The 120404-nt window shown below is 38.5% G+C and overlaps 7 protein-coding genes across 8 annotated transcripts; 3 read left to right on the top strand and 4 right to left on the bottom strand.

The window, feature by feature from the left end:
- The first annotated feature begins 9490 nt into the window (after positions 1–9490).
- Positions 9491–28577, top strand: LOC139729693 (argininosuccinate lyase-like). The gene is made up of 14 exons (XM_071640622.1): positions 9491–9629; positions 13047–13241; positions 17022–17162; positions 18024–18121; positions 19122–19161; positions 19776–19813; positions 20872–20949; positions 21546–21598; positions 21777–21954; positions 23107–23191; positions 23594–23696; positions 24347–24468; positions 25085–25191; positions 28435–28577. The coding sequence occupies exons 1-14, from the start codon at positions 9603–9605 to the stop codon at positions 28571–28573; spliced, it is 1404 nt and encodes a 467-aa protein (XP_071496723.1). The 5' UTR covers positions 9491–9602; the 3' UTR covers positions 28574–28577.
- A 5762-nt stretch (positions 28578–34339) lies between these two features.
- Positions 34340–38276, bottom strand: LOC139729692 (small nuclear ribonucleoprotein Sm D3-like). The gene is made up of 2 exons (XM_071640621.1): positions 37855–38276; positions 34340–34936 (listed from the first exon to the last, which is right to left on the bottom strand). Exons 1-2 carry the CDS (start codon positions 38162–38164, stop codon positions 34848–34850), a joined length of 399 nt encoding a protein of 132 aa, XP_071496722.1. The 5' UTR covers positions 38165–38276; the 3' UTR covers positions 34340–34847.
- Positions 38277–41648: 3372 nt separating this feature from the next.
- Positions 41649–54652, top strand: LOC139729691 (probable D-lactate dehydrogenase, mitochondrial). Its single transcript, XM_071640620.1, has 13 exons — positions 41649–42034; positions 44330–44440; positions 45504–45613; positions 45959–46100; positions 47058–47199; positions 47959–48118; positions 48936–49041; positions 50059–50152; positions 51293–51421; positions 52289–52416; positions 53168–53258; positions 53691–53802; positions 54487–54652. Exons 2-13 carry the CDS (start codon positions 44339–44341, stop codon positions 54650–54652), a joined length of 1482 nt encoding a protein of 493 aa, XP_071496721.1. The 5' UTR covers positions 41649–42034; positions 44330–44338.
- Positions 54653–60472: 5820 nt separating this feature from the next.
- On the top strand, positions 60473–67180 carry LOC139729707 (N-acetylglucosaminyl-phosphatidylinositol de-N-acetylase-like). The gene is made up of 7 exons (XM_071640637.1): positions 60473–60809; positions 62537–62636; positions 63033–63123; positions 64364–64431; positions 65467–65498; positions 65934–66076; positions 67058–67180. The coding sequence occupies exons 1-7, from the start codon at positions 60473–60475 to the stop codon at positions 67178–67180; spliced, it is 894 nt and encodes a 297-aa protein (XP_071496738.1).
- Positions 67181–83090: 15910 nt separating this feature from the next.
- Positions 83091–89804, bottom strand: LOC139729689 (centromere protein V-like). Its single transcript, XM_071640619.1, has 4 exons — positions 89643–89804; positions 88422–88491; positions 87159–87273; positions 83091–85309 (listed from the first exon to the last, which is right to left on the bottom strand). The coding sequence occupies exons 1-4, from the start codon at positions 89759–89761 to the stop codon at positions 85185–85187; spliced, it is 429 nt and encodes a 142-aa protein (XP_071496720.1). The 5' UTR covers positions 89762–89804; the 3' UTR covers positions 83091–85184.
- An 8856-nt stretch (positions 89805–98660) lies between these two features.
- LOC139729688 (glutathione S-transferase theta-1-like) lies at positions 98661–104770 on the bottom strand. The gene is made up of 5 exons (XM_071640618.1): positions 104463–104770; positions 102705–102792; positions 101135–101291; positions 100162–100329; positions 98661–98810 (listed from the first exon to the last, which is right to left on the bottom strand). The coding sequence occupies exons 1-5, from the start codon at positions 104572–104574 to the stop codon at positions 98661–98663; spliced, it is 675 nt and encodes a 224-aa protein (XP_071496719.1). The 5' UTR covers positions 104575–104770.
- Positions 104771–111209: 6439 nt separating this feature from the next.
- Positions 111210–118598, bottom strand: LOC139729687 (glutathione S-transferase theta-1-like). Of its 2 annotated transcripts, none has more exons than XM_071640617.1 (6): positions 118573–118598; positions 118117–118250; positions 116322–116409; positions 115052–115208; positions 113061–113228; positions 111210–112364 (listed from the first exon to the last, which is right to left on the bottom strand). In XM_071640617.1, exons 2-6 carry the CDS (start codon positions 118226–118228, stop codon positions 112215–112217), a joined length of 675 nt encoding a protein of 224 aa, XP_071496718.1. In that variant the 5' UTR covers positions 118229–118250; positions 118573–118598; the 3' UTR covers positions 111210–112214. The 2 variants fall into 2 exon arrangements, with proteins under 2 accessions (XP_071496718.1, XP_071496717.1); XM_071640616.1 differs by lacking the exon at positions 118573–118598 and adding an exon at positions 118467–118516.
- Positions 118599–120404: the final 1806 nt, after the last annotated feature.

Here is a 120404-nt window from a genome sequence, read left to right as displayed (position 1 = left end):
GAACACATTTTGTGTCTGTGCTTCAAATATTTGTCAACAATACAGCAAGCAATTCCCTTTTTACCCCAGTTCTATTTGCCATGAACATTTGTGTGTTTCATCGTGATTTTTATCACAGTTGCCATCTAGTTAAAAGGTACTGTATAGTTTCAAAATATGGGATTATCTCTCTATCAAAGACAGCCACATTACCTGGTTATCAAAAGGTATATGTTGGACTACTGTTTACATAGTATTAATTGAGGTATTCCAGCAAGTTTGAAAACATACAGTACCTTTGATGAATAAACGACAGCATAATTTATGACATATAAAGAAGAGAATTGCTTGTGATACAAGATGCAATTGTAATAACTGTAGGAACAAAAATGCTCAAACATTCCATGATGTTATGATGAACATGACACGTAAAGTTCACAAGTGTCAATGACATAGTTCTGTTGAAATGCAAATCATGTGAAAAAAAAAAACAGGAAGAAAACCTACCCACAAAATTTCAAATGACTATGAAGTGCTAACTAGTTCGAAGTTGCAGAGTAAACTATATATAATATGTGGGATTATTTATGTAGTAAATTACATTTTGTATAAAAACAATCAAATGAAAAATGATTCAACCTTGACCTTACCAAATGATTTTAAGTTGGCTCTTCTAAAATGTGCTGTATTATTTTTTTTTCTTTGCAATCAAGTCCCATAATCTTGTTTGGTTTGTTGTTATTTTTTTATTTATGTGAACACATTGTTAACTGCAGTAGTTTATTTACAATATCCATCTCACATCATCTTTAATGGAAGAGCCTAATTCCTTTAGTGGAAGTTTCTATCGAGAATCTCACATCACAGCTCATGAGCACTTTGAACGAGCCATTTCAGCGCAAGAAGCCAAATTCTTTACTTTGGGCAATTGAATGAGAGGAAACTGGCAGTCTGACTATTACCAGACCATTTCGATGAGCTGGACTGACTGGCAGTGATTGGTATCCTCATTCCCTTAGCGATGTTCTGTTTGGTTTTTGCAATTATGTCTCATGAGTCAAGTTCTGTGGTAGATTTCACTTCATGTTAATACTCTCATGTGGATTGACTATTTATTATCATCACTGTACTGTAGCTGTTGGATATTGTATAGTTTTTTGAACTACATGTCTTGAATAGTGAGAGGATGTCTTGACTGCAATTTTTTTTTTTGTAATATATATTATATTGTTTACAATGCATTTTTCTTTCTTTGTTTTTAAAACTGAACAACTTTCTTGTAATAAATGGTGCAAGAGAACAAGAACTGATTGGCGTGTCTCACCTTATGTTGTTGTAACCGACGATGAATAATCATGTATGTAAATGTAGTGTAGTTGTAGTTTATTTTGCTATGGATAAGCACTAAAAGTTTTTGCTGTCTTTAGTTTCACATATATAATTATAATGGGTATGTTCTTGCACGAAATCTGTCTTTGAAGGGCAATATGACAAGTTAGTTTAGGAGCTTAGTAAAGAAGTAGGCAACATGGAGGATGAGAGGACAATAATCAATCATAAGATAATAATGATGTAGCTTTGTTTCTGCAGTGGTAGCACCAAGGAATATTGCATTATTATCCACATCTTTGAAAGATTGATAGTTTGTGTCATCAACTTATTTTAGATGTCCATTATTTGTTTTGTTGTTTATTATCACACATCTATCATTGACATTTTGGAATATTTATCCATATGTTTTGATTCTATTCAATTCAAACATTATATTAATATTATGAATAGAATATACACTGCAATTATTGAAAGCAGACATGTATTTTATTTGAATACAGTAATACACAAAAAGCAAGAATAACAGTACCCCGGTATGTTCACATTTATAATCAACTGGAAACAGACACACACACTTACATATTCTGTGAAAAAAATGGAGGGGCCTAAAAGACCACATGCTTGTAATGTGTGGGTCCCTTGGAGAGAAAGAAAAAGAAATGTTGAAAAGCATAACTACAAAGAATGCGGGAGAAAAAGAGAACAAAATTGAAAGAAAGGGAAATTGCAAAAGGCAGAAGAAACAAAAGTAGAAAGACAGAAATACTACTAGGATTAGGTGTGAATGGTTTGGTGGTGTGAATAGAATGCTAACCGCGCGGGGGAGGGGTTCATAAAGCTGTTCTTAAAGTTACGAACAACTTCTGAGCGACTGGTGATCAGTTCTGATGTGCTATACTTATCAGAATTTCAATAATACAACACAAGAACTGATCACCAGTCGCTCGTGGGTAGTTCGTAACTTTAAGGACAGCTTTATGAAACACCCCTGGTGTGAATTGGAGGCTGATGGTGGTCGGGTGCGATTTTGGGAAAAGTGAGGAAAGGAGGATTAGAAGCTATACTAGAACATCAAAATTGTAGGAAGGAGTATAGTAGGGGATGAACTCTGTTTCTAGTCGTTTGAATGTTTAAATCACGGAGGAAATTTAATGAAAGAATATGAAGTTTATGATACTCGATCATGAATTGCTGAATGGTGTGATCATATGAATAAACTGAAAGAGAGCATACATTTTTAGTATCCGGTTTGTGAGTTACATTATGCGTGGGTGTTTGAACAGTAAATGTTTCGCTATGTAATTGTAAGTGAGCAATAGCACTAGCGGTAAAGTAATCACTAAAACATACAGTGGTATTCATGAGACAGAATTTCCACAACTTTCCTGCCCTGCAATGCCTGATGGGGTGGGGTGGTTTGGTATCCCTATATGGACAGTAAGATGGGCCCTTTGGCTCAATGCCCCCATCCCCTCGTGCAGGTACTTTGCACCAACAAGACATTATTTTTTTTCAAACTTCAAATACTATGACAGAATTTTTAAAATAATCATTGCCACATCATTTCAACACAAGAATATAAGTTTGGGTTTTTCTCTTTCATTCCATGAATGGAAATTCATTGAAGGTTGTGGACACACCAATTTGAATGCAAACCCAAATTTTGGCGTATTTCGTTTGAAGGGATCAATTTTGATTTAAAACAAAAAAAAAGAGGGATATTCGGAGCCCTGCCCTTGACAGGAGCCATAAAAAGACGTCGAGAAAACAGTAAATAAATTTCATCGGACGTGCAAAACAAGGGATTCATCAGAAATGACATCGTGGTCATCATGAGCAAGGTGCTGTGCTCAAGACGGGCTCAGCAAACTCTGTTAATTCGATTAGATGATTGTAGCACTCTCAAATCGCCCTACATCGCAAAAAAAAAGAAACTCGACTCAAATTTCATGAATTTGAATTCTCGAATCATTTAAACGGTTTTGCTCTTTGTAAGTTTGTTTTCAAATAATATCTTCCTTCTTATTTTTTCTTCTTGCAAAGTCGCTTTTAATAAAAAGTGCTAACGACGAATCGTTACATTTTGATGCATCCATTAAAATTTGTAAAATGTGTAGGTGAATAAAGCAGTTATACTTTTTTTTTGTATACTGTATTCCTTTTCCGTTGATCAAAATTTGAAGTTTTGTTGCTTTATCTCTACATCTCTTTCAATTTCAAGAAAATGTTGGCTGACATTTTTGTTTTATTCCACACCAATATAGCACCAATGCCATTATTGTCCCATTTGTCAATAATTACCTATACTTTTCTTCTGATTATACGTTGTGGAATAAGAAATTATAGTGTTTGTTTTGTCTAGTATTCGAAACAATTATTTTGGGCGTTTACCATGCAGTCAAACAATTTTGTTTGACGTCACCGTCCGCCTTCCTCCATTTCCCCATTTCACCATTTTCGTGTCCTTTCATCAAACGCCTCGCCCCACCCCATTAGAACCACACAAAGGTCTGGCTTTACAGCATGATAAAGGGATCCCTGCGTCAAATATGATTATATCATGTAAATTACAAAGTATGTAAGATTTAAAAAAAAACGGAAATGAATATCAAACAGTTAATGAGCAATCAATTTGTGAAAGCATAAAAAAACCCACAAAACAAACAGAAAATCCTGCGGGGAGTGCAGACCTCCGCCAAGAAGCTTGTTTCCACCCAAACAACATAAAAGTCCGAGATCCAGACAGTGATCTGGATCACTCCCAAAATGCAGGCCCATACGTCTGTTCCTTGGTCATTGTCAACTTTTCCTGACAATTTATTTCAAATCCCTTCACAACTTTTTGAGTTATTTTGCAAACAGACAAATAAACCAAATCGGGCAAAATCATAACCTCCTTGTTGGTAGAGATAATAAACAAACGAACATGAGATAAAGTAATGACATATCTAACTAGAAAGCTTTTGCAATGGGTGTAATATTGTGTCAAAATAGAGATTGGTATTGTCATAATTATACGTTTCTTGAATGTCTGCAATGAAGAGTTTGCTTATATGGGTATTTAGAACAATGCTTGAAATATAGTTTGCCTGCAGCATATTGTTATACTGAGAGGGAAGATTTATTTCAAGGTTAAGATGATTTTTTTTAATGTCTGAAATGGGCAATCTACACTATCCCTTTCATCATTTTTTTTTATTAGTGTATGATTCATTATGTTATTCCGTGTATTTCAAATTTGAAATGGAGAACAAATTAACAAACAAACAAACAAGATGATTATTGTTTGACACATGGTGTCACCGCAAATCTTTCTTCCTCATTTACTTCACCATGTGAACCTTCAAACAACACATAAGATGATTATTATGTGTAATTGGCAATCAAAAAAAAATGGCATACAGAGTATTTTTAGGTAGCAAACATTTTGGTCACGAGGTTGACAACTTATGGTGGGGAGAAAGGCATTCAGGGAATAATGTGTGAGAAAGGTTGTTATGGAGGCACCGATTTTACGGGTATGTGAATGTATTAAGAAAGCAGGAAACCATAGAACGTTCTGTAGCTCCACAATGAAACAGCCAATCAGTCAAAAATCACAGCAGTTTGAACGCCCTCTGTGGTCCAGCAAAAGAGATTGACTTCGCCAGATACATTGTACAAGCACAGAACTCTACACACAGTGTGTAGAGTTCTGTGGATACAAGTGCAAGCATTGGAATTTGGCTTCTAATCCTGCCTTTTTGATCTCAATGGCCCTCGCGATTTTTGATCGGTCAAGTTCAATATAAAAATATTTTGCCCATCATGTATTCCAAACAGATTGGTCCCCTCGATTACAACAATAACAAATCGAAAACATAATCTCACGTATTTCTTCCAACAGACATCACTCTAGATATTTTTTTCCTCCGCTGATTTCGATTTTTGAACTTATTTCTGGCAATTTTGAGCCAGGAAATAAGATACAGAGGAACAAAAGTGGAGACTCTGGAAACGACCCAGAATTTCTACCAAAATGAAATATCCCATGATGTAGTCTCGGGAACGAGTTTCAAAACAAGGAACACGTTGATACAGCGCTACACTGCAAAAAGTCCGGTGTTAAATAGTGAACACCGAGCTGGTGTTAAATTTTCGGTGCTCATTTATGGTGTTAAATTAAACCTCCGGGTGTCATTTCCAAATTTTAAACTGTTTTTTGAAGAGTTTCTTAGTAACTGCACTTCTTGTTGATTTTTAATTTAAACAAGACAATCAAGAATTTTACATTAAAATACTAGATTTTTGAAAAAATGTGAAAATAAATTTACACCAAAGTAACACCAGCTGGTGTGGTCTCTTATTGAAGCTGGACGGGTGTTAAACCATTGATATTAACACCAACAAATATCAAATCAACACCATGTGGTGTCATTTTTTAATTAACACCAGTACAGTGTCAAAATAACACCAGGTACAGTGTCAAATTAACACCACGAAGTGTCAGGTGAACACTTTTCAACACCATCACAGTGCATTTTTAACACCTGTGGGTGTGGTCCTTTATTGAAGTTTGATCGGTGTTAGATTTAACACCCGTGGTGTTAAATCTAACACCGATGTTTTTACAGTGTATATTGGTTTGAACCTCGATCAGTCCTGTGTATGACGAAGAAGAAGCTCGAGCGGGAGTCCCGCAGACACGGAGTTCATTAAGACATCGAACGATGACTGAGAAAATCAGTTGGCGATTTTTTTGCTTTTCTAAAGCCTAAATGTAAGGTCTTCGTAATGTTTTTTTGTTTTTTTGTTTTTTGTTTGTTTGCTTGTTTGTATTTTTCATTTTCATTTTCAGACGAGAGCAGCGCAGAGCCCGGTGTATGCATTCCTTGACTCTGGCTGTCCAAGTCCTTCACATAGGCTTATCTCCGGGTAGTAATGCATGCTCTACGGAAAAATATAATTCATCATCCCATATTCGGAGGTCAGATTGCTACATTCTGTAGAAAATGATTACGGCAATAACAGCAATCTGCCGATCTGGTCGAGTATATCATAGGTTCTACTTGACCAGGACAGGATTAATATTTGCGATATTTGACAATTCGACCAAATCTAATTGTCAAAAAATTTGACCCCCCCCCCCCATCCCCCCAGTGTGATTTAGATTGGATGAGTGACCTAAGCAAAATTGTTTTTAGGGAATACTTCAAGCGAAATACCATGTTGTTCATTGTCATTTAGAAGTAATTAATTCATGGCATTTGTATTCTCTGAATCCAAACGAAATCCAAGAAGCTAAACGACAAAGCTTCTCGATTATTTTGCATCTCGTATAATGAAGAACAATTTGTTGAGAATATCTTATTTTAACTATAATACCTTACAATATTCCCCATATCTCCCACATTCACGTCAACCTACTCATATCAATAAGTTAGAGCAAATTCTTGTCCATAAGGAAGAATGTATTAGTCTCTTTATTATTTCTGTACCACGGGAGTTCACCATGCATGCATGAAAGTAATGAAGTAACTATTCTCGATATATTTGTGTTTTGTCCAGGAAGAATCAATCATTTCGGTATACCTTGGGTATGCAAGAAAACAGGAGATATGCACAGGAGTACATGAAAGGCTTTACATAGATTATTATAAGGGTAAGTGCCATACTAATGTGCAACGACAGCACTGCGTTGGCATAATGTTACGTAATTCTATACAAAATATTCAGATGAATATAATCTAGGCCTGTAGTAGATACATGAAGGCTATGGTTTGATGACCAGTGCAAGGAACTCAGATCGAAGTATTTGCGGTTGAAGAATATACTTAAGTTAAACCAAGACAGCAAGTGATGAGATTGAATTGGTACAACGGGAAAGTCGGTATAAGAGACACTGAAAGTTACCATGTCCAAGATCAGATAACCCAAAGATATAAGAATTTGTATATGATTCAAAAGATGATGTTTTCCGCGAAAACTGGAAAATATCAAATTCAAGTGGATCAAAGTAAAATAAATACAGTAATTGATATTCAGACTACACGATCAACGATCATTTCAGAAGATCAAGAAACTGGAAAAATAGAGTATAGTGCTATACAAGAAACTTTCATTATGATAATTCACAATCTTTTCTATTGAGTGTTTTAAAAAGTCCTAGAGAAAATGATGAGGTATTGAATCAAAATAAAATGAAGCGTTTGAATAATGAGAAAGCCCGTGGATCGAGAAGATGGTAATTATTGATTGAATTATTAAGCTTCCTTCTGATTATAGTCATGTATCACCATTAGAATGTGCATTCAAAAGTGCAATCATTCCAACAGACTGGACTGGTGGTCTCTAAGACCATTATTGTATTTTTGCGTGGTGAAAACCAAGAACATCCCAATGCAAAATTTCATTTCACTGAGAGAGAAGTTTAAGTTGTGGATGATTTTATCTTGGAGTGACATTTGATTACAATTATAACTCATTCAGAAGCCGGGAGGGCTACGTGTGATTTATCATCTAAATCATATCAATTCAAAGATCTGCCAATCTTAATGAAGTTACTTGACTAATAATGTTAAGCCAGTATAGGCCTATTGTTGTATGGGTCTGAAATCTGGAGCTCAAAGCTTGCAAAAGCTTGAATATATTTTATGTGCAGTTTTGTAAACGAATATTGAAACTGAATAAATCGACGGCTATTTGCATTGCCCTCGGCGACCTGGGACCTTACATCATTTAGAGAGCTATATAATGTCAGTAATAGAATGAAAAATAGTTGGTGAAGGTTTGAACACAGCGATAGCATAATAAGAACTCGGGACTCGTACACACAAATATTGAAAATTTTTATTTGAACGAAGTGTATATAAATCTTTTTGGACGAAAAAAAAATTCCAAGGAACTCTCGATACCACGATCTATACGATTTGACAGATTTATAGGCCTATACACAATCTTGTGAGATGATTTCAATTTGGATTAAATGCTCCGTAGATAGTAGGTTGAAAAAATATGTTAGGCCAAAGCAGTGTATATAACAATGCTCATTGATTATGTATAAATTACAGGATATTTAAGAGAACATGGGAAATGGAATATCAATCAATAGGCCTATTCACTGTCATGATCCGTCCTAGTCAGACCTGCCGCAAAAAGTTGTTTAGATTCCGTTCTGGGAATCACAAATTGCCTATTGTGAAAGGAAGATTTATAAACATTTAGAGAATAATTTGTGTACTCATTGTTTAACGTGCGTAGGCCTACTGCATATAGGTGATGAGCTTCATTATGTATTCGTTTTTTCCCATTAGCCAATCAGGAAAGGGGATTATACACAAAGAAATACTAAACTCGCAAAAAAAGTCAGACTAAACTTACAGGGACGGATCCAGGAATTCTGTAGAGGGGGCGCAACTAATATTTCTGGTGCCACTTCCGGATTTCATTTCATTTGTTCTTTTTATTTCTCTTGTTTTTAACGAAAAATAAAGGGGGGGGGGGAGCGTGCGCCGGTTGCGCCCCTCTGGATCCGCCACAGGCCTAATACAACAAACTCATGAACAGACACTTACTAACTTGTTTAAATTTTGTAAAATGATGTCTCAACATTGATTTGTTCATTCACAGCGGTATCATTTTTTTATAGTTTAAAAGAGTGTTTTGGAGGTTATTATTTTTTAGAAATTTGTTCTAATTAGAGATAAATTTAACTTTGCTGGATCCTTTTGATTTTATTTTTTCTTTTTCCATTATTGTGTATTATTACGTTACCGGATTACTTATTCTAATTAGATTATCAATATTGATGATAATACCTTGTGTGTATTGTAAATATTCTTGTGAATAAGTATGAATTGTATAGAATTAATGTTACAAATTGTTTTAATCCCGATACCCTATAACTGGTATTAATAGAATCAAAATGAACTGTCAAACTGTGCCAAATGTTTGAACTGTCATGGTCAAAGTCTGTCAACTACGACCACGTGTGCCTCATTTATATGCTAATGCTGTTATCTGCAAGCTGCAAGCGTGCAGACTGGTAGTACCAAGGCGGTACAGTATGAGCAGGGAGGTGAGACCTCTCTGCAATCTGGTATGAGAGAACCTCCTTAGTGCGTGCCTGCTGCTGCTGCTGCTGCAAGGCCTGCAACCTCTCTCATGCATAACAAGCAGATGTGGAGTTTGACCTATGTGAATCGTGCGGTGCGTTGTCGGCTGGTCAGACAGATTATCTGAAACAAGAAATACGGCGACGGATGCAACCTGTGAACAGTCAGTAAAAATAGAAACATTGAGCAGCTACAGGAATGACTATGGAAAAGGGGCCGGAAAAGGTATGTATATTGCGAAGTTTTGTGAGAATTATGACTGATTTTCCGTTTGTAAAATTCGGGCGCGACAGTCCCTCTTCAAACACTGTAGTCCCACCCGTTAGTTTAGAAGTCACTCTCACAACCTAATTTTGTGTTCTTTTGTGTGTGCGCGCGTGTAATGTATGGTGTTGATGTTGGCGTGTGTATGTGTGTGTTTTGTTGTGTTGTGTTTTGTTGTTTGGGTTTTTTTTCGGGGGGGGGGGGGTAGGGGAGGCAATGTTGGGGACTTCAAGCACCAGTTAAGAGTTCCTTTTGTAGAAATCTACCCCCCCCCCCGCTAAAATCTAAAAATATATATATATTTAGTCACAAAACAGTCTATATCTATCTACAATCTTCTTCTTCTTCTTCTGATTAAGTCTGCCTCCTTCAATAGACTGAAGATTCTTGCAGACTGGTGCTATTTACATTATAATACAATTTATTTACAGATATTTACAAGCACATAGAAAATTTGACGAAAATACTAGCCACTGTGATCAACCGTTAGACGGTTTCGAAATGATCCCACAGATGGCGCTGAAACAATTTCTGACGACAGGGAATTACTTATTTTTACCTGCTCATACTGTACCGCCTTGGTTAATCTAGTTAGGGAGTTCGGTGAGATTTGGATTTTTTTACAGCATCCCCATAAATTTGGTATCATTGGAAAGAGCACGCAAGGAGATAAACAATGGTGGTAAAATCAGCTCAAACCTTTGAATATTGGCGAAGTTACAGGCAGTTTTAGCTTCCCAAATCACCATTTCCTGTCTGTCGCCTTGCATTCTGACATGGGAAACATTATCAGAGAATTAAAGTTCGATACTATAATGCAAAAAACAAAACAAAACAAAACAAAACAAAACAAAACAAAACAAAACAAACCCAAAACCAAACAAACTTGAATTCATTACAAAGTAAAACATTCTAAACTATCAGGAGACAACAACAGACAAGGAATGATAAGTTTTGCCCTCAAAACAATGTCAGATGACAATTCTTTTGCAGTCCTCTTTTTAGCTCACCTGAGCCGAAGGCTCAAGTGACCTATTGCGATCGCCCTTCGTCCGGCGTGCGTCGTCCGTCGTCCGTCGTCCGGCGTCCGTGCGTAAACTTTTTATTTTTTCATCTTCTTCTCAAAAACCCCACGAACGATTTTTGCCAGACTTGGCAGGTAGCATCCCTAGGGGGTTAGGAACTCAATTTGTTAAAATGGGCACCATGCCCCACCCAGGGGGCCCCCAGAGGGGCCCAAACCTCCCAAAATGAAGGAATCTTTAAAAATCTTCTTCTCTAGAACCAGAACCAGAAGTGATAGAACCTAGTTAATACTATGAGCTAGTACATTGATGATTGTAGTTTCAAGTTTGTTCATGGCGGAATCAGGGGTGTCCCCCTTGGGACCCAGGGGAGGGTGGTGGGGAGGGGTCCTAATGGGGCCTAAATTGTACATTTTTATCTTCTCCTTGAGAACCCCATGACCGATTTTCACCAGACTTGGCAGGTAGCATCCCTAGGGGGTTAGGAACTCAGTTGGACAAAATGGGCACCATGCCCCACCCAGGGGGGCCCCAGGGGGCCCAAACCTCCCAAAATGAAGCAATCTTTAAAAATCTTCTTCTTTAGAACCAGAAATGATAGAGCTAAGTTAATACTATGAGTTATTACATTGATGACTGTAGTTTCAAGTTTGTTCATGGCGGAATCAGGGGTGCCCCCCTTGGGACCCAGGGGAGGGGGGTGGGGAGGGGTCCTAATGGGACCTAAATTGTACATTTTCATCTTCTTCTTGAGAACCCTATGACCGATGTTCACCAAACTTGGCAGGTAGTATCCTTACGGGCACAGGATATCCATCTGTTCAAGTGGGCACGGTATCCCACCTGGAGGGCCCCAAGGGGCCCAAACCTTGTTTGTTCATAGCAGATCCAAGGGTGCCCCTCTTGGGTTCAGAGGGGAGTGATGGGGAGGTCCAAATGGGGGCCTAAATTGTACATTTTCATCTTCTTCCTGAAAACCTCATGATGGATTTTAATCAAACTTGGCAGGTAGTATTCCTAGGGGGTTAGGATCTCAATTTATCAACATGGGCACCATGCCCCACCCAGAGGTCCCAAGGGGGCCCCCAATCCCCTCAAAGTTCAGGAATCTTAAAAAATTTTGGCCCTTATTGTACATTTTCATCTTCTATAAGAATGCCTGGTCAAATTTTGGTAGAGCTGTGAATAATTTAGATAAGTGACTGCGTGAAAGGTGAACTTGCGATACTCAGGTGAGCGCTAGACCTGTGGGTCTCTTGTTTTTTTTAGTTTTGGTGTCCAAGCAGCAACTGATCGATGACGACAGGATCCTGATCCAACTTGGTGATGACCTGAAATCCGGGCAGCTGAAATGAAAATTTTGGTAAAAGTAAAGGTGGATTGGAGAAAATGAAATGCTTATTTTCAGTTCCTTTATGATAGTGTGTGTGCTTGTATGTGTGTGTTTGTGTAGGTGTGTGTAGGTGTGTGGGTGTGTGCTATTATGACCAACACTGCATGTAAATACACACCATTAGACTACAATCTCCAGGTCTCCATCCCTGTAGTCCTCCAGCAATTTGTATGTGTAGATAGCAGGATCTTCCTCATACTTTGTGTGGTACCATTCTGGAAATCCAGGCACCTGAAATACAGAAGAAAAAACAAAACCCAAAGATTATCATCTTGTCTGCAAGTTACAACGCTAGTCTCTGGGAGAGCCTCTCTCCAGAGGAGAGAATCGATATTGTATTTGGAGATACTTTGCAAATTCTTAAAAGTGCAATTTTGAAGAGGGTGTAATGTAATGACAGTTATGCTATACAGTGTATAATAATTTGAAATACACTGTAACTGTCATGTGCTATTTCTTGTGCAGATTTTGCCATAGTTGACGGGGTGTGGGGTAGAAGATCGGCAGGCCATGGGAATTAAGTTTACCTTTTCTTGCCTCTGGCAGCCCTGTTCCTTATATGATCTATTCCTGTTCTTCCATTTCTGCTTTGTTGCTGTGTTATGATTTAATTCTTTGTCATGCTGAATCAAATTTGTTTCTTGTTTTTATATGTACACACATCTGAAATGCTGAATAGAATGATAATAATAATGTGATACACCGTATTGCATCTTCATTAGCTGTTTATATGACACAGTTGTAGTGTAATACTATGGTTGGTATCATATGAATTCAACTTGTCACAGAAGGTACATAACAATGGACTTTTGTATGCAAAAGTTTCTACAATGAAATGTTTGAGCTGCAGCATGTATGGCCTTTCCCTAGGTTAGGAGTTGTCTGCCTTGACAAGTGTTACAGTATTAAACTGTCATAAGCACAATTTCTGCTCTCATTTTGATTATCATGTCTCATCAGACTCAAAAGCTATGGGGAGGGCGCTTCACCGGAGCCACAGATCCTGTCATGGAGCAGTTTAATGCATCCATAGGGTTCGACCAGAGAATGTGGAAGGCAGACATTGAGGGCAGCAAAGCCTATGTGAAGGCCATTTGCACGGCTGGCCTGGTTACAGAGGAGGAGCGTGATTCCATCTATGGTGGCCTTGAAAAGGTAATTTTTAAGAAGAACTTTACGATTGGGAATTAAATAGTTGCATGATTGTCTTTTCATATAATGCCTTGACTGTTTATCTGTTTTATTGATTTTATATTGTTATGATTTACTTTTATTGATATTCTATCACTACTTCTTTATATTGATAATAATACTGTATAAGCTGTTACTTTCGCGAGAGTTTAATTTTCGCAAATTTTGCAAATCACAGTCTGATCGTGAATTTAACAACACACGAATGTTGCATTGCGCTAGGGCAATAGTGCATTTACCATATACTGTTGGTGTCAATTTACGAAAGTAACATCTCGCGAAAATGTCTTTGACCTCATTCGCGAAAATATCTGCATGCGAAAATAACAGCTTATACAGTAGTGTGTGGAACACTGAACAGTGATTTGATGAGGATATTAAAGTTGCACTTTATCTCATGGACTGAAGCAGCTTATCTTGAGAAATCTGAAAATCTGTACAAGACAGTGACTGATCTTGAAGAATAAAAATGTGTTCTGGAATGTGGAATGCAATTTTAATAACAGTATAATTATATAATCCCACATTGTCTGCAATCTGGTACTTGTATGATTTTTGTTTTTTTTTTGTAGTTTCAGACTAGAAATGTCTCTGATCATGCATGGATCCATGGACAATATCTGGTTTCTAGGATACCATGTATCGATGTTATTAAATGTCCAATTTAACCATGCCAGCTGATTCCATGGTACTTAATTGGGGGAAAAAAATTTTGCTGTGCTGTTTGTGTACCTCAGACTGATCAGGGAGGTGTTAGAAAAGGAGAGACAATTTCTGCTCCCCTTTGAAGACATGCGTGGCACCGCCGAGAAGTTATGTGCTTAACTACAGGTGGAAAGAGAGCATCACTAATCGGGACTAGCGCTCTCACATCTAGAAATACTTGCCCCTACTGCATTTCGCGCTCTCTCTTTCAATGTGATGGCAACAATGAATTTGTGTACCTTGAATTGGAGCAGCGAATCAAACTGCAGTGTAAAGCTGACAATTTTAACAGCAAATAGTTTAAGAGCGCGCTGGTGCACGCTTTAGCAGAGTACTTTATTTGAAAGATCAAAATATCCCAGATTAAAGGATAGAAAACTAACATGCGGAAATGCGCGCATTATAGGAAAATATTAGGTTTTTATTAGGTTTTTAAGATGGCCTAATTTTCATTTCATTTCAATTTGTGCATTACGAAGAAACTAAAAATACATGTTTATAATATTGAATTCTTTCCTAAACTACTCTTAATCATTTCGAGTATTTCATTTAAAATTTTACGGGGAAATAAAGCTTGTAATTCAACGAAAGGTGAAATGCATTTTTCGTCACCGAACTTCGCCTTGCAACTAGAGCGGTGCAGAGCATGACTTCAAAGCATATAGTGGAATGCTAAACATCCCATTGTAGCGCTTTGAACCAAAGCATGTGTTTGCATGAATTACGAAGAGTTGTCTCTCCTTTTCTAACACCTCCCTGGACTGATTAATGAGCAATTCTATGTAAATAACTCTACAGCCAGTAGGTGAACACAGCTGTGTTAAGGCCTCTGTGGAATGCCTTGCTAGATTATCATTGATATGTGTTTTATCATCTTTTTCTATGCCTTTCCAATATAGGTGAAAGTTTGTCTATTGACTATTGACCAAAAATCATCATCGTAAAGCTCAATTCTGCAACTTACTGTTAAACACAACATATGATTGCACTGTTCAATATGTAGCACATATTTTGACTGTCTTATCGTTATTTCCTTTTTGTACTCAAAATGCACTCAAAAACATCAATTTGGCTTTTCTATGCAGAACTTTGCATACTGATGGACAATAAGTTTTGTTATATCAGGTTATAATTCAGTCATTCAAAATGATTGTTTGTTTAAAGTAAGTCATAATTCTTGAGGCCATTGTCTGAGTACACTGCCAGCTTCTCATTGTGTGCACATTCCTGAGCACTGCACAAGTGTGAGTTTAAGGGGTTAGTCAGTCAAAAGAGAAGTATGAGTTGTGAGCAATTTTAGTATTTGGTGTCATTTTCAGATGCACTGTAGGCAGATTTCTGATGTGAGGAGTAACAAAAATGAAAAGGTTCCTCACCATGAAGAACTAATTTCTTGCCTAGAAGTTATATTATACCCTCAACACAAGACTAAAGAAAGAAAATAATCTCATACTGGTTACAACCCAGAAAAGCCATGCATAATAAGGGGGAACATTCCTATTTGATGTGTGTGGATGCAGTCACAATTAGAGCAAAAAACAAAACAAAACAAAAGAAGCAAATTCGCAGTAATTATTATCATTGTGAAGTCGTATTCCTTTTGATATGACTGCAACAGGCTTGTAGATGATGTTTGCATGTTGTTTTTTTCTCTGTATGAACCAAAAAAAAAATTTATGTAAAATTTCTTACAGCAAAGTGTACTAGTTTGTGTCTATGCAAAATTATTGCATCAAACATACATACAAATGCTGAAATGGCATTGCAGTGTGGGTTAAATATGGTTGGTATAAAGAGACTTGGATGTCTTTGATCATGGAGCTACTATAGCAGCTCCATGGTTTAATCATGCTCAGAAATGCCTGACAGATGGTGGAAGCTGAGACAATTGGCAATGCTGCACCCGTCTTGAGTACATGGCAAACAGATTTTTTTTTTTCTCTCTCTCTCTCCCTCCCCCATCCCTTTTAATCAGCTGATTGCAGTCCTTGGGCGACTGCATGGCTGACAGTTGTTTTATCGTGCCTAATTTGAGCAGTCGCAGCACGTTCCCATGACCACTTTACTACCCTCTCTCTCCTTCTCTCTCCTGTGCCACTTCCGATCTCTACATCTCTCTATGTCCTTGCTCTCTTCTCTCCTTTCTTTACCATCTCCTTAGTTCTCATTCTCCTCACACCATCTCTTGCTTTCTCGTTTCCAGTGTCACTGTACTTTAAACCACCCCCCCCCCATACATTTCCTAATGCACTCGCAGACTGAAGTGTGTGTGTGTGTCTCTCTCTCTCTTGCTCTGTGGTCCCTGAAATATGTGTGTGTGTGTGTGTCTGTATTCCTTCTTCAGTCCCACCCCTATCTTTTTTCTTCCTTCTACTATTTAAATGATTATTTTCTTTTTCTCGAACATATCTCTCAGGACTTCCGGCAATTTAACAAGTGGTTAAATTCGCAGTCTCAGAGTACAGTTAATGAATGGAGAAATATGTGTACACATCACAGTTATGTCGGGATCAGAGATTATATTTTCATGTTTTGTTAAATTCGCGAATAGCACCCGACTTATTCACGAAATTCATAAGAATAAAAACCTTTCGAAATATATGGCTTATACAGTAGATATGTAGTGTTTTGGCTTTCCCATCATTTAACTTATCCTGCTCGTGCAAAGATTTTGGCAATATGGACTCCCTTAATATCCCTGTAGTGTGTAAGAAATGACTGAATATTCAATAGTTTAGAGTGAGAAAGATGCTGCAGTTTCATGTGTGCAAAGTATGTGGAATTATGTGGAGTTCACATGCTGCTGGTATTATTTTGAGATGTAACATGAGGTTTTGTATGTGCCCCTTTCTGTCTTGTGTAAGCTACAGAGAACCAGAGAGTGGAGACCCAATAGCATGTCACATTGATGATTGCACCTTCTATTTGTATGCTGAGTTGAGATGTAGGTAAGGGGAGATGCCTATGTAGCATCATCATTGAGATTGGTTGGAGGAGGCCAGATTACAGATAACACTGACTGGGTCTCGTTCTACTCAGGTTGCTGAGGAATGGGGGAAGGGTGAGTTCGTGATCCAGCCAGGAGATGAGGACATCCACACAGCCAATGAGAGGAGACTTAAGGAACACATCGGTCCTGTGGCAGGGAAGCTCCACACAGGCAGGAGCAGAAATGACCAGGTGTGCTTGACCATTGTAATGATGTGGTGATTTTTTTTTTGTTCGCATTGACCCTGTCATTGTGATTTTGTGTTTAGCCCAACCACTAACTGCAGTAGAAACAAAAAAAAAAAAAAAAAAAAAACCCAAAACCTCGAAACAAACAAACAAACAAAAACAAAACAAAACCCCGAAACAAAACAAACAAAAACAACGTTGTCGCACAAATTACTTAATTTCATCTAATTTTGTTTAACAGAAAGTAGAGGCATTGATTTTCTGCCATTTTGCTGAGACATACTGCAAAAGTGGACATTTTAACAGTGGAAATTTTCATGCATTTTGCATTTTATAAACTAGGACAAAATTAAAAGCATATGAATATTTTGCATGTTATGTGATTACGTAATACTATTTCACATGTTGATCTAGCAAAATTGAAAACATGCAGAAATTATCTTACTTGGCCAAGCACGAAAAAGTACACATAAATTTCCGCTATTACAGTACAGTTTAGAACTGATTGGATGCAGACATTACTCAACTTACTGACATGCCAGGTGTCGTCTTCTCAAAAGCGTATCAATATACATTTTAATGCTCAAGCCTATGATTAAGTACAACTTGAAAATTAATCGTAATCAATTGCTCTTTACTGCAGCAGTTGTGTCATATTCATAACACTCTGCAACAATGTAAACCATGAATAATACATTTAATGGCAGTTGCAATTTGCATTTAAACCCAGGGTCTAGATTTAAGATACCTATATGGAATTCCCCCTGGCCCAAGTGTCTGATTTTGTCAGTAATGTTTGATATGAATGTGTGTGTCTAGATCACATTGATAGAACTCATATTCACTTGTTTTCCCCCCTTGAAGTGTGCTACTGACACCAGACTATGGCTGAGAGGGAGTCTTGATGTTCTCTCTCCACTCATGGTCAACCTCATTGCTGTCATTGTTGAAAGAGCCAACAAGTGAGTTTTAAACATACACAAGAGATACCTGGGGCCCATTGCATAAAAGTTACAATTATGGTAACTTTGCCATCCAATGGTAACTACCATGGTAACAATACTCAACAGCCAATCAAAATCAAGAATTCCATGGAAGTTACCATTGGATGGCAAAGTTACCATAATTGTAACTTTTATGCAACGGGCCCCAGGTGTATTATTATATCGTCGCTGGGGCAACAAGACCTCGTATCTACAAAATGTCAAATGTTCAGGAAAGCCAAAAAACATGGCGGCCAGAGCAAAGCCTTTCCTTTGACATGCTGTGGTGGCTTCATTTTTGGAGTAAGATGGTTGGGATTTGGACAGGACATCACTTAACCCATTATTTGACCATTAATTCAAAAAAGGCATTTTTACTAAAATTTCAGCTACAAGGTCTTTTCACCCCAGCGACGATATTATATATCTCTCTCTCTCTTTTGGGGGCGGGGGGGGGGGGGGGGGGGGGGGGGTGATCTTTACAGTGGTCCACATATCTGCAAGCTTGTCTTTTATGTGGGCATCTCTTTTCCAATAATACAATGATTTTGAAGAAAAAAAAATTATGTGTATGTATATCTTTTTGTATTACTTTTTTTTAGTTTTATCAAAAAATTGGGATATTGGTTATAAAATTTGATTTGAATTTGAAAAAAAAAATGAATTTACAATGCAGTTACAACTTTTTATGTATGAATCCGTTTAATTTCATGCAGAGAGCATGTGTTGTTAGGATTGGACATCAGAAAACATAAATCATGTGTTGTACAAATCAGACAGCAGTATCCCACCTCAGAGAAAATATTGTATTTTGTATGTGTCATTGGAAGCAACAATTTGGCATGCAAATGTATTATACCAGTTGACTCACAACTTTTGTGAAAATCAGACCGTCGCAAAAAAATGCATGGCATGGACAGTACTTTTGAAAAGCAACAGGTTCAATTTGTCTTTTGCACTGTTAATTTCCTTGTTTCAGTGAAGTGGACTATCTTATGCCGGGATACACTCACATGCAGGTAAATCACCTTGGTATGCATTCTTGATTCCTTTCCCATCAGGAGTTTTTGATTAGGAAGCAGAAAACACCACAAAATTTTGTCATTTTTCATTCATTTTTTTTTTTTTTTTTTTTTTTTTTTTTTTTTGGGGGGGGGGGGGTTGATTGCAGAAAAATAATGTAGGGTGCTCCTGTCACCATGAACACATCAATAATGAAATTTTGTTACAACAAATTCAGAATTCAAGTCCCAAAATCATTACCTTCATAATATTGTATAGTATCTTATAGTTCAGGTATGAAATTTTGATGCAACAAAAGAACCTGCCTGTCTCAAGGACTTTAAAAAAAATTACAAAAGTCAACAGTCTTCATAAAACTGGAAATGGATGTCCGTTTAGCTTGCAGTAACTTTGTAATTCTTTGCGCTCTCTTTCTTTTAAATGCTCTTCCATAAGAACATGCGTAAGATAACAATTCAAAGTTGACTTTGAATCTAGAAGTGTTGATCAGCTGTAAGTAATGATGAAGTTTGAAGTTTTTTACTGTGTAATTGCCCATCTGTGTACAGACCTAGTTCATTTTTCCTTTGAAGCTGACTAAATTTATATTTTATATAATTTCTCTTCACAGAGAGCTCAGCCAATCAGATGGAGCCACTGGTTATTGAGGTAAAATTACCATTACTGTTTGATTACTTTTCAACCTTGAATTTACCTAGTCATACATGTCTGCTAGCAAGAAAGGTTGGTTACATTAGGCACATTCATCTGAAACAGAGGAAGAAGAAATTTATTTGATTTTTTCTAAGTTTTTACAACAGATGGACAAAACAGTATAAATGTGATCATCTTGTGTCCTCTCTGCTGGCCACAGATCTTTATTTAGCATTTAGGGATCTGATCTTAAAGTAGATCTTCATTGATTTTATATATATGGTATCACAAGTGCAACTTTAATAGATCTCATTGCCAGTGCTGCTAATAAGTGATCATATCATTATATACATGTAGCATATCAAAAAGACCATTCACACATAGAAAGAGGAATGAAAATTACAACAAACAAACCTAAAGTGACTTAAGCCAGAAAGCAATATCATAATGATAATAATAATGTGGTCTTTTGTCTCCGGGTTAACCTCTGCAGTGCTAACTTCACTTTCCCAGAGGGCTAGTGTTTATTGTTATGTGAGCATTACCAGGTGCTCATTTATTATATGCCTGGGACATTGTGGGCTAAATGTTTTGTTGAAAGGTGAATATGCTGGCCATAATTTGAACCCCAGACTGTCTGTTTTACACATTGTATACAGATTGTCATACGACTTCAAATAGAGGACAGTAAGAAGAGGGTTTGAGAGGGTAGTTAATACTGAGATCATCTAACAAGTGACTACTTTAAGCATCCTGTTGGTTTGCGAAGCAAGTTCATAAGGATGGTTGATTAATATAGATGTAGAGTTCTCTAGACATATCCAAAAGTTGTATTTACCTGTGACAGCCTGTCGTCGAAATTGTCACATTTAAGTACAACTTTTGGATGTGTCTAGAGAACTCTTCATCTATATCCTGTTGGGCTTCTTTCACCTACTGCATAAGCAAATTCAGTGTGCGGGGAAGACCTGAAATACGATTAAATTGTTAGAAATGAGATGCTTATTTCCTAATCTTGCTTGATTTTACTGAGTTCCTAACAATTCTATGTTTGTCTGTGTGTTATATGGCAGCCATGCATGGGCCCTTCAGAGGGATGTACAGCGACTAAGAGAGCTTAAAGCCAGAGTCAACATCATGCCGCTGGGAGGGTGAGTTCTTGTCATCTGCACTATTTTCATTTTTAGGATTTTATTTTGATGGTAATATCTCTGTTTATGAGACTTCCATTTTCCAACAAAATTCCATGTCCAGCAGATGATGTGCGTGCAAAGTTTAGTATATGAAATCATGTGAAATAATCTCAGTGCCCTAAATATTGTCTGCCATGTGCAATGGTTTGTTCGTGTTGATGGAAACAAATACTTTAAGCTGATGATGCAAATGGTCTTGAATTGACTCTTGTAATGTTTGTTGTTGATATTTGTGTACAAGTATTAACAAACGAGCTGATTTATTTCAAGTGAAAGTTCAAATGCTATCTTAATCTTTGACCAATTTTGAAATTAATGCAAAAACAAGCCCCATTGCTGATTTAGTTGGGTTTTTTTTCTTCATCGTACTCCACCATGGATTTACAACTTGCATCTTGTTTGTACTCAGCAAAGCTTAGGAATCCTAGAATTTGAATGTAACAGATATTGCCAAATCACAGCATTACCCAGATGCATGTAGCCAGAAAAGGTAACATAATGTCGCTATTATTCAAATTTGTATTTTTTCTTTCTTTTTTTCCTCTCTCTTCCAGAGGAGCCCTGGCCGGGAACCCTTTCAATATAGACAGAGAATCTTTGGCAAAAGGTAATATGGAATGAAATGTTGGCATCGTTGAACAATGAACTAATTCATGTAAGCCAGATTTCATTCACACATTCATTTGAATGCATATGATCGCTCCTGTTGAAAGCCGCATACATCTTAATATCTTGGCATGGTGTTTAAAGATCTCTCCTGTTTCATGACCTGTGGTATCTCTCAGAGCTGGAATTCTCGCGCCCCGCCCCCAACAGCCTGGACGGAACGGCTGGCCGTGACTTTGTGGCCGAGTTCCTCTTCTGGGCGTCCATGACCATGGTCCATCTGAGCAAGGTGGCCGAAGACCTCATCCTCTACTGCTCCAAGGAGTTTGGCTTTGTCCAGCTGGCTGATGCATATAGGTTAGTTCATCTTGGTGGCAAATGGGCAGATCTTCATGTCACATTCACTTTGTTTCCTTAGAAATGAGATAATGATGGTTGATATTTATCTAGCTCCTTTTCTACCGGATACAAAGAACATAAGATGAGCTTACGACGTCAACGTTGTATTCCCGATGATGCCATGTTCCTATTTCTTTGTAGCAACAACAAAGAAAAAGAAATATATATATATATATATATATATATATACTTTGATATGTTCGATAACTTGGTTGACTCTCGCTTTCATATTGTTGCCTCTTCTTGGTACACCACTTTAGGGCTCGCTGCTTGCTCCGCCCCCCCCCCCCCCATGTTGTTGCTATTTCACTCTTTTCCTTAATTCATCCCTGTGTTGTTCCTTATCTTGTTTGATGTTGCCTCCCTATTCATCCTTATCCTTCACAGGTTGCCCTCATGGTCCTCAGGATCATCACTGACCCTCCTCTGCCTTTTGTCTGTCCACCCTCCTTTAATCCCCCTCCCTTAACCTGTTGGGCTCCTTGCCCGTGACCTCCAATCCTCCCCTTTTGTTTTCTTTGTTCTGTGTCCCAATAGCCCTCCCCTGACTGTTCATGCTGTGTGTAGTCCTTATGTGATTGCTTTCCCTACCTGTTTGTCATTTTGCCTCTGACGAAGATTCTGCTAGGATCAAAAGCTCAGGCCCCTTTTGACTCCATTCCAATCTGTTTGGAAAGTTTATGGCTTTACTGTGTGACTCTAGCTCCATTGAAATTCTGAAATATTCTGAAATCATCACTTCAAGAATTATTTTGGAAGCTTTTCAAGCTAGATTCGTATTGTAACTGTATATCATAAGAGCTAATTTTATTAAGCTGAAAGACAGTGATGTGTTATGATTTGCTCATCCATGTACAAAGGAGTGTGTATTGGGAGGAAAGAATAGAGAATGGTCTTTGGGCTTCTGTGAATGGCAAACGTATTTTAGTGATCAGAAATTTCTCAACATATCTCTGGAAGCCATCAGAAAACATGTGCATTCATAGGAATGAGAAACATGACATGCAGCCCCTTATTGGCCAAGAGTCAACTCGTCAAGAGGAACAAGCGTAACAATAGCCCTACCCAAGTTCATTGTACTTTTTGTGTCATCTATGCAAATGAGGGCAGCACTGGTAGCAGTCTGATGCCACAGAAGAAGAATGCAGACAGTCTGGAGCTGATTAGAGGGAAGACTGGAACCATCTTTGGACGGGTGAGTACAGCCTTGTTGGCTTTCATGTCATTTATTTCAAAGATATTGCACAATAGTGTGAAAAAGAATTACTAAAGACTGCAAAGACATAATGAGTGCCATATTTTTTCAGTACTAACAGTCATGTGCAATATGCCAATTGTTTGGACAGTACATTTAAATGTACTCACAATTTTCTGTGATGCTATCAATGGTTTTCAGGAGTGCCTTATGTTGACATGAATAAAGTGGTATGGTCATTGAGAGTGACATCGGTGTACATTGAGGAATGCATATTCACTTCATCTTCTTCTTCTTTTTTAAAGAAAAGCATCTTTGACAGTTTAAGCATATTGAAGATGTCTCTGGAGCTTTTGGCAAGAGTCATAGTGAATCACCTATGTAATCTTATTTCTTTATCAGTGCTGTGGATTTCTGATGACCATGAAGGGTCTACCAAGTACTTACAACAAAGACCTCCAGGAGGATAAAGAGGGGATGTTTCAAACCTATGATACCATCACAGGTGAGGATCAGTGGTACCATCACAGGTTGATTTGAGTACCTATGGTTGGTTTGAGTGCCTATGCCACCGTCACTGGTGGGTTGAGTGCCTATGATACCATCACAGGTGAGTTAATGAGGACCAGTGATACCATCACAGGTTGGTTTGAGTACCCATGAATAGAACCAGAGGTGAGTTTGAGAACGTATGATACCATCACTGGTGGGTTTGAGTGTTTATAATACGATCACAGGTTGGTTTGAATACCACATGCCATTCTATCATTGGTATCACTGATATCACAGTCTGGTTTATACCTAACTATCATGCAGTGCACAATCAGAGGGCATGTTTCAATATCGTACATACTTTTACAGGTGACTGTGATTACCTTTGATAGCATCATATGTAGGTAATGATAAATACAATGACATCACAGTTGGGTTATAGCATCCCTGATGCTATAATGTTGCTTTTTCTACTAAGGACACCATCTGAGGTGCAGAATATATATGATTGTGTCACAAGTTGGTTAGAAAACCATTGATAGCATCACAGAAAATTGTGAGTACTTTAAATGTACTGTTATGACTGGGCCTGAATGCTAGAAATATTACAACAGATTGCTTAAAGTATCCATAATACCATGGCATCCATGTCACCCCATCCAGGTGTACTACAGGTAGCCACCGGTGTGATCTCCACCTTGACCGTGAACCCAGAGGTGATGACCGCTGCACTCAGTCCAGACATGCTGGCCACTGACCTGGCATACTATCTCGTCAGGAAAGGGGTAAGGCCACTGAAATGTTTAACTGTTGAGGTATGATTGAAGTGTGGAAATAGATAGTCTTAGCTTTGTTGAAAATCCTGTAGACCAAATTTGCTTATTGCAGTGACACAACAAATTATAATTTGTTACTTATTTCATCTTGAGCAAATAACATTCAAATAAGCTGGGATGTTGTGGAAAAATAATCTGACTGTATTTTTTCATGAGAGACAGCACAGTAGGACATTATTTTCTTTTATCTTTTTTTTTTTCATTCCAACTGGAAAATATATGCATTTCTCTCCTTCAGTATGCTCCAGAATTTTAGTATGTCCTCATTCGATGATTAGATGGGTCCTAGGGCAATAACCTCTGGGACAATTATCCCAGACCCTTATCCTGACCCTAATCCTAATCCTGAACCTAATCCTAACCTTAAACAAAACTCTAACCCTAAACCTAAACCTAACCTTAGTCCTAAATTGTGCTTCAACTTTATCACTAGTCAGTATTTGGGGGGGGGGGGGGGATTGTCCTCTGAGGGTAATTGCCCTGATATGGATTAGATGAAGTATAGGCATTTGAAAGCAAGAAATGGAGTAGTGACAACATGCAGTTGTGCTTCTAAATCTTTCAGGTTCCATTTCGGCAAGCCCATGGTCTGTCGGGAGAGTGCGTTGCCCTGGCTGAGAAGAAGCAGTGTCCACTGACTGACCTCACCCTGGATGATCTCAAGACAGTCAGGTGGGTAACCCTTGTCATGTGACTAGCCACCCACCGGTCTCTACTCAAGGATTCCTTCATACTGGAAGGAAGGGAGGGAGAATGGAAATTTAAAAAAAAAATGAGAAGAAAAGAAAAAGAACAAAGATAGAATGGAGAAAAGTGAACATTTAACTTGACAGTGGTCATTCTTTTACCAGCTCTCATAAGCAGACACACTTTGATTGAAAAATTGGGAAGGACACGAGTTGTGATCATCATCATAATCATTCAATTCATGAAATTCTTCCATTGAGGTGTTTTCATTGCAACTGATTGACAATATGTAGGGCAATTTGTCAATCAGTTGCAATCATAATTGTTGTTGTCATTTTTAAATCCATTTTCCACACTGTGTTGCTGTGATATATGCTATGACCCTAGTAAAAACAGATATATCAAAACCCTCTGCAGATTTCTCATCCTAGATAATTAATTTCTCAATGCACTCTGTTGTCTGTGATTTTTTTTTTAACCCTTCTTGGACTTTCAACTTAGTTCATCAGTTTTCAAGTTGCAGAAATTTGTGTTAGCCATTCCTTCTTCATGAGGAGACAAGCAGTTATAATAACATGGGAATTTTCAGTGTAATATGTAGAGTGAAAGGGCTTTGTTAACCTGTTTAGGACGAATCTCGAGTACTGTGGAGTATACATGGGCGAGTGTCTATTGGAAATGCGTGTTGCAGCAAAATCAGCCTGTCCCCAATAGGTTAGTGTCATATTGCTACTGCTGAAGATTTTTACTGAAATCATATGCTCAGCTTTCTTTTGGCAAAAGGTTAACATTCTTGTAACTTGCACATCACTTTTCCAAAGCTTAGCTTTTTAGCTCACCTGAGCCGAAGGCTCAAGTGAGCTATTGCAATCGCTCTTCGTCCGGCGTCCGGCGTGCGTCGTGCGTCGTCCGTCGTGCGTAAACTTTTACATTTTCATCTTCTTCTTGAGAACCCCTTTGACCGATTTTCACCAAACTTGGCAGGTAGCATCCCTAGGGGGATAGGATCTCAATTTGTTCAAGTGGGCACCATTCCCTACCTGGGGGGCCCCCAGAGGGGCCCAAACCCCCCAAAATTAAGGAATCTTAAAAAATCTTCTTCTCTAGAACCAGAAGTGATAGAGCTAAGTTGATACTATGAATTAGTACATTGATGACTGTAGTTTCAAGTTTGTTCATGGTGGAATCAGGGATGCCCCCCTTGGGACCCAGGGGAGGGGAGGGGGTCCTAATGGGGCCCAAATTGTACATTTTCATCTTTTTCTTGAAAATGCCATTATGAATTTCCACCAAAGTTGGCAGGTAGCATCCATAGGGGGAAAGAATCTCATTCCCATCAAATGGGCACCATGCCCCACCTGGGGCGCCCCAGGGGGCCTATATTTGGACCGAAATTGTAAATTGTCATCTTTTTCTTGAAAACCCTATCACTAATTTTCACCAAACTTGGCAGGTAGCATCCCTAGGGGGATAGAATCTCAATTTCATCAATTAGGCACCATGCCCCATCGGGGGGGAGGGGGGGGGGGGGGGGGGGGGGCAGGGGTCCCCCCCCCCCTCCTGTAAGGAATCTTTACAGATTTTCTCTGGAACTGGAAGTGATTGAGCTAGGACCCCGTTTACAGTGCGAGCCGAGCCCACCTTCATTTCAGTGTAAACGCGCAAAAGGCCAAATGCGAGGCCAAAATTGGCCAAAATTGGCCTCGCATTTGGCCATGCTCTGGAGGTGGTCTCGGCTCGGCCGCGGCCAAGCCGCGGCTGAGCCCGGCCTTTTCTCGGTGTGAACGCAAACTGGGCCAAATGCGCAATCAATTTTAGTCTGGCTTCCAAACCCTCTGCCTGTACTATTTCGCTATTCAGGATATTAACCCCCTCAACGTCGAAAACTAGTATAGTTTAAGGTGGTTTTGTCCTGCAAAGGATTTTTACCTTCGGCAAAAGCCTTTGCCCGAACGGCGACTTCATCACCACGGAATTCATTTGGCAAAGGGTCTGAAAACCAGACAATACCAAATTACGTTTGTTTACAAGCAGAGTGCCACTCACGACAAAATATTGAAAGGTTTGAATCAAAAGCGTGGCCGAACCCGGCAGTGTAAACGGACAAAATTGCGGGGCCCGGCCTCGCTATTGAGGCTGGGCTCGGCCGTGGTTCGGCCCAGCCCCGCACTGTAAACGGGGTCATAGTTGATACAATGAGTCAGTATATTGATGACTGTTGTTTCAAGTTTGTTCATGGGAGTATCAGGGGTGCCCTCCCTACCCCCCCCCCCAATCCCCTTGGAACCCAAGGAAGCGGGATGGGATGGGGGGGGGGGGGGGGTGTCCAAATGCGAGCCTAAATTTTCATCTTTTTGCTGAGAACGACATAATGGATTTTCACTAAACTTGTCAAGCAGCATTCCCATAGGGATAAGATCTCAAAGTGTTTGAATGGGCACCATGCTTTCCTTGGGGGCCCCATGGGGCCCAAACCTCCTAAATTAATGAATATTAAATAATATTTTTCTCTAGTTTTAATCAAAAGTGATAGGGCTTTAAGTCTTTTTTCCCAAGCTGCATAATCCAACATTCTATAAAGTACAATGTACTTGGCAGGTATTTTTACCAGCATGATGGAATATGTAAATGGACACCATGCCCCCATTCTCAAAGCTACCTCCACCATAAGTTTCCAATGTTCTCAGGTAAGAGTCTGCAAGAGTGCATGGAAGATGAACTTGCGATACTCAGGTGAGCACGTGACCCGCGGGTCTCTTGTTCACTTTGAAATCACAATTTTTATTCAGTTTTTAATGACTGAATTTTTAGGTTGAGAAAGATCTGTGCTACAGTATCTCTGGATATTATGTAAAGTGATAAAGATGTTTTAGGTATTGTAATACTAAATACATTTTGGTGACCCCTCGCATTTTATCCCCAAGTTGAAATATCCTTTGGGTTTATGTCAGGTTTAAGTGTGTGTGTATGTGTGCTCACATTGACTGAGAGACTGTGCACATGTCTTTATGATTAGTATAAAAATAAGTTTACATTTGTCAAATAGACAAGTACCAGTATACAGCATGTAGTACATGTTGTAGACTGGTACTTGTCTATGTGATAAATGCTGTAAGTTTCGGGGAAGAGCATGAGTGCCAAATGTCAAACTTTACCTGTTATTTTGTTAAATATGTGTGGATTGTAATCATCTAAATGTTTTCATTTGTTCCTCTCTGTTTTCCAAAGCCCCTCATTTGAGTCGGACGTTGCTAGTGTGTGGAACTATGAGAGCAGTGTGGAGCAGTACCAGAGCTCTGGGGGAACTAGCCGACAGAGTGTGCTGAACCAAGTCTCACAGCTGCGCCAGTGGATTGAATCTGTGTAAAACACATGCGATGATACAGTTCCAAGGACATAGAAATTACTCTGGTTTCATTTTATGAACGTTTGTTGGCATCTCATTTCCTGCTGTCAAGATGGATGAAATCACGAGGAATCTAGACATGTGTATTTTGTGCACATGGATAAATTTAACCCAAATATGTTAAACTCTTTCATTCAGCTGGCATCATGTCTGAAATAAACAAAACCTGTGATGAAATGATTCTGTCTTAGCCAAGAGGTGGAGAGAATACTATACATTTCAAAGAATGTTTCAATCCATAAATACCTTAATAGAGATTATTGCAAGGGATAGTAGATGAAATCTACAGGGTGCATGGTGTAGATGCAATATGTCTCATTATAACATATGTTTATACAGTAAACCTCGCATGAGTCGAAGTTCTCGGGACTGACAAAAATGCGTCGACTTAAGTGAACTTCGACTCTCGTGAGAGTCGATTTTTTTTCGACTCACAGTTTAATATGTACATGTGTTATAGTACATTTGCATGCATGTGTGTGTGTGTGTGCGTGTGTGTGTTTGCATTCAAATTTGTCTGTTCTTGAAGATAATGTTATTATTTTGTTCTAAATTGAATATGGAATTTGTATCAATACTAGTAGTTAAACGTAGTTCTGAGAATGTCTGCGCTAATGTGCATGTGCTATGTCTATGGTGCAACATAGGTAGCCATCTCTGTCAACCTACCCTGAGACAAACACTCTCCCAGGCCCATCCCACCTCCATTGAACAAAACTATACAGCCAGCCGGGCACGCACAAACAAGCTCCGTCCACTTGGCCTGTTACTAATATAGCAGCGATTGGTTGACCAAGGATTTCTGGCTTGACATGGATAAAGTATGGATGTGCTGTGTGTATGGATAAAGTATGGATCGATGTGCTGTGTGCATACATGCATACATGTGCATGTATTCGACATGCGTGCGGAGCGGTGCGGTGATGTGCATGCTTACCTGCAGCAAGTCAGGGACGGGGTTCAACGTTCTGCGACATGCCGATTTTTTTTTTTTTTTTTTTTTTTTGTTCTCCTCTAAATGTAATGAGAATGCCAGACAAATCCTCTTCGGCTCAAGTGATGTAAACTACGTGTATTTTGTACAAAAGGGACTGAATGTTTTACTTCGACACATCCGAAATTCGACTCTCGTACTTCGGCTTATCCAAATATTTCTTCGAGAAAATACATAGGGAAAAATCGGGACTTTTTATTTTGCTTCGAGTTAAGTGATTTTCGACTCACTCGACGTCGACTTATCCGAGGTTTACTGTTTATATGGGTTTCAGCCCAGATTACAAACTTTAGTGCCCAGGTGCACTAGGAAACTTCAGTACATGGAAGTGATCATTTGCATTGTAGCCACATTTGCCCAGCTTCAGAATTGAATGCCAGAGATGGTATAAAATTATATTTTGGAAATATGTTTCACATGCAATCAGAGTGTACATGTAATGCAATTTGGTTTTGTTGTGCATATGTATGGCCCTAGTATAATATTCTGCAGTTGCTTCCCTGGAAGACAGAGAACCAGCAATGTTGACATCTACATTTTGATGGCAGTGTCAATTTATCTGCCTGGAAATTATGAACAGGCCAGCTAAGTGTGGTGCAATATTTGAAATAGGTGTATGTGTGTGTGTGTGTGTATGTGTTCTTTTACCCATTCCACACCAGATGATAGACACTTAAACAGATAATTACTATCCAGTATGAGGTACTGACTGTTGTCAAGTCAGAACTGGTTAGCATCCTGTCTGGTTGATATGTTTTGCTGTTGTTTGTTCATCAGTGTATTTCTCTAACAATCAAGACTGAGCATCAGATGAGTGCCAGTTTCAATTAGCTGGAAATAGTATACCTATATTAGCCTTGAACACCAGGAGCTTTGTACAGTAACAAGCAGTCCCTAGCAGCCCTGTAGGATTGCCATGATTGATTGGTGTAAAATTTTGGTGTTTTTATTAACATTCAGGTATTACAGGCAGTGATCAGATCAGAGTGGATTGAAGCATGGTGCAGTTTGTGAGATTTCATTGTGACTTTAGAAGATAGGTGTAAGTTGAAGTACAATCAGAATACAGAGGCATTGTGTTTCACTTTGTATATTTATGTCTACTTTGATGAGTTTACCCAGTGTATGCCCTGAAAACAGATTGGGAAGGAGAAAAACAAAGAGCACAAGATTAATATTGACTATTAGCATTTCGTTATAATCATCATGTACAATGTACCTCTCGCATGATACCAGACCGCGTGAAATAATCAATATTTTGAAGAAATTTCAATGTACCTAACAAAAATTTAGTTTGATTTTCAAAGACTGCATGATAGTAATTGTGATTTGCATGTTTGACATTTTACTGACCTACTTCAAGAATAGCCCTTCAATGTTATTCACATTATTGTAACATATTTTGTTTTCTTTTAAGAATTACCTTAAGGACACTTTAGAATGAATTAATAATCTACAAAATACCCATAGATTGATTTATCAGCAAGTTTTAATCCATCATGGATTAAGTGCCAATACATCAACCTACAGGTATTTTGTAACCCCACATCTCACATAGCAGCTTCAATTCATATGATTGTTGCCTGGTTGAGAATGTTTTGCTTACTGGCTCTGGGTTTTGGCAGTGTGATCTTGACCTTAACTTCAAACATGCTTTGATTCATATATGTTTGCTTGGGTAATATCATGAAACCTGTGATTGACTATAGATTTAATCTGAATTTCTTTTGGAAATACATGTACAATGTACAATGTATTTTCAAGCAAATGCATGTATGATGTAGTAAAGGCTCCTGGTCAAATTGAGATTTAGTTACAGATGTACTACATCTGCCATAAAATTCTGTCTCCATGTGATGCTTTATTAACAGCAGCTGGAGCATGTACTTTACAAGCAAGTACACTGAAATAATTAGTTGAACCCTGTTATTTATGAGGTACAATAATATGTACCTGATATACATGTAACTACAACATGTAGGTATTTTTGCAGGTCCCATTCCTTTAATATTCTTTTATATTTATTCCTTATAAACAAGACACCTGATACAAAGTGCGTGTATAACAAGGTGACCCCAAGCAGCTTCGTATAAGGTCCTTTTTGCATAATGACTGAAATAGAAGCATGTTTCGTCAAGAGGGTCAAAGGACTCAAAAACTGTATAGACAGATGTGGAGACTGAGCACATTTTATGTACTTGTATTTGCTGTGAATGCTGCTAATCTAGTAAATGTTTCTGTATTCGGTGCATAAATACACTACCATTCATGAAAGAAACGATATTCATAGAACATGTTATTTGTGCCTCGTAATCTGCTGGTTTCTTCCACAGAAACTGAAACCTTCCATCTTTTTTTTACATTTTTTTTTTCAGTACATAATCCGTAATGTTTGTACATATCTGCAGTCCTTTATACCCAAATGACACACATCAATGTAGCTACATGTAGAAAAGCATGGTCCACACACACACACACATTTTAAACCCAAAATATCCATTTTGCAGACATTCTCTTCTCCCATCAAAGTAAAATGTTCAAGACACCTGTCAAACCTCCACAGTGAATCACTTTGCCAAAACTCTAACAGAAAGAACAAAGGTGAAAATTTGATAGATGTACAGAACTATTTCAAAATCTGAAGATGAATAATGAAAAAAAAAGAAACATATAAAATGTGTGTGTGTGTGTGTGTGTGTGTGTGTGTGTGTGTGTGTGTGTGTGTATTTCAGTGCAGGCACTGATGACCATTCTTTTGTACTAACACATATACACCGTCTTCACTGATCATGAGGCGTTTGCATAACACACAAAATACATTCACACATACACTACATGTATGTGTGAATTATACACATACATTTTCATACGGTTTATTTTGTTTGTGTGGGGGTTTTTTTTGTCCAAATTCTTATAATTTCTTTGGGACACCATAATTTAAAAAAAAAAAATCTTAGAATAGTTAAACTACAAAAAACAAATAAAATATAGACAATGCAAATGTACATATTTAACTGGACAACCTTTGTGAAAAATGTCTTCTTTTTTATTATCTTACATGCATCATGACATTTACATAAAAAGTACAAATGTGTTGAAAATGATCTCAAAGTAATGAGAACAAGATGGAATAAGTGTATCTCTTAACCAGCATTCTTGTGTTTCCTACAAGTACACTGTACATGTAATATTCAAAGTCTTGAGAAAAAGCCATTCACATTAAACACATTTCAGAGGTCAAAGGACCACCATCCTTAATTTGATTGGCACAATTACTGTTGGATTGCTGCATTTTACAGTGAGTCAGATTTGTTGCTTGTGTTATAGTTATCTGGTTACACATTTGTAGGTAATTTTAAAAAAAAAGCCAGAAAATATGATACATCCCTGTTAAAAATAAAGGATGAAAACAAGGGCAAATGAGTTCTACACTTCTTTTCACCATATTAACTGTAAATGCAAACCAATGTTAACCCGTTGAGGATGAGTCCCGAGTAATGTAATACTCGGGCAGGTGTCTATGGGAAATGCGTGTTGTAGCAAAATCAGTCCGTCCTCAACGGGTTAAGAAAAATTACATACATTTTCAGAATCCATAAAGGAAGGTGTAATGAAGATAGGGAAAAATAAAGGATGAAAACAAGGGCAAATGAGTTCTACACTTCTTTTCACCATATTAACTGTAAATGCAAACCAATGTTAAGAAAAATTACATACATTTTCAGAATCCATAAAGGAAGGTGTAATGAAGATAGGGGAAAAAAAAGCAAGTACAAAGCAAAAGCCCTTGGACTAAAGAGAGAATTTGTTGACAAGGGTTATTATTCACGCTGGGGACGGTCAGTATGTGATGCATACAATACACAAGACTTGGAATGATACAAAATTTAGTTGAAAAAATAACACATGAGCAGTAAGAAACAACATTTTCTTTCATGGTGGCAATTCTTTCAGACCTGTGATTTCACTCTTGAAATTAAAACTGTACACTCTTACTTGACTAAGAAGTACTAAAAAATAACTAAAGAAAAAGATTCATCACAGCCTAAAGTGACAGTGCACATACATTGAATGGCACATGTAATTTTTTCTTCATGCCTCGTGTAATGGGTACCAGTACACACAGTGGAGCAATTCAATACTGTTCTTTACTGATCATGAGTTATCCAATCCTATGTACAATTAAATACATGGCACACCTCTCCACCACTAAACTTGGGAAAGCTTATCTCTTACAGTTTGTAAATTATGCTAACGTGCATTCTGAACCAAGGGCTAATAATCCTCATATTTCTGCAGAACACTGAAAACAGCCAAGTCATGATTGCATGTGGACCAAAACAAAAGAATAATGCATGAACACTGATTTACTAGGCACTGCAGGGTAAAACCAGCAAACATCCCCTACACATATTACAAAAGACAAACTTTTCATTGTGTAACAAAATCACAACTACTCTGATTACATTACAACCTAATGTAGTTACAAGTAAACAAGTTTTCTAGGCAAGTTTGATATATCCAAACAAGTGCCTTTCTGTATATGTGAACATATTTGGGGAAAAAAATATTGTAATGGGATGGAGGTTAAGCAGGAATTCATCTTAAAAATGGGAACATACTTTTTAATCACTTTCCCATAGCTTCAACTTCAAGCACATCAACAACAAAATGTAAATTTATGAAATTCTGGTCTGAATATCTGAAATAAAGTTTACTTTCTTGGAATCTGTTTAGAAAATAATAGGGGATAATTAAGCAAAAGCCGTTTTAACGCAGGAAATTGCATTGTAAATACTTTATTCACAGACAGTGGTAACAGTGCTAAATGGGATTTTCAGAGTATGAGGATACTGCAGTTACTGCCTTGAATCAACTACAGGATTTTCCCTTTTAATTGACCAATGTTCAACAAAAATTCAAGTTTAGAAAAAGAAAAGAAAGAATAAAGAAAACAGAATATACTTTTCTTTCCATTCCTTCAAGCATCACTTCTCTACAATACACTGGAAAAGCCAAGTGTAATCCCACTGAATGCAAGGTGTCACAATATGCCTGAGTGAGCCAAAAAGTTCTGTTGTATCTACATGAAATCACACAGGACAGATAAACTTGTGCCGTTCCCAGTATGTGGGGAATTATGAGATGCAGTCACCACTTGGCGGCAGCTGAGAGGACCCATCCTGAACTTGGGGATGTAAGCCCATGAAGTAAACCACAAAGACTTCAAGCTGTACCAGATCATCTTCTCCTCTGGAAGACATTGCCCCTTCCTCGTCCTTCTCCTCGGCCACCACCACGCCCCCGTCCGCCCCTGCCTCCTGCTGCCACTGTAAACACAACGGGGAACACAATGGTGAGCAATGACGAATCAGAGGAAAGAGAACTGGGCACTGTGTGAATTAATATCATTCCTGAAACTCACAGCAACATTTACAAACTTATTGTAGAACTCGACACTCGTAAACTAGTTCATATTACTCTAAAAAAAAATATACATATACAATAGAATCTAATATAATAGAGATACATCATTAATTGAAGAATGAGAATGAGGGAATGAACTTGAAAAATAAAGACGGCCTCGCCTCGTAAAGCAAGCCAACCATAAATTCAACCCCAATGCCGTCCAAAATACAACTGCAGGCTACTACAGTACATGTACAAACCTTTATTTTTGTGCATGTTTGAATTTTGGCAAAGGAGGTGGTTGAACCTTGGTGCGGGTTTTTTACTTCAATGTCTGAGCAGCTCTCGGTCTCATTATAATTCACACGCACTTATAGTACATGTAAAGTTTACGTACACTCTACGGTTACAGTCGTACGCCATCAAAAGCACCCTTGCTTTGAATACCCAGCACTGCAATCACAAACTTCAACCAACAACCAATTTTGCATATCATGACATTGCAAATATATTCTATTTGTATCCTGTCGTCGTCACTGACCACACTGATCTGATCATTCAACCCAAATTTCTTATTGTGTTTGCTTGATACAGTGGGTTTAGAATTAATAGCAAGTTACAACTGCCGCTAAATTGGGGGACTTCGGATTGACATTGCTCGACTGCAGGTGGTAGGCCCTACATCGTGACTTCTGGTGCTAGCGGTCGCTCAGCGCAGCTGCAGCAGCAGCCTAGCCAGCGCAGTCGTGCTGCTGCCCGCCCCACCTGCCCCAGCAGGGACCCGGGGCGCCAGCTGCCTGTGTACGCTAGGTGCGTGATTTGCGAGTTACTGTCCCGAACGAACGAAGGCGAAGTCTCAGTACAATGCGATGCATGATCAATCGTAAATCAAAGGCAGTGCAAAATCAATTGTAACTTTGCTTTTGATTTTAAATTCATCTTATCAAATGAAGAAAATGAGAATAAAGTTTAAAATGAAAAAGTAAATTTGTCTAACTTAGTTAGATGGTGAGAGAAATGAAATTAAGGAGATACATAGGTTCATCTCTTTGCGGTGGTACAAGTGTACATCGCGTGTTGATGTGGCCAAACACAGCGTGTTCCCCGCTATGCAATAAAGCTTCTCTGTGTGAGTGGTGGATACCAGTTTGTATGGTAGCCCTATGCCCCTACTACATATCGACCACCTTCTTTTAAACCGACCGCGTATAATTCGCGCACTGAACACTTAGTACTCACTTCTCTGCGCGCAAAGCACATAAAAATGGATTGGCTTTGAATGTAGATGAGGATGGTGTGGGAAAACGCGATAATTCACTGTTCATTAATGATTTTAATCAAGGACAAAATTTCGAATGAATATTTTCACCGAATCGTAATGACAGCACATTGTCAATGTAACGTCTATGGAAGTTTCTCAAAGGCTTCTAAAAAGCTTCGTACAACACGGTGTTCAATACAACTCGGTTTGCGTGCATTGTCAATGCAAAAACAGCAGTTGATCCTAATAATGCGATTTACCGCACGGAGCTGAAACGAGGCCACGCAAGTTCGTCGGCGATATTTTTGCACTGAAACTTCGAATCGAAAAGGGAACGGCATTTGATAGAGCTGGATTTTCTCAATCACGTAGGTCAAGTTTTTTACGTGAATTTCAGTGTTAAATATTCTTATCAAGCAATTTAACATTAAGCGGTCGATGAGTAGTAGGTCCAACCCTACATTACACACGAGTGTGACTGTATCCAGCGACTCGGGCCATGGCTACAGTTTGTACATCCACACTGGTGTGGCTGGATGGTAAAGACACACGCGTGTGGTTCAGTTCGGGAAACCCACTCACAAGGGGGGCCCCTCCTTATAAGTAACCCGTCCCCCTTATAAGTAACCCCGTCCCCCTTATAAGTAACCCCCGGGGCACCCCTTGTAAGGAGTCTCCACGCTTTTTTGCAATGCAACGCGAAAATGAAAGGACTGCGGCAATTCGCTTGATTATGTCCATAAAGCTTCACAAGTTTCCTAGTTACTCACGAAATTTGAGCAAAATCGGTTTGGGGCATCATATCTAAAATCATGGATTTAAATGCGATGTCAAACGACCCATGCGAATGCTGTAATGCGAGCGATTACTGGCGCGAGTGTCGCCAGGCGCGGCGGCGCGGCAATGCTTGAGTGCAGACGTGGCGAACGCCACGTCTGCACTCTGCACGTCTGCACGTGGCGAACGCCACGTCTGCACTCAAGCATTGCCACGCCGCCGCGCCTGGCGACACTCGCGCCAGTAATCGCTCGCATTACAGCATTCGCATGGGTCGTTTGACATCGCATTTAAATCCATGATTTTAGATATGATGCCTCAAACCGATTTTGCTCAAATTTCGTGAGTAACTAGGAAACTTGTGAAGCTTTATGGACATAATCAAGCGAATTGCCGCAGTCCTTTCATTTTCGCGTTGCATTGCAAAAAAGCGTGGAGACTCCTTATAAGGGGTGCCCCGGGGGTTACTTATAAGGGGGACGGGGTTACTTATAAGGGGGACGGGTTACTTATAAGGAGGGGCCCCCCTTGTGAGTGGGTTTCCCGAACTGGGTTGTTCTATACACTGCCATTTTTCTTTTGTTAGGTCACAGGGAACCCCAAAAGCAAGCCAAAAAGATTGAAAAAGATTGAGTAATGATGTATAAGCAATACATAAGGTCGATTTATGATATATCCTTCAGGGAGAACGAAAATGCAGTCGTACCAACACCAAAATAGATTCTGCTTGCTAGTGACCGAGTTCAACTTCCCTGAAAACAGTCATAGGTTTTACACACTAACACTTCAACAAACTCTTACCCTGTGCTCGCAGTATAGCAGATTTTCCACGGCCTGCAGAGCCTTTTGACCCAGCTTTTTTGAACATAGGAGCATTCTTCAGCATATCTGGAAGAATAAAGAATCTTATTTTGCTTCCTCTGATATAAACATGCTCCAATTGGGCAACACGACCGTCTCTGTATGTCACCGTTATGTGCATCATTTGGCAGTTCATATTGTCCTCAGCCTCTATCAGCTTTCCACGGTACACCTCTCCGGTGTTTGTCTCACAAGTGATAATATGGCCTTCTGCTTCATGCAAAACCTTGATAGGAACCCCGATAGACATACTGAATATCTATTCTGAAGTATTAACAAGAAAAATGCGTTTGATTACGTAGATATTTAGAGATTTGGACGAAAGCTCGTACTTCTGTATAGCTAGCGAAGAATCCTTTGCGATAAACAAACGAACCCGCGACAGTGTTGCCAATTTGGATGTGAGATTTTTGCGGGGTCTAAGAAGAATTACCTAAGTAGACTGAAATAAAAACCAAAAAAAAAAAAAAAATCCCGAAAAGGAATAAAAAGCTATTATACTCATGCATAAGTGCGGTCAGAATATTTGTACTCCTATATCTGACTCTTTGTGATCTTTCTTATAAAGTTAAATTGGCAATACACCTGCTGTAGTAGTCTACGTTTCAGTTCCAGCTACAATCATACGATATGGTGGGCCTGGGCCGGTGGTGTCAAGCAAAGAAGATGTAGCGCCGCGCAGGCGCCGCTGTTTGGATGTGCGGCCTATCATCTTTTGTGTCAAGATATCTAGATAGATGAACACACTACACTGGACAAAAAGCAAATCAAAATTGAGTATTTAAAAAAAACGTACAATTGTGAATGTCAGTGGCGGATCGCGGGGGCTGAGGGGCGCCCGGCCCTTTAATTTTTCTCAAAACAAAAGAAAAGAAAAGAAAATGAAAGGAGTGCATACCTTTAATTTTCGATTGTGGTGGTACAAGAAAATTGCTCTGAAGCCTTTTTTTTTTCTTTTTGCTTAAAACTCAGAAGTGGCATAAGGAATTGCATGTTAGATCTCACTGTGTTTAAAAGTTATGAATTATTAATGTTGTGGTTTAATAAATCCGGTGATAAGAAATTTGTTTATCACAGTGGATAGGACAATGATATGAAGAGAGTTCCATTCCAAAGTAGAGATAATTGTACAAAATTCAATTTCATTTAGGCCTAAGTGTAATAAGACATTCTTTCGACTTTATTGTTACTTATGATTACTGAACAATCCATCCTGCTTTCTGAGAGAGGAGAGTCACATTATACAATACATATGCTTTAAGAGAGAATAAGAATTAAGATATGGCCGAATTATATGTTTTCAATATGTTGTCAGGCTTGCATCAATGAATTGCTGAGTTTCAGTAGAGTTTTGCCAATTTATAGAGTACTTTTGGCTTCAATCATTTCATTACTATCGCAATTTTATTTGAAACACTTATAATTATCATAATACAGGGCCTAGTACAACGTAGTAGGCCTACTTATCTATTCCATTCTTACGATTGTTATTATCATTTATATGAATAGTAAGTAGTAAATAAAGTTGCATACCAACTACTCAGTATACCAGTATCGTATAACCCCCCCCCCCCCCCTATTTGTGATTTGGGAAAACAAAAGTCTAAGAACTAAGCAGAGACTCCAACCCTAAGCACCTTCTGATCGGGAGATTCTCCCGCCTGAAACCCCTAGCAAATGGCGGGAGACTCCAATTTGATATGTGCGAAGTTCCTTGCTCTAGGGTTCTAGATGCTCTCTTGTGCTATCTAAGGCTAATTTTTTCAACATACAATGATATTAAGTAAGAAATCATTTCAAGCGGGAGACACAGAGCCAGGGCGGGAGAAATTAAATCTCAAGCGGGAGAACGGGAGATTTTGCAAAAATGGGATTTCGGCGGGAGATCTCCCGTCGAAAACGGGAGAGTTGGAGTCTCTGACTAAGTACTAGGTGTTTCAAAAAACATTTCCCACTTTTGATTCTTAATAATTCAAAAACTATTTATCAGATAACACTGTCATTGATATGAGTGATAGCTGAATAGTGTACAGTTTGGTTGGAGGTGGTTTAAATATGAAAGCATGAATCAGTTTCATGAAATTCATGATTAATTTCACAGTTTAGGTTCCAGATTTTGCTCTATTTTCAACCCTCTGTACAAAATTTCACTTTGCACAGGGGTCAATGGGTGTTTATGGGAGTGTGTGGTTAACACCCTGACAATGGTCCTGAACAATGGCCAGGCTTTGAATGCTTCATTATTTATTCATGAGAAATTCCACTATCACAACTAGTCTTTATTCAGCCTCTAGCAGTATCTGTGTAAAGTCAAACGCCTGCCAATACTGTCGTTGAGTCGCGACAGTGCTCTCCTTACTTCTGAAAAACGAAATTACAATGAATACCTTCTGTTCTATCGTAAACATGGTGACACGAAGCAAAGAAATCAATTGGACTATACACTTGTGTATATGGAGCCTTAAATAAATCTACTGTGAAACAAATCGCCCCAATGATAAATGCTGCTGAACTCTTTACCAAAAATAATATCTTTTTATCAAAAAAAGCGAAAAATTTGTCAACTATCTAATTAGTAGACAATTGTATTAAAATGAGGAACTTTAGATCATTTATGCTTATTTATATCCCAAATTTAGTGATATGTGAAGCAAAATTTGAAAATGATTGCCAGCTGGAATGAAATGTGGTGTTTGCAAGCACATGGAAACATGTGCTTACTTTTTCCATGTGCATACATTTTACCCTTTACCGTGCATGAATTCAGACTAGCAGTGCCCAGGGCAATCCACATGATTTATTGATTAAGCATTCATGTGCCAGGGAGCGCGAGACTGACGCCTAGTCAACAGGTGGTTCAGGCATGTCCATTGTTCATGGCCATTGTCAGCACACACTCACATACACATCATTGGTTCTTGTGCAAAGTTCAATTTTTGTACAGAGGGTTAAAATTTGACCAAAATCTGAAACCTTACTTCAAAATCAATCTTAGATCTAATGAAACTGATTTATGCTTTCACATTCAAATTACCTTCAACAAAATTGTACACTATTCAGCTATTACTCATATTAATGACAGTTTTATCGGATGAATATGTTTTGCACTATTAATGATCAAAAGTGGGAAATGTTTTTTGAAACACCTAGTAGCTGAAAGGCAGACAGACATGGGTATCAATGCTCAATAAAAGCCGAATACAACTGTAACATTATCCATGTATACACCAAATAGGGCCTACAGTTACAGCACATGGATAGATGGGCCTACTCATGAATGATAGGCCTACAAGGTCACGCATTCAAATCCCCCACTACATGATCCGTGATGCGTTACAGCTGCAGCTGTATCAGTAACTGTATCCGACTACACAAGCTTCTGTTGCTGTTACTCTTGTTGTTGTTGTTGTGTGTTTGTGTTTAGAGGATTTTCCACTAAACTAACTTCAGTAGCCTCAGGAGCTAGCTGTTTTATATAGCCTTTTGACAGGCCCTCTCCATGTACCTCTTTTTTTTGCTCACCACCATATAGCGAGAGGGCCTTGGCAAAAGGTTAGCTGTCCTCTAGCGAACAACAACAACAACAACATCTTTGTACACACACCATTTAAACCAGAACAACAACAACAACAACAATATCCACGATCAACACAGCAGCGCAGCTAGGATAGCCGTGAGCAGAGCTGCGGTGTCCGCCCCTCGATCACAAAGTTGATAGTGATACTGAATTATAATCTTTGCCCTGTGACCGTAGCTTGGCGGCCGGGATAGCGATCAATTTCCTGACCACGGAGATAGATAACTTTCCATTCCGTTGGCCTTGTCCTTGGATCACCAGTTCAACCTTTTGCCTGACAAACGAGACGGGTTGTCGCAATAACATCTCCTTTCCATCGGGAACGTCCACATTTTCTCCCCAGCCGCGCCGGCCGCGGTCACCAGCCCAAGCAGGTCGTCTAGTCTCGGGCTACGCGCTGCTCTGCACAGCCACCGGCTGACCGGTCACAATTCGACTAACGTTAGCGTGGTTAGAGCCTCGGGCAGTTACGCAGGCTAGAGATCCCATCTGTTCACTTATTGGTACGCTGTCTATACTCTGTGTTGACACTTGGATAATGAGGTAAGACTAAGACTCAAAGAGCGTTCTATATTCATACATTTCCCTTGGTTTTGATAATCTTTATCCAGATCTACAAAAAAGTTATTTCTGATTATTATAATCTTCGGCTCCTTCAATTCTTATAACTAAACTGTCAAGTAATATAAGATCACTGCTTATCTTTTTCCTTTTTTTTTTTGCTTTGTGAGGGTGAGAGGGGATGAGGTTGTCGTAGACATAATACTCTCTATAGTAAATCTATAATCTTATCGTGCTAAAATAAAAATAATGCAATAAGAGATCAAGTTGAAAATAGATCAACAGCACAGTGAAAATTCATTTATCTGCACAGAGCTACCAAGTCTTACGCATTCTGCGTGAGACTCAAGCATTTAGGGGCCATCTCGTGATCTCACGCATGGCATCGTTTTTCTCACGCATCGGGCGAAGTCTGCAACTTGGGCCTAATAGTACCCGGTAATGAGCATAGTCTATAGCTCAAAAGATTAAAGTGATAGTTGCAATTGAAGGTATATTTTCCTTTTGTCTTTCAAAATAAGTAAAAAATAATCACTTAAGTATGCACCTGATCGCACCAGTAAGACTAAGAGCTAAAAATCGAAAAAGCTCCCTGCCTTGGGAGGCCACAGGGGGGAAAAACCCCTCCCACACCCTCTCTCGCACACACATTCGCATGCCAAGATGCCGAGTCATGAAAATCTCACTCATAAATTTTTTTTGAACTTGGCATCCCTGTCTGCATGATAACAGTTAACGGTTTAAATAGGCAGTCACCTACTACTAGAGCAAATTCTCCAGTTTGCGTCAGGGTGCTTACCGTTATTTGTAGCAGGGGCAGTTCCGTTCATCAGTATTAACAGCTAATGAATGTCATTTGTGCTAATAGACTTTAATAGTTCCACTTTAGAATACAAGCAGGAGTTACTTGCAAATGTTATGTCTTGATATTAAGCTATGGGAAGTGACAGCTGATTAGGTCCTTTCATCAATGAATGAATTAAAGGGCCCCTGCCGCAAATTGTATAGGCACCCTGTACAAAGCCTGTCGCAAACAGGGTTGTCAAGTTTACTTTATAGCCGGGCTCTAGGGTCTATAGCTAGTAGATATCTGTAGTCATTGAGAAAATAACTGACAATTTAGTAGTATATTAAATTATTCAATGTTTATACATGTATAGTTTATTAGTGTCAAGGTTACTGATTGAACTAAAAATGAAGTTGAAGCTGTTACCTCACTAACTATACACAGCCCAGTCGCTGTAAAATGTCGCTTTTTACAGCAACTGGGCTGTGTATAGTTATTACCACACTAGAGCTGTATATATCATTATAGCAGTGTGTGAGGTGCTGTTTCTCATTTCCTTTTGAGCACATTAGATTGTCACCAGCTCTGCCACAGCATTGTAGACTTTGTTTGGAACGTCAAAAGAAGTGCAATGAGACTGCATGTGCATGAATTGAAATAAAATTTACCATATCTTATGAATGACATCACACACAATAAATGTGTGAAAGGACAAGTTCACCTCATACATGTGGATTGAGAGACTGTAGCAATATTTCAATAGTAGAACACACCAGTGAAAGTTTGAGGAGAATCCGACAGTGCATTCAAAAGTTATGAATTTTTAAAGTTTCTGCACCGTACACCCTGCTGGATGAGAAGACTAACTGCAGTGTAGATTGTCACATGCGTAGAACCATATAAAGAAAATGTAAAGAGAATTCCACAAAATTTCATATTTAGAAAAAAGTGCACATTCCCTCAACTTGCTAATGACATAATGTTAACTTAAGGGTTTTAAATATTATCCCCCCACCTTCTGAAAGAGGCAAGTGCTCTTATTTTATGTGAGAAAAGTGAAAATATGTTGAATTTTTCTTTATGTTTTCTTTACCATTCTACGCATTTAACATCACAAGTTGTAGTAGTCTTCTCATCCAGTACTGATGGTGGCATCAATTGACACGTCAAAAATTCATAACTTTCGAACAGATCGTCCGGTTTTCCTCAAACTTTCACTGATGTGTTCTATATTGCTGCATTCTCTCAGTCCTTATGTACATACGAAGGTGCACTTGTCCTTTAAAGATCAAGGGAGAGGTTTGTATGGGCCTGAAAAGAGTATTCCACAAGGTGAAGAGATCACATAGGCACATAACTATGGACTAAACTTAATTTGTTGTTTAAAGATCAACTGAATTATTCGAGGAAATATCTAGCCATTTTAAGCATCTCTTCTGTCTCAACTGGAGTGTTGATCCCCTGTCTCTGTCTCTTATCATGATATGCAGCTGACCACCATGGCCTTTGCCAGACTAGCTGGAGTTTTTAGTCAGCGTCTCTGTCAACATGGGCGCTTTCAGCCAACCAATAATATATGGACATCATCCTCTGTGCACAGAGTAAGCTTCAATTCAAAATCAAGTACATGTGTACATGTGGAAAGAAGTGGTAACAATATACTACACAATCAATCCCTGACACAACGCCAGACCTGGAGGCTTGAATGAGGGGGGAACACCAGATCATTCAAGCATAACTTTGATGTACATGGATAGTCTGGAATAGTGTCATCAGTCTAATATCATACTTTGTTCAAAAGTTATGGGCACTGATGTCCCCTCCCAAGTCTCGATATCCATTTCTTTGTTGCTGAAAATGTTATAAAATAATTGTTTGAAATTCAGCAAGTGTGACGCCTATACCTGCAGTAGTCTCCTCCTCCAGCAGTTCCAACACCAAAACTTTAAAAATTCATAACTTTTGCATCGATTGTCTGATTTTCCTCAAACTTTTACTGATATGTGTTCTACTGATGTTGCTGCTTTCACTCAATTCACAATTCTCTTTGGGTTTTGGTTTCCTTTAAATAGACACATTAGTCACATGCACACTTGCATTCAAAAAGTGTATCAGATGAGTCAATGATGCTATCATCTCACGCCAGTAGCACTGATTTTAGTTTACAAAGTTTTATCAAAAAAATCATGTTTTTCATAATTTTGGAACTATAAAGGGTATTAAACAATTATAACCCATCCCTTGCAAGAGATCTTGCACTGGGGTCACTCTACAGTAGATTGTTATGAGTATTATCATGGGTTACCTCTGCATTCTTGTTATTTTCCTCCTTAGTTTCTCTTCATAACATGAAATTTAGGGAATGTTTGTGCCTTGAACCATTTATGAATTTTGATATGATGACATCATCATCTTATCTAATGTACACACAATGCATATACAGTTGTATGTGATTGTGACCATTATCTTGTGTATGAAAACATGTCAAACTTTGAAATTCCACAACTTCCATTACTCTATGTCCAGGTATTGTATTAATGAGACTTCTTCTATTCTGTTGATTCTTACTTTATCAATGCAAACCTCTACAGCTGTACTTAGAGTGATGATTCATTTTGACTTATAGATATGTCAGCTAAAATTCCTCTTTAACTCATCTCACAGCCCCTCGCTGCTGGTGTCCAGGAGGGGATAGCGGCAGTCGTGGGCCACCAGAACGTGTCTGCCGCTGAAGCTGTTCGGGAGCAGCACAGTCATGATGAGTCCTATCACAGGTACATTTATCTGTAGACCACACCAACGAACTAAGCTGTGCAGTCTAGTGACATTATGTAAAGTGTGGGAACATTCCTTTGCCAGGGATTGATAGCCTTAAACTGGGTTAAAGTTAATCATACACTCAACACGTATGGCAAAGTGCTGATCAGCTGGATTAGATCAATTTATCAATTAAGAGCAGGGTAAGCCACTTAGCGAGGAAGCTGCATTTAAAGTTAACATCAAGCTCTGTTCATGTTAAAGTTGAATCTAATGAATATCAAACTAAATTGAATCGCACTGATTTTAATGCCAAGGAATGCAGTCATTGTAGATAAGATCCTCTACATTTCATACGACAGTCCAGTGTCACCTGACCTGGTAGTGTGGCCTCAGAGCACAGAACAGGTCAGCCAGGTCGTCCAGATCTGCAGCAAGCACAGAGCACCAGTGATCCCGTTTGGCACTGGGACCGGCCTGGAAGGAGGCATTACAGGCGTGCAGGTGAGTACTTTAGTGGGATGCATGTTAGCTGGGGGTGTTTTACAAAGAAAAGGCTATCTTAAAGGACAAGATCAACTTAAAATTATGTTATGACACTGGTTACCCTGTTCAACATCATTTAATGTTTTCAGAACCCACTTTAAATTGTTATGAAAATTTAGAGACCAATTCCTTGGTCACTTATGCTGCTTTGTATGTGAATAGCTACATCAGAAAGTCTCTAAAATTGTCATATTCATGAGGAAGCTAGAATATCATTAAAGACACACTCAGCATATCATGATATTAGGTTGCTATTATCTTTTAAGATTGACTTTCAAATTCTTCTTGAAACTCCTCCATGGTATCTCTTGTCTTCTTCCTTTTTTTTTTCTTTCTTCTTCTTCTTTATTTGTACATTTGTAGTAAAACATACCTCTACCATCCTGTAGGCTTTAGCTGGTATGATGCAAATACACACAAGTGTCTGTTTGAAATATGCAATGTTACCACAACATGAATGAAAAGAAGCAGATTTCTTGTCATAAAACTCTTTTTTATGATGGATAAATGAACAACTACAACCCTGTCCCCCTTAGAATTCATCATTATGTTGCTTCGACACTGCCATGATTTGATGTGAAGGACACAAATTGTTCTGTTTTATGTGATTTTTGAAGAGGAAATTTAATTAAAACTTGTGAGCAGGTGAGCTAGAGACTTTTGAGGCCATGACAGCATCACCTCACTGTATTTGCACATAAATTATGGTTGCCACAAATATCTCTGTCTTGAGAAAACATGTGAATCTTTCAAATTATATAACATTCAGAGTGACTGTCGAGTTTGAATGAAATTTCTCCCTTCCTTGTCTGAGTGACTTTATTATTGTCAGCTTGAGAAGAGAGTTGAGTAAAATTCTACTTTATGAATTTATGTAGCATCTCAAACTAACAGAAGCTTTTATTTTAATTCCAGGGTGCAGTGTGTGTGGATTTGTCCAAGATGGATGAAATCACAGACCTCCATGCTGAAGACTTTGATGTGACAGTGCAGCCAGGAGTCACTCGCCTTTCTCTCAACCATCACTTGAAAGATTATGGCCTCTGGTTTCCAGTTGGTGAGGCCACAGGATGACATTTCAAAATGACTGCATTTTTTGCCTAAGTGGTGCAATGCTTACCCAATAATCAGGAATTGCTTTAGCAGGAACACTGCTTAAGTGCAACAGAATTCAATTTAGTTAACTTTGTTTATGCTATTTTTACTGCTTAAATAAAAACCACAACCACTTCAAAAAGGTCAAAGCACTTCTGTTGTTTGTCATTAATGTCTAAAAGTGATAACAGAATCAATCTAGAAATATACATAATTACAGTTATTTCATACTAGAATTGCTGTTTTTAACACATCCAGATAGATGCCGCCAAATCCACAGTCTACATATTTGTTGCTGGGCAGTAGGACTAATGTATGTGAGCCTATGCAGTAAAGTAGCATTGTCCTGGTGGTTAGATCAAGTGCTCAACTGCTGTCATGCACTTCAGTACAAGTGTGGAGAGTTGCCTTCCCCATGTGTGGTCTAATTGTTGCTCTGCATTCTTCTCTATGTGTAGTATGTATGTTTGTGGGAGTGTGTGTGTTACAGACAAATACAGACAAAGAAAAAAAAAAGGGAAGATGACTGGTAAAAGAACTGGGTTTCCATTTTGACATGAGTGCAGAGTGGTATTGTGAGTTACCGGTATACAAAATATATGTCTGCATGTGAGGCTTGAAGCTGCAGTCTTGTGCACTAACATTTTCACAAGATCATGACAAGACTATGACTTATACCTAAGCGTAATCTTGTTTTGCCCCTATCCTATCGTACTTCTAGACCCTGGTGCGGATGCCTCACTGTGTGGTATGGCTTCGACCAGTGCCTCAGGAACCAATGCCGTCAGGTACGGAACCATGCGAGAAAATGTCATCAACCTGGAGGTAGTGATGCCCGATGGATCAATCATGCACACAGCTGGCCAAGGAAAGAGACCTAGGTAAGCCTACAAGTAATGTTATGTTCACTCTCAGCCGTAGAAATTTCTAGTGAAATTGTGCAAACTGTTAATAATCTTCCTTTCTGTAAATTCCCAGCATTTGCCATAATGTAATGTTTATCTCTGTGCAGTGGAGTTCAGTTCTTAGTGTTTCACACTTTTTGTATGTGTCTGCCAAAGAACTTTTGGGCTTTTCAATTTGATTCACCATTATCGGGCAGATTTTGATGTACAGCCCACTCTGCAGCAGCAGAGGTCACATACAGGTGTACACAGCTCTAAATTGATATGAATTTTCAGACCAGATCAGACCATCGCATCATTTATTAAGTCATTCATTGCTTGAAGTAGGTTATTCCCAGTCCAAATAGGTCTCCCTTATGTAGAGTTGATGGGAAACTAGAAAAGTCCCTGGAAGGAGTTACGTCATGATTTTTTACTTTAATTTGAAAAGATGTAGAGTCAATGTAAGGACTATGTTATGTTGTCAATCATGGTATGCCAGAATGTGAATAAGTCTAACAGTTAATCTTCAGTTTTTCTATTCAACTGCCATTTAACTCCCTTCTCATAGAATGTTGGGAAACTGACATCCATTACATTGAAAGAAGAAAAGGGAAAACACTGGTGTAAAAATAAGTAACTACTAAGAGAATGCTCCTGAACTTACTAAAGATATTTGTAGTTCTTCTCAGAACTTTGACATTGCAAGTAAGTGTAATTTCTTTGTACTTAACAGCTTACAATACTTGCTGTTGCATGGTTTTATGTAAATGTTTGTTCCTCACATGTCATTCCATTAATGATCTCATAATAGGAAAACATCAGCTGGCTACAATCTGACAAACCTCATAGTTGGATCAGAGGGAACTCTGGGTATTATTACCAAGGCAACGCTTAGAGTGTATGGCTTGCCAGAGGTGGTAAGTGTTGGGTTGATGCAACCTGTAAATGTAGAATGATTACGGGTAAGCTGAGTTTATCCTCAAAATTATGTGTGTGGTGAGTCATTGAGATTCACACAGCTGGCTTTTATTTTGTCATTAATCTGTGGACTTAAGTGCAACTCCTGCTCCAGTGACTGGAAAAATTCAAAAGGACACTGGTAAACCTACCCTGGGGGACCAAGATGAATGGTCAAATAATTATCAAAATAGAGGCCAGTTGCCTGTAATGATGCATTGTAATCTACCACCTAACTTGAGTTTGATTTGGCTTTCACACAATCAGAATTCAGCAGTGTGTCGGTACATTTGATCTGTACAGCATGGTTGATAATCTGCACTTTTAAGCAGCAAGTCCATTAGATTTAACAGTGGGATATCACACAAATTGTTTAGCTGACACCACTCTGTACCAAATATTAAGAGAGAAGTCAATATTTATACAACAAATTCTGTTGGAGCAATTATGTGTGTAGCCATCTGATAAAAATCATCATCCTATATTCATACAGACGTTTGAAGTGATATTGAAATTCATATGTGATGTATCTTACCTATGCAATATTTATATTACCTACTTCTGTCAGTGCTATTCACAAAGCTGTAATTTCTTCTCTTGCCAAGTAGTACAACAGGCTGCTTTACCATTGTATATTCAAATATTAAATGTTTATTTCTCTCTGAAGATCAGGTAACAAAATATTTAACTACTTCTTCCTACTGTATACATCTCTCAATACCTAGAATCCATGTTGCATTTATCATTCATCTGTGACATACAAAATTTGAAGAAGCTTCCTGGGTGTCAGGAGCAACCTTTGTTTTATACTAAGGTTTGCATAAAATTCGAGTATGTTCATGGCTGGCTATTGTCAGACAAACTGTGAATAAAAAGTGGGTGCCTTTCTAGCCCTCTGTTAGGGGTGCATGCATATTGCCTAATATGTTAGAATACATTGCTACACTGATCTTTTGGCTGTTTTTGTTCCTACACAGATGATGTCTGCTGTGTGTTCATTTGATACAGTCGAAGCTGCAGTGGACTCTGTGTTACAAGTCTTACAGTGTGGTGTGCCCATAGCCAGAATAGGTAGGAAACCTCTCAGTACCGTATACGCCAAATATTGCGCAAGTTTTTATTTTTTTATGAATTTCGCGAGTCAAGTGCTATTTGTAAAATTAAAGACACGCGAAAATAATGACTCTGATCCCGATATGAATGTGACGCACACGTATACATTTCTCTGTACAGTACTTTACTCCATGATCGCGAATTTAACCACTCACGAAATCGTCGGGAAGTCTCGATTCGCAAAAATTTAGACTCACTAAATATATGGTGTATACAGTACTTGATCCTCTGTGCTTCATGTCCTTGAATATTTAAATCGCTGTTGTTAGGTCTTAGGTCTTGCATGGAGGAGAGTTTAAGCAGACCTCCCAACCTTTCTTAAGCTGAAAAAAAAAAAAGATGATTTGGCACAAAATTAGAACAGAAAGAGCAGTTCTCATAAGAGTGTTAGTAGAATTATCAAGAAAATAGGAAACTCTTTTGAAACACGGACTGGGAATGGTCAAATTCAGATGATCATACAGAGCTGATGAATGAATATATTGATTGATACTCTTGTGAAATTGTGAGACAAGCATAGTTACCGGTAGTCATGCTATGGTCAAGAATTATAAATTAGTTCAGATGAAATTGTATAGCGATGTATTCACTTACTGTGTTCTCCCTGAATGTATGCATTCAGTCATGAGGCTCTGTTCTGAAGTAAGATCATACATGTATAGTTCAATACATGCTTAACATGTGGATTGAAAACAGTTTTTGCCAAATTATTTGTGTTCCATTGTGTTTTGAGTGGTGTGTATGTATGCAAAACTATCTTATTTACTGTGGCAAATGTGGCTTACCAATCCTCCCACATTTCTGGATGATGTTTGACCATGATGTTTGAATCATGAAGAGAAAGATATGTTCAACAAAATAAATAAAACAAAGGAGCAGCTCTTGTGAACTTTAAGCTCTGAGTTTTCATTTTCTCTTTGCATTTATAAATTCTCAATGACTGTCATGGAGATATTCATATTTAAAAACCTTGAAATCTGAAATTATCAAGAGCTAGCTAAATTTGGAATAATTATTCACATGCTGGAATTTCTTAACTGAAAATGAGGGCAAAGGCCTAAACTGACAAGATATACCCAATATACACCTCTGATACAGAATTCCTTGATGAAAACTCGGTAATTGCAACCAACAAATACAGTGACCTCAACAACAGAGTGGCACCGACCCTCTTTCTGGAGTTCCATGGTTCTGATGCTAGTGTCAAAGCACAGGTGGAGGCTGTTGGTAAGCCTGTCTGATTAAGCAAACACATACTTTAGGAGTTAGATGCAGGCATGAAAGTATGTTCCCGTAAATGGTATTACTGGAATGTTTCGATGGAAGTGAATCCCAGGCATAAACATGACACTGAAGTACATTTTAGTAGGGAAATACAAGATGAAGCTAATTGCATCAGAACTGAGATTTTGCTTGTTTGTTTGTTTGTGTTTGATTGTTTGACAGAAGATACCATGCAACATGTGTTAAAAAAACAACAACAAAGTTTGTAAAAACAACAAAGTTATCAGTCACAGAAGATTCTCTGGGGCATATGTATTCTGAAATGTTTTTGAAAGCTGTGCATCATATTACATGTGTGCAAATCAGTCAGAATCGTACAAGAAAAGGCTTTATGATCGAAACTCAATTTATTTTTTTCCCAACTTCAAATCATAATGCAAGACAGGCCTGCTTCTCCATCCATTGTCCTTAACATGTTAGTATGACATTGTTTCTACTTTACTGTTCCACATTATCGAGTGCATATGGGAATTTTTGCCCATGCATAACTTCAGTAAAACACATTTGTAAAGCATGATACTACATCTGTTTTTTTGTAAATTGTTTTTATCTTTGTTCTATAACTAGGTGTATTTGATTTATACAGAATAGAAAAAATACCAGGAAAAAATTTTAGGTATAAATTTGTTGTTATACATGTGGAAATGATCTTATATTAGAGAAGACATTATTCTACCAATTATGCAAGTTCAGGTTGGAGGCCAGCTATGACCAATACTATTTTTTTTTTTTTTTGTTTGATAATAACACCTTGACGAGATGCAGTATTTCTGACCCCAATGGGAGTTGTATGTTATGACATTGTTGCAGAGGAAATAATGAGCTACAATGGCAGCTCAGAGTTTGCCTGGGCCGAGAAGATGGAGGACAGAAACAAGTTATGGAAAGCCAGACATGACATTTGGTATGCTAGCCTCGCCCTCAGGCCAGGTTGCAAGGTGAGAAGGGCTTGTGTGGTCGTTTTCCATTATTGCATGTGTGATGTGGTTTCCCTGCTGGGATATCGGAATGCCTTGTAACAAGACTAAACTATCTCAAGCTCTGATGCATGCAGTCCAGACATCGTTTTGAATGGAAGTCTACAAAGAAGAGAAATTTGGCTTAAATTCAACCCATGAATTATAAAGAAATAACTCCAGAGGGAACAGGCTAGTGATATTCTGAATGATTTGACACTGCAATGATACCCTGTTACCATTTCAGAGGAGCTACACTTGGTCGCATGATTTTGATGTTGCTGTTATTATACCGGTAGTTTCTTATGTATGACTCACCACAACAATGATCTCATAAAGTGGCTGCACATAGAAAAAAAAAATGGTTTTGTATAACACTGTATTCCCACTTTAATCCGTTGAGGACAGGCTGATTTTGCTACAACACACATTTCCCATAGACACTTGCCCGAGTGTACGTAAGTCTCGTCCTCAACGGGTTAAGCTTTCCAGTGATTGAGATATTTCATGCCACATTTCCCAAATGTACAGAAAGTGTGTTTGTTTGCTACTTTGTCAATCATCTGTGCTTCCCTAGCATATTTTGTAATAAAAGACCAAAAAGTGTAGTTTTGTCCTCCTTAATAAAGTAAAAGAGCATTTCCTCTGCCTGAAGAATATGTGTGAATGTCATGTCATGAGTTGAGCAGTGGATTGCTGCTAAAAAATAATCTTGTGTGTTTACTGTATCTAGGGCTTGTCCACTGATGTCTGTGTACCCATCTCAGCCATGCCCCAGGTGATCCATGACACAGTTGCAGACCTCAAGAGATTTGGATTCTGTTGTAAGTTTGTTTTTTCTTTTGTTTCTTGTTTTCTTTTTGCACCCTCAGTTTTGTAATCATCTAAAGACACAGGTGGCTGTGCAAGTAAGACTACTGAGTTCCGTCACTAATTAGGAATTGTACCACAGAATTCAGAGCAATGTGTGGTAAAGAATACTAGATCCTTATGATACCAGAAAATTGTTGAGAAGTAAATTCAGTTTGCCATTAGGCATCTACTGTTTCTGTAAAAGCATGAACTTCATGTTCATCACCATTTCTTTTTTCCGATGTTGGAAATTGCAGCCAGTGTCCTCATATGGTATGGAAGACACATTCATGGTCTTTGATAATTATATCCTGTAGTATGGATGAAATGTGAAAAGCATTTTTCAAAATTCAATACATGTCGTGTGATTGTCATGCTTTCCATACATATTTTGATCTTTACAGATGCCATAGTTGGTCATGTTGGTGATGGCAACTTCCACTCTATTTTATTGCTGGATCCCAACAATCAGACTGAGATTCAAAAGGCAAAGGAATTTACTGTCATCCTCGGCAGGTGAGCTGGGACTCGCTGTTTGGCTTTTAGGGCACCATTTACTAAGTTCTTTAAGTTATCCATTATTGAAGATCTTTCTGTCTAATTATTGTTGTGCAGGGGTGATATTTTCATTCATGATTACAAGATGATATGTCACCGTTTTCTGGATTGTATTTCAGTCTTATAATTCTATGATAATGCCGATAACAACATATGAGCAGAGTTAAAGAAATTAGAAAAAATAATGTGCTTTTATACAAATATATAAGAGTAGATCATGCAAAATGGGGGGGGGGGGATGTCCATGTTCTGAATGTACTGCATGAGCTATAAATGCATGGGGCCTGTGGTCTACTGTAAAATGGCAGCCTGTTGAATTCATCATGACATGGTTCAATGGACTTTCATTACAATGAAGTTCTCAGGACCAGCAATTTCTTTTGTTATATTGAAATCTTATTATTGAACAAATGAACAATAAAAACCATAGAGCAGATAATGTTGTGGCCTGAATTTTTACTTCGTTGTAACCAGAATTTTGTTATAACCATGTTCGTTATAAAAGGAATGCACTGTTTAAGAGGTATTCTGATTGGAAAGTGTAAGTGTATGTGTGTCTTTGCTTCATTGTGTTTGCACTGCCTCTATTTTGTGAGTATGGTTTAAAAAAAAAAATAATGATACATTTGTTGACTATTCTAGGAGAGCTATTTCAGTGGGCGGCACGTGCACCGGTGAGCATGGCATTGGTCTTGGTAAGAAGCAGCTCTTGGTGGAAGAGATCGGGGAAGTCGGTATCGACGTCATGAAGAACATCAAGCGTACCTTAGATCCTCTCAACATCATGAATCCTGGGAAAGTGCTGTGAAGAGAATGGAAATCTGTGGATGAATCATCTCATTTTATGTCTCCCTCCTTTCATCTTTCCGTTTTGATTTGTGTTTATTGACTGGGAATGATGGCCCATTTGTCTTTCTGTCAGTGTGCTCAAATTCTTGCTACATAAAATTTTCATTACAATTGGTCCAGATTTTTACACTCTTCATGAGATGCAAGTAGAATCAAATATATTTTTTAATCTGTCCCCTCCCCCCCCCCCAAGAAAAAAAAAAAATCAAAATCAAAGGTCATTGCACTCATTCCTTGAAATGTTCTGATATCCTTAAACAAGGCCTGCCAGGTTTACTTCAGTGATCATAAATTAAGGCAGCAAATGAAACCTAATGGCTCAGATTCACAAAGTGGTATAAATTTAGCCTATTTACTAAAATAAGTGTGAAATAGGCGTGCATACCTTTGACTTTTGCATATCAATGCATGTTTTTTTTTACATCTGTCAGTGTATGCAGTCTGTCACACACGTTTGTGCTGAAGAAATTTGCATAAACCATGTTTTAGATTCAAACCACCTTTGTGAATACAGGCCAATAGGTCAATGCAATTTTTGAGGAACTGCCCGCTCAAGATATTAGATTGTAGATTGAATAAAGGATCTATTTGAGGGTTTGCTGTAAAGGATAGCATAACAGTGTATAAAATCAAATTACACAAACCAGCAAAGATATGGGTTGAAATAGTCAGATGTAACCATTAAGTTTGTATAATTGTTTTTGTTTTCACCCCTTCAACTTACTGTTGGAGAAGAAAACTCTCTGTATCACCTGTACAGTGATAAATGACCCAAGCTTCCATGTATGAAAGACCCACCATAGCAGTTACTTGCATTACTAGCAATGACTACAACCAATTCTTATTCGGAATTTCTGGTCATTGCTTTGATAGTTACTGTGAACTAATTTTGCAGGTAAACATCTATGTAGGATGGCCTCGTTATATCTCACAAATTATGTGTGAATTAGTCTGTTTGCCAAATATTTACAACTTGTGCTCATTTTTATCTTCTGAAAATGATGAACTATGCATGAGTACTAAACATAAGTGATACAATGTGTTTTTACAAGAATCTTGCCTTTAACTCTGTATATAAGAAAATATTAGTAATTGAAAGTAATGCTTCCAATAGCTGACGAGTGAGACGATCATTGATACTGTAACAGCAATATCCAAAAGTCCTAGAATAGACCCTCTCTTAAGATACTTATGGTCACCTACAAAGAAAGTTTACCATAAAATTATATATATGTTTTTAGTCAAGTTTAATAATGAGGAAGATTTATGTATATATTATATATTCAAGACAGGTGATGTAGGGTATTGTGTAAAGTAGCCATAAAATCAGCAGCATCAAGATTTCTTGTGTACGTAATCAAAGTGAAAGATTTGTTCATGCACTGAACAGTGTGTTGGGTATTTTTTGTGTGTTTGTGTGCATGTGTTTGTGCCTTCCTCATTACAAGGGTATTAATATTGTTGTGTGGTGATATCAGATGAACTTATGATGCATTGGACTTGAATCAAAATGGGTTTGGAAAATTTAATACATAGGACAAAGCAGTGATTCAATTAATTCCAGGTTAGTTCTTTAAGACTATTTAGTCATAGACCATCTACCAAATGTAAAAAGAAAAAAAAAATTATTTTGTTTACTTGTGTGTGTGAGTGTGTTTTGCTCTAACAAATGCATTACTGTAAAAGTGAATATTTTCGCGTGAGTAATTTTCTTGTGCTCGGCCAGGGTAATATAATTTTTTATAGTTTTTTATATTTTACGGAATGAGGACATTAATTACTGGAACGTGGCTTGCAAATATATTTGCATGCTTTTATTTTCATGCTAGCTTCTGGTTGCGCGAAATGCGCGAAAATTTCTGCTTTTACAGTGTTTGTCCAAAGCTTAGAATCACTGCTTGAATCATTCTCTCATTTGAAGAATAAAAACAATGAAGGTATATTAGTATTCCATTTTCTTTTCTTAAATACCACTCCACAGAAATAAGTCACTAATTTTACATCACATTCATGTGTGATCCCAATATTCTTTCTCCAAATTCATTCAATTCCATTGCTTCTATGTGTCATTCCAATACAGTGTAAACAAAATTTTATGGAATTCCAACATCTTCCTTCCTTTGTGCGACAGATCATGAAGAGTAAAACAAAAATGATGAAGATCCATAAATTTTGAAGACTTTAATTCTTTTTCTGTAACACTTATAAACGTGAGAAAAAATTGGCGACCGCAAACACAAATGGATACCTCCCATATTGATGCGAATAAACATCATTACCCTGGATCCCCAGGGGCCATGCGCCCTTGTCTTCAGGAAGATCCAGTACAATTGGGAAAGGTCATCTGTTGACTTTTGCGATGTCAGTGAGTGGATTGAATGCACCAGCAATATCAAAGTTTTGATCAAACTCTTCCTGTCAATCGACAGGAGCATTCACCTTCATGAATAATCAGACTTTTCCATGTTTTTTCTTTGTTTCCACCTTGCTATAATGGTGGCATCCATTCTGCCAACTAGCTTGACTGGGTGGGGGTCAAATCGTGAGCTCGCTTTTGACCTCTTGGGCTGTCCTACTAGGACAGTGTCTGCTTCTTTCGGGCTACTTTTCTTGCTTTTCAGCTCCCTGTCTCGATGTCCATTCATTTTCCTTGCCTGCTTATCATCTATGTTTAGCATGGTGTCTTTGATCAGCATGTTTAACCCTAACTTACCTGGGCTATTTAGCGAGCTTGAATTCATTAGAATTAATTATTCAAATATATGCAAAAAACCTCATTTTCGTCTGTAATTGGCTAATAAAAGCTTATGGATTGCTGATTTTTGGTGTAAATATTCCTAGTGACATTCCGAACATTTATGCATCAAAAAAAATCAGTATCAAAATTAATTTCTTATGTTTTATATTGTTTTATCAATTTTTTATGTATTTCTTTGTTTTTCCTAACGTTTGTTTTTTTGAAGCATAATTATACTAAAATAAATTGATTTCAGCCATTAAAATTAAAAATATGAATCTTTATATGAATTCATTGAAAAAACACAATTTGTATTGACTTTGTACACAAAATCACGTTTTAGAGCAAGTTTGGGGTTGACGAAATTTTTTTGAAGGGGCGTGGCTTCGGAACGGTATGCCCGGGCGCGACAAATTTGGTCTCAAAAGTTGCGCGAGACTTGAAAGTAAAAAGTCAGCGAGCGGCGCGGTCAAAAAATTTTGCGCGCCGGAATGGTCGCGGAATTCGTCGAGGGGGGGGGGCCATTATGGCCCCCCCCCCCCCCCAGGTAAGTTAGGGTTAAATGATCTTGTGTGCAGCTCGTACAGCTCGTACTGTAATTTTCAGCCACAAGTCTGCAAGGCTACTTACATGTTGAGTGACTGTATCACCACAGACAAATATGGCATCTAGTGCTGGGAGGGTGGTCTTTGATGATAAAGAGGCAGATTATCACCATCGTAAAATCTCTATCACAAGCAATATCTGAACAATTTTCACACGTCAGAGTGGTTCATGAAAGTTAAGGTTAAACAAATGTTTGTTTGAAAGTACTCTGTACATGCCACAAATTTTGATATGGTCACTTTAAGTGAGTTACCATCTTAGAGTATGTGTATTAGCTTTGGAGTATGGTTGAATCAATACATGTATGTAACATGATTGACACCTTTGTTCAGTAGTCGTATGACTGGGAGTAGTAAGTAGACCTTACTGATACCATACTCATTGTAATGACATGCACCTATAAAGTACATTGTATTTCCACAATATGAAATGAATTATTATTATGGCATGACTGCAATACCATGGGCTTTTACACATGTGGTGAATAGTGACAACACACAGATCTAAAGCCATGCATGTCAAAAATAGTATGTGTATAGACAAGAAAATAGTATTTTCAAAGAGAAGAGGATTAATGCTGCCTATATATTATTCTTTTATTGAATAATGCTTTGGTGGTGGGAAAAGTAAAGCAATTTTTTTTCATGATAATTACTGCCATTATACCGTATGTCCCCCCCAAAAAAATTACAACGGGAGCTCCGCAATGACATCTTTAAAAATAGCAAATCAATCTAAATACAAATTCAGGGTATGAAACTTTAACTCATTGCCCACATCTTACAGAAAACCCCTTTCGATTTGCTTCAGTGGTCAAGGAGAAATGAGGAAATTTGTAGAGGATGTCAGGAATCTCTTCCCTCCAAGTTTTGTCTATTGCATTCACACACAAGAGCATCGAAGTGCTAAACTTGGATGAATCAGACTCATGACATGCTTTACAACAATCCACATTTCTCTGTAACCGCTTAACCAAATTGAATGGGGTTTTCTGCAAAATAGAGCTAAGATGTTATATTTTAAGACCTTGAAGCAGCATTTAGACAGTTTAATCATATTGGGTGTTACTAATGCAAAAATCTGATTGTAATTTTTTGGGGGGACATACTGTAGTATGTGTTGAATGTTGCAATATGATATCAAAATATGTATTAAATTTCAGATGCTACTGCCTGCTATCAGAATTCCCTTTGTGCTGAGAATGTGAGTTTTCATTTGTCGTACTTTGGTGTCTTTATGTGTGTTTATGTATGTGTGTGTCAATTTATGATAGTCAATATGATATGTTTATATATGTATATATAAATAAAGTAATTATGATCATAGTCTCTGTGAGTTTATGTATATATATATATATATATATATATATATATATATATATATATATATATATTTATGTAATATAAACACATAAATGATATATAAAACTATGAATCCATGCTTTAGGGATCGACATTGTGTAGATAAGCAATGTCAGCAGTGAAGCATGCGATTGAATAGGATATGATACTAGTTAAGAGACGTCATCAAAGGAGACAAAAATTGTCTCCCTAATGTTGTGTGTCTCCTTGATAAAGTAATTATGGTCATAGTATCTGTAAATCTGGATCAATAGTTGTGTACAATATAGGCCTGCTCACATTCATATTTTGATTTATAATTGCAGAAGCATGAATTTTTAAGGGTGCACATCATGTGTGTATTTACTGTTAATTTCAGCAGGTATCATACCAGAGGTGTATCAGTTTTCGACAGAAAACAATAAACTAACGAAGTATGACAAGCTCGAGAAACCATACTGTATTGACTTTTCCAAGGGAATCTCCTTTGAAACTCTACGAGAGCAGAGGGGATGGGGCGTTTCCCCTTGACACCCTTCACACTCTTCACATAGGCTACTAAACTCACAAGAAAAAAAGAAAATAAAATTAATTATTGCCCCTGATCACAACAATTTGTTGCAAAGAATTTCCTTTCAAGTGAAACCAGAACGTACTTCATTGTTTGTTTGTTGTTGGTTTGTTTGTTTGTTTGTCATACTGTACTTTCCTTTTTTTTTCTTCTTCTTTTTTTTTTCTTTTTTTTTATGACATGCTCATGTTTATAGCGCCCTTTTGGCTTTCCATAGAATCTTCACCAAAACACACACAAGAATACAGTACACACACACACGGTACAGCCGCCTAGCCGAGCAACGCAACAGCCCGAGACGCAGCACCGACGATCCCTGATCCCATCCACGAGTATGCCCGTGGCCATCCGTACCGCGGCTGCCGCTCCGGGCCGCGGGCCCCCGCTTGAGCCCGCCCGCGCGCCTCTGCCTCAACTCAGTCAAAGTCAAAGCCGGGAGTCGAGTCGGGCGTGTCTGTGATTTTAGCTTGGGTCAGTCCTTTGTAGTGGGTTGCAAAATAAACCCTTGCAAATTAGTAGATCGGCATGGGGAATGCGTCTGGAAGTACCGTTGATTCCTCTGAGTCAAGTCTACAAAGCGACTCTGGAGCATTCGACGAAATAAATGCGTATTCTCTCCTGGCTTTGTATGTTTTCCTGGCGCTTGTTGTGTATCTGATTGCCGTCTATCGACGCGAGTCCCACCGGCGAGATGAGGTCGAGCGGGCGATTCGACGCGCTAGAGCAGGGAGAGACCGAAAGTGCAGGACAATCCTGTTCGTCATTGCCCATCCCGACGATGAGTGTATGTTTTTCGCTCCATCCATCCTGACGCTGAACTCGAACCCGGACACGGTTGTTCACATCTTGTGTCTTTCAAATGGTATTTCCAACTGTAACAGCCTGTCTTTTTCAACCATTCAGATAACATGGAAGATAGGAAGAACATATAAATTAGATTGTGAATTGTGGGATAAACTAACCAGTAAATTCATCTATCTATGCTTGCTTACTCTTAGGTTAGTTATGGCTTGACCGACAAGTGTGTCTAATTCCGCAAAAAAAAACTTCTCATTTATAGTAATGACATTTGCTGGGTCAGTTTTTCGCGAAAAACTGACCCAGCAAGTGTCATTACTATAAATGAGAAGTTTTTCGCGGAATTAGACATACTTGTCGGTCAAAGTTATGGCGTGTTTAACATATAGTCTTTATAGAGTCTACATGGCCTTTGCATACATGAAGAATGTATACAGCTATGCTCGTATGCTGAAATCACTGCTGACGAATCGTTTGCGGCTATTTTATGTTGCAAAGTAACTAAAACAGCCCTGCGATTATCATCAGGCATGAATTAAGCTAAATATAGACCGAACTTCAAAAGATCGGTCTATATTTCTCGTTGGGAATGTGTTCCTCGGAGACTGCTTTACAGAACCGGAGGAGAACCATAAACAACTTACAAGTTAAAAAGTGTTGTGATATAACTCCTCAGGACAGATGGACAGATGGACTTCTTCTTCCACATAGTGGAAGAAGAAGAAGTTCATATAACAATAGATTTGAATTGTTCTCTTCTTTATATTCCTCTTTGTGTGTGTGTGTGTGTGTGTGTGTGTGTGGTCCTCCAAACAAGCTACTGGTAGTCTACTACTTGTTTGACATGAATTTCCCATCTCTTTTCTGCCTGCCTTTGTTTTGTTTTGTTTTGTTTTCTGTTTGGTGAAAAGTGTTTTCCCAAGCTCTATTGGTCTGTTTTTTTCTGATTGGTGAAAAGTGTTTTCCCAAGCTCTATTGGTCTGGTTCTTGTCTTGTCAGCAGACAGGGCTGCCAACCTTGATTGTAAAGTTTTGATTTAGACATGGCAAGGGAGCAGAGAGACCAAGCCATATATTAGGATCAAAGAAAGGAGGTGGGGCGGGGATGGTTCCTTGTGTGGAAAGGGGGGGGGGGGGTCCCCCTTTTGTGTGAACTCCAACAGGTGGGAACTCCATCAGTACTACATGGTATCATAAATGGTGTAATCTGGTGCATGATTTCAACACAAACATAGGAGCTGTATGTTGCACCTTCAAGAAACTCTTGAAACTTCGACAGCAATTCTGCAGGACCTCTGGCTTTCAAAACTCCTTCTTCCCAAGTGTCATACTCTTCTGGAACCAGCTCCCCACCAGTGTGACAGCTGCTTCTTCCCTCGAACAGTTTAGGAGGCAGCTGGTTGGGGTGACACTGCGTCAAATCTAGTTGGAAGAGGAGCTAATTTTACTTGCACAAAGAGCACTTTTTACTTTTTATAGTGTATATTACATTAATTGCAACAAAACAGCATCAGACAATGCAGTGTGGCATCACTAGTTTCAGCACTGCACAAAGTACGAAAATACTCTTCCCAGAGGTCAGTACTTCACCTGGAAGAAGAAAAAGGAGAAGAAGAAGAACTTTCGGCTTAGGCAGATTAAATGATTAGAATATCAGGGACTTCGGAGGCGGTTTGTCAAGCATAGAGAAGTATTTTTTTTCCATGTGTGTGTGAATGAAGCATGTAGCAAAATATAAATGTTACAGTCAAAACAATATGTCGAATATTGTGACTGTTTCTTTTCTTCTCAGGAGACTATGATGGGAAAGGCTGTGAGAGGGAGAAAGAACTGGAGGGGAGCTGTGCAATATTGGGTATTTCAGCATGCAATGTCACTATTCTCAACAAAAGGTGAGGAAAAATTTAATGTCTCTGATGTATTTGTATGATGTCAGCATGTCACCCACACCAAATGACTTTTTTTTCGTTAATTTTTTTTTTTACAAAAGACATTGTGGGTTTGTGCTCTGTATGTACAAGTACAGTATAAATCACTTGTAAGAGGTAGATGACAGAACTATATTCATTAATTCATTCAATAATCAACTCTTGCCCTTCTTACAGCTAGAAAGAGGCCCTCAGTGACCATAACACTTTTCTTCACTGTTTAATAGGAGAGGTTATTAACCCGTTGAAAACAAGTCCCGAGTATACTCGGAAAAGCGTCTATGGGAAATGCATGTTGTAGCAGAATCAAACCGTCCTCAACGGGTTAAGATTGTTTCCTTCATACTTCATTTTCTGTAGTGAACTTCAAGATGATCCCAATGTCCTGTGGGATGAAGACATTGTGGGAAAACATGTACTGCACCAGGTGGTCAAATGTGATGCCCAGATGGTAAGTCACCAAATATTCTTAGAATTTACAAGTGATGAATGAAGGGAACAGCTAACCTGCACAAGGTTCGACCTCTCAACTGTGCCAAAATTCGACTGCGTGCAAAAGTAATCGTTTCTACATGTAGCTGGCAGTCAAATTTTGGACGGCTTTATGGTCAAATTATGGGCAGCTTGCTTTATTGTACTATTTTAGGGTGAAGGCATTTATTTACCATATCAAAATACCAAATTTTGAAGTTTCTTATAATTTTTGTATGATAAAATAATCTTATTAGCCCCATAATGACATGTAATGACATAATGACAATGTTTAGGGACTTGTGATTTTCATTGTTATGTTGGCTCTATTATCTCATATCAGAGGCAGAAAGCTGGACACAGAGCAGAGTACAGGAGGTCTTTCAGCACACTAAAGTGCACTCCTGGTATAACGAACATGGTTATAACGAAATTCCGGTTACAACGAGGTAAAAATTCAGGCCGCAACATTATCCACTACATGTATTTCTATTGTTTATTTGTTCGGTTAATACAAAATTTCGATATAACGAAAGGAAATTGCCAGTCCCGAGGACTTTGTTATATAATAGGAGTCCACTGTACTCGTACTGCTACAAATGAGCATGATTTTGTGCTCTTTCTACAGTGTATATTTTCCATGTTCACGGTCTAGTATGTGGCTAATCCATGAAAATGGGTGAGAAGAGTCTTTACCTTGCCAAGCTTTTATCCGATGATGACCTTTCTGATAGTCCATACATTGGATTAGAGCAGGGGGTTACAAAGTGATCTAGAACTGAATGTTGTAAACAGATCTTTTATTTTCTATTTGAAGATTTGTGTGTGTGTGTGTGTGTGTGTGTGTGTGTGTGTGTGTGTGTGTGTGTGTGTGTGCGTGTGTGTGTGTGTGTGTGCAGTGAGTGATTGCAAAGCACAAAAGCTGTTGAGCCTTATTCAACCCATGGACCTACATTGTAGGTCCATGCTCAACCACAGCAGAACATTTTCCTTCTTTTTTTTTGGGGGGGGGGGGGGAGGGGGGCAGTATCATTCCCTATTTAGTATTTTTCCCCTCAGACTGTGCAACAAGAAATTTGAACCCCGCTTAACTCTTCCATTTAGATAATAATTCATTTTTTATTTTGCCTCAAACATCTTTCTTTCTCTCCTTTTTACACTTAGGATTTGCTGCACTACGGTTTTCATGTATTGTAATTTTCTGAATTATTCCTTCACAGATCATTACGTTTGATGAAGACGGCATATCAAGCCATCCAAATCACATAGCTGCATATAGAGGTGTCAGGTAAGAACCTTTTGCCATGTAATCAACTGATGCAGGTTGAGTTACCCCCCTCCCCCCTGTATATATTTTTTTGCAGATATGATCCATAATTGTGTACTGTTCAGGGTGCTACATAACTTTATTTTACCACTTGCCCAGTCGGGCAAGCAAATTTTCAAATTTGCTGCTAAACACTTGCCCAAGTATTAATTTCACATGCCCAAAAAGAAAGTCCAAAATATAAGGAAATGATATAGAAAATTGTGTGTAAGTCAAGGGCTTCTTAAACACAATCACATGAATAAATAGCACACACTGATTTGCACGCTTAAACACAATGTAGTGACAAACTCAGTCCAATCAAGTGTTGCTGTTGCATTGCATTGAGGCTTTTTTATGTAAGCGTTGGAACTTTTCTGAAATGAGATTAAGTACGTTGCATCACTAAACAGCCATTATCTTTGGGCGCCTGTATGGTTGACTTTGTGGGTTTGTTGGAGGGAATAAGTGGAAAAAAGGTGGCTTCAAAACTTTTTGCTTGCCCAATTTGGGCAAGCATTTGTTCTCATTGTTCAAAAACACTTGCCCAAATTTGATTTTCACTTGCCCCGGGCAATAGGGCAAGTGCTTATGTAGCACCCTGCTGTTCTCCCGGATTCACTACAGCAATAACTGCATTATGCTGATTATGGTGCCATATTTGTGTTTCTGTATTATGTGATGCTTTTTATTTGGCAGCAAGATGAGATGGCGTCTAACAACAGGGTAATGCAAATGGTGGGATAGTGTACTTGAAGCAAACTAGACACATTCCTATTGCCACAAGATTTGATTAAAAACATCTTTCCTTTTTTGAGTAAGTTCATGGGATACACATCACATGTAATTAAGCACAAAAGTTCACATACCTATTTATTGTAAGAAATATATTGTGGTTAGTTTTTGTTTTAATTGTTGGTAAGTTTGATGCAGATGATGTTCATGCAATGATGTGTGAATGCCATGTGGTAACTTCTACGCTTTGCATGACTTGATGTATTCATTTTTCCCTTTCAGGAAACTAGTTGTGGAGCGGAAGCTTCCTTCAGGTAAGACAATTTCAGTTGGTGTATGATGAAAACATTGAGGTACATGTGAGTTATGTTGAGAATTCTTCATTTGAGATAAGTCAAAAGGTTTAAGAATTTACAGAAAGGTAAAACTGGATGATGATTAGTATTCATGCAGTGACATTTTGTTTTCTTTGCTTTACTCGATTTTGCTTGAATGTGCTTGAGTGGTTTCTGATTTTAACAAACCCTTATCAAGAAACACATCATAGTAGTGGCTGTGATGAAGGCAAGGCCAATGGCAGAGTTTCATACAGTTTTCAGTGAAGTAGAGGATGAAATTTTGTCCAACTTTACTTAGTTGTCCATGATAGGGTAATGTTAGTGACTGTGATTTAACTGCCCAAAACTCATGCATGGCAGTGAGTGTGTTGTGTGTGAACCAGTGTTTGTACTACTGTTGTTTCCATCCAGGTGTACGTGCCTTTAGTCTTGAGAGTATTCACATCCTGCGGCGGTTTGTATCCTTCCTGGAAATCCCGGTCAGCTTTGTCCTGAGTGCCATCAGGGGGAGCAAGGTCCTCGTGTTATCACCCAATGGAGTTCTGAGGGCTCAGGTATTGATTATCACACCAACAAAGGTTTTCCCTTACACTCATTACTCTCTTCCCTGTCCCCACAAGCTAGATAAATGGATAAAGCCAGGATCTTGTCTAATTTGCAAGAATTTCTCTTCCGACTGATTCCCCCCCCCCCCCCCCCCCCCCCAATGTAAGAAGCACAGTTTATTTAGTTAAAATTGGACAAAGACCATATTGGTATCTGTCAAACTATCAATTTTTTTTTTTTTAATTTTTTTTTTAGTTTCTGTTGCTTCTGTAGTGCCACTATGACATATGCTAACTACTTACTGGAGATCAGAAATGTTTGCATGCATTTTAATTTTGTGAATTTGTGAAAGCCAAGATTAGCGAAATTGAAATGCACATGAAAGTTCTTGTCTACACTACATGCATTGAATGCCAGTGGCAATTCACAAAAATGTCATGCCGTGAAAATATTTTACTTTACAGTACTACTTTTGGGAGTATAATTTTTGTCAATTTTTTATTTTTTTCCCCACTTAGGAGCTTTGTAGACATTTTCCATGGAGAATTTAGCATACATTTGAAGGCATTTCTGCTGGCCCTTTATTGTTGGTTGAGTAGGACTAGGTTTAGTCAGTGTGAAGAGAGAGAGAATAATCAACCGTGTGGGGAGAAACATCTAGAGATGAAGGAAGGTGTAATTCTTTGTGTGAACAAAGCAAGATTTAAACCACTGAGTCATTGCTGATGAGAATGACCAACACCAACATGGTTTCTGTGTGTGATTGCTCTCTTATATCATTCATTCTATGTCATATTTAAGATAAGATTTGTAAGGTATATGCTGTAATTTGGTCTTAATCCAGTTGACACATATTAAAGGAATAGCTTTTGACTTCCAGTGGAAGTATGACAATATTTTCATGTCATCTGCATTCAAATGATTGTAGTTGGTTTGTAAAGTTCCCACTTCTATCACATTTGAGATTTTCTGTTTGTTCTTCTCTGTAGAGAGCCATGAAGGCCCACGCCAGCCAGTTTGTTTGGTTCCGCAGACTCAATATCATCTTTTCCCGGTACCTGGTCATCAACAGCATCAGTAGCATCACGGTCAATAGCCCAGAGGTTAGGTGAACCTGGGACAACTCAATGAAAAGTATTCCCCCCTACTGTGCAGATTGTAAGTCAGAAGTATTTGCAGAAATAGTGGTGACATTACTGTGATGATTTTAGTGGGTTTTTCTTTCATTACCCAGGGCTCCACACTAACTTTTATTTTTGGTGGCCCAAAGGGAAACATCAGACCTTTTTTGGTGGCCCGCTCAGGCCACCAAATTCTTCATTTCTGAAATTTTGGTGGCCCGACTTGCGTTTTTGGTGACCCGGGCCACCGGGCCACCGTTAGTGTCGAGCCATGGATTACCTATGAGGTGCATATATCCTGCTTTTTAACTTACCTGTGCTATTTGCCAATTGGCACATCCATTAGAATGCATTCATTGCTTGTTACCACAAATATCTGGAAAGAGATGATCATTGAGAGTAGATTACCTAATCACTCCCCCTAGTCATCATGACCTTCCCCTGAGACTACAGCAGTGTTACACCTCAATGGGTTGTCTGACTCACTGTACACTTAGTTTAAGTGTAAAAGAGTGCTATTGAAAAAACTTGCCAAGTTATAGCTATTAAGTACCTTCACACATTAAAAACAAAAGTAATGGCAGGGTTTTTAAAGGTGCAGATATTGTAATGCCTTATTGGCATGTTCTTATTACCCATGTTGACATGGTTTGGTGACACCACAGTTGGTTGGGAATATGGAAGTGATGGTCTTTAATTTCCTGGATCTTTTTTTAAATGATTTCTTCCTTTTTTGATTGTTGATTATGTGTATGCTGTATGTAATTCAGAAAACTGGCCACAGTATCATAACTAGGGCAAAGTGTGGTACTCTGATTCTTTTGTGGTTCAGTATGATGTACCAACCAATTCAGAAATACTGGTAAATGACATATTGTGTAAGTTAACTCCTCCATCTAGCACAATAAGAAAATCAACATTCATGTAGCTAGGCCAGTAGTAAGGCACTTCACAAAATAAAATGTTTTTTTTTTTTTCGAGGGGGGGGGGGATGTAATAACTTCAAAAGTTTAAATGCATGCTATTTACAGTACAAATGTGTCCTGAACAAATTCCTTCATTTCATTCATCTAATCATTTCAGATTGATATAACCAAGGGTTGTAGGATTTAAGAGCATTTGTAGTCATTCACTTCAAGAGAACTCTGCTTATGATATAATGCACAAATTTTTACTACATGCAATAATGTTAGGTAACTAAATAAAAGGTTACACAAGGTAAAACCTGTGAATGTAGGTCATACTTTGTCAATACTCATACATTAAACTTTGCCAGTACTTTGCAGTTTGTTGCCCTATTCAGCTCCTTATTACTGCCAGACGCATCATCTTATTCAGGGGTCGCACTTACCTTTTTTTTTAACTAGCCAGGCGGACTACTTAGAATCAATTTTGACACTGAAGCAATATTTTGGCTAGCCAGACGGACTAGTAACTTCAGAATTTTATGATTTTTAGCTAGTCCGATGTGATTTTAGGTGGCCAATGGCCAGCGGACCATCGCCAATTTCGAACCCTGTTATTATGCATCAATCGTAGGTGTAGGCATCACGTAGAAGACTATTGTGTATATTGCAGTATATTTTGTAGCATACATACTGGTTTAGGGATGGGAATGGGTTATTAATTTGACCCCTTATCATGGGCTTTCGGAAGGAAAACCATCAAAGTTACCCTCTATCACAGGCATTTACAAGGGAATCCAGCAAAATGACACCCCCCCCCCCCCCCCCCCCCATCAAAGGTTTTTAGTAGGGAAGCTAGCAGAATGGAAGAGTGCAGAGGTGAAAAGTGTCCACTATTCCAGCTCTTGCATGGACAGGAATATCTTTGGGGGACTTTCTTACGCTGAATATACCAGAGATGATGTGCTTCCCCTAGCACTGAGCACTTTCCTTCACTCAGGGTCCAACTTGGAATTTCTACAGCTGGACAAGTCTGATAAAGAAGAAAAGAGAGACTGAAATAAGTCATGTGTATAATGATATGTATTTTGGAGACTCAGTACATTTCAGATGTACATGGAGCTTACAATGGGCAGTGCATCAACGACTCTGCTGAGGAGACTTTCCAGCTTCGTAAGTCTGTCCTGAACATCTGAGGACTTATTGGCCATCTTTTAGCCCTGCTTTAGTACGGCAGATTGTGGCACTTTACCAGCCATGTTAGTACATGTATCCGATTTTGGGGATTTCTTTCTTGGCTTGTCTTTTTCGTCTGTCGTCACTACCATTACGGGAGAGGAACGTTGTGGTTCTTCGCAAACGTTGATGGTTTCTGCTGCGCCGGGCTTAGCCGGATGATGCAGCTGTGTGCCTCCATCACGATTTAGCCACCGCGTGACTTTCGTGGAATGAGACAGAAAAGAAGCTGTGCTTGCCACCTTGCTAAGCACTGCGAAGATCGTAGCACGATCCAGGAAGATTGTGGAAATGATTACTCTGTGGAGTATGTGAACTTGTTGTACTTCTTAAACTGGAATGCATCTACAGTAAACCTCGGATAAGTCGACGTCGAGTGAGTCGAAAATCACTTAACTCGAAGCAAAATAAAAAGTCCCGATTTTTCCCTATGTATTTTCTCTAAGAAATATTTGGATAAGCCGAAGTACGAGAGTCGAATTTCGGCTGTGTCGAAGTAAAACAGTCAGTCCCTTTTGTACAAAATACACGTAGTTTACATCACTTGAGCCGAAGAAGATTTGTCTGGCATTCTCATTACATTTAGAGGAGAACAAAATAATCGGCATGTCGCAGAACCCCGTCCCTGGCCTGCTGCAGGTAAGCATGCACACTCACCGTACCGCTCTGCACGCATGTCGAATACATACACATGTATGTATACACACAGCACATCGATCCATGTACTTTATCCATACACACAGCACATCCATACCATACTTTATCCATGTCAAGCCAGAACTCCTTGGTCAACCAATCGCTGCTTTAATATTTTAGTGACAGGCCAAGTGGGTGGAGCTTGTTTGTGCGTGCCCGGCTGGCTGTATAGTTTTGTTCAATGGAGGTAGGATGGGCCTGGGAGAGTGTTTGTCTCAGGGTAGGTTGACAGAGATGGCTACCTATGTTGCACCATAGACATAGCACATGCACATTGCCACATTAGCGCAGACATTCTCAGCGAACTACGTTTAACTACTAGGTGCTAGTATTGATACAAATTCCATGTTCAATTTAGAACAAAATAAGAACATTATCTTCAAGAACAAACAAATTTGAATGCAAACACACACAAACACGCACACACACACACACACATGCATGCAAATGTCCTATACTACATGTACATGTACATAACTGTGAGTCGAAAAAAAATCGACTCTCGCGAGAGTCGAATTTCACTTAAGTCGACGCATTTTTGTCAGTCCCGAGAGCTTCGACTCATGCGAGGTTTACTGTACTTCTAACTTGAATTTGTTAACTGTAGTTGCTTCCACAGCTGACTTTGGAAGTAGGTTCCAGTGAGATACTACACTGTGAGTGAAGTTGTTTTTCCTGATGTTCAGTCACTCAAGCTATTCAAATCATCTTGTAGTGTATTGGTATCCTGCGTGTCCTTGATGTGAGTAAATATTTTAGTGTCATCCGCAAACATCTCCGCATGACCCCTCAAATTGTCAGGAAGGTCATTTATGTCCGTCATGAACAGACATGGCCCTAATATGTTTCTTTGCGGGATTCCACTAGTGACTCTTGCCCACGATGACTCTTTCCCATTCACCACCATACGCTGTGTACGATCAGTCAGGAAATTTCTGATCCAACTCAATATGCTCCCAAGGAAACCCGTGGCTTCCACTTTCTTTAGTAGTCGCTGATTTGGGATCGAGTCAAAAGCCTTGCTAAAGTCTAGGTAGGCTGTCTACTCCTCCGCCTTAATCAAGCATCCTTGTGATGGAGTGCAAACCTGTGATTTCCTTAGGAGAGATGCAACTTTAAAAATTCAAAACTTTTGAAAGGTTTGTCTGATTTTCTTCAAACTTTCACTGATGTGTTCTGTTGGTATTTCTGCAATCACTCAATCCACATGTTTATTGAGGTGAACTTCTGTAAAGCTGTACAGTTTTGTCCTGCCAGCTAACAGAAGGTTCAAATGCATCGGGTAGTTTTATAGAATATAGGTCTATGTTCTCTTCCATGACATCTCTTCCCATCCTCTGAGGGTACATTAGGTGGCTCGATCAATATCAGACATCCTTGAACAGAAGTGCTAGCAGATTGAGCAACTGTTTCTTGAGGAGTCTACTACTGCTGACTCCCTTATTTTTTTCTTTTTGGTTTGACCGCTCTGATTTGCAATGAATGTCTGAAGGACATTTCATTTTTGTCTCCATTTTCCACTGGAAGTAGAGTGATACGCTGAATTACATTGCCAAAAAGATGCTCCCGCTGCCAAGATTACCTGACACATTTCTCAGAAACTTCAGGATCTTAAGACTTGCCAGAAAGATGGCCTTTGTGCGAAGCTCTTTTCAAACCATGGCAAATAGCAGCAACATCACCTCTCTGAACATTGACTTTCAAACTATCTCTCAACTTTTGCTTTACAACTTTTGATTGAGACAAACACAGGATGGTTAATCTTTGCCGGTTTAGAACTTTTCTCATCTCCTTCCATTTGTCAAATTTCTTTTTACCAATTACCGTTGGTTAACACTTCCAGAAGAAATTTTCTGGCTGCACTCTGTAGATTTCCCAGTTCTTTGTAGTGCTACAGTAAGGCAAGGTCTACATATAACACTGGAGAGAGAGAGAGACTTCAAGCTTGACTGTATGTGATGATGACTTTATTGCAAGTGAGACCACTTCTGGAAATGGCCAACGTGGCATGTGAGCAGTATTCCTTGAAGGGACTTACAATGTACTTCACAGTAATGGAAATGGCTTATTGATACTGGACATCTGGACATAATACCGGTATGGAGTACTAGTTTTATAACTAGCCTCATTACATTTTCCCCTCTGAGCATATTCCTCTTTCTAAAACAAGTTAAACTTCAAAGTAAAACAAAATGCTTTGCTAAATTCTTCAATTTGCCACAATTCAACAATACAAGGTGTAATTAGACCAAAAATGCATTGATTAAATTTTGCACATAATTCCACTCTAAATTTTCTCATATTTATGTTGCTCTTTCCCATGTCAGCCACTTTGCAAGCAGCACAATGTGAATGAATCACATGAACCTTATTTATCAGCATCATATGAGTCCAGAACTGACAGGAAACTTAATAATCATAATCATAATCATAATCATAATCATAATCATAATCACAATCATAATCATAATCATGAAGAATAATTATATGAGTCCAAAACTGAGTTCATTGTTGCTTTTCTTTTCACAGAATTCATTGTGTTATCGAACAAAGTCCATTCATTGATCAGTCCCATCACAAATCCAAAATCATTGTCCTTCCAGTCCAAATCATTCGACAGGTTAACATTTCATATTTTATCTCTAATAGGCATGCCTTCATCAGCCCGAAGTTCAAAATAGCGCTCTATTTTGCGATGTGGGAAAATAGCCTGATATTGCGAATGTGCATCTCCATCAGCTTGAAACGTCGGGTCAAGCCCACTTGGGGAAATTAGCCAGAAATTTGACGCATGCGTACTTTGCATCATTGCTCTGCTTAGCGCGTGGTTGGAAAGTGGATTCCCCCACGCAAAATCTCTCATATTAGTGTGCTGTACACATACACAGCAGCGGAGCAGACCCGTCTGCCAGTAGGTGTATCTGGGTGGGTGTAGTGTGTACGAGCTTGATTGACTCGCGAAATTCGTCGCGTCGATCTTGATCATGCTCGCTTTCAGGTCTATTTTCTACAATTCCGTTGGTACCGTACATGAATGCTGGAAGAAGGCTTCGCCGTACTCGAAATAGCCGTCATGTGTTCACGAACATGGCCTTGTGGAGAAATGGCCGGCCTGTTTCCCAGAATTTCGTCCATCACTTCATAGTACTTCCCAGTAGGCTTTCTGTCACGTCCACTACGGTTCAAGTAGTCCTTTTCTTTTTTATACTCTGATTGAAGGTTTTTTATTTTACTCTTAACTTGTTGAGCTGTCTTTGTCATGCCACAAGCTGCAGCTCTTTGCTCAGATTTTCATAAATCTTCTTTCCTCGAGTTGTAGTGCTGGCGGTCTGTTCGAACTTGCTGTCTTGCCGTCTTCTCCCCACAGTGAAATCAATACACATGATGGCAACTTGCTCCTCTGTCCAGTGAGACATCCTAATGAGAAGAAATGTGCTAGTGCTCTTACTGTACGCACCTCCTCATCAATTGCTCTCAAAACATGCACAAACTCACTCTAAATATTCAACAACGAGCCAAGAAGTTTATATAACAAGAAACATCAAACACGGACAAATTCTCTCTGGAGGTTCTGCATAGTACAAGAAGAAGAAGAGACAGCCAGCATGAAAGGTACGGAGTAAACGAGTTCGAAGATGTATAGCGCAATGCAGTGGTACGCACATGTGATCCTTACGGTGAACGCTATATACTAGTGATGTTTACAAACACACCGTGCGTGTATTTTTTCCGCCAGCCCAGCAGCTGGCTCACCGGAAGCGTGCACAGTATGATGGGAGCGAGAAAATTTCAGGCTGATTAAGACGCACCCGAAATAGCGCGCTTTTTCACAAATTAGCGCTCTAGTTCGAACTAGACCAAGATTTTGGGGGAAATTTTCCCGATCAAATAGCACGCTATCTGCACCTTCACTATACAAATAGCGCGCTATTTTGACATAGGGCTAGTTTGGTAACCGCAAGATAGCGCTAATTTTAAAGTTTGGGCTGATGAAAACAGGCCTAATCACAGTATCGCTACAAATTATTCTCGTGATTTGCTAATGCGACCTGATTTTGTTTTAATGACCACTTGATGTTTTACACTTTGCTTTGGAATGTCCTCATTCCTCTGCCCAGTATTGTCATTTGCGATTTCTTCATCTGCGATGGTGTGTTCTGGTTTCATGCGAGATTTCGCGAGATCTCCTGCTCCTTTGATAGTGCACTCCGGTAATGGTTCGTACAATGTAAGATCGGGTTTGCCACTACAGCTTCCTCAAACTGTTGTTGGTTCCGTCCATCAACATGGCTGTCATGTGTACAAATCCTACCGCAGACATCCGAGGCATGGGTGGTGTTATCCGTAGCTTGTTGTGTAAGCAGACATTGTTTTGCAGCTTTCTTTTCTCTGTTCTGCATCATCCTGTTTGATGGTTGTGCTCTTCTTCCGATATAGCTCAAGATTTGTTGATCTTTGACGGCGGGCATTCTTTAGAAACTCAGTTAATGTGCGCTCATCCATGCCATCAAGGTATTCTCTAGTTTTATTCATATTCACATTTTATATCATAAGGCAACAGTGTTTATGTTTGGCATGATCCTTCGCATTCGGTCTAGGCCTGAGAAAACTCGTTCAGCTGACAAGTTATCTTTAGGACATGTCACAGTATCTTGTCTGTTTTTTTCATCTGCATTGTAGAAACGCCCTCCAGGAAGATGGTCTGCTAGTTGACAGGACACACACACTAGCATGTTGTGCATGATTATGGAGAGTGCTTGCTTGGTCAGCTGTTCGATATTGGCTGTTGTCTCAGCATACAGTGATCTGTGTACTTCATTCTTTACGGGCGGGAAATCTTCAAACAAGAGAGCAGTGTCATTGACCAGTGGGGAAGGATCCAACATCCAATCATTGATTTTCTTGTGAAGCCTTGCATAATACTTGTCTGTATTAAGTACATGAATATCACTCTCTACCATCTTCATCAAGGGGGATGATATATGCTGGCCGATGATGCCCATCGCTCTCATACCTGCAATGATAAGGTCATCCTCAGTGTCTGCTTTCAAACATTTGATGTACATGGTTACTTCTTGAGAAGCATCCAGTGAGGAGCACAATGCATAGAAATCATCTCTATGGTAGAACACTGCCCCAGCGTTATGGAATGGCACATTGAATCTATTTCCCCTGTAGGCCATGAGGTGAGAAACATCCACAGTGGACTTAAATTCTTCTGTTAATCCAGACTGTGTATCGCACTCCGGACCCAACAGGTTACAAAATGTTCTTACTGTCAGCATTGAAGCTGAGGCATTTTTGCTTCTGTTCCACAGCAGTTTCTTCTCCCTTCCTATTTTTCCAGAGTCACTTTCAATTTTTTCCCGTTCATTCAGGGCTACAGAAGCATACTCTTGAAGATTTAGAATTAGGTGCTTTCCACAGAAGAGATCGTTTACTGTGGTTAACTCTTGGATTGTTTGGTCCTCCAGCTTTTCCAATTTTTCACCAACTTGAGGTAAGGCTTCTGCTTGCCATTTCTCCAGTTTTGTGATGAATGCTTTGTTGGTGACGTAGCGGTCTGTCAAAGTGATCTTGACTTTTGCCAGTAAATGCAAAACATGTTCCTTATCCTCACTTATACTCGAGGTCATCAGTTCATTGAGTGTTTCTTCAGCATCCTTTAAAAGAGAATCTAAACTCTTTGTTGATATATCATGCAGTGACATCCCAATTGTGCCTTCATCCATCGATGCAAGGAAGGTAGTGTAACCTTTCCTTTTTTTTGGTAGTTCGGTCAATATGCAGAGTGATGGGGTTTTCCAATGTTGCCATCTTGGCCCTGGCAGCTTCCTTGTTGAGCATATAGCTTTCTCTACACACAAGTATCTTGATAATGTGGGTTTTGGGAGGCGGCCGACTTTCATCTTTGCGACATCTTGCAAGACTACTCGAATGATCTCAGATACATTCTTTCTTGAAACACCTCTAGAGAGAAGCTCAAAGCATGTCTGTCTGATGCCACTGGTGTATTGTCCTTTTTCAAAAGTACTTATTGAAGCATCCATATACTTCACTTTTTCTGCACTGTAGATCTTCAGTTTCTGATTCAGTTGTTTGACATTTTTCTTTAGATCCTTTGTTGCAGCCTTGTCTCTTTCATAACTTTGTTTGAAATGTTTCCTAGAGTCATTCTTTTTCTTCTTCTCCTGTTACAGAAGAGAAACTTTCTTCTCCAGCTGTTGAATTTTCTCGTTAAGTTCCTGAATTTCTTTAGCATCATCGTAGATTTCCTTTTCTCTTCTCTCTAACTTTCGAACCAGATTCTTTTTTTTGTAAGCTACTGATGTGCCTTTCAAATCTTTATGTGATATCATGCATTTGTATCAAAGCAGTCTCTAATTCTCAATTTCTTTACTTGCTTTCAAGCATTCACTCTTTGTTTGATTATGCTCCACTATTTCATCCTCGATATGGTACGTCAGCTCCTGCATACATATCATTACTTGATCAAACATTGCAGGTGTGATGTCATCAGGATAGAGGTCAAAAACATCATCTGCATCATCACCCGTGATCCTCTTGTTGTCGCTATCCACCTCCTCTCTCACTGGTTTGGGCTGACGAATTGCATAGGGTGCACTGAGGAATTCATGGAACTTCTCTTTTCGTAGAATATCCCGCTTCTTCTGCAGGTTACACCAGCTGCTTTGTATAGTGCCAAGAGGTGGGTGTTCACTACCAGAGTCTCGCCCACCATTCACTTGCAACAGTCTTCCAACTGTTTAGTTCCACAGGTGGCAGTCACACACAGGGCTAGCCGAGAACCCTGATTGGTGTAGATGTTTGCCTGTCCTTGCATGGAGGGCTCGGATGTGGTTTAGGGTGAGCCACCGTACCGTTTCCAAGGTAGGGTGAAGCCCTCCGGCTTTGCTGTCGGGTCAGTTATGGTGCTGCCCGTAACTTAATTGAGTTGTGTTGCAGACAGCATCCGACCAGCATCTGCGCCATTCACTTTTGGAGCCAAAGTGTTCCAATGATGGATGGGACATCCAGACTGGCTTGCAAGATTTCAGGTGCATTGGTGGCAGGTTGTTCAGGTCATTGTGGATTCGGATGTCAGGGTCTGAAACCAAGCATACACCCAACACACAACCTAGCCAGCCTGGGCGTGCAGCAGAAGAGCAAAGGGCCGGGGGCACCGAGCTTGCATCATTCTCTAAAACTTGCAAGAGAACAAAATTAATATAGATTGATAGGAATAACACGAAAGCAGAGTAGACCTGGGGATGTGTCCCGGGTGTGTGGTGCTCGGCATAGAGCTACAATGTACAAGTATGTACCTACACTGTATCCCCTGCAGCCACAATAGCCGCATCTTAGGGACTCTTGCTTGGTCCTTGTTACAACTTTGACAGCTTTGAAAGGCTCCCCTAAATACTCTTGTCTGGTTGAACCCCATGAGTGTGTTGTGCATGGTAGGCTATTTGGTCACGTCACCCGCAGCTGCTGTACCCACCAGCCGGTCAGGTCAGAGGCGAATAGGCCATTCCAGCATGATTTGCAAAACATGCACAGTATACAGCCGACCGTTGGGAGGGGGGAGGGGGGGGGGGGGGGGGGGGGGGGGGGGGGGGGGGGTAACGTTACTCGAATGTGAGATTGAATTGTGGCATAGCTAATTAATGTTTATTGTGTTTTTTTTTTTGCATTTCTTCAAATATTGATTCAAGTGCATTAAAGAAATGCAAATATGTTTTGTGTACATGCAATTTTGTGTGGCTGAAATGTCTGATCAGCAATATTACTCTTATTATACCGATACCTGCATGGTGATTGGTGGACTAGTGCTCAAACAAGAGTCTTGCAGCATCCTTCATAAATCACACTGCACAAGGCTGTTCTTTATTATCAAAATATTTGGCTTACCTTTTTGGATTATGAAAATTACAATTTTACCATGTATTCATATATACAAATGTAATGCATCATACATTGTACTTTTTATGTACCAAAATATATTCAAGTGCAAATTTGCATAAACATACTTTGGAACTAACAACACGTAAGATCTATCTTTAGCCCCATAAGTCATATCCGAAACTGCTCGTCATGTCATAGTATTTATTTTGCGAGTCTGTGTAAATATTTGTAGCATGACAAAAATAGTAACTCCATGTTATCACAGCTGAAGAATTTTGCTCAAGTTATATTGTATTTATAAAAATCATCATTGGCCATTCTAGAAGAATTGATGTTGAAATAATTTCTCTTTAAAGGGACCTAAGCTATTGGCCATTAGTTCTCTGTTGACAGTGGTATTGTACCAGGTAAGATGAATTCACACTGTGACAACTGTGCTTCTATGCCAAGCTGGTCATTTACAGAATTAGATGTCATTTCTTGTGCATAGATTATACCATTCTGATATTTGCATCATGTATGTACAACAGGCCTACACAACCTTGAGCTGAGCTTATGTGGTTTTTTTTTTACTTGGGTATTTTGAAGTGTGTGATTTCAGTATCTACTTGTCTTGCCTTAATGTTTCTTCCTATTATTGCAGAAAAACATGTTTTTGCTTGCCACAGTGATATTATAGCATTGATTTTAAAAATGATTCATGATTTTATAATTGAATGGTGTAATAAGTCAGAAATGATAATTTGGTAGTGCATATAACCACTGTGTGTAGCAAAGTGTAATGTATAATATGTAACTGGGAACCAATGTGTGACAAATGAAATGTTGCTGCTTATATGATGGAAATTAGAATGAGTACTTTTACAGTCAATGAAGAACATAAAAGAATTGAATAGGATTGTAATTTCTTGGTCATACTTTGTGGTCATGTCATTAACCTTTATTTATTACCCCTATTCTTCCTTCTTTGCCAAATATTCATCCTCTAAAAATACTTGTTTGTCAGGAAGCATGGCTGATCAGCCATGAACCTCATACTGGCAGCATCTAAGAATAAAATGTACAATATTGGAAGGATACTAACTACTGCTCAACGAAACTTTGTCACAAATACAGCGTACTTCATAAATACTCATCTAGCCTTTACATCCAAAGTCCGAGTTTCAATCAAATTTGAATTAAACTCTAAGTAGATGTAAGAATTCAGGGTCCTCAGATAACAGGCAATGAGTTCATCAAGGTTCCAGTGTTTACTGTTGGTTAAAGCCTGAACCTTGGCTTCTCTAAGTAAAAATTGTTGGCAAACAGATGGTAATTTTGTACTGAAGCTTCCAACTGAATTGTAAGTTTGCCAACATCCTGAAATATTAATTATTGTGTACAGCCAGAACTGTTTTGCTATAAAGTATTAGGTCATGTGTACAGGGTTTTATATTTACTCGGACTGTATTGTGTGGAACATTGTGTGTGTTTTTTTTTTAATCATTGTCGACATTGAAATATGTATTCATGTACATGTCACACCCAGCAGGTACTTGTAAACTAAGTGATTATGTAAATAATGCAGATTTACGAAGAACTGACATGTCAGTGTGATAGGCGAGAATGAAATTTACCCAGGCTGATGGTAGAGAACGGGGGGGTGGGTGGGGGGGGGGTGGGGATGATGATAGAATACCTCCCCCCCCCCCCCCCGAAAAAAAAAAAAGAGAGAGAGAAATAAATGAAGATAATGGAGATAAAAAGTGGAATGTAGCTTGGACTAGTATCTACTCAGCTGTATGTTTCTGATAGGATGCTGTGTGCATCATCATATTGCCAAATATGTCACACTTCAAATAATGCAATGCCCTAGCAAATGGAATTTACCCAAGTCTGCCGTTTCTCTGCATGCATGTTATTGTGTGATACATACATACTGTAAGTGCATTATACATCATGTTGCTACAGCTGTTTCTATGAAGCAGATCATAGCCTTTTCGTGAGAAAAACTAAGGCTTTCACCTTTAGAATATTCATCAATCAGCAAGTGAAACATTTATCCTATCATATGAGAGAGAAAATAAAAAGAAAAGCAAAAAATAGATACAAGTATATGCAAGTACTGTATACTGTCACCCACTATCTATTGGATTTATGTGAATTTCATTACAATCAGCAGTACAGAGGAATGTCGTTATAGTGACGTCAGATAAAGTGAGATACCGGATATAACAAGGTAATTTTGCAGTCCCATTCCTTACATCAACAGGTATGCTTTTGTTTTTATCCCTGATATGCTGAGATACATTATACCAGATATAACATGGACATTTCAGTGGTCCCATGCAACTCGTTATTAAACAAGGTTCCTGTGTAGTAGAAGAAATGTATTAGCAGTAGTAGTATCAGGTGGTAATACATGTAGTAGTAGCAGTAGTAATATTAGAAGTAGTTGCAGTAATAGAAGTAGCATTGGTGGTAGTATAGTAGTAGTAGTAGCAGCAGCAGAAGTACAATGTAGTAGTTTGATGCAATGGTAATGATGTGGGTTCGGTGTCTCCTGTGAACAAGGAGAACCTATCAGTGTTTTTATGCGAGATTGAAAATGTATAACCATGTCATGTGATGTGGTGTAACATCTCAGAAGTTACAGATAAGAGGCATATTCAAAGGTTATCAGGTGCAATGTTACTGTTAGTATCATGAAAGATTGTGCATTACCATTATTGGCTGTATTGGATGCTTTGTAATAGGCAGTACCAGGCGTCTGTTTGTGAAAATGGGTGTGTTTTCGTTACACTTTTCATTTTGTAATGCATTAAAATATCTTAAAAATGCAAGTTGTGACATAGTGATATGTTTCTTTTGTTACCAGTCAGTGTTACCATGGATGCATACAATTGTCTCAGTGTAGTACAGTATAGTGTGACATTGAGGAAGGGGATAATAGTTTTATAAATTATGGTAGTGCCCTGTTGGGGACCTGTTAAACCCACAATTGAGTAGAAACATTTTGTTGTTGTTTTTGCAACATTACCGGGTGTTTTGTACATTAGTGGGCACTGTTTGTTTCTGCATTTGTGGGCGATGTTTTCTATATTTGTGGGTAATTTCTACACTTGCGGGCAATTTCTACATTTGTGGGTTCAACAGGGCCACTGCAGTGGGGCACATACATGTAAAATTAGCTATTTCTATAATATTTGATATTTTCATTCTGCTACAAAGCAGGTAGCTGGATTTTGATCAAACTTGAAGGAATCATCAATGGGGGAGGGAATCAGTTTGTACAAATGGGGCGGTGCCCCATAGGGTGGCATAGGACAGGACCCCCAAAGCCCCAAATTACCTAATTTTCATGATTTTTTAGTTGAAAACTGGTGGTATTATTGACCAAACTTGGCAAGAATCATCAATGGGGGAGAGGATTATAGCTTGTACACATGGTGGTTGTACTCCCAGGTGGGCCCCTAGATTGTAACCCAAATACAATTTACCCCTAAATAAGGGGAATATTGCCCAAGGGGCCTCCAGCAATACCTGAATTTCAAGATTTCTCGAACGGTAGTTTTCCTGAGATAGAGCATCACGAAGGCAAAGTGTGCCAGACCCGAGAGTCTCTCTTGCTTAAGTGGGAAAATGCTTCCACCATTTCATAAAATGTACATGACTGATTGAATAACATCACATCTACCAGCAGTCAACGCATACAGTTTATAGATATCTGTGTATACGGCCTATCTACACATTTCAAATTCAAATGAACAATACATAGATGTTGGCTAAATTAAGTGTTCTGGTATTCCACACAATCTTGTCCATACAAGCAATAGCTGCATTATTCTTCACAATCATAGTCAAATAAAGCACACATATATGTATACAAGCACATACATACACACACACACACACACACATACACTCCTCTACATTGATCAAACTCTTAAAATTTTAAACCATTAACACTGAAAAATATCACTTTGGATACCTTCTGGTCACATTTCTTCTATTTATTGCATATACATGTATATGATTTATATTCACATCTTTCTGAAAGATTTGTACATGAGCAATAAGGCAGTTTTATTTCAAAATTATACAGAACAGACAGAAAATCAAGAACATCTTTGAAAAGACAAATTACTGTAAAACATGATATATTCGCGGCATGAAATTTTCACGAATTGGAGCCGACAGCCTTTTTCGTGGCATGAAATTTTCGCGAATTGCCACTGGTGTTCAATGCATGTAGTGTAGACAAAAAGTTTTGCGTGCATTTTAATTTCGCGAATTTTGGCACTCGCGAAATTCGCGAAATTAAAATGCACGCGAAAATTCCTTGTTTTACAGTACCACGGAACAAAAAGCAGCTGTTATAAAAGCCACAGAAGTTAAAGCAGCAAATAAGTGAAAATTAAAGAAAATTTAGATAAACATGAATCAACAATCAAATACTGAATTACCAAGCACCATACTACATAAGGTCAATCTCAAACAAGGTGTAGCAATAATTGAACATGACATGATCTATATAGATACATTCCAAAAAATTTCTTTGCTTTAATGAGTGCTAATGATACTATAAAAGAAAAGCTAAGAGTAAATCATATGTGTTTGTATAATACGTGTTTAAAGAAAAATCTGTAATTTGCTCAGTTGGTAGTGTCTGCCTTTCAATCAAAAATAGCTCAACGTGAAGTCTCACTTAAAGCCTAGCTGAGAAGTGTTTAATGGTGCCATTATGCTGTTTCCTCTAGTATGAGGCGAAACACTCTGTCTCCCGGACAGGACATAAAATGGAGGTCAAAAGTGTGAGGAGTCACAACTCAAGCACATTATACTTCTCTTTCTCGCAAAGAGCAGGATGCTACCCCAGTGATGTGGTTCCCCCCCCCCCCCCCCCCCCACGTACCCACACCAGAAATCGAGCGAATGATGCCGACCCCTCACGACACAGCCCAGGTAACTATTAGTTGGTGAATGGTATCTACCAGGCACATTGTGCCATATTGTGCCATACAAATGAGAACATCATTACCATTTTACAGATTTGGATGTCTTAGTAGCAAGAATAACACCTATGATGTACCAGTACCTTTACATGAAAGTACATGTAGGTGCATTTGAGGGTATTTACATAATACAAGCTTTAGACTTCTAATGAACCTTATTTTATCAACACTAAGTAGTCATATAAAACTGGATACAATTAATTCGGTTTAAAAAAAAAATCATCCAAACATCTTGGGCTAGTGGTGAGGTAACCAAAGATTACTAGTACAGGTGTAACTAACATCAAATAGAACCAAATCATAGAAATTTGATTTGCTGGAATGATTAGTTGATTACTTGAAGTCATATGATGCTGCAATCTTTCCAAGCAATCTGAAGATTCATTTTGAACTTTCAACATAATGTTTGGTATATTTTGTTTGTTTGTTCATCAAGTTACATGAAATTTCTCCTAATGATGAGACATGTAAAACAAAAGTCATTCTCATCCAAAAACTAGAAAAGCACTCATACAGTGCAGACCTCTGCCAAGCAGCTTATTTCCACCCATTAAAGGTACAAGCTTGCTGAAAATCGCCACATTTCCCACATTTGTTTCAGTCATCAGCTTACAGCTATGCGGCGCCTCACCCAAGCAGAGCATGCACTCATATACGCAGACCTCAAATACATGCAGCTTGAATTCCCAAGTTCACTGACCCTAACTGCCACAAGATTATTAAAAATCCTTCAAATATGCATAAAAATTCCTGGATCACTACCAAAATTTAATCATCTATTCCTTGTGTCATTATCAATTTTTCCTGCAAGTTTCATTCAAATGCATTCACAACCTTCAGAGTTATTTTGCAAATAGACAAACCAACCAACACCAATGAAAGCATAACCTCCTGCCTTGGCAGTACAAAAGTGTACATTGAACTTTAAGTAGGGATGGTGAAAAGTAGTTGTTATCATAAAGACATATCTTCCTTGCAGAGTGGCTGGTCATTGTGTAATGAGACATAAATCAATTGTCTTCCTATCTGTGAGGCAGATTAACTTTGGCACATATTTCATATATTTTTGTGTGGTGGCATCAAACATAGGTTCAAAGGGAATAAGACGTGTGACTCCATCTCTTGAACCTTCTTGAAAGAACCTCCAGTAGATATTATGCAGCATAACTTACAATCAATCATCTTCTCAAATCAGACATGATAATGAAGACTTGACATCATAAATTATTCATTTCTTTCTTCTTCTCTTTTGTAAGTGCTACTAATGACTGTGATCAAATTGCATAAACCTGTGAGACTGCTCAAGGTTTTCATAACTTTTAAGTTTTCTACTGCCGTACAAGAGCATTTAGAATGCTTTGAAAGTGATTTGGTCATCAGTGAGAAGTGAATACTGTAAAAGTGGTTTCTTTCGCGGTGGTTTTATTTTCGCGCTTTTCGCGCTTTGAGGTTGAACCGCGAATTTAACATCACGCGAAAATGTTTTGAACTCGCCGCTTGTTACAACGCTATTGCGCACATGCACACACGAAGATTCCGCGCATTGAGTGTATTGATGGTCAACACACACACAGCAATACCGCGCAATGTAGGTACAAGCATGTTATAAAGTACTTTCAGGTAAGCCTGCATTCAATTTTGATTTCTATCTAATAAATAAAAGAATAATTGAATTATAGTTTTGGTTTTCATGTGCAAAATAAAACAGTTTTTGCCGACTGTGAATTCACAGATTTTGCCGACCGCGAATTTAAACACACACGAAAAAGTCGGCACCGTGGGAAACCGCGAAAGAATCTGTACGCGAAAGAAACCCCTTTTACAGTATGAATATCGACATCCCTATAATTTTTCCCGACACATTCTCAATCAATCACTCGCTACTGATCAAAATGGCAAGTCGAAACTTCATGATGGCTCCCGGTATATTTCAGTGCAAAGCAACAATGCTTGTACAGTACTTCACATTCATAAGTCTCTGCAAAGCTCTACACAGTACATTCACAACAACTATAAGTATCACTAAAGGTGATTAATACCCCTGCTCCAGCAGTCCAGACTCCTATGAAATAGAGCTGAACCAGGGATTATCAGGTATATTTTGCACAAACATATGTGAGATATAATAAACTGGTTGCCATGACAGGGACAAAAATGTACACACACACACACACACACACACACACACACATACAAAGAAGAGAACACTACAATGACAATGAATCTGTCAGGTTTATGGCAAGTGTCCAAGTAGCATCATTACTTTGATAACAAGCTGTCTGATCCACCGCGGGCCTTGAATTCATGTTCCCAGTTGGATCCATCAAAGACCTGGACAATGGTTTTCTGTATTGTTCCCTTGTCAACGCAGTATGGATTGATGCCTGCACAAAATGCACAGAAAAATCATCCCTGTATTCAAACAGCAGCAGGTAATATTACTTTTAACTTTGCCCATTATTGGACTTCATTTGTTTGTTACTTTGAGGGGTGTGGAAGATGGGTGGTTTCTGGCAAAACAATTTTCCAAGATAGGGCATCCAAGGATAGGACATTCTTTCTAGAAAGACACCAGATACAAACACATGTAAACTATATGTTATTTTGTGAACTGCACTCTATTGCAGAACATCTGTTACATAAGGTAATGAAATGTAGATAAAAACAAAACAAAACAAAACAATACCTTTTTTTTTTCATTGCAACTGATTGACAAATTGCCCTACATCGACATACATAAGCACTGAATTGATCATGAATTTGAGAAACAAAACCCCTAAAATAAAAACAAAAAAACAAAACAAAAAATGAGGGGGTTGAAGAGGATGGGGCTGTACAATCCAATTTCTTGATAACTGTTAACTAAACTTTTTTTCATGGGACCTGGGATTGGAGCTAATAATTTTGCATTTGAGATACATTAGCCACAGAGAAATGTAATGAACTTTTTGTCCAAGTTTACTTAAAAAGGGTAGACCCATGGTCCCCTGTGTGCCATTCCTTTTTCTAAATACAAAAAGCCCCCCCCCCCCCAAGTTTGGCACCCATACCTAGCTGATAGGTAATTCTACTTCTGAACATATCTACCACATCTGGTAGCTGTCGTTAGCCATCACTTTATTTTGTGATAATTTGTAAATAAATCTGCAGGTAGAAACAAACTTGTGAGACAAGTTGAAGGAAATGAGAGCAGCAGCTGACTGGGAAATCACAAAAACTAAGTGGATTTTACCAACTGCAAAAGTCTGTAATGCACAGACTTAATTTCAAAGCTGATGCCATTAAATTCAAATTAATGTGTACTAAACACTTGTCTACCAAGTGGACAATTAGTAAGTTTTGATTGACAGGATTTGCTCATAAGTTCTATTCACCAAAGCACCCTCATGTCAACTGCGAAATATTATTTCTAGAACAAACAAATCGGGTTTGTTTGCCCTTTCAAATAGACATACAGTTTTAAATAGTGTACCAACTTCCTTAATTTCTAAGCAATATGAAATGTGATACAGTTTTACATGTGTGTGTGTGTGTACCTACCACCTCTTATCTAAATTGCCAGATAGTTGGCGGTGGTTCAATTTAATCATTCTCATCTCTTCTAAGTCTTCTTTGAATTTCATTTTAAATCTTTAGAGTGGCCAGAATTTAAATAAAAAAAATCAAATAAGCATACATGTTTACTCGACACTCAATTTCTGACTAGTCTTCAGTAGGCTAGTTATTATGTATCTCCCTCTACCCACTGCCTTTTCTATCAGTGGAAGATACAAGCTAAAATCCCATTGTACACTTTTGACATCAATTGTATCTTGGAGAATATAGATATCTAACTGTGTGGAATAATTGATGATGCTTCATGCATGAAATGACAATCTGATGTGGGATTTTGCAGACCAGCCATTAATTAATATTGCACAAACTTACTAATGATAAACCCATCTAGGAGCTACTAACATAAACATTGGGTATATGGGACAGTGTACTGGTAGGTTTGGTTTCAAAGTGACTTTCACAGAGATGTTATCAAAGTTGAAAGCAGAAAATGTATGTTTTATTATGCCCTTCACACTCAGTGTCCAACCTCACATTTTGTACACAAATTGACAAGTAAAATGCAATGCACATTAAATGAGCACAGACAAATTCAACATAAGTAATCAAAAGAATATTCAAAGTCACATTTGAATACCAATACTCATACATTTGAATATCAATACTGTACATCTGTACCTTTTCCATCCGGATTGGACCTTGGTGTGTAGAAAGACTGAACTCCACAAATTTTACAGAAAGTGTGCTTGGCCTTGTGTGTGTTAAAAGTATAGCAGGTCAAATTGTCTTCTCCCTGGTGGAAAAAGAAACCAAAGAGTATGGTCAGGGAGTATGCCACCATGAAAATCTGTCTTATTGGCTTTAGTATGTTACATCAATTGTACTCAAAGCTAGAACTTGATCTCTGGTATGTTTGTAAGATAATTAGAAACCAGGTGTGATTTTTTGTCAATTTGAATCCCTCTACAAATTAAATTTGTTAAGATCGTAACTGCTGATCTGTAAATGAACAAACATGTCGGAAAAAAGGAACCAGTGGGACTCGAACCTGTCATCTACTGCTTTCCGGGCAGCGACACTACAACCAGGCTGTGCTTGGTTGCCGGCAGTGACACGATGAACATGGAACAAGTACCTAAGCTCTGAAATTCTGACATGGTTATGTTAAGTAGTCCAAGGCGGACAAGGCATATTAAATGAAAGAAAGTTATTATTCAGAGGGGTGAAGCCTGGTGGTAGTGTCACTGTGCGGAAAGCAGATGACAGGTTTGAGTCCCACTGGTTCCTTTTTTCCGACATGTTTGTTAATCTACAGATCAACAGTTGCGATCTTGACAAATTTAATTTGTAGAGGGAGACAAATTAGAAAAATCACACCTGAACCTTCAACCCTCTGAATAATATCTGTCTTTCATATAATTAGAAACCATTTTCGAAGAGGAATTCAAAGTTTGTTTGATGAAAATCAGTTTTTGGTTGAGATATCAAAAAGACAAAGTACAAATGAGTGATCCTAATAAGAGGTGGGTCCCACCTTTGATAAGAACCTCCTTGTTTCTGGAGATCGCAGCTATTTCAAAACCAAATTTCATCAAATAAACTTTGAATTCCTCTTAGAATTGTATGCACTTTCATACTTCATAAGGTGTTTCTCATTATCTCACAAAAAGTTGAACAAAACTACACCATCCCTAAAAACCAACAACAACAACAACAAAATGTTAATTTTGGGTGTGCTTGAATAGGCCTTAAATCTCCATATAATTTGCACAGGGCTTTTCAGGTTCCCTCATGCAATGAGACATAATGGCTGTACACATCATTTTAATCTTGAAATGGTGCACAGAAACCTGGCATACTTAAAAGTAGCAAAACAGAATAAACACACATTTGAGATACGTGACAGACAGAAAGACAGAAAAAAGAAGAGAAAACATATACCTGCAGGAGTTTAAATCTGGAGTTAGGGACAATGAAGTGGATGTTTTGCTTCTTCACACATATAGAGCAGCTGCAAAGATAAAAATTGAAATGGCTTAGTGAGCTTTGCTTTCCACATTATATCAATTAGGAAATGAGAGGGGGGAACACCCCTTCCCCCATTAAGGAATCTTTGAAGATTGTCTTCTCTAGATATCTAGATACCAGTCAGGGTTAGTAGATTGATGACTGTACATGTGTAGTTGTTTTTTTTGGGTTTTTTTTAATGGCAGATCCAGGGGTGCCCCCCCCCCCCCCCCCCTTGGCACCCAGGAGAGGAGAGTCGGAGGGGTCCAAATGGGGGCCTAACTATGTATATTTTCATCTTCTTCTTGAAAACCCCATGCCTGATTTTCACCAAACTTGGCAAGTAGCAACCCCGAGCGATCTAAGATCTCAATTTGTTCAAATGGACACCACACATCTTTTTTCCATCATGCTGTTTTCAAGAAAAAGATGAAAATGTAAAATTTAGGCCCCCATCTGCCATGAACACACTACAAATTACAGTCATTGCTCTATCACTTTTGGTTCGAGCAAAGATTTTGTAATATTCCTCATCTTTGGGGTTCACCCCCCTCCCCCTCCCTCCCCCCCCCCCCCCCCCCCCCCCCACCCAGTGATTGTAGTTTCAAGTTTCTGTGGCAGATCTGGGCATGAGCTGGGGGGGGCGGGGGGGGGTAGGGAGGTGGGGGAGGGAGACCAATTGAAGCCAATCCTCACAACTTTCTTCTTCTTGAATACACATGGTCACATGGTCAAATTGGTAGGCCTGTATAAGAAATTACATTGTACCTGGTAATACACATTTGCATGTTTTCCTCAGCAGATAAGTTCTGTCTGTGCCAAAATATTTCACCCAAATGAAAATTAGTGAAATTTGGTGTACAAAAAGAATGGAGAGCTGCTAAACATGTAAATCACAGAGTTGCAAATCGATCTCACTCTCTCAACTTGATCAGTTCATAACTTTTTGTGTGTGTCTTAATTTTTCAAATTTTCACTGAACCTAGGGTAGAACTATGATTTTTCTGATTTCACGCAACAACATGATTAACTTTCCTTTTAAAATGAACAACAGATAAAAACCCTATATGTCTTTATGTATGTAACTCAAGCATTTTTTCCCAAATGCAATTAACAAGACAGACATGGCTAGTTTTAGGTGTACTGCATACTTACTTGCAGTCCCACACATTGACAATGGCGGGGGCAAGAATCTCAAACCTGACGGCCCCACAGTGACACCCACCAGTGTGCTTCACCAAATTACTCTCCTCATCCGGCTGTGTGTCTGACATGATGAAGATGAAGTGATCTCAATGGACCCAAGAACAGTGTCTGATGACCTGGATATTCAAGCAAACAGAACCAAGTCAGTCTATGAAAACATGACACAAAAGAGTCAATATAAGATAACATTGTGAATCAAACTGATTAAACAGGGTGGCTAGTATTAAACTGATCAGTGGAATCAGTGGGAATGCTGGGGATGATTGTTCCAATCCTTGTGGCATTCATTTAAGAGTACATTATATGTATATCTATTGTTGTGTGAAAAGTAGGCCTATTTGTCTCAGAATGGCCGTTAATGATTGCCCCATCACTGTACAGGCATGCTAACCTGGAAACATTAAACTGCACATTACTTGAATACTGTAAAACAAGGAATTTTCGCGTGCACTTTAATTTCACAAATTCGCGAGCGCCAAGATTCGCGAAATTAAAATGCACGCGAAAGTCCATGTTTACATTATATGCATTGAACGCCAGTGGCACTTCGCGAAAATTTCATGCCACGAAAAAGGCTGTCGGCTCCAATTCGCGAAAAATCCATGCCGCGAATATATCATGTTTTACAGTATGAGACCATTCTGAAGCAAATAATTTTCACACAACAATAGATAAATAATGTACTCTAAATGATCCCACAAGGATTGGAACAATCATCCCCAGCATTCCCACTGATTCCCACTGATCAGTTACTAGCCATCCCCTCTAAAGTGTATCTTTGAAATTTATTTTCTTGTTTTTCAGCAAACAAATCAAATTGAAAAGTACAACTTGCAGACTGTGACTCAAAAGAATCCATAGACAATCTAGTTTTTTCTCTTTTTTTTCAGACACATAACATATTCAGTCTGAGTTCTGCAGACATATTTATGTCCATTTTAAAATGTTACACTGAGCCATTGTATTCAATGGGAAGCATTTTTTTTTACTTCAAGTTCCAAAATACATAATCAATATTTAGCAGTACAATTAAAGTGTTCAACCCCATACGGCATTTTTTCATCTTTCTTAAATTTGAACAGATCAGGAGACAGTTATGGCAAATGTTCTCCATTCTGTTACATAAATGATAAGATGAGATACATTTTACTGGGCATTCTTTCGGAAAACTTATAGAAGTCTATTATGAAGACAAATTAGATTCAATATGAGAGTTCAACCCAAAATGTCAGGATGTGCTACAATTATTGTCTGCCGAGACTTCTTGAGGCCTCAATGCTTGTTACCACCAATATGGTAGAGGGTCTATATTTATGTCCTATTTTCATGTAAAAATACCAGCAACACAGCTGACTTTGTACAGAGACTGGAAATGAAGAAAAGTACTGTATTACGTAAGAATCAGAATCATTCCTTGCACAACACATCGAAGTTAACATGCTAGCAAAGGAACATTTATATCTGTTCAATATAAAATCACATTTAGGATCACTTCACAAGCATCAATGCAAAATAGAACCAGCATTTAATGATCTAAAACATAAACAAACATAAACAAAGAGGTTGATCGCCAGAAGGAAAAAATGAAAAAACTATGTCAATGTCTAGAAACTGTTTTTAACAACAAATAAAACATCAGCCACCAGCTGTAACAATTTCAGTAGTAATACCAAAATGGAGGCTGATAAATAGGACTATTCAATATATTCAGCCATTCCTGGTCGCGTATTTATATTGTGATGGCTGGCCTGGAAACACAGGCCTTGAAATAGAATAGCTGCATACACGAATATACACCATAAATCAGTCCCCTTTGCACTGTTTTGGTGGTCCTTCACAAAAGTATTATTAATAATCATATTGTGTCTCATAACACGCAGCACAAGTAGGAAATGAGCACCTCTGCACACAGTGTCATGCTAGCCTAGCTTTCAAGGGAACAATCATAACACCGAAAATTACAGAAAAGGCGACATATTGTAGTACGAGCAGTAGCCGTAGGTTATCGAAGCGGTACACGTGCACGTAAACGGGGAACGAGACAAGCAGCTAGCTCACCCTGCCCTGCATGCTGGCCCATCGCGCATCGCCAGCGCAGCGCACTACACAGCCGTACACGAGTCCCCATAATATGATCGCGCGATGATAAAAAGACACAAATCTATTAAAATTTAAGAGATCAGATAATGCCACAGATAGCGAAGGTAGACGAAGGGGGCTAAACACAAGAACCTCAGAACTTCTTCGTGGACATGAAGAAATCCAAATGCACGAGTTGCAGTGGCGGATCTACAGGGGGGGTTTAGGGGGTTTAAACCCCCCTCTTGGGCTGCCAAGTAAAAAAAAAAAATAAGAACATACAAACAAACAACAACTAATTAGTCAATTATTTGAAGACCAAAATCAACAATAAAGGCACTTTTCTTGCGTAAAAGCTGTCAATTTTAAAACTGAATATGCAAAATTTACTTTATGAGTCAATTTAGTGTATAGATGGTATAGCCTCGGGTCCTCGAGTGTGCCCCGTGGAACATACCTTTAGTAAAGCCTACTTTTTTTTCTTTTCTTCTATGCTTTCTTGTAATACAAGAATAATTTTTATTGCTCAAACAATGCGATTACGTTTTAGCTTTTAATGAATACATTTCAGACGAATGGCAAAGTGAGAGTGGCTCGCTCGCTCTGTCCATACTTATAATAGAATGAATAGTTTGCATAATTTATGATCATAGTCCTTCGCGGGGACTTTTTTTAACTGTGTTTAGTTCCCTAGGAATTTGATTTAAATGCCCTAGAAACGCGACTTTTATACTCTGTTTTTACAAAAAGTCCCTATGCGTGGGACATGGGAAGAGGTATATCCCCCTCCCACACCCTCCCCCGCTCTGTCGCTTCGCTCTCGCCGCGGATCTCAAACCGTCTCATGAAATAATGTTATACCCCCGTATAATCATAGTCATTTGCAAATGATTCTATCCACTTTTTAATTTCCTAGAAATTTGCTTTTAAATGCTCCATAAACGCGACTTTTGTACTCCCCCTCCCCCCGCTCGGTCGCTTCGCTCCCTCGCCGAGAATCTCAAACCATCACGTCAATGTGCCAATCCCCGTCGAAATTTTGCCCCCCCCCCCCCAACCAGACATGTTCCACCGCGCTTGGGGAGCGGGTGGGGCTGCACCAACCCCCCCCCCCCCCCAAAAAAAAAAAATATATACATTGTATATATGTTTGGCAAATAAAGAGAGAGAGAAAATAGAGCATGCAAAGTAATTAATATGCTTAAAATTGCAAGCTGGCACTGTGGGAGGGGGGATACCCCCCTCCCACACCCTCCCCCCCCCCCCTCGCTTTGCTCTCACTCACTTTGCAATACCCAGCTCAACCCTTAAACCCCCTCCTTGGAAAAAAGCTAGATCCGCCCCTGAGTTGTATGCAATTCCACTTCTACGTGATTCCCGTTCGTTCCAAGCATTTACCTTGTGCATATGTAGGGTGTAGCAGTATGCACGGTCCTGCTTGCTCTTCGTGGGTACTGCAGGCGAGACAGGGCGGTACCGTAGTGCGGAAAGTTGGAACTGAAGCAATTCAAAGCCAGATACTGTATTTTGGGCCTACTAGGTAAATGTTAAAAAAGAGAAGGTGCGACCATGCTGATGGAGAGGATGACGACACTCTGATATGTAGGGCTTAACTTTGTACAAACAGTACTACTTAATCATTAATCAAAATTTTGAATAATTATTATTATGTACTACGTACTGTACTAGAACATGTTGTACTAGCATCCGACCACGCCCACTCCCTCCCCGCCCCTTAGGGTGCGTTTACACCGAGCACGGTAGCTACTGGCAACGGTCCGGGTTTTTGCTACGGTGCGCCAAACCCTGTCTGGTTCTGTATCAAAAAGAATCAGTAATTCGATGCGAAACCACCCAAATGTTATTCTTATGTCAAAATCAAGAGCAACAAAATCAACAGTAGAAGATTAATTTGGTAATAAAACTAAATTAGCGTCGGGAGTGATATTGTTCAGAGCCAGACATCAGCATGGTTCCACCGTATAGCAAAAACCCCAAAATCTCTTTGAAAAACCCGAACCGTTGCCCGTACCGTGCTCGGTGTAAACGGGCCTTAACGCTTCAGATTTTCAACATTTTGTGTGTGTGTGTGTGTGTGTGTGTGTGTGTGTGTGTGTGTGTGTGTGTGTGTGTGTGTGTGTGTGTGTGTGTGTGTGTGTGTGTGTGTGTGTGTGTATGTGTGTGTGTGTGTGTGTGTGTGTGTGTGTGTGTGTGTGTGTGTGTGTGTGTGATTTTCACACCCCCGAAAATGCTTACCTATACCTTATGGTGGAAATAAAATATAGACAAATGAAACAACATAAATGGAATCTGAAGTGAAATGAAGTGTGATCTTTTTTAATACATGTATAATAAACACTGCTGATCATGTTTGAATTTAACTTCATTGAAAAAAAAATTATAGCAATAAGAACGCTAGTCATGATTTGATGACATCATTGTATGTAATTAACCATGCAGTGCAGACAATTAGGACTTTGATATTTCATACCTATTTTATCTGATGACAGCTCAGCGGATGAAACTTCCTGAGCACTTTTGTTCAATTGATTTCATGTTGTTTACTGTTCAAAGTCAACTTCAAACATGGATTGCCATTTTTTTTTCGATTCACAGTGATACAGCGATCAATGATCAATGAGAAAATGGAATTTGACAGACGTTAGCCAGAATAATAATTGGAGTGGTGGGAGCACTTCGTCCCCACTCAAAAGTTAAGTGAGTTGACGGTACTGAAGCTTCCACTCACTTCACTCTTGGACAAGTTTTGTAAAGGGGGAAAAAATAAGAAGAAAAACGGAAAAATAACATTCTGCATCAAGAGACAAGAGAGAGAGAGGGAAAGGGAGTGTAAGGCAAAATTGTACTTTCTTTCTGTTTTTTTTCACTAACTCTGAGTTTATCCTTTATGCGCTTTGAGTGCCGATTGGCGTATAGAACCCCCCCCCCCCCCCCCCCCCCCCCCGGCCATGTACACACAGTTTGCAACATGCATGGCATCCAAGGATAAAAGTCTGCGTCTATCTTTGGGTATTGTATAAGTTTTGCCACACACTCACTGTAATATTCGACGTAGGGACCTATACGTTAAAGTTTTTCGCGATGGAGAGAAAGTTATTGATTTGCTCATCCATACATTCGAATTATAAAAAATATCGGATTCAGAAAAGATACATGTAGTATGAGTTTACATCGGCAATTGAGGCGTTGTTATGTATCGTTTTCAAAATAAAATGATTGACGCTTGTTTTGTTTGTTTGTTTGTTTATTTTATTGTTTCATTTTCCAAGTGAGCAGATGGCAGCATAGCCAATATTCAGCTGCAGTATACTGGTCTTCCGTAGGACCCAGTTCGATGTGAGGCAAGACCACTTCGCCGGTATGCAACTCTGCTCTTTGCGATGAATGAATGAAGCAGGATCTTTTTATGTGCATGAGTTGTGACTCTCTCGCACTCGAGACCTCCATTTTATGCTTTTATATGCTTTATTCATAGGGACACAGTGTTTTGCCTCCTACTTAGGGGGAAGGGGTATAATAACACACAACATTGCTCAGTTTGACTCGGGAATCGAACCCGGGTTCCTTGGACCTGGAGGCAGACGCGCCACCGACTGAGCCAAAGCAATGCCTTTAATAAAACTTTTATGATTATTATGGTAAGATTAAAAAAAAGCAAACATAATTACTATGCATACATTAGTAAGTTTTTTTTCACTGTGTAGCAGTGTCAACAAATAGTGCTCGACGACGGAGTAAGTGAGTTGCCATTATGAACATGAGTTTATGTCTTAGAGAGTGCTTTTCTGGAGTGATAACAATAGGGTGACGGTGATGATAAATATAAGTTGGTCAACGGGGTACAGTATACATTGTAATGAAATACAATGTATTTGTACAAACATGATAGTGGAGACAGGCCAAAAGGCAAAGTCAAAGGTTCCCTTACGTCGGTTGTATGACATGGCTGTGAGGTGAAAGTCAAAGGATTAAATCTAAAGTGTCACTTTACTCAACAACTTTGTCCGTTAATGTTTCTAAGGCACGTGACTTTGGTGTCATTATCCAAGATGATGTATGAAAACACATCAATGAAATACACGTAAAATCCTCAGCTCTAGCTCTACACAGGATTGGAAAACTGAGAAACTTTCTGGATGGATAAAGCAACTCTATACAGAGGAACTGGTACATGCGTTTATTTTTAGGCATTTGGATAACAATAATGGTTTGCTCTTTGGAGTTCTGGAATCTCAACTGAAAGGACGCCCACGGATACGAAATTCAGCTGCAAGGCTTGTAACACACAGAAGGAAATTTGATCACATAACTCCTATCCTTGGTAGTCTTCATTGGCTGCCGATAAAGACTCGTATTAAATTTAAGGTTCTGACACTTATACTTGTATTTAAATGTTTTCGTGGAAATGCCCCTGCATACCTCAGTGAACTCATCAAGCCATATCATTCCGGTCGAACTTTATAGGTTCAAAATAAAAGATTTCATTTCTAAAAATAAGTGCCAAATCTAAGACATTTATTTTGGTGACAGGATTTTTGGAGACATGACACCATCATTATGGAACAATCTCTCCCTCAGCATTAGATGTATTACATATTTTGATAAATTCAAATCTGTGTTGAAAACTCATCTTTTTGATAATTCTTAATTATATGCAATGTGAATATAGAAATATCTGTATGATTTCATTTTCATGTGTACACTCATAGTTATAGAGACTATTATATCCTTTGGTATTGTGCGTTCTAAGAACTGATTATCACTATTATTATTTTAACTGGTCATAAGCTAATGTATCATTTTGTTATTTCAATCATGCTATTTTGTGTATAGAATGTATAGTGTTTCAAAAGCCGTCCTTAAATCACTAACCTGTCGTCAAGAGCAGTGGGTCTCATCAGATTGTAAATTATATATGGCCGTGTACTGCATTATTATCATGTTAAGAGCTAACATGTAATATTATGCGTGAAAGGCGGAGGCATCCCAGCCAAACTGTGCCTGTCAGTGGAATCGCTCTAGTTCATTTTAGTTGCATATAATATCGTTACAGTGAATCATCATTCTCATCCTAGATTCTAGCATGCATGCGTGTCATTTAGTAGTGTAGTCTCTTTCAGAGGTAAAGTGACAAAATAAACATATAGTGCAGTTGAACAAATATACATGAAACTGAACAAACCGGATAAAACTACAACGCATAAATAGTCATCGCCGTTTAGAAATACTCGTTTCAAGAATTTATTTCTAGCAGCATACATTGTGTCCAGATGTACATGAATGAAAGAATGATGTAGTGAATGTATGCCAAGACAAAAATATAACAAAATGTACACTATGTAAACTCGACTATCATATCTATAAGATCTTTTTTTTGTTCTTTTTCTCACCAATCGTAAGACATCTAAACAAAGATGTACATGCGAATAATGACAAAATGAGTTTGAAAATGCAATATATTTAGGCGTTCTTTAAAGGTGATGATTCGCAATGTCCAAGACGAAACCCTGCTTGCTTAAATGTCTTTGCGTACACATTCGCTATCATAATGAAAGAAATATGATTATGAAATCGTCTTTTTTTCTCTCTTAATGTCATGCTCCAGCGTATATTCAATACAACAGAAAGAACAGTAAAATAACACTCGACATCAGTCGAAAAGTGACAAACGAAAAATTCTGTTACAATTGTAATTCATCAATAAAACATTTTCCGCAGAACGGAAGAAAGATTTGTCCTCGCTAACCAATGCAAAGACTGGTTTATAGCTGATATTTCATGTTTATTCGCACTTTATAAAGCAGAGCGGAATAAAAAACGATAATAATGATAAAGATAAATACAGAGAAGGGGGAGGGGAGGGCGGAGGGTGTGAGGGGAAATCATAGCAGAGGGATAATCTTAAATTGGAAATTATCAACCAGATCAGTTATCAATGCCATGGTCTGTAACGACCTCTCAACGGACTTTTTAAAACATGGATTGATCTTTTAAATGGAAGAGCAATTGAGAATAGCCACGAATAAAAGTGGTACATAGGTGTAATTAAGAACTGCATGAATGACTTTCGTTCATTACTGGTGAAAAAGAATATACATTCCCATGTCTCATGACGATATGAACCAAGCTCAAACATGACAAATTTTATGATACAGTTTTCATGAAGAGCTATCTAGTTTTTGAATACCTCAATTACAAGTCAATGTAAAGAGGTCCACAAGGACATCTGCACATGCGCAGATTGTACATAACTGTGAACAGGCTTAGTTTGAATGGATGCGGAGAACAGCATATTGCAGTGCATAGATCATAAAAGAGATCACATGAAAGTGCATAGGTTTTAATATAAAAGGCAATACATGAGCACATCTCGAGCCTCTATGTCTCAACTAATGAAATAATCTGATAAGGTAATCGCACTATTGGTCAGCTGCAATATACCTTGGATGAATACAGGTGAATCTACCAGTAATTCACTCTAGACTATGGGTACCTCTTGACAGGATTAACTTATGCATCGTTGGTACTTGGTATAGTAGAAGTCTATGAAGTTCATGTGGACAGTGGTCAACGACATGTAAAATGGGACTGAAAGTTTATTTCACACTTATGTTTGTGCTGACAGTTTGACACGAAAGTAACTAAAGATATTTGTGCATTTCAATCACACCAGACATGACGAAACGGGCTTTATGTATACTAGAACCAACACATCAACCGGCCACTATTATGAGCAAAGCTTTAGAACGATGTCACGGAAGAGTCGAAAAGTATGATAGAACTTTGTGCCAAAACACACCAAATTCCTGATCTATTTCGATATTTGAGGGTGATCAAAAACTGTGATGAAGGTATATATGGCAGACTCTACTTCTTGTAGTTATCTCTCCATTCGTACAGCTTGCTGTTCACTTCGTCGAAGACCGGGTTCAGTCGAGTCTTGACCCGCTCCAAGTAGGCCTTCAAGAGAGGGCGTCCTCCCAGGATGTCCCGAGCGTTCACCACAAATTGCATGAACTGCATATAGACATTGAGTATGCAAGATATAGAAAGGGGATGAAATGATTGAAAATGAGAATGCCGTTAAGTTACGAACTGCGTAAAATATTTGAACTGCTTTATGTTTATACAATGGCGCTCTACTTGTGATTTTGTATAATTCTTGTTTTCTTCAAAGTTAAAAATGAAATAAAATGAATGAAACGATATTGAAAAAAAAATGTATCATTGTGAGCAGTGGTTCTTTACATAATGTGTATTTACTATCTTTATTTCAGTTTCAGAGACTAAATCGTCATATCTTCGCTTGAGTCGAATCGACATATCACTGTTTCCTTGAAGATATCGGCACAAACATCGAGTTCCAAAAATTCAATCAAAATTTAACTAGCCGACTGCGTTTTTGCTGTGGTTTTATACAGTAGGCGATGTTGCTGGAACAAAATATTGGTTTGCGCATTATCAAAAAGTGGACCGAATTAAGAGTTAAAAAATATAATTTAGACTCCGCCAGCAGAATATGACATCTGGGTAAGAATGTTGTAGATGAAGGTCTGCAGTAGGCTTTGGCCTAGCTGACATGCAGAAAGAGCGAACAAAATTACATTCGGCAACATTCAAAACTTTTAAACAAACGTATGCAAGACGCAGGAAAAACTACATCTTTGCTAAATAACCACTGCACTGTACATCTCTCTTTTTTTTCATCCAGTAGAAGCAATACTCAAGCACAAAATGCACAGCGAGGAGAAAAGATATAAGCTTTTCTGACATTTCATTTTGGTACCGAAACGTTTGAACGTTCATTTTTTATTTGATTTGATTTATTGATTCCTGTATTATCATTGTACATGAACATGCATGTACATGACTGTATAAATACATTCAAGGTACAATGAGTGTATCCTTGGTTTAAATCTGCAGAAAAAAAAAAATCTTGGACGTATGTTTTGTTTAGTAGCATCGTGCAAAAATGTAAAAAATGGGGGGACAATCTAATACATTACAAAAATTGCAGAGTTTGTCATATTAACATAACGAGATATCAAAGGGGTTCAACGATGCTGTGACGCAAGGAAATGCATGTCGTCACATCCAAAACAAATCTGTGATCAGAATTGAAGAACAGAATTGAAAACATCTATGTTTGTTTGCTTGCTTGTTTGCTCCAATTTATGTCCTGTCGATAACGGTATAATTATTCACACGACATAGTTCAGTTGATCATGGACTAGGGAATCGAACGAAAGTCCTTTGGATCATCAAGGCAGAAGCGCTACCGACTGAGCCAAAACACCGCCCATGAATAGCAATACAAAGACAGTAAATGTGAGAGAAAAGAAAACATGTTTTTCTTTCTATATCTTACTTCACAGGCTGCCTCGATGTCAGCGAACGAGGCTTCGTCACCACAGAGGTACTGATTGTCCTTTAGGAAGTTCTTCTCGATCTTCTCCAGCGAAGCGTTCAGTTTCTCGACCTGTTCCTTGACCTTGTCTCCATCTACCGGCTTGCCAGTAGACATGGGGATTAGAACCTGAAGAGAGGGAGACAGAAAAAAAAGAATGATTGATGACAGAGTTTAAAACCTACATAATTGTTATACTGTACTCCTTTGGCACCACTGTGCTGTAACAAAACAACGGAGTCAACAACAATGCAATGTAAATTTGAGCGATTTGTTATCTAACTAGCGAAGTTTAAACATAGTACTGCACACACTCGCTGAGGACCCCCGTAAAAAGAAGAATACATTATTCAAAAGGATGCCCCATCTATACATGTGTGTGTGTGTGTGTGTGTGTGTGTGTGTGTGAGAGAGAGAGAGAGAAAAAAAATGGAGAGTAAGTACTTATTGTGTTATATAAATACGGGGCTCAAATACTCCATGAGAGGACTAGAATCTTGAACAGTTTATGAATTGCTGCGAACACTCGACTTGGTTGCCTCCGGTTCTCACGCAGTCGGCAATATTTGCCGTAGGTATTTGGCCCTTTTTCGGTACGAATTACGTTCATTGATCTTGCCTACTGACAAAGGATTGACCTACGGAATTTTGCTCAAAATATAGGCTGTTATGTAGCCACTTGATGGGCCATGTACCAAGAAAATCCATTGCATTTTTTTTGTTCACATCGTGGAAAGAAATGTGTGACGGAAGGACGGACTAACAACCAGAAAATGTTACCCCTTCGGCAACCTTAACAGTCAGTACATGTTTTGTTATCGTATTCATTCTGTCTCCTTCCATTTCTTGAGCACTCACAATGAAAATTTGGATGTATCAATAACAGCAACAATAATAGCGGTAAGAGGACCCAGGTAAAAACATTGCGACCTACTTCGCTAACGAACAGAGGCACGCAAACTCCCCGAGTGCCGCCATGGTGGAAGGCCATGTACTCGTCAACTTTGGCGCGCTTCTTGATGTCGGCGGGGTACCAGTTGTCTGCGAACTTGCCCTTGTACTTGCTGGTCAAGTAGCGAAATATGGCGACACTGTTTGGAGAGAATACGATGTATACAACATTGCAATAAAGACAAATTTACCCATTAGAGGTATCATTAATCAGTGTAAGTTTCTGATGTATGATCTCCAATGCAAACGTACAAGTTTTATCACCGCCATCATTAGAGAACCATGCTAAGCGTTTACGATGTTCTTTAAAATCACAGCCGGTCTATAACTTGATTTCTATTGGAGCCAAACGACATCAAAAACTTATATTCCTAAATACTCAATAATAAATTAATGTCATTGTACCAACATTTGTGCACAATCAGTATTCAACAATAAGAGTCCATAATGGCGAAGCTGTAACCATGATATCATATCACGTAAGACATTGACGGAGACATTGTGACAAGTCTTCAAAATATCAAAGCTTAATCACAGTTAAATCTTGAAAGAGTATGTATCCCTCTACCTGCATTTTGTATAGTTCTGTCTCGGAACAAGTCTTCGTCGTTTTGAACCAAAATTTTCATGAGTGAGGAAAAAGACAGTATGTACTCAATTTTCAATCATAAGATTACGCATATCGCTACCTTTCGTAACTTCAACACTTACAAATGGTCTTCGTATCTCGGCAACTGGATGCCCCTTTTTTAAAGCTAATTCCCTCTACAAACATAGTTCATTCAGTTAGACCAGGTCCAGTCTCGCAAGGTACATCAATATATCGATCCGTATTACGTAACCCCTTTTTAAGTCAAATGGAATCTCAACGACGACATCAAGTGGCTTCCATAGTGACGTCAAAGCCATGCAAACAGAGTACATCTTTCAAAACCGTGATTGTTTCGATAATTCATCTCAACCTTACTTTATTCTTTATAAAATATTCCTAATGTATGACTCTTCAGACTATTCATAGGCCTATGCAACTCTGTGACTTTGCATGTTAGCTTTCCCATCAGATTGGTACGCTTTTACTTTGATTTTTCTTTTGCTTTGCCTTTGACCTTTTCTTTGATCTTCACAATAAAGGTGCCTGTTTCAGGGAGCATTATTTTTCCACTAGTGAAATGAGAGTTGCCTGTGGTAACTAGTGAAATACTCCACGTCGACTGGTACTTTCAAGCTTCTCCCTTGCAGTCAACAATTTTCATCAGTTGTTGTTGTTGTTGTTGTGATTGGAAGCCCGGAATCACAAGACAAAGTATCTCATGACGTCAAATATGTCAAAATAAATCTTAACGAGGAAGAACGTTCACTTTAATTAAATTAGACAGATCTTGGAATCCCAATAGTAAAACAAAGCGAAGCTTTGAATGGATCCCCAAAGATACTGACGAAAAGAAAATAGCTAAGGGCTTTTAAAAATGGGCAAATACATAAGATTAAAAAAAAAACACTACGGAGCACAGTTGGTACAGGAATGGTACTGCTTGAAGATATATTTCACTTACGTTTCGCACAGAACAAAGTCCCCGTCGGTCATAGCGGGTACTGTCTGTAGGGGAATCTTATCGCTGAACTTTTGCGTTTTGTGCTCGCCTGTCGGGCGACAGAGAACAAAAGAACAAGAACAGTTATATGAAACCTAACATGAGAATATTATATCATAATGTCAAACATCCAGAAAAAAAAAACTGACTAGTCAATACTACATCCAGTTGACCTTTAGAATTTTGCGAACAGAAAGGCTGAAGTACCATCAAGATTACTCATAGAATTAGATAGTTCAAAGAAATGTCATTTGGTCATGCTTTCAAACAAATTTCCTCATAACCCTACCTTTGGTTGTACACAAAATCATTATCAAATTCATATTTTGGGTGGCAACTGTGCAATCGTACATTTTATTTCACACTATACTTTTTGGGGGTAAAGTGGCAATGATTATGTCTAACTATTATCAAAATCATGTCTTGGTCGGTAATAAAGCAACTGCAACCTCTTTTTTTCACATGGACTTTAAGGATTTGAAGGCCGTAATATTCAGGAATATAGTCATTCCTCTTGCCTGGAATTAAACATCATTGGTAAAAACTTCAGCGTGTACGTATGATGTGACAATCAGTGGCGCTAAATTTGGACGAGGATTGCGGTAGCCGTCTACGGCGAAAGGAGGCGTTGTTTGTTTCGATGTGCGTGCATCGCATGGGCCATGTTCAATAAGAGATACATTTCTACAGTTACAATATTGTATATTCCATAAAGGTAATCATCAGTTTTTACCCTTCTGGCTTTGCTCTTTGTCGCATCTACAGTTAAACAGGGATTGACACTAACTCTTTCGTCTGGCCCGTTCGGACCACTAAAATCTTTAAATCTGAAATTCTGATGTCCCCAAAAAGATATGGGTGGCCGGAAATAAAAGCAAAAGAAAGAATCAATTTGAATCGTAGTTGCCCGATCGGGCCACCAAAAGATAATTTTGGTGGCCCGACGTCAACTTTTGGTGGCCTAGTGGCCCCGGGCCACCGGACCACCGCTAACGCCGAGACCTGATGATAATATATGCACATGTGTATATAAAATATACAGGCTGTATATATATATTTTTTTTCTTTGATAGACCAAGCATATTTACCACTAGCATAATATGTCCGAGCATTTGAGAATATTCCAGTATTTCCAGTGATTTAGTGGATGTTTTAAAGGGGGGACACCGTGATCTGTGTGTAGCTATATGACAGAGGAGTACGTGTGACTATAATTAAACCAGGTATATGCATTTCATGCCTGCATCATTCGCAGAGAGCTGGTACATAATAACGTCTTGTTCAACCCTGCGTTTGAGTATCTTGCAACACAGAGGGGACTTGTCCACATCAGTCAACTAGAAATAATAACTTCATGTATCAATCCTTTCTAGTAGGCCCCTCGTACGAAGGTGGGATCTTTTGATAATACCCCGGCCCGCCCCTTGTTCTTGCTCGTTTTAATTGTTTTCTTCGATCGATATCGATAGTCGATACGATAACTTGTAGAAATGACTGGGTATAGTGGTGTACAATGCAATTCAACCACTAGAGATAGAACGCTATGTTATTTATTTCTCATACTGGTATATGCTACATGAGATCTACCCCACTGCAAACGTTCGCTCTTACGAGGGAACGTTAGGAGCATGGAACAACAACTTGCGGCTCCATGGTAGGGCCCTGGGGGTATGGAGCTATATTTTTAGTAGCTCTATTGTAGGGGCGATACTCCCTCACCTTTGAACAGGTCGACATACTTCACTTGATGTGGAATCTCACTGAGCTTCAGGAACATAAGCAGGGCACGGCATGGCTGCGACCTCAGATCCACGTAGAGTTCGATAGTCATCGTTGCGACGGAGCAGTACTACCAGAGAAATTCGAAGAGTCAGTGGGTTGGGCTTTGGTGTATAGCTGCACGTTGCAGGTGGTGCGGAGAGGTCGGCAGGGAGTGGTCCGTACCGTAACGTGTCGATCGAGCGATAAACTCACTCTCCGAATGGCCAAACGTTTTAAAGGGCTCGTCGAAGGTCACCTGTGTCCGTCCACTCGTTGTCTCCTCGGGTTGTTAGCATGCATGCAAATGAGTAAACAAAGCGTCGGCTTCCTTCGGGGTTGGCAAGTCGTTGCATAAGAACGGAACAGACATTATACAATTGTCGCGAACTCACTCACTGGACTAATTGAATGTGGGTACAGGTACTTGCACTATTATTCTAGCTCTCCACATGACGCCGTATACAAACCATCACCATTCATTCGTCTTGTCATGATAATGATGCGGAAGTGATATCTTTGGTGCGGTGACGAAGTTTCGTACTTTCCGACATTCCAGCCATTTCTCCTGTCTCTTTCACATTTTCACTATCAACCGCATTGACTGTATGATAATCATACCAATGAAAATTATTGTACGTGCATATGACATGGATCCATATCACTTCGAGCTCTGAATTGTTATTTGAATACCACTACCTTTATCTTCAAATCTACAGCATCCTCGTCATAAACACTTTTTTAGTCAAAACATCTGTCATCGCAATTGTTCACCAATCTATATCCAGCTATACATTCAATACAAGTTTCATCGTTGTCTCTTTATGATGTTTTACGATGTGACGAAGTTTTATGAAAAAAACCCACCAAAACAAGGATTTGTTCGTTTGTATTTAGACATAGCAACATGGTATGGAAAGTGATAAGTGATCACGAAAACGGTCGAAAACAGAGCAACCAAGTATTATATACAAGAGAAGGAAATAACATCTTTTACATTTAGAACTGTTCTCGAGTTACTCTGAAATAGGAGTGATCGTAAAAAGTTTGGCATCCGGAAAAGGATATCTTATCCTATCCCGGAAGTTGACATTTATAGATCATAAAAGTGAGATTCACAACGTGGCACGTGTCTTGGTCTAGAACGAAAATGCCCTAAATATGAAACACTGTGACTGGTAGTGGTATGGTTAGCTTTCTACGAAAACGGAAGGAAATTCATGCACATACACATCCGAATGCTCCGTGGTTGTGCATATTTTTAGCTACACGTTGTTGCGTTGTACAAATATAGAGCACGTTGAAAAGAGTCGAAAGCATTTGCCATTGTAAATACAATTGAAGCTATCCAAGGTCTTATTTCAACAGGAATCCATTAACGTGACATTACATGATTGTGAAAACATTATTCATTCATTTGCATATATTATATACCGTCTTGCTCTGAGCGAGTGCATGCCTTTCAGCCAGGTTGCATTGTCACCACTATGGCTGCAAGTTGGCAACAGCCAATTGCCTTCCACTACGTGTATCCAGCCTACTGTAAGGCTTCCACTACCCTGGTGTATAGTTTTTCTAAAAAAGACCTTCACTCCGTAATCGAGTTGCTTGGATGAATGGAGCGTCTACAAACAAAACGCGAAAGAACATTTGTATTGATATGTGACGACAGTGCGATAATGTCGTCGCCTCAGATCTTTCCCATTATAGCTTTCGCTCAAAAAAAGAAAAAAAGAAAAAAAGGTCTGAAATTAATTCGGTAAATTATTGGAGTTCTGAACAAATATGATGATAAGGCTTCTACAAAAACAAAACAAGAAATGAATAAGAATATGTGAGCATTTGGGGAGCTCTGTAGGGCGAATACAGTACCTCATCAGCTTGTTCTTGCATACGTGTGGTAGATATCTCTCTATCATGAAAGTGTCTAATACAAAATCAAAAAAATATATGAAGTTCGTCCAAATTTAAAAACCCTGTAACAGTTTGTGCGGTTTTCTTATCAGTTTATGTTGAGTTGCACACATACTCGCGACACAGCTGCTGAAAATATGGAAAGTACACACACACACACACACACACACACACACACACACACATATATATATATATATATATATATATATATATATATGTGTGTGTGTGTGTGTGTGTGTGTGTGTGTATGTGTGTGTGTGTGTGTGTGTGTGTGTGTGTGTGTGTGTGATTGATTTCTTGAATTGTATATCAATACTTCGGGGATTACGAGTTTCAACATAAGATTGTTTAGTGGAGCTGAGTGAGAATTCGTTCATTTTATCGCACTTATTGAATTAAAAGTGCAAAGCATTATGAACGGTGTTCCTATAGCACATGCCGATTTCATATACACTTTATACTCTAAATAAATGATATAGCAAGGTGATGAATACGGAGGTATAAGAGTCAGTAAGGAAATAACCATTCTGTGCATCGTAGACCAGGATGACTGAATATGGGTCAGTTGTTGCCTGAAACCAAGACTACCAGCTCGTATCACTCGCAAATCTTCAACAGGTCAAATACAAGGATTGAAGGAGTCAAGCATTCACGCACGTCCCTCGATAGCATGACTGTGCGAAAAAAAGAGAAAAAAAAAAAACTCGGTGGAAGGAATATAACAGCAAACGAACATAAAAACAGTAGCAGCGTCTAACAGCAACAAGTTCTGTTGCTGATCATAAACAAAACGAGCAACGAAATTCACCTCCCTGATATCATGTCGGCAGATAGATATGGGTGTAGGTCCTATATTGTGAGTATATATGGTCTAGTGGAATATCTTCTGGATCTTGCCCGTGTGTGTTTCTGGTTCGAATCCTGCCAGGGTACATTCCCTTGGACAAGATAAGTTATCATCTGTCCTTCTTGTCCCTGTGAACGTTTTGTGACCGAATAAGTTAGGAAAATTAAAACAGTTGAGTAAAGTTGAGTTCCGAGCTATACAACACTTTTTTTTTTCACTTTATGCACCAGTCCGGAAAAAAAGCAGTACTGTGTGGAATCTCCCTCCTCCTTAAAAAAAGAAAAAAAGAAAAAAAAAATACTTGATTTCAATCATTCGCCGTAGACATCATTCATTGGAATTAATTTGTTATATATAGTTGCAAGGCATTTCATGAATTCTTTCTTCAGTGTGATCTTGTAGTAGGTCCTAGATATCACCTTTGAACTGTTCCGGGTCTTGTGTTGCGTTATTTTGGTTTTGCTTTTGTTCTCTTCCCTTCTGTGTTTGTTCCAGTTTCTAGACTAATCCGATAACTGCATTTTTTTTTCAACTCCTTTCGACAACAATTCAAGACATGACGAGAATACCAATGATGAATTTGCTGTACGACCCGTGTACATGGTCTCAGGGGAAACGAAATGGCAGGGAAAAAAAACCCACTGACAGTTGCAAACTGGATAAGATTGTTAGTCGCTCGTAACGCATAGATGGAAATTGACAGTTTGAGAGAGATGAGGGACCTCATAATTTACTTGACATTCTAATACATAGCTCCTCGTCGTACAAAGTCACATAACTTTCAACTGCCTTGCAAAGTGGCAAAGTGCAACGACCAGGGCGTCGACGTTCTCTCCCTGTTGTAAAAATAAAATGAGTTCGCATCTCCACGTCACCGTTTTCATCAGTCTCGTACACGTACTGCCGAAGCCATCGGGAAGGTGATCACCTTCCTGAAGCCGTGTTTGTGTTTCAGCTAAGGAATAGATTAAGATCTGCAACAGCAATGCGGCATGTGGATCGGAAAAGCCAGATGCAATCAAAATTTTACGGTAAAATAATGATACTTAGTAGCATTCTTGAATTACAACTTTTTATACAGATTGACAGTTTATATCCATGAAGGTATGATTTAACCAGATTCAATGACAGTGAAATATAGGGTGAATAAACTATGCATTCCCTTGAATTTCGATGACTTTGGTGTGATTTCCATATTGAGATTTAATGGCAAAATAAAGTTTACTGCTTAGAAGAAAATAGAAGCTCAGATTTGGCAGCTTTGTAACGGATTCTCTCTTGACAAATAACATTCTAACCATTAATATAATTACATGTACAGCCAAATTTGGGTATTTTAAACTAAGAGGATCTCCGGGTTGAAGTGCTGTACCAAAATTGTCTGCGAAGGTCAAAGGTCATTTCAGGTCACATGTTTGAGTTTACGAGATTTTGCTGCCTGGTTATACTCCGAGCGACCAAGCGTCTGTCAAACGTTATGGGTAATGTTATTATTTCTCCTGCATTCTGCTGACGTATGTAACAATATTTACTACACAGAGAAAATTAAAACATGTGGAATCATCTGTACATTCTCTGCATAATACTCAGTATGCTCCTCAGCTGTGACGTCACAGCTATTCGGAGCTTTCTTGTCCAAAGATGCAGTCACGTGCAACTGAAAATTCATCACTCAGTCTGAAGGAATGGTCCCGTTTTCCTGACACTTTGTGTTCTTCTAATATTTCTGCATGCATCGAGCCACAATGTTATGTGAATAAACATTGTAGATTCTCTATGAGTAGGCCCTATATATTATATTAGGGTCTGGGGTAAATTTCCCTTGATTGGTGTACAGCATTGGAGACTTGGCATTGAGTGACTTGTCTTTTCATCCAAATCAATTTACGGTCCGTTTCCACCATCGTCAGGGAAAGTACTCAGGAGTATTGTCATTGTCAACAAGTTGCTGATGCCCTCTCAGCAAATACATAGCAACTTCAAAAAGAAGAAGAACAAGAAGAAGAAGGTGTTTTTGGCTAAGGACTGATGACAGGAGTTGGCCTTAGCCGAGGTACAAACATACAATGACTAGACAAAATTCTCAAATGTTTAGGAAGAAGGGGACGCCATGGATGCCTTTGTGCCAGAATAAAAGCCTGTGAGAACGCCTATTGTCATCGAGGTAGTACAATATTACGTAACATTCCCAGGTTTGACTGTTTGCCCTTACGTGCTTTTGTATTTTTTTACTTGCATTGATTACGTAATTGCAGTGCGTGGAAGAACCGAAGAAGATCCGAGAAAGGATACGTGACTTTCCAAAAGTAAGAACGATTAGTCTTGGTTCCACACGCTGTATCATATCACTGCAGTTTAATAGTATATCCGTTTCTTTTCTTTTGTAGTCACTCACAGTATACATGTTATGGATGTCACCACACATACTCGGCAACATTCCCAGGTTTGACTGTTTGCCCTTACATGCTTTTGTATTTTTTTACTTGCATTGATTACGTAATTGCAGTGTGTGGAAGAACCGAAGAAGATCCAAGAAAGGATACGTGACTTTCCAAAAGTAAGAACGATTAGTCTTGGTTCCACACGCTGTATCATATCACTGCAGTTTAATAGTATATCCGTTTCTTTTCTTTTGTAGTCACTCACAGTATACATGTTATGGATGTCACCACACATACTCGGCAAAGATTAGGAAGTTTGTTTGTTTGTTTGTTTGTTTGTTTGTTTGTTCATTTTCCATCTGAGAAGATAGCTGGATAGTCCATATCCAGCTACACAAGTTATAGTATACATAATTTGGGTACAGCCTCATATCTTTAATACAATAACATACTTGATGGTATTTCACACGGTGATCCCGAAGAGGTATTCGACGCAACTTGACATTCGTTCGAGTAGTGGTATAACACCGAAAAGCTCATACAGTACTGAAAATAAAAACCCTTGCAAACGAAGATACAAAAAATAGCGAGCAATTGATTCATTTATAGATACTGTTCTTCCCATCTTTCATCACCGATGGTGTCGTGTGAGTCAGTTTGTTGTGAAGTTTAGCAAACATTAATTTTAGAAATGACCGGGCAAAGTTATTGCAGCTGTACTTTGGTGATAGTGTGTTGAGGAGATGTCAATGCGGGACTGATGTCAAATCAGACGTTGCAAAAATGACATACTTGCAGTCTGATTTGGTGTGGTTCCATAATTATCAAATAGTTCTCCACTCCTGAATATACGTCAATGATGTTCACGACACTTTCACTGAAATGATTATGACAAAATAGCACCTTATCATGTTGCTCCACAATAATTGATTATAAAACAACCAAAGAAATGGTTGCCATTAAAAAAAGAAGAAGAAGAAAGTACTCACACCAGAATAATAGTCCAAAAATAAATAGCTTTGGGTTTTACATCTTCAGATGACAAGTGAAAGCGATCATCTGTTATTGATGTGTATTAATGTAATTGTGTGTGTGCGTGTATGTCTGATTGGGATATTACCATTCAATGTGTGTGTCGGGGCACGCGATATTTGACAGGATCATAGCATATATAGAGTCTTTATTTCCAAAACAGCAAACTTCAGATTCATCAAATAACTTTGGCGAAAAACATCTGAGAAGAAATCAACGGTGAAAGAGAGAGAGAGAAAGGTTAGCGAGCGCCACTCAGGCTCTCAGCTTTCATTTATATCTGTAATTCAATCTTTCGTTTTGACTGGACCGTGAAGAAGAAGAAGAAGAACATATTTTCAGGTCGTATTCTGTCAAGGAGGTGCTGTCAACCTGTGCCTTGTGAAGTTTAGTTTCAGACAACGTCCCATGAAATACAATGAAACACTCAACCAGAAATTCACGGAAGGATATACATGGCATTTATTATTCTCATCATACATCTTACACAGGAAGAGAGGGAAGGGCAGGGGGGGGGGGGCGAGAGATAATATTTAACATGAGTTTAGTCCCAAAACTATATTTATTACCGGTGCAAATGCAGATCCTGGTGTGGATTGTGGGTTAGAAATTGATGCAAGACTTGAGTTCGGAACTATTTTTTAATACTTATGGTTTCTTCCGTTTTTGTAAGAGAAACAGCCTGAGTCATCAGTCAATAATGACATTATGATCAAGAATTTGATGATATAGACGTTCACTATATTGTGCGCTGAGAAACATCTGTATTAAGCGCCTATAATGTATTGCGTTATTATTATTATTGTTATTATTATTATTATCATTATTGTTATTATTATTATTATTATTATTACTATTATCATCATCATCATCATCATCATCATCATTATCATTACACAAAACTCTCTATTTCACTCTCAAAATCACATATTTTACTCTAACAATATTTCCCATCAATTGAAGTGGTCATTCAATTTATTGAACCTGGGAGAAAGAGAAAATTTCTCTTTTCACCTCATTAACAGAACTCGCGGTTGGAGACACGTCAGGAATCTTTGTAAATCGGACGACTTTACTTTTAATGGACGATTTCGGGTTTTGGAGAACGACAAAGACTTCTTGAAAAAAAACCACTATTCTCCTGTTAAGTTTGACTCCAGGATCTGACTACGTAACAGCAGCCTAAGTTACTGCGTCTGATAGAAGAATGAGAATTCACACGAAATATAAATGTGCAAAATAATTGAATGGCAAGTTGTTGTTGTTGATATTGCTCTTGTTGTTGTGTTTGTTGTTGTTGTTGTTGCTTTTGTTGCTGCTCTTTCTGTTGTTGCTTTTAACAAGACTTTCTTCCGGCCTTTTGAATACGAGTGTGGTGCCAAGCTGGTTATATAGGTCCCTCGAAAGGGAGAGTTCAAAGAATGACGCTAAACTAATTTATGTACAGTATATACGTACAAGGAATGGATATAAAATAGATCATCATTATATATTTTATCCCAATCTTGGCCCACCAAAAATTGACATTCTGACTGTCTATTTTTTCAGTGTATCCTTCCATTCAAACAGCGGGACGTGGACTTCGTCATACAGTGGATTGAGTCGCTCCTTCACGCGTTCGACGTAGGCCTTTAATTTTGGGCGACCCTCTGTGACGTCACGATCACTTGTCAGGCACTGGGTTATCTGAAAATCGAAGGAAACATGATAACGTATTGAATTCATGAAGGAAGATTACAAACTGTCTTACATAAAGTTTCATAATTATTTGTTAAATGATCGTGAATTTGAATGCTAATTCCATAATAGCGGACAACGTATCTACACCGATGTTTGACTGCTGACCCCAGAGAAACGAACTAATATATGATATTCTATGAGAGGTTGTCTGAGAAGAAAGTATCAAAAAAAAAAAAGAAGGCATCAGCCTAGTGAACTCGATCAGCATAGTCATACCATGATAGAGCATGTGATGTGAATTCGAATGTTTGATGTGAAAAACATGACTTCCATTGTGTGGTAATCGCTATATAACGGCATAGCGATATCCCGAATAATGCATTACTATTAAATTATTTAGAACGTGATTTCTTTTTAGTGAAAATCACCTTGCTTTGAAAAAGATAGACATTTCTTTCGTAGCAATATCTAACTAATATATATCATGAATGTCGTAGCATCATGCACCCAGCGAGTGAAATGCTGCCTTTGATTGCAAACAGTATAACCTAAAATGAAAGAAAAAAAGTAATGAAGCTTGGTCTCCCCTAATATTAATTTCTGTCAAGACACATTAAATGCATATAGCGAAAAAAATCATGTCAAATTAGGATAGAATTGATGATGGCGATGAGTTTCCATAAGCCTCTGTGAGTTCCATACCTCTGGGACAGCGAGGACGTCTGCAATGGAGATCTCATCGCCAAGGAGGAATTTATTATCCTTCAGGAACGCCCTCTCTAGTTTGTCGAGCTGTGTTTTCAGTTTGTCCAAGTCCCGCTGGATCCGCTCTTCCGACGCTGTCTTGCCAGTGTAAAATGGGAGAAGGACCTGCACAGGATCAAGAAGAAAAATAAAAATATTGAAAAGCGATCGCAAACGCAACATTTTAAGTGCAGGCGCGAGGGCGTACACACATACAACACATACAACACATTGATTATGAATGATACTCCTATGGGCTTTGTTGCCAAACGAAAAATGAAACTTGGGTGGCAAGTTTTATAAAGTTATGTATCATTAAAAGGATAATAACAGATTTGTCTTTATTTATATGTGAGAATCAATGGTATTAAATTCATTCAGCGATTGTAATCATTCAAAACAAAGTCATAACGAATAGCTGCATAGATGCTCTTTCAACCACGGGATATAGCGCGCATGACTGTGACTGCTTTTATAAGGAGGTTTGCGCCGACTAGGATATTCCGCATCTGGTCTGATATGACCTTTTAGATGGCAGTCGTTGTGTTCGTAATACAATAAATACTAACAGACTACAATTCCTCGTCTGGTTTGGCACAACATGTAAAAAATATATATACAGTGCAGTTGTTTCCGACACTTTTGAACTCAAATGGATATGCGTGCAGACGATCTCATAAGTGTAGACAATCACGGTATAGTGTCCTTGTCCTTTTGCAAGGTTGGGAGAATAGAGCACACGTCAAATATTTCCTCTTTGTTAGACAGGACGCGGGAAAAGAGGAAGGCATCGGGTGAGACTGCCACGGTTGACTCACATCCATTGAACACAGGACAAACAACATTCCATGCCGACAAAGGGTTGCCGTACTATTATCCCCCCAAATCATGGGTGGGAATCTCTAAATTATTTACCCCGACACAGTCTTCCCTCAAAGAAAACAGATTGTACAAAAGTCTGAATTGGTACATGGTATAAGAACCCCTCCATGAATACAAAATCGAACAATAACATAGTTCCTACATGCATCCAGCGGCTGTGAGTTATAACCGTTTAGGTCTACCATCAGGTCGACAGGTGAGATTTGGTAAATAAATATGAACAATTAAGGGGTAAGTGTCATTTAAATAGGACAATATATAAAGAGTTATATCGGATTTTAAAGTTTGACGTGTTTTCACAGAATGATTATGATTGGTCATATTCTCATTCGAAAATTAGTAGGGGCTAGCTATGCCATCACTACTTCACAATTTTCCTATCGATTTGTACAAACTAAAATACATTTTAATGGAACCTTTGTGACATGACGACGTGTCCTTTGATCTGCAAGGTTTACAGCTCCCAACATCACTGCTTCGTGGAAACACGAGGAAGTTTGAAATTTCATAACTCTCTTGCTTTAGATTGTCAGCTCAGCCCAGTAAGAATCTATTGAGTAAATCTTAATGGAAATTTTCATCTTAACGAAACTTCAATTATTACATAATTATGGTCGTCTAATTTTACTCTATTTACGTGGTATTATAACAGAAGTTGAAGTTGAAGTTGAAGTTGAATAAAGCCAACTATAAGGACGTGATGCACGTTAGATAGACGTAGGACATTGATCTCAACGAACGACATCTTCTTTGACCTCGTTTGCGACATTTGCATTTCTCGTTTAAGGTTATGTAAAGGTTTTTCTAGGTCTGTGTCACCTCAACCTGTTTGTTACCAAAGGTTGGCTGAATGGATAAATGGACGCATAAACGGACTGCTGAGCAGACGAACAAAATTTTAGTGAATGGCTAGACTGAAATATATAAAACAACAATTCAGAATGAACGAACGAATGACATTGATATATTACATAGACATGCATGCAAAATGATCTGCAGTGCATTGCAAATATCATAATGAAAACGTGTACGAGACCGTAACTAGCTAATCAGAGTGTTTCACGTACCTCACTATAAAATATATCCATGCAACCACCCCTGGTTCCCGAATGGTGGAAGGACAAATATTCGTCTGCACGTGCCCTTTTCTCGAGATCTTTTGGGTACCAGTGATCCGCCACTTTGTCGGCGTACTTGGTCGTCAAGTAGCGAATGATGGCGATTCTTGCAACATAAAGGGAGTATAAAAGATGTAAGATGAAGTTATAGGTGTATTGCAGGGAGAACAAAAACATCGAATCGTTGATTTCTAAAAAAAAAAAGTATCAATTCTGTTGACGTTGATAAGAAGATTAAAGAAATATAAAAATGAAATATCAAATTTTCAAATTTCATTATGCATTAAATCAAGAAGGTGTTTACAAAACAATCGTGGAATTTTACGGTTTAATATTTGTTGAGAAAATTATGATGTCAGTCAAATAAGATATGTAAATGACACAAAGTAATGTCTATCCCCCATCCCATTTGTACATATGAGTACTTCTAAAACTTTTTTTTTGTCAATGATTTCGCAACTTTAACTGCTCTCCATTTCAGAGTAAATATCGGTCAAACATGGGATGTCATAGTGTAATCGACTGTGCAAGATATAAGGGTTCCCTTAAGTCTTCCTTATTTACCATTGATATCCTAATACAGTATCCTAGAAACGTCTAACAGAATACGAATCAAAGTATGAAAAAGAAATTTAGTCATCGTGGTAAAATGCGTATGGTATTGAAATTTTGTAACCTTTCAAAATGAAGTGACACATATAGGAAGCGATAACAAGAAGGGCCGAAATAAAGATAAGAGAAGACAGCAAAAACAAATTGTATCAGCAAAACAGCACTGACTAAAGATAAAAAAATGTGCAAAGACTAGGAAAAAACAGCAGTGAATACAGGCCACACTATATAGACAGAGAAAGAAACATTTGTTTTTTAGGATACCAAATACGATGAGTGTATTTAGTTCGAAATCTTGACTGGACTCAAACTTAAAAGCTATTTTTTTTCTTCTGATTTTGCTCTGAAACGATAAGCAAATAGTGCATCTTACTATCACTCCGATTATTCCATATTTACGGAAACTGCCACTGAATTAGAGTGAAGATGGCGAAAAGGTTTCTTGAAATCGAGAATGAAGTACTCAAATGAATGACGAATCTATACCACATCATCACACACTGACGTTTACTCATGTTGAGTGGTTGCATGTGAGGTTAGAACACATCTATCTACTACAGTGCATGACACTCATCATAGGAATTGGGACATATATATATAGGCTTACGTTTCTGCCATACTAAAGTCTCCATCCTTTATGGCAGGAACGGTCTGAAGTTGAGTTATCTTGGCGAATTCAGGCGTCTTGTGCTCTCCTGAAAGGAAAAACGTATCATCAGAAAGCACGGATGGGATTATGAAAATCGCAGGAATTAAATAGCCATTACTAAGTCACAGTATAATGCTAATGATTTCCACCATCAATATTGCTCCCATTCATGTTTCATGAATTTGTAATTCAAGCAATATAAAATCCACATGTACACCAAGGTTAAATTCAGCTTAGAATACTTTCAAGAGCGATATCGCGAATGTCATCTTTCGTCTTAGGACTTTTGCACCTGGCTAGATTGGAACCCAAGATTTTCTGTTATCTCTAAATCTTATCCACTTTATGCTTCATACTAGTTTAATAATCACTATTTGAGTCAGGGAAATATTCGCTTAACTCGTTGCACGTTGAATGAGACAAGGAGAGACATTTGAATTGAAAGAAGTTAATCTCTTGTTAGCTGTTATTTAAACGAGGCGGCATCATCTTCAGGAAACGAAAATGCGCTGAATATCAGAAGACTTAACATCTTCTCGCTGTTAAATAGGTTGATAGTCTGAGTTGAATTATGACTTTGTGGTACATGTAATTAGATTTCAGGTGCCATGATCTGGAAAAAGAAATCAATTGATCCAGTTTAGGTTATCTTATCCATACGAGCAATTATTCCGTATTCTGTGACGGAAGTTTTTCCATCATTCTCAAGGCCTATCGCTCTAGCGGGGGAAGGGGCTCTCAATTGTCTTACAACGACAAATTTGAATTTTGCAACTTGGAATAAAAATAAAACAAAAAGAAAAAAGTTGGCGTAAGAGTATGTACTTGCAAGTTATTCACAGAAGGACAACCCTTGTACGTTGAGCTCAGCTCCTAAAGGTCACTTTTGTTTGCATTAATACTTCACGCAAACACAGTGCCTTTGCGCTCTCTTTTGTCACTGTACTATTCTATAGATGCGTTGTTCTTTTTGCTATGTGCATTTAGTATTATCATATGCACATGGGTGTGATAGGCCTATAATGACATACCAAGAATCAGCGCTAACTTTACTTTTGATCGTATTGTGTCAGCGGAAATATGCTCTTTGTTATACAAGTATTGTAACTATGATTGTGTGCGAGCAGAGTTATAACCAGGTCATAATGATGGTAGAGTTAACTGTATTAGAAAACCCGCCTTGTGTTGGTCGTTTTACCGAAGTATTAATTTGGGTTCAGACAAAATTTCCCTGTTAATTTTTGCCACCTTGATTGTTTTATTATAATGCCAGGAAATAATCGTACCAAAACAAAGGCTTAAATTCATGAAATTCTTCCGTTGATTTGTTTTCATTGCAACTGATTGACAAATTGTCCTACATCGACGTAAATAAGCACTGAATTCGATGAGTTTTTTAGTAGTAGCTATGACAAAAGAAATCATTGGCATACATTTTTTTTAAAGTAATGTACGGCAATTTGTCAATCAGTTGCAATAAAAATAAAGGCTTGCTATAACATTGCATGACAGGGTTACTTGCTCTTGGTATATACAGTAGTTCATAACAAACCAATGACCAATATGATTTGTAGTCAGGCTGGGTGAGACAAAGAATCTGTCATTAAAATAATCACAACATTCGATAATACTGTTTCACTTTAGAAAGAAAAAAAAAGAAACCAAACTTGTCAATTATTTCAGAATATCATGGCACCAAAACTCCGGTTGATATTGATTAAAAAAAAGCTCAGGAGCAGACGCGGATATTTACCTGAAAAGAGTTTGACATTTTTGACTTCGAACGGGATGTCTGTGTTCTTCAGGAAGAGCACGAGAGAGCGCGATGGCTGGGAAATCATGTCGACGTAGAGTTCGACCACCATCTCGAAACGATTGGTACGAAGACTAACCAGAAGAAAACAAGAGGTTTATAAATAATGATGCCTTTCGGATGTGTGAAAGCTAGAGAAGAATGTTTAGATTGACTTCTTGCGCTAGGTCACACAAATCAGTGGGTACAACGACGTATTAAGTGATGAGATAAAGTACAGCAATCCTGACGTTGTGTTCGTCGATCTATTTTTTTTTTCCAAGGCACAGTGAAAGAGAAAATCTTCTCACCTGTTATATGCTCTCGAGCGATATAAATTTTTATCTTTAGGTCCCGACCAGCGTATATGGTTTATCAAAATGAACAAATATCGCTTTTGAGGAATGGCAAACCTACAGGTCAACGTGCGTGTTTGTTTTCTAGGCCCATGCATGAGTGGAGTGCGCGTTTTATGACCGTGCATCATTTTTTTTTTTAAAAGCCTGCTGGCATTTAACAAATAAAAGAAAACATTGTATAAGTAAAGTGCTGTCTCATATACCTCTATTTGTGTGTAATGCAAAAGTTCAGAGCTACATGTATTCGCAAACTTTTTACCACTGTGTCGGAAAAAAAATCCACAACCCACAAAGACCATAACCTATGCAAGTTTGCTTTGTAATTTTCTTTTGTATATCTTGATTTCATTGATCGGATGATTCAATCTCATTATCAATATTCTCATTACTCATACAACATTTCAAAGTCAATAGGTCTTGATGTCAGTAGAAATAAAGACGTCTCTTCATTTTCTTTTACATGAAATACAGGACAACATGTTCTCTCTCGGTCTGTAAGTCACTTGACAAAGGACAAAGTGCCCAAAAATTTGTGTATTGAAAATAAACTGTTGGTGTATAGAGCATGATAATTTTCAGGAGGAACCAGTTCTCCTGCTGTTGATATAGTTTGACCGTTATTACAAATTGTTTCAACACGTCAAAATTCAAAGTATTTAAAAAGTCATTTAATGAATCAAAAGCTCTTTTTTCTTAAATCGAGAATTATGATTGAAGTCACATAAATTTTTATTCACTATACAGAACATAAATGTGTCTCTGTTACTGCTCGGAGTGCCTTGTCAATGTGCCAGTTTTAACGAAGTCTACTTGGACGGATGAAAAATATAAAAAAATTATCTCCCTTATAGCTAACACGGTTTTTCAACATTTCGAGATCGACATTTAGCAATCTGCCGGTGATATCAACAGATAACTTATCTTTCCCTTTTCTTAACTATCAATACTATAATTCCTTGTTTTTTGTGACAAAACAAGTTTACAAACCTTTGAAGCTATAATTCATAGTTTCTGCCAAACAAACGCTAAGCTTACGCCAAAATTTACGATAAACTTCGACTGTCACTCCATCATTGCCTGGGTATCATTTTGATTGATTGATTGATTGATTGATTGATTGATTGATTGATTGATTGATTGATTGATTGATTGATTGATTGATTGATCGATCGATCAATCATTTTTGGCAATTGCTTTCGAGACTTCTGTGAACTATCTCAAAATCATGTCTCCGTTACAGGTACACACCTACTCACCAAATATAATTACAAGTAGGCCTCCAAGAGACTTCAATACTATGGCACCAAAAGTTTATTGATATAAAGGAAATTGAAATGCCCCTTAATCGTTGATTAAAACGCGCAAAAGGCCTATATATATTTTTTTTCGCAGAATTATATATAGGTGTGTTTGTATGTATGCCACTTCTTGTATACTGATCATAGACATGCACATGCTGTTATTCTTTGTTTCCTGTGTAAATACAAGTCCGATTTTAAACATTACTTTGTATATTCTATTGAAAAAAAAAGAAAATAAAGTGTGAATTGAATTGAATACGTACAATATCTACAAAGTGTCATGTCAGTTATATTATCAAATTTTGTACTTTCTGGTATCCATGCGTATACAGTATTTCATGTAGTATAATTAAAATGTGTCTTATGTTAAAGGGGAATTAACCCCAAAATACATATTGATTGTGTGGATGGAGCAATAGTAGTAGAATACATCAGCGAAAGTTTGAGGAAAATGGGGCAATCCGTTCAAAAGTTATGAATTTTCGAAGTTTTCGTGACGAGACCGCTGGATCAAAAGACTACTACGGATCATGACATCACACATGGACTACCATATAAAGAAAATGTAAAGAAAATTAAACATTTTTTC

Source organism: Diadema antillarum, unplaced genomic scaffold (genome assembly GCF_040938485.1).
Source record: "Diadema antillarum isolate AM-2024a unplaced genomic scaffold, OU_Dant_1.0 seq00000250_RagTag, whole genome shotgun sequence".
NCBI lineage: Eukaryota > Metazoa > Echinodermata > Echinoidea > Diadematoida > Diadematidae > Diadema > Diadema antillarum.
The sequence above is the reverse complement of the archived record's forward strand: the minus strand, read 5'-3'. Positions and strand labels throughout refer to the sequence as shown.

Excerpts from the sequence above, each read along its gene's own strand:
- LOC139729689 (XM_071640619.1), bottom strand. The coding sequence starts at position 89,761 with ATGTCAGACACACAGCCGGATGAGGAGAGTAATTTGGTGAAGCACACT. Across the intron at positions 87,274-88,421 it reads CCAGATTTAAACTCCTGCAG|GGAGAAGACAATTTGACCTG; the intron begins GTATATGTTTTC and ends TTTTTCCACCAG. Across the intron at positions 85,310-87,158 it reads GTCCAATCCGGATGGAAAAG|GCATCAATCCATACTGCGTT; the intron begins GTACAGATGTAC and ends CATTTTGTGCAG.
- LOC139729707 (XM_071640637.1), top strand. The coding sequence starts at position 60,473 with ATGGGGAATGCGTCTGGAAGTACCGTTGATTCCTCTGAGTCAAGTCTA. Across the intron at positions 63,124-64,363 it reads TCAAATGTGATGCCCAGATG|ATCATTACGTTTGATGAAGA; the intron begins GTAAGTCACCAA and ends ATTCCTTCACAG. Across the intron at positions 65,499-65,933 it reads GGAGCGGAAGCTTCCTTCAG|GTGTACGTGCCTTTAGTCTT; the intron begins GTAAGACAATTT and ends GTTTCCATCCAG.
- LOC139729692 (XM_071640621.1), bottom strand. The coding sequence starts at position 38,164 with ATGTCTATCGGGGTTCCTATCAAGGTTTTGCATGAAGCAGAAGGCCAT. Across the intron at positions 34,937-37,854 it reads TGCTATACTGCGAGCACAGG|TGGCAGCAGGAGGCAGGGGC; the intron begins GTAAGAGTTTGT and ends TTGTGTTTACAG.
- LOC139729691 (XM_071640620.1), top strand. The coding sequence starts at position 44,339 with ATGGCCTTTGCCAGACTAGCTGGAGTTTTTAGTCAGCGTCTCTGTCAA. Across the intron at positions 50,153-51,292 it reads TGTGCCCATAGCCAGAATAG|AATTCCTTGATGAAAACTCG; the intron begins GTAGGAAACCTC and ends CCTCTGATACAG. Across the intron at positions 52,417-53,167 it reads CCCTCAGGCCAGGTTGCAAG|GGCTTGTCCACTGATGTCTG; the intron begins GTGAGAAGGGCT and ends TACTGTATCTAG.
- LOC139729688 (XM_071640618.1), bottom strand. The coding sequence starts at position 104,574 with ATGACTATCGAACTCTACGTGGATCTGAGGTCGCAGCCATGCCGTGCC. Across the intron at positions 102,793-104,462 it reads GTATGTCGACCTGTTCAAAG|GCGAGCACAAAACGCAAAAG; the intron begins GTGAGGGAGTAT and ends GTCGCCCGACAG. Across the intron at positions 100,330-101,134 it reads TGCCTCTGTTCGTTAGCGAA|GTTCTAATCCCCATGTCTAC; the intron begins GTAGGTCGCAAT and ends CCCTCTCTTCAG.
- LOC139729687 (XM_071640617.1), bottom strand. The coding sequence starts at position 118,228 with ATGGTGGTCGAACTCTACGTCGACATGATTTCCCAGCCATCGCGCTCT. Across the intron at positions 116,410-118,116 it reads AAATGTCAAACTCTTTTCAG|GAGAGCACAAGACGCCTGAA; the intron begins GTAAATATCCGC and ends TTTTCCTTTCAG. Across the intron at positions 115,209-116,321 it reads GACTTTAGTATGGCAGAAAC|AATCGCCATCATTCGCTACT; the intron begins GTAAGCCTATAT and ends TTATGTTGCAAG.
- LOC139729693 (XM_071640622.1), top strand. The coding sequence starts at position 9,603 with ATGACTATGGAAAAGGGGCCGGAAAAG. Across the intron at positions 9,630-13,046 it reads TGGAAAAGGGGCCGGAAAAG|ACTCAAAAGCTATGGGGAGG; the intron begins GTATGTATATTG and ends ATGTCTCATCAG. Across the intron at positions 25,192-28,434 it reads GATGATCTCAAGACAGTCAG|CCCCTCATTTGAGTCGGACG; the intron begins GTGGGTAACCCT and ends TGTTTTCCAAAG.